The 135245-nt window shown below is 42.7% G+C and overlaps 11 protein-coding genes, 1 long non-coding RNA gene and 2 pseudogenes across 19 annotated transcripts; 6 read left to right on the top strand and 8 right to left on the bottom strand.

The window, feature by feature from the left end:
* Positions 1-29095: 29095 nt before the first annotated feature.
* Positions 29096-32582, bottom strand: LOC146982691 (uncharacterized; annotated as a pseudogene). Its single transcript, XR_015036376.1, has 3 exons — positions 31930-32582; positions 31721-31840; positions 29096-30134 (listed from the first exon to the last, which is right to left on the bottom strand). The product of XR_015036376.1 is annotated as an uncharacterized LOC146982691 (transcript).
* Positions 32583-35666: 3084 nt separating this feature from the next.
* LOC146982690 (apolipoprotein L3-like) lies at positions 35667-38206 on the bottom strand (annotated as a pseudogene).
* A 1637-nt stretch (positions 38207-39843) lies between these two features.
* Positions 39844-43432, bottom strand: LOC146982689 (uncharacterized). Its single transcript, XM_085783794.1, has 4 exons — positions 43341-43432; positions 41420-42016; positions 41212-41331; positions 39844-40879 (listed from the first exon to the last, which is right to left on the bottom strand). Exons 1-4 carry the CDS (start codon positions 43352-43354, stop codon positions 39937-39939), a joined length of 1674 nt encoding a protein of 557 aa, XP_085639920.1. The 5' UTR covers positions 43355-43432; the 3' UTR covers positions 39844-39936.
* A 1085-nt stretch (positions 43433-44517) lies between these two features.
* On the bottom strand, positions 44518-46161 carry LOC146982688 (uncharacterized). Its single transcript, XM_085783795.1, has 3 exons — positions 45678-46161; positions 45475-45594; positions 44518-45373 (listed from the first exon to the last, which is right to left on the bottom strand). The coding sequence occupies exons 1-3, from the start codon at positions 46151-46153 to the stop codon at positions 44518-44520; spliced, it is 1452 nt and encodes a 483-aa protein (XP_085639921.1). The 5' UTR covers positions 46154-46161.
* A 2662-nt stretch (positions 46162-48823) lies between these two features.
* Positions 48824-58653, top strand: mgrn1b (mahogunin, ring finger 1b). 2 transcript variants are annotated; one of them, XM_085783792.1, is made up of 17 exons: positions 48824-49191; positions 50190-50308; positions 50449-50537; positions 50640-50786; positions 51445-51562; positions 51721-51787; positions 51879-51922; positions 52021-52068; positions 52883-52951; positions 53045-53204; positions 53285-53394; positions 53534-53748; positions 54537-54648; positions 54758-54803; positions 54898-55002; positions 55335-55380; positions 56707-58653. In XM_085783792.1, the coding sequence occupies exons 1-16, from the start codon at positions 49104-49106 to the stop codon at positions 55373-55375; spliced, it is 1578 nt and encodes a 525-aa protein (XP_085639918.1). In that variant the 5' UTR covers positions 48824-49103; the 3' UTR covers positions 55376-55380; positions 56707-58653. The 2 variants fall into 2 exon arrangements, with proteins under 2 accessions (XP_085639918.1, XP_085639917.1); XM_085783791.1 differs by lacking the exon at positions 55335-55380.
* A 4448-nt stretch (positions 58654-63101) lies between these two features.
* On the top strand, positions 63102-65746 carry aanat2 (arylalkylamine N-acetyltransferase 2). Its single transcript, XM_085783790.1, has 3 exons — positions 63102-63432; positions 64049-64203; positions 64896-65746. Exons 1-3 carry the CDS (start codon positions 63267-63269, stop codon positions 65199-65201), a joined length of 627 nt encoding a protein of 208 aa, XP_085639916.1. The 5' UTR covers positions 63102-63266; the 3' UTR covers positions 65202-65746.
* Positions 65747-65768: 22 nt separating this feature from the next.
* On the bottom strand, positions 65769-98119 carry rhbdf1a (rhomboid 5 homolog 1a (Drosophila)). 3 transcript variants are annotated; one of them, XM_085783787.1, is made up of 19 exons: positions 97694-97877; positions 78177-78321; positions 77199-77338; positions 76576-76683; positions 74901-75114; positions 73838-74044; positions 73531-73653; positions 73196-73359; positions 72230-72481; positions 72015-72126; positions 71846-71920; positions 71589-71750; positions 71372-71472; positions 71221-71284; positions 70426-70520; positions 70266-70341; positions 69831-69931; positions 67784-67937; positions 65769-66924 (listed from the first exon to the last, which is right to left on the bottom strand). In XM_085783787.1, exons 2-19 carry the CDS (start codon positions 78291-78293, stop codon positions 66505-66507), a joined length of 2685 nt encoding a protein of 894 aa, XP_085639913.1. In that variant the 5' UTR covers positions 78294-78321; positions 97694-97877; the 3' UTR covers positions 65769-66504. The 3 variants fall into 3 exon arrangements, with proteins under 3 accessions (XP_085639913.1, XP_085639914.1, XP_085639915.1); XM_085783788.1 differs by having other exon boundaries at positions 76576-76680; XM_085783789.1 differs by lacking the exon at positions 76576-76683 and having other exon boundaries at positions 97694-98119.
* Positions 98120-105073: 6954 nt separating this feature from the next.
* Positions 105074-107671, top strand: mpg (N-methylpurine DNA glycosylase). The gene is given in 4 exon segments (XM_085783786.1): positions 105074-105466; positions 106450-106654; positions 107233-107606; positions 107609-107671. Coding segments are annotated over 4 exon segments (912 nt in total). The 5' UTR covers positions 105074-105181; the 3' UTR covers positions 107657-107671.
* Positions 107672-108427: 756 nt separating this feature from the next.
* Positions 108428-122176, bottom strand: nprl3 (NPR3-like, GATOR1 complex subunit). 4 transcript variants are annotated; one of them, XM_085783783.1, is made up of 14 exons: positions 121781-122176; positions 120450-120519; positions 119504-119542; positions 118568-118700; positions 116924-116998; positions 115355-115508; positions 115172-115250; positions 114243-114380; positions 112357-112513; positions 111819-111925; positions 111355-111484; positions 110236-110425; positions 109946-110138; positions 108428-108798 (listed from the first exon to the last, which is right to left on the bottom strand). In XM_085783783.1, the coding sequence occupies exons 1-14, from the start codon at positions 121974-121976 to the stop codon at positions 108633-108635; spliced, it is 1827 nt and encodes a 608-aa protein (XP_085639909.1). In that variant the 5' UTR covers positions 121977-122176; the 3' UTR covers positions 108428-108632. The 4 variants fall into 4 exon arrangements, with proteins under 4 accessions (XP_085639909.1, XP_085639908.1, XP_085639911.1 ...); XM_085783782.1 differs by having other exon boundaries at positions 115172-115253; positions 121781-122175; XM_085783785.1 differs by lacking the exon at positions 119504-119542.
* Positions 122177-123353: 1177 nt separating this feature from the next.
* On the bottom strand, positions 123354-124220 carry LOC146982681 (hemoglobin subunit beta). Its single transcript, XM_085783781.1, has 3 exons — positions 124066-124220; positions 123677-123899; positions 123354-123578 (listed from the first exon to the last, which is right to left on the bottom strand). The coding sequence occupies exons 1-3, from the start codon at positions 124155-124157 to the stop codon at positions 123447-123449; spliced, it is 447 nt and encodes a 148-aa protein (XP_085639907.1). The 5' UTR covers positions 124158-124220; the 3' UTR covers positions 123354-123446.
* Positions 123801-124188, top strand: LOC146982682 (uncharacterized). Its single transcript, XR_015036271.1, has 2 exons — positions 123801-123935; positions 123980-124188. It is a non-coding gene; the product is annotated as an uncharacterized LOC146982682 (long non-coding RNA).
* A 1504-nt stretch (positions 124221-125724) lies between the features above and the next one.
* LOC146982680 (hemoglobin subunit alpha-A) lies at positions 125725-126604 on the top strand. The gene is made up of 3 exons (XM_085783779.1): positions 125725-125876; positions 126006-126213; positions 126338-126604. The coding sequence occupies exons 1-3, from the start codon at positions 125782-125784 to the stop codon at positions 126464-126466; spliced, it is 432 nt and encodes a 143-aa protein (XP_085639905.1). The 5' UTR covers positions 125725-125781; the 3' UTR covers positions 126467-126604.
* Positions 126605-129164: 2560 nt separating this feature from the next.
* Positions 129165-130060, top strand: LOC146982679 (hemoglobin subunit beta-2). The gene is made up of 3 exons (XM_085783767.1): positions 129165-129375; positions 129492-129714; positions 129835-130060. The coding sequence occupies exons 1-3, from the start codon at positions 129284-129286 to the stop codon at positions 129961-129963; spliced, it is 444 nt and encodes a 147-aa protein (XP_085639893.1). The 5' UTR covers positions 129165-129283; the 3' UTR covers positions 129964-130060.
* A 1814-nt stretch (positions 130061-131874) lies between these two features.
* Positions 131875-132960, bottom strand: LOC146982678 (hemoglobin embryonic subunit alpha). Its single transcript, XM_085783775.1, has 3 exons — positions 132722-132960; positions 132410-132617; positions 131875-132092 (listed from the first exon to the last, which is right to left on the bottom strand). Exons 1-3 carry the CDS (start codon positions 132817-132819, stop codon positions 131964-131966), a joined length of 435 nt encoding a protein of 144 aa, XP_085639901.1. The 5' UTR covers positions 132820-132960; the 3' UTR covers positions 131875-131963.
* Positions 132961-135245: the final 2285 nt, after the last annotated feature.

Here is a 135245-nt window from a genome sequence, read left to right as displayed (position 1 = left end):
AAACTCAGGAGGATCTTTAACAAACACCGTATCCCTGTGTATTTCAAACCCAGCAACACACTCAGACAGAGATTGGTACATCCCAAGGACAGAACACCACACACCCACAAAAGCAATCTGGTGTATGCAGTCCAATGCAACGAGGAATGCAAAGACCTCTACATTGGAGAAACAAAACAACCACTGCATAAACGCATGGCCCAACACAGGAGAGCAAACTCCTCAGGACTGGACTCTGCTGTCCATTTACATCTCAAGGAGAAAGCCCACTCCTTTGAGGACAGCAATGTCCAAATCCTAGACAGAGAGGACAGATGGTTTGAAAGAGGAGTCAAAGAAGCTATTTTTGTAAAAGTAGAGAAACCATCCCTCAACAGGGGAGGTGGCCTGAGACACCACCTATCTCCAATTTACAATGCTGCCCTTTCATCCCTTCCCAGGAGATTCAACAATCTAGCCTCAAAGAACAACCACTGTTCACAAGTGGCAAGTGCCTCCAACGACTGTCGTTATAACACAATAGGGCACTAACGAAGTCGAAACCAACCTTCCATCAAAGGCAGTCATTTAAACGACTGTCGTTGGCACTTGGAGCACAAATGGGAACCAGTGACATCATCACCCTTGTGAACGCCCACACAAGAGGTTAAATAGTGAGTCTCCACACCAGATAGTTGGACCAGTCCCAGCCTGGTCAGATGCGTACATGAACTGATGAAGCCTCTTGGATGAGAGGTGAAACGTCTTCCTAGACAAATAACTAAGTCCAGTTGCTTTCGATTTAACCTCCTTTGAAAAAAAAAAAAAAAATTGTGGGATACAAGTGTTATCCAATGAGGGGAGAGAACGGCATGAAGGGCTGTGTGTGCAGCCAAGGGATGCGCGTGAATGTGGTGACGTAGCACGAGGACCAATTGATGCCTGACAAGGGCGGGGGCTGCTAACTCATGGTGCGTTCAAGGAAACTCGTACTTTGTGTTTTTCCTTCCTGTGAAGTCATACCAGTTCGATCTGGTACGAGTTCACGGGTCGGAAGTTACGAGTGGCCGTTATAGGGAACTTTCACAGACAACAGGACGGTAAAAACACGAGCTACGGGTTACCTGGAACGCTACCAAGTCGTAGTTGTGACTTGAAGCTGTAACTTACGGTTTCAAAAGCCTGCCTTGAACACAGCATTAGCCGAAACGGCCGTGCCACTGATATCTGCTTTAACTGTGTTTTAATCACATGAAGGTGTGTGTTTGTGTGTGTGTGTGTGTGTGTGTGACTGTAATCACATGAAGGTGGCTCTAGAGTCTGTGTGTGTGTGTGTGTGTGTGTGTGTGTGTGTGTGTGTGTGTGACTGACTTGACACATAGTTAGTTAGTAGCTGCATCCTGTGTCAGTCTGATTTAGCTGTGTCTCTGTTTATAAACATTTAAACGAGCGCCAGGTGGATTGTTTATGAAGTTAACGAGCTCTGGCCTGAGGATCAAAGAGGTTACCACGGCGATAGGGCCCCCGCAGGCTGAGACAGACAGAAACGTGGAGAAAAAGAGCCATTTTCTGCCTCTAAACCGGTCTCACAATTAGGCTAATCACATGAAGTTACCTGTGTGTGTGTGTGTGTGTGTGTGTGTAATCACATGAAGTTACCTGTGTGTGTGTGTGTGTGTGTGTGTGTGTGTGTGTGTGTGTGTGTGTAATCACATGAAGTTACCTGTGTGTGTGTGTGTGTGTGTGTGTGTGTGTGTGTGTGTGTGTGTGTGTGTGTGTGTGTGTGTGTGTGTGTGTGTGTAACTGTAATCACATGAAGCTGGTTCTAGAGTCTGTGTGTGTGTGTGACTATGAGCTGCATCCTGTGTCAGTCTGATTTAGCTGTGTCTGTGTTTATAAACATTTAAACGAGCGCCAGGTGGATTGTTTATGAAGTTAACGAGCTCTGGCCTGAGGATCAAAGAGGTTACCACGGCGATAGGGGCCCCTGCAGGCTGAGGCAGACAGAAACGTGGAGAAAAAGAGCCATTTTCTGCCTCTGCACCGGCCTCACATTTAGGCTTAGGGTGAGAAAACGGTAACTCCTATCAGAACAAAACACAGATCACATTGCTCTAAGGACTTACTGAAAATTTCGGTACGATTTGGTGTTTCTACAGTAAATATTTTGGCGACGCTGGCAGTTTTAAAACATCAGGCCGTTCTGCTTCTCTGAGAAAATATTTGTATTGGACTCTGTTATGATTAGATGTTATTACATGTTTGACCGCTAGGCGGCAGTACTGGTTAGTAGTCAGCTCACCGTACCATATAAGACAGTAGAGCAAGACTGCATGGAGCCACATGTATGTTGTTGAGAACATGAGACATTAAACTAAGTTACTTGCTATCAACACGGCCTCATCCTTGGAACACGAACATGACATGGTACCAGGAGTAAACTCGAATGGGCGACATGGATTTAAAACCACCGGAAAGTTTGAAACTAACGGGGAATGTCGACGAGAACTGGCGCACCTTCAAACAGCGGTTTCACCTGTATGTTGCTGCTACGGGACTCGAGGAAAAGCCGGAGGCAAGAAAGGTAGCGCTGCTGCTAACGATAGCAGGGCCACAGGCCATAGATGTATTTAACACGTTCGTGTTTGACAGTCCTGAAGATAATGAAAAGTTGGATGTAGTGCTTAGCAAGTTTGATACTCACTGTTCTCCGAAGAAGAACGAGACGTACGAGAGGTACGTGTTTCGGTCTCGTACACAGCGGCAACATGAGCCCTTCGATAGCTTCCTGACGGACTTGCGGCTAAAGGCGCAGTCCTGCAACTTCGGAACGCTGACGGACTCCATGGTCCGGGACCAGATTGTCTACGGTGTGGCGGATAAAAAGGTCAGAGAGAGGCTACTACGGGAGATGGAGCTGACGCTGGCAGGAGCCATTAAGATCTGCCAGGCCAGTGAGCTGTCCCAAAGGCACGTGAGGACGTTCAGCGAGATGTCTGCAGTCGCCTCGGCGCAGAGCGACAGCGCGGCAGCGGTTGGAGCAGTGTCGTATCAGCGGAGACGGCGCACACAGACCCGGCCTGCACAGCAGGAGGAGGACGTGATGATAAACTGCAAGCGCTGCGGCTCACAGCACAAGCCTAGACAGTGTCCAGCGTTTGGTAAGCAATGCTCCACTTGCCAAGGCAAGAATCATTTTGCTAAACAATGCTTCTCCAAACGGAAAGAGGGGAAGAAAGAAAAAACTGTAAACTTAATAGACGAGCCTGATCTAAGTGACACGTTCTTTGTTGGAATGGTGAATTGTGAAAGTGAACAAATAAATAAGCCAGACAATGTAAATGATGTCACTAAAGAAGATAAGTGGATAGCTCCTCTAATGATAAATGGGACTGTAGTCACCATGAGATTGGACACTGGTGCAAAAGCAAATCTCATAAGCATGTGTGATGTGAAGGCAATGAAAAATAAGCCACAAATAAAAAGAAAAGAATCTGGACTGAAAGACTACAATGGGCGGCCAATCAAATGTTTGGGCACATGCAGGTTGAGTGTCACAGTTAAAGGAAAAGTGCACCACCTATTCTTCTTTGTTGTGAATGAGGGACGGGAATCACTTCTTGGTGACAGAGCCTGTGAAGAACTGGGGCTTGTGAAAAGAGTGTATCGCATAAACCCAACAAATGACTCTATGGACACAATTGTTCAGAACTTTTCAGATGTTTTCAAGGGTTTTGGTGTTTTGCCCTTCACATATAAAATACAGTTGAAAGAAGGAGCCCAACCAGTTGTGCATGCAGCACGCAGAGTTCCCGCTCCACTGAAAGACTGCCTAAAGAAAGAGCTCGACAGAATGATCATGCTAGGAGTGATCAAAAAGGTTAATGAGCCTACAGACTGGGTCAACTCACTGGTCATCACAAAGAAGAAGAATGGTGAGTTGAGAATATGTATGGACCCTAAAGACCTAAATGAGAGCATAAAGCGTGAACATTATCAAATACCTACACGTGAAGAGATCCTCAGTGAAATGTCAGGTGCCAAATACTTCACAAAGCTTGACGCCTCACAAGGCTTCTGGCAGCTGAAACTGGATGAAAGCAGCACCAAGTACTGTACCTTTAATACGCCCTTCGGCAGATACTGCTTTCTCAGACTGCCTTTTGGAATCAAGTCAGCACCTGAAATATTTCACAGAGCGATGGAGCAGATCATCGAGGGCTTGGATGGAGTTCGAGTCTACATTGATGACATCATCATATGGGGGTCCACAGCCCAAGAGCACAACGAGAGGCTGAACAGAGTTATGGAACGCATACAAAAGTATGGACTGAAACTCAACAAGAGTAAATGTGAGTTTGGCGTTCAAGAGATCCTCTTCCTGGGAGACAAGCTGTCTGCACGTGGTGTCGAGCCAGATAAAGACAAAATACATGCAATACAGAACATGCCAAGGCCCACAGACAAGACAGGGGTGCTACGCATCATGGGGATGGTGAATTTCATAGGTAAATTCATTCCCAATCTGACAGCAAAGACATCATGCATACGAGAGCTTCTGCACAGGGACTGTGAGTTTAAATGGACAGTGAAACATGAGCATGAGTGGCAAAAACTCAAGGACACACTGAGCACAGCACCTGTGTTGGCATTTTATGACCACACGAAGAGGATAAAAGTGTCTACAGATGCTTCCAAAGATGGTATTGGTGCCGTTCTACTCCAAGCTGAGGGTGAGCACTGGAAACCGGTAGCCTATGCATCTCGGGCTATGACAAAGACTGAATGCCGATACGCTCAGATCGAAAAAGAATGTTTGGGACTGGCGTATGGTTTGGAGCGGTTTCATAGCTACGTGTACGGCCTGCCATCTTTCACAGTCGAAACTGATCATCGACCGCTGGTCGCCATCATCAAAAAGAATCTGAATGAAATGTCTCCACGGATTCAGCGGTTAATGATGAAGATGCAAAGGTATGATTTTGAACTGATATATACTCCAGGTAAACACCTAGTCCTTGCTGATGCCCTATCCAGAGCAACTACAGGCGACAGTGTGAGTGCAACAGACGAGGACATACAGTGTCACGTGAACATGGTGTCGGCTACACTGCCTGTGTCAGACACAAAGTCAAGACAAATAGCGGAGGCTACAGCAACGGATGCTGAGCTACAGCATGTCATGAAGAACATGGATGAGGGATGGCCAGCTGGTTCATGTCCACTATTTTACCATGTCAGAGGTGAGCTTAGTACTGTGGACGGTCTGCTGTTGAAAAAGGGCAGGATTGTTATTCCACGGGCTTTGAGAATGGACATGTTGCACAGGATACATGAAGGCCATCTCGGCATCGAAAAGTGCAAAAGGAGGGCGAGAGACATGGTTTTCTGGCCGGGACTGAACAAAGACATTGAAACACTTGTAAGTAAATGTGAAACATGCCAGAAACACAGGAACAAGCAGAGCAAAGAGCCTATGGTGGTAGCTGAGGTGCCAACAGCACCATGGCACAAAGTAGGAATGGACTTGTTTCATCTCAGAGGTAAAGACTATTTAGTGGTAATGGATTACTACTCAAACTTCCCGGAGATGGCGCTACTAACAAGCTCAACATCAACTTGTGTCATAACACATGCTAAATCTATCTTCGCCAGGCATGGCATCCCACACACCGTGGTGAGCGACAATGGCCCCTGCTTCAGCAGCAAAGAATGGCAGAAGTTTGCAGAGCAATATGATTTCAAGCATGTGACGTCAAGCCCACACTATGCACAGTCAAACGGGCAAGCTGAAAAAGGAGTTCACATTCTCAAGCAACTCCTAAAGAAAGCAGCTGACAGTGACTCGGATCCCTATCTGGCTTTATTGAGCTACAGAGCATCACCTCTTCAGTGCGGCCTATCACCAGCTGAACTGCTGATGAAGAGGAAGCTCCGAACAACATTGCCGAGTCATCAAAACGACAAATTAAAGCAAAAGAATCACTCAAAGATTGAACATAAGCTACGACAACAGAAAATGATGCAAAAGTCATTCTATGACAGAAAAACCAAGCATCTCCCTCCACTGACTATCAACAACACAGTTAGGATTGAGGATGCTGATGGATGGAGTACAAAAGCAACTGTCCTGCAAGAAGTTGCTCCACGATCGTACAAATCCTCAGACGCAATCGTCGCAGTCTGTTAAAGACTCCTAAAGGGACTGTTGGTGAGCTCAGTGTAACCTGTGGTGAATCTCAGGTAATTCCCACACTTGCTATGGACTGTAACACTGACTCTCACACACCTACTCCAAGCGAACCTGAGTTAAGATGGTCCACAAGAGAAATCAGAAAGCCTGATAGACTGAACTTATAAACAAAGAAAATTCAATATGCATGTTAAAGATGTTGAACAAAATGTATATTGATTGATGTTGTGAATGTGTTCTAAATGGTCTAGTGTTGGCTTAGATATGAGTTATGCAATCTGATATAAACTGTTTATACTGCTTATGTGTTGCAGAGTTATGCTGAATGTGAAATGGTTGAAATAACTGACACAGCTAATGTGATAATTCATGTTAATGCATTTTACCTTAGAAAAAGGGGGATGTTATGATTGGATGTTATTACATGGTTGACCGCTAGGCGGCAGTACTGGTTTGTAGTCAGCTTACCGTACCATATAACGGAGTAGAGCAAGACTGCATGGAGCCACATGTATGTGGTTGAGAACGTGAGACATTAAACTAAGGCCCAATTCCAATCCGACCCCTCACGGACTCACTGACTTAGAGGCGCGTTCACGGGAAGTCAACACGGCCTCATCCTTGGAACACGAACATGACAGTTGTGTTGTCTTGAATGTCCTCCTGTGCTGTGTCAACCTAACCTGACTGGCTCAGCCATTGGTCCAGCGCAGCGCAACTCTCGTTTTAATTGGCTGTTTGTATTTTCTGTCAAAACATGAATGAATGAAACCTATCGACTTTCTATCGACCACGTTTCATATTGCTATTGAGTAAAGTTATATCGCGATATATATCGTTATCGTTTTATCGCCCAGCCCTATCTGTGACGTTACATGAGACTGAATGTTACATTGCCCTTCTTAATAAAAAAAAAACAGAAGGATATTCATTTAGTGAACACAACACTTGTGTCTACACTAGGTCACATTAACAACCTCATATTAGTGTGCCAAAACATTATGAAAGGGTCACAAGTGAACTTTGATCTCTCATAAGGCCATGAATCACTCGTTAGGAGTAAGTTAACAGGTACGTGGAAGATCTTCTTCTTTTATTAAAAAGTGAAAGCTTTTATATCTTTACCCCCCAAACACTAACCCCCAGAGGCCTAAACCAGGAGTATGATATCAAGCATTTTCTTTAGTCTCTTCAAGCAGGATTTTAACGTTTGTTATGTAACTATCAATGATGTTCTCAATAATGTTATATGTTATGTTGGATGTTGTTTATGCATTTTTGTCTATTTTGGACAATATACACAGCTTTTACTCTTTTTCCTCATGATGATGAATTTTTTGATTACAAATGGTGTTCCCACTGACAATATGTAGTTAGTAATTGTGTGTTTATCATATTGTAGTTGTCAAATGTATGATGATATTTTCTATATTGAAAAATTATTTAAAAATTGTAAAAATAAAAAAAATAAAAAAAAATAAAAAATCCACTGTTCTAACACACAGTGAGTGAGACAACTTCAAGCTGAGGGATGTGCCCCTCACCTTTAGGCTTGCCCCCTTTCATCCAATTGGACCACACATTAACACACCTGCGACTCAGGTGGTCCATACTGTATAGATGTAGCCTATGTGTTCTATTATTCTGTCACCTGAAGAAGACGATTCGTTCAAAAACGTTTGTGTGCCATAAAAGTCACTGTGAAACTACCAGAGTGTGTGGGCATACCCTCTCTTTCTTCATTCCATTTTTATTGCCCTGCACCTCAAGACAGTGTGATGTGCGTATAAAAAACCCTTGCTTTCCCCATTCCAAGAAGTTGCAACATTCCATTCAAACAGTTATCGTGATTGATGTGTCCTAACCATCTTTAAATGGTATGGCTAACTAGACACGTGTACGTTTAATATGTAAAAGTTTGGTGAGTGTAATCCAAATAGTAACTGAGAAAAAAGTAAAAATGTGTTGCAACTGTCCCCAGTCTCCCCTGCCTTGCAGCAAACATCCTCTCCTCTCAGTGTGAAGACTTTGGTTTCTGATCAAATGAAAGTAGAGCAAGCTTGTAAAACCAGTGGGTATAGTGGTGAATGTCATGCCTTTGGTGTAATATTTCTATTTTGCCCGCTGGCTAAGTTGTGTTTACAATAAACGGTATTGGACGCTGGTATTTGCTTGTGTTGTTAATTCCATGTTGTTTATAGCCATCTTGAATACACACTTTAATCTCGATGGGGCCGCCACCTCCCACCATGTCTTTGAGCTGGGCATGCCCTAACTTGTGGGAGCGTGCAATATCTATGGCTCTGTCGGGGAGTATACATCAGTCCGACTGCCCACAAGTCCGACAGCTCATTTCTCCAACTACCCATTCTACAGTGTTAAGGTTAGGTTTAGGGTAAGGTTAAGGGTTAGGGACTACTTAAGTCGGAGAAATGGGAGGTCGGACTAATGGACGCAAAAATAAAGAAATGTATGGTTGGAGAAATGGGTAGTCGGACAGACATCATGCGCCCGGCTCTGTCTAACGAAGTAGCTTCTCACGGACCCGTGGGGAATTAGTAGCAAAAACAATGCGATCTCTCACCATCTTGTCGCTGTTTGGGTATCCACAGTCTGTGACGCAGAGTTTCAGCTCTGTGATGAAATATTCAAAGGGCTTGCAGTTCCCTTGCATCTTCTCGTGGAAGCAGTATCCCGTGTATATTGGGTTAGACTTGGGCGTGAGGTTTTCTGTATACTTGTCATAGTACGTGATTAGCTTCTTCGTCTGACCCCAGTGTCCAAGTATTGTAAACATCCCATCCTTTCTCCCTGATCCACAGGAGAAGGTAGCTAAATTTTTCCTCTTCGGTTTTACCTTTCAGGGGTGCCGAGAACATCAGCTCACCGCGTTGTCTAAAGCGGCGCCATGCTTCCGGTAGGTTTGGAGAGTCCCATGCTGGGTTCTGGAACGCCGTAAGTATTCATTTTCGATCGGAAGGTGAGTATTTGAGCCTCTACTCTGACATCATGTAATATTTCTGTCTTGCCCACTGGCTAAGTTGTGTTTACAATAAACTGTACTGGATGCTGGTATCTGCTTGTGTTGTTTATTCCGCCATCTTGACTGCACACAATCTTACGGGAGTCCATGATGTAGCCCTTGCTAAAGTAATGGGTGTATTTGCATTTTGTTAACAATATAATGTACAGATTCATAATTCATGTGAAGTTTATTGTGTATTGATGTGTTTAAAAATGCATAAATATGGTTAAAATACAAAGGTTAAAAAAGTTAAAAATCTACAAGGAGTATGTGTTAAAAATATAAGTTCATGTCATCTCATGTCGTGTCCTAAAAGAAAAAAGAGTAAGTTCATCTGAGACAGTGTTTAAGTGTAATTACGTTATTTACACAATATTATTTGTTTTAAGAGGTGTCGATCACAAAAGTCTTTGCTGTGATTGGCTTGTGCAGAGCTCAGGAGACTCCGGCCAATCGTGTGAGCAGTCTGACGTGAGGGGGTGGGACTTAGACTGTGTTGTGGTTCCGGGAAGAAAGCAGGTAGAGGAAGAGAAAAAAAAGGAAAAGAGGGAGAGACACGAGTTAGCCCAACCGTGTCAAAGTTTTGAGACTTTTTAGAGGCTGGAAGTTCTGGTTTTAAGGTGAACGGACTGTTACCGGATAATATAGACTTTTGTGCCCTGTCGAGAGGATCTGCGCCCTCCGGTGTGGACGAGAGCTGTCGGACGGAATCGTTAACGAGCGGACTGTGAGTTTCGGCTGCGCCTGCCGGCGAGTCGCCATTCCCCCTCATCCCCCGTTTCCCCACGGACTGTCGGGAGCGCATGGACTGTTGTCGGGAGCCATGAGTAACTGTTGATTTGCACGTGCCTTTTATTTTGCTTTCAGAGAGCGAAGCGGCCAGTGTGTTTTGGGCCTCAACGCACACGAGCAACGAAACAGGCCTGCAACGGGGTTTTGGGGTAGCTTTTCCCAGACTGTTGTGGACTGTGGGGTGTGCGTGTGAAAGTGTGTGTGTGGGTTCATTGCATTATTCGCTCGCTTTATGTTTCATGATATTTGGTGTGAATAACCAGTGATTGCCAGTATTTAAAGTGATCAAAACGGGTATCATTTCTGTTGAATATTAATTTTATTGTCACTGAACCCAAGTGATTATTTCATATTTTTTATTTTTCTATTTTGAACTAAAAAATCCTCTAACTAAAAAAGTATTTACATTTAAAGTGATATTGTGTGTGATTTTCATTTAGCCTACTCAATTCTTATTTTATTTATTAAGCATAACAAAAAGGGGAATATCATAAGTTTAACCCAGGCCCCGCCCCATAGGTACATGAGACGGGTGTTACACAAAATGGAGGCACCGCTGGGATATTCCCATGCTTAATCTTTTTAGTTTTTTGCCCGTTAAAGGTGCATTTCGCTTCAGTCTTTCACAGTTACACACCAGTAGTAGGTTAGAGTAATGACTACTCAGACGACTACTCAGACAACTAGTCAGACAGCTTCTCAGCCAGCACCTGAGCTTAGTAGCTGGTGCAGTGAGGCAGGCATAGACCCAAACCGGGCCTTTGTACTGCATGACGTTCCTACTGACACTGACCATACAGCCATTGAAGAGACTGCTGAGACAGTGAAAGCTTTTGGAAAAGTGAAAGTAAGAGAGACAGTACTTGACATTAAGACCGGCAATAGTCTAGTACTTTGTGAATGTCGTCAAGATGTTCACCCAGACCGCATACCATCTCAACTTCAGACATTGGATGGAGGTCCTGCCTGGAAAATATCCCTCTTTGTTGAATCTGAGAGTCCGGCTGATGACTTCTTAGCCAAGCTTAACAAGCTATTGAAAGAGGAGGGAAAATCAGTTAATGATGTTCATGCCATGCTGTCTACAGATGTTCCACAGGGTAACTCACCTGAATCGATCATACGTGCAGTTGGAGATCTGTTAGAAAAAACTATGCGACCTACCAGTGAGAACAATGCATTTAGACGTCTTCGGACGTTCTCTGGTCATCTCCCCACACCAGCAGGTGAGGAGAGTGTTGAACACTGGCTCGAGCAGGCTCGCCTGATGATTGAAGAGTGTGACTGTTCTGCCAGAGAGAAGCGAAAGGGAATAGTAGAGAGTTTAAAGGGGCTTGCTCTGGAAATTATCCAGGCTGTGCGGCTAAATAATCCTGATGCTAGCCCTGAGTGTTATGTAGAAGCTGTAGAAAGTGCATTCGGAACTCCTGAGTCTGGTGAAGATTTGTATTTTGCTTTCAGGAGTCTCCACCAACAGCGAGGAGAAAAGCTGTCAGACTTCCTGAGAAGGTTGGAACGCTCACTGACCAAAGTGGTGCAAAGAGGAGGTCTTCCGAGTCACAGAGCTGATCGTGCACGCATCGACCAACTCATAAGGGGCGCTGCTGAGTCTGACATCATGCTTTTACAGCTAAGACTAAGAGAAAGGAAGGAGAAACCCCCTACCTTTCTGAAGCTCCTGAATGAGATCCGGGAGGAGGAAGAATATGAGACTGCACGACGTAAGTTAAACACAACAGTGAGACAAGTTAAAGTTGGTGAGGAGACAAAAACCAAATCAACAGAAGTTCAAGAGTTAAAAACAGAGATTAAAGAGCTACGCTCTCAGCTTAAAGAGCTAACACACCAGCGACAAGACGCACAAGCTGAGCTAACACAAAAACCAACCAAGAAAAGTACAGATACTGCAACAGAAAGTGAAGTCCAGCAGTTAAAGCAGCAAGTGCAACAGTTACAACACCAGTTAACTGTCATGTCTGTATCACATGGTGCAACCTCAGCAGATACAAAAAGGAAAGATGGGGGAGCTAGATACGGCAAAGCTTCGAAACCATACACTGTAAAAGATCCTGAAAGTTTTTTCTGTTACCGGTGTGGCGAGAACGGCCATATCGCCACCCACTGCATAGCCCCAGAGAACACAGCCAAAGTAATCCAAAGACTGCTCGGAGCGCTGCGCAAGAGTAAGGAGGAGAAGGGAGCTTCAAAAGGATCTGCTGAGTCTAAGGGGGTTGGTTCAGTCAGGAAAAGCTCAGTGCACACACCTTCACTCAGTGGTTTGCCAGAAGGGCTGGTCGGTCCATCCATGATGGCCAATGTGACCATTGAAGGGCAGCCCTGTAGAGCTCTTTTAGACAGTGGTTCCCGAGTCACCATCATTTTCGAGAGCTGGTACTCCCGTCACCTCCCCGATGTGCCCATCCTTCCGCTCACAGACCTCGCCATATGGGGCCTGAGTGACTCTACTTACCCATACAAGGGGTATGTGGCCGTTGAGTTGGGGTTTCCCCCTAACACAGAGGGAGCTGAAGAGGCAGTCTCCATCTTGGCTCTAGTATGCCCCGACCCAAAGAGTCCAGACCCAGTTCCCGCCATTATTGGCACCAACTCAAAGAAACTGCATTCTTTGCTCACCCACTGTGGAGAGTTTAAAGGTAACGGTGAGGTTCATTCACTGAGGATAGATACTCTCACACCAGAACCCCTCTCATCACCTAGCGTCTTACCACTGGGTGTGGTTGGTCAGGTGAAGTGGCAAGGCCCCGGGTCTCTCACCATTCCCCCAGGGGGAGAGCGTTATGCTGTCTGTAAAGTGGAGCAGCAGCAGCCCTTGGGTAAAAGTATCCTGATGGTCGAGGTAGATGAAACCGCAAACCTCCCAGCTGGTGTACTGGTTCCACCTGTTGTACTGCCAGCGTCTGCGATGGATACCAATGGTTTCAAACTTCTGCTAAGAAATGAGTCCCAAAAGGAGACCGCTGTCCCTACTGGCACAGTGCTGGCCCAAGTGTACCTGGTAGACACGGTCACTGAGTTAAAGAAGACCTCAGCCCAAGAGAAGTCTATTGACCCTGAGCTGTTTGACTTTGGGGATTCTCCCATACCTGAGGCGTGGAAAGCCAGGTTAGCCACAAAGCTAGCAGAGAGAGCCAATGTCTTCTCATTGGAGGAGTGGGACGTCGGTCTAGCAAAAGGTGTGACTCACCACATAAGACTGCGAGACACTAGGCCGTTCAGGGAGAGATCCCGCAGGATCGCCCCAGCTGACATTGAAGATGTTCGCCGCCATCTTCAGGAACTTTTGGCAGCAGGAATAATCAAAGAGTCACGGAGTCCGTATGCATCTCCGATTGTCATAGTGTGGCGAGGTGGGAGTGGTGAGTAATGGTGAGTGGTTGCCAACAACGCCACCTGGGGAGTTTCGCCCCAGGAAATAGTTACTGTATTTTTATAAAAATGAAAAAGGTCACGCAGGCTCGAATCACCACAGGGGAGAGTTCAGGTATCAAAAGGAATAATAATTTATTGTCACAATATTGTTTCTATAAAACTTCAATAGTTGCCAAAATATTTCACATTCACAAAAGACTGGGCCAAAGAAAGGGGAATGGACAGGGCTGGGCCAGCCACGGCGACCCTAAACCAAACCAAGGGGAAGGAGAAAAACCAAGAAAATAATATCACCCGTGACACTGCACACACGCAATGGAGAAGTGAAGAAGCCACCACCAGGGATTGGGCCGCCGCGCTGGACTACAGCACCTGTCCACAGGGAGAGAGGGAAAAATTAAGATGGCCGCAGTCTAGCTGACCTCCTCACACACACCAAAAACAATTAAATATTATTTATAATACCAAACCAAATTAAACATAATTAAATCTTCTTAAAATATTCAAATACAAATTAGAAGAAAACAATTAAACAATTATCAAACCCGCCCCACAAAAGAAAAAGGAAAACAAGAAACAAAAGAAATAAATTGTTAAACGTCTCTGAGGTCAATATCGTCGGCAACAACAATCATTTAATCAAAACCATGTAATCGAGCCAAAACAAAACAGCAGCAAACATCGTGGTGGCCGATGACCGGAACACACCAGGACGCAGGATAGTGTGCAGAACTAGGAGAGTGGGGGCCGCTGGTTACAGCGCCCCGCTGTAAAGCAAGAGAGAGACAGTGTCACAACTAGCGCAATAATGTAAAACTGCAACAGCAGACAATTAGAGCAGCCTACCTCTGAGCTCTACTGCACCCAACACGCGCCCACCAGACCCGCTCGCTCCCTCCGGCTCACCGCCGCTCCGAGCACTGCAACGGAGCGGGAGGATGAAGCCCCAGGGCCAATAAAAGTAAAACACCAAACAATAACTAACACGGCATGCTTACCTTAGTGATATGACGGGGAGACTCGGGCATGCACGCCAGCCCGCTCACCGAACGCGCTGCACAGCAGAGGCAGAGAGGGAGAACAGCGACCAAACACACCTGTCCCAATCACACACACAGCGTCGCTCCACCAGCTCGCCGTTGCTCCAACACTGCAACGGAGCGAAAGGATGAGGCCTCAGGCCCAATAACAGCAAACACAAACCAGCAAATACGCAGAATTCCTACCTTAATGATACGACGGGAAGACACAAACAAGCACGCCGGCCAGCTCACCAGACACACCGCACGCACCGCACAGCAGGAGCAGAGAGGGAAAATGTCGACCAACACAGCTGTTTTAATCACCTAACAGTGCCGTCCCCCCATTAACCTGCGCCAGGCTGACACAGCGCCATGCAGTGACCAGGAGGGAGATGACTCACCCGGTCACATCTACCCCACCTTTCTTGCATCGGCGTCCCGACGATGAACCACCGTGAAACCTCAACTCCAAGGCCTAAAGTGAGCAGACTGAGCGGTAAGTACGGGCTGCTCATTGGTAGCACCATCTACCTGACCGATGGAGCGTGGGAGATGATAGACATTTGAGTGCAGACCAGCTGTTAAACGAGGTGTACGACGTGGAGCCTGCTGACTGGAACAGGGTGGATCCCTGGGAGGGTGCGACGGAGCTGGTACAGAACCTCCCGGCTGTGGAGCAGCGCCGGGGCTGGACCCACCTCCTAGGTGGTCTCTCCGAAGTTGGCGTGAGGAGCCAACCGAGCTTGGCACCACTGGGGTAAGGGGCAATGGGGTTTCTGGAACCAGCAAGTAAAGATCATCAACAGAAGAGTCGCTGTCAGCTTCCAGCACAGCTGGGGGAGGTTGCTCCTCCGGGGGTGGAGTAAGGGGCTCGGGCCTGACGACAGCCTTCAACATGTCACGGTGTACTGTCCGCTCTTGATGCAAAGCCTCCACAGGAGCGATAGTGTACACTGCACCCTGACCTGGAGCTTTCACTACTTGGTAGACCAAAGAGCTCCAGACATCCTGAATCTTGTGCCGACCTCTGACACCAAGGTCCCGCACATATACCAACTGACCAACCTGAAAAGGCACCTCTCTGACTCTCTGGTCATGCCTCTCCTTTCGGCGGCCTGCAGCAGCCAACAGCCGCTCCTTAGCACCCTCAAATGCTACCTCAAGTCTCGCTTGATGCTCAATGATCCAATCCTGTACCTCGCCTGGGACCGGGTCCTTAACTCGACCAAGAAGGAAATCGATGGGAAGCTGTGGCTCCCGCCCACACATCAGGAAAAAGGGGGACTCGCCAGTAACCTGATGTGGTGTGCTGTTATAACTGAAAAGCAGCTGTGGCAAACAAGAAGCCCAGTCCTGTTTCTGTGAAACTGGCAGGGTGCGAAGAAGATTGTGGAGAGTTCTGTTGAACCGTTCGCACTGCCCATTCCCGGCAGGGTGGTATGGAGTGGTGCGGGATTTATTAACACCATACAAGCAGCAAAGTTGTTTGATCAACAGACTCTCAAAGCAACGACCTTGATCTGAATGGATGCGACTCGGAACCCCGTACCGGTAGAACCATTCATGTAACAAAACGCGAGCAACGGTACAAGCCCGCTGATCCCGGGTGGGGACAGCTACAGAAAATTTACTAAAGACATCAGTCATGACAAGAACATTTTCAAAACCACTTCGGGAAGGCTCAAGCAGTGTAAAATCCACAGCCACAATTTCATTTGGCCGGGAGGCCAACAAATGGCCCATAAAGCTATGTGGCACCGAGCCAGAGTCTTTTGCAACTTGACAACGTTCACATTCCTGTACCCATCTCTTTATGTCCAGGAACATTCCTGGCCAATAACAACGACGCCTGACCAATTCGGTGGTCCGTTCAACGCCCTGATGACCATGCTGTTCGTGAAGTTGTTTCAAAGTTTCCTCTTTGAGAACTGCTGGGAGGAGGAGCTGAAGAATCCCCTCTCCACCCTCCGGGAGGAAGATCCGACGATGCAGTACCCCTTCTTGGTCAACCAGACGGTCCCACTGACGTAACACCGCCATGACTGATGGAGAAAGCTGACGCCGTTCAGCTGCAGAAGGCCGAGTTTGCCTCCTCCAGAAAGACAAGACCTCCTTCAGAAGCGGATCCGCCTCCTGCAAGGAACCAATGTCGACAGTGGACTGGCCTGGGAGGGCCGAAACAATGGACTGGGTCACCGTCGCCCCAGGAGCTGGACGTGACACTTCCTGAAGGACCTTGGGGACTGGCGTACCAGGCAAGAGTTGACCGATGGCACTGGATACAACCTCGGGCTTCCGGGAGAGCGCATCTGCATTTTTATTACTGCGACCCGAACGATACTTTATTTCAAAGTCAAAGATGGCAAGCTGCGAAGCCCATCGCTGCTCTGTCGCCCCAAGCTTGGCCGAATTGAGATGACTCAGTGGGTTATTGTCTGTAAAGACGATGCACTTGTGCCCCATCAGATAGTCACGGAATTTTTCAGACATGGCCCACTTAAGTGCCAAGAACTCTAGTTTCATCGAGCTGTAATTGCTCATGTTGCGCTCCGTGGGCCGGAGGCCTCTACTAGCATAAGCCACTGGTCTTACGCCATTTTCTGTCTCCTGGGAAAGGACAGCTCCCAAACCACTATAACTCGCATCGATCTCCAGGATAAACGGACGCGAGAAATCTGCATAGCTCAACACAGGAGCAGAAACCAGCCTGGACTTAAGGGCCTCAAAGCTCTCCTCGCAGTGGGACGTCCAAGCATCACTAAAGGCCTGCCCTGACCCTCTTCTGGACTTCGTACCAGCAAGAGTCGCCACCAGCTTGTGAAGGGGGGCAGCCAATTTCGCGAAGCCCTCTACAAACCGCCTGTAGTAACTCGCAAAGCCGAGAAACGAGCGCAACTCAGCCACTTGGCGCGGACGTGGCCATTTTGCCACGGCCTCGATTTTAGCAGGGTCGGTGGAAACACCTTGGCTGGAGATAACATGCCCCAAATAATTGACCTGCTGCTGAAAGAACGCACATTTCCCCAGCTTAACTTTCAGGCCTTCTTGTTGGAGCCGGCCCAGAACGGCCTCCAGCCGTTGTAAGTGCTCACTGACGGAGGAAGAGAAGACAATGATGTCGTCTAAGTAAAGAAGCAAAGACTGACCTTGCTGACCCCCGAACATTCTCTGCATCAATCGTTGAAAGGTGCTCGGGGCATTACATAACCCAAAAGGCATTCGATTAAATTCAAACAGTCCAAACGGTGTACAGAATGCTGTTTTGGGTTTGTCTTCCTCTGCAACTGGAACCTGGTTGTATCCGCTAGCCAGATCTATCGTGGAAAACCAACGAGCACCACAGAGAGAATCCAAACTTTCCTCAATGCGAGGGAGAGGGAACGCATCCTTCCGGGTCTTGGTGTTCAACAAACGATAGTCTACACACAGTCGAAGTTTCCCGTCCTTCTTTCTGACCAAAACAATCGGCGACGCATAAGGACTGCAACTTTCCCTAATGATCTTGGTCTCAAGAAGCTGGTTGATATGAGACTTCACCTCTTCGTACTCAGAGGGTGGGATGCGGCGGTAACGCTGCCGGACTGGCGCATCATCCAGCAGTGGTATGTTATGCGATATGAGATTTGAGCAACCCAAGTCACCATCGTGGGTGGAAAAGACAGAACGGTACCGCTGCAATAATGATCTCACCTCCCTCTGGTCCTCATCAGACAATGTAGCCAAGTCAATAGATGCTAGCTCATCCTGTGCTACACTGGTTGCTCCCTGGGCAGAAACACTGGCGGTGATCGACTTAACCTCAGTCACGCCCGGAGGTAGACTGATTACCTGGGCCCCACAGAGGGAGCCAAGACGAGTCCGAGGGTACAGAAGAACATCTGTCGTCCCCACATTGATCACCGGGATGTAAGCAGTGCCTCGGATGACACGAACAAGACAGGGAGAAGCAAGCAAGCCACATGGCAGACCAGATTCCAAGGGTTCGAAAAGCACAGCCTGATCGCTGGCCTGCTCGGGACAAGTGCTGGCGACAAGCCTAAGGACCCCACCAGGTATTCGTATCGTCCACTCACCCCCGACCCTCACAGTGCCTGTGCACGGGTTTGGCTTGCTGACTGAAGACTGATGGTACTGCTGCAGCGCTTCAAAGATTGGACCTGGAGCGTGCAACACGGGTGGCGAGGCAAACAAGGAAGAACCATGAGTTCCAAAAAGCTCTCTGTAACAATTGCGAATGACGTTCATCCCCAAGATGCCAGGGACGGAAGACACAGTGCTGGGGGGGTCCTTGACGACTAACACCCCACAGCGAGGAATGACCTTTCCACACAATACAACATTAAGCTCTAAGTAACCAACATAGGGAATTTCTAACCCGTTAGCGGCACGCAGCTGCAGCCAATTGCACGACCGAAGCCGATCCTGGTCCCAAGATGAGAACTGCTGTTGAAAGAAGCTCTCAGTAATGGTGGACACCATAGACCCAGTGTCGACCAAACAAGGGACATGAACACCACTAAACACAACATCAATTTTTGGACATGACGACATCAAACCAGCAACTAACTCTTCTTGTGAGCCCTTGACTTCCCCATCTGAGCGGAGGCCCGCCGACTCAGAGGGTGTCAGTTTTCCGGCTGATGAGCCGAGGAGGTCGCCCTGGTAACCTGAGGGTTTGCACCACCAAAAGAGTTGGCCCGTGCACGAGGGGGTACGGTTGGGCCCCGGCACTCCCGTGCGATGTGGCCTGGCTGTTGACACCTTCGACAAATTAAAGGACCATTTCGAAAGAAATTCCCTGGTGGTCGTGGGGCCTGCAGAGCAGCCACAGTCTGCGTGAGCTGGTCAAGTTGGGCCTGTTGACGCTTCAAAAGTTCCATTAAATCACTCATCTCTGACCTGGGAGGGGCAATGGGATGATGTGGGTGCGAGTCGCTTTGTACCCCATACTGGAGACCGTAAGCTGATGGTAACGAATGGCTTCGCCCCCTAAACCCACTGGATTGGCCCTCCCTTTCCCATCTGATAGCCTCAGCGCGTACGTCCAACAAGGAAGCGGTCGGCTTGCTACGGACGTACTGTTTAAGCGTTCGACGGAGAGAACTGTCAAGAACATGCTCTACAAATTGGTCACGCAAAAGATCCCCAGCATTAGGAATCCCGTCGGGTGCGCACCGCTCAACCTGCTCCATTAAAGCCAGCAGGCCCAAGGAATACTCCTGCAGAGTCTCCCCCTCCTGTTGTCTCCTAGAGAAGAAGGCCTGCTGCAACGTTACATAAGATTGTGCACAGCCATACAGTTCCCTCAGAATAGCAAAAATCTTAGCTGGATCTCCTCGCTCTGTGCTGGGCCTAAACCGGATCTCCTCTCGGGCTTCCCCATCTAAATGATCAAAAATGAACAGGGCTTTGTCGGCGGCGGAAAGGTGGCGAACCCGCATGCATGCCTCGATCTCCTCCGTCCACTCAGCTATCCCTAAACCTGTCTTCCCATTAAACAAAGGACATTTACGGTCCCTGGGAACCACAACCAACCGCTCCGTGACAGTAGCAGCACTAGATGGGGCATAGCTAGCTGAACCGGAGGGACCTGCAACAGCTCCACCGGGCACGTCCCGGGAAGCAGCGCGCTCCCGCTGTAGCTGCTCATTGTCTGCCTCTAGCTGTGACACTAAATCCCTAAGTCGCTGTACCTCATCCGCCATGATGGCTGTGAAATAACACCAATACTCACAATACCGAAGTCTGGTTCCTGGGATGGATGCTGCTGTTTTGACTCTGTAACTAGAAACAATAATATCAATGAAAAAGAAAAAGAAATCAATCTCAATAGCAAAAAAAAACAAACACAACAAAAAAAAACACGTCCCTGCCCCTTTAAATGTGGCGATCCTGCCGACAACGCCAGGATGTGGCGAGGTGGGAGTGGTGAGTAATGGTGAGTGGTTGCCAACAACGCCACCTGGGGAGTTTCGCCCCAGGAAATAGTTACTGTATTTTTATAAAAATGAAAAAGGTCACGCAGGCTCGAATCACCACAGGGGAGAGTTCAGGTATCAAAAGGAATAATAATTTATTGTCACAATATTGTTTCTATAAAACTTCAATAGTTGCCAAAATATTTCACATTCACAAAAGACTGGGCCAAAGAAAGGGGAATGGACAGGGCTGGGCCAGCCACGGCGACCCTAAACCAAACCAAGGGGAAGGAGAAAAACCAAGAAAATAATATCACCCGTGACACTGCACACACGCAATGGAGAAGTGAAGAAGCCACCACCAGGGATTGGGCCGCCGCGCTGGACTACAGCACCTGTCCACAGGGAGAGAGGGAAAAATTAAGATGGCCGCAGTCTAGCTGACCTCCTCACACACACCAAAAACAATTAAATATTATTTATAATACCAAACCAAATTAAACATAATTAAATCTTCTTAAAATATTCAAATACAAATTAGAAGAAAACAATTAAACAATTATCAAACCCGCCCCCCCACAAAAGAAAAAGGAAAACAAGAAACAAAAGAAATAAATTGTTAAACGTCTCTGAGGTCAATATCGTCGGCAACAACAATCATTTAATCAAAACCATGTAATCGAGCCAAAACAAAACAGCAGCAAACATCGTGGTGGCCGATGACCGGAACACACCAGGACGCAGGATAGTGTGCAGAACTAGGAGAGTGGGGGCCGCTGGTTACAGCGCCCCGCTGTAAAGCAAGAGAGAGACAGTGTCACAACTAGCGCAATAATGTAAAACTGCAACAGCAGACAATTAGAGCAGCCTACCTCTGAGCTCTACTGCACCCAACACGCGCCCACCAGACCCGCTCGCTCCCTCCGGCTCACCGCCGCTCCGAGCACTGCAACGGAGCGGGAGGATGAAGCCCCAGGGCCAATAAAAGTAAAACACCAAACAATAACTAACACGGCATGCTTACCTTAGTGATATGACGGGGAGACTCGGGCATGCACGCCAGCCCGCTCACCGAACGCGCTGCACAGCAGAGGCAGAGAGGGAGAACAGCGACCAAACACACCTGTCCCAATCACACACACAGCGTCGCTCCACCAGCTCGCCGTTGCTCCAACACTGCAACGGAGCGAAAGGATGAGGCCTCAGGCCCAATAACAGCAAACACAAACCAGCAAATACGCAGAATTCCTACCTTAATGATACGACGGGAAGACACAAACAAGCACGCCGGCCAGCTCACCAGACACACCGCACGCACCGCACAGCAGGAGCAGAGAGGGAAAATGTCGACCAACACAGCTGTTTTAATCACCTAACAGTGCCGTCCCCCCATTAACCTGCGCCAGGCTGACACAGCGCCATGCAGTGACCAGGAGGGAGATGACTCACCCGGTCACATCAGTAAGAAAAAAGAGTGGCAAAGTGCGGATGTGCATTGATTATCGGCTGCTGAACTCCAGAACTGTTCCCGATCAGTATACTATGCCGCGCATAGATGATGTACTGGATTGTTTGACAGGGAGCAAATGGTTCTCTGTATTGGATTTGAGAAGTGGATATTACCAAGTGGAGATGTCAGAGGCAGATAAAGAAAAAACAGCTTTTATCTGTCCTCTTGGCTTCTTTCAGTTTGAGAGAATGCCTCAAGGTATCACTGGTGCTCCTGCGACCTTCCAAAGGTTAATGGAGAAAGCCGTCGGAGACATGAACCTGATACAAGTTCTCGTGTACCTTGATGATCTCATTGTTTTCGGTAGGACCCTAGAGGAGCACGAGGAGCGACTATTAAAGGTTCTGGATAGGCTAGAGGAATGTGGCCTCAAACTTTCCATTGACAAGTGTCAATTTTGCCAGCCCCAGGTGAAGTTTCTAGGGCACATTGTTTCGGCCTCTGGAGTTGCCACTGACCCCGAGAAAGTCAGGGCTGTGACCCACTGGAAGAAACCCACCGACTTGAAGTCCCTGAGATCCTTTCTGGGATTTTGTGGGTACTATCGGCGGTTCATTGAGAGCTATTCCTCCTTCGTCCGCCCACTCACCGAACTGACCAAAGGTTATCCTCCTGCACAGAGGAGCAGGAAGGATGTCGTCAAAGGAAAGAAAGAGACTTACTTCCAAGTCTCTGAGCCTTTTGGTAGTCGTTGGACTCCAGCTTGCGATGAAGCCTTTCAGAACATTGTCTACAAACTCACACATGCACCGGTCTTGGCCTTTGCTGACCCGGCTAAACATTACATCCTGCATGTGGACGCAAGTCTAAACGGGCTGGGAGCTGTGCTTAATCAAGAGTATCCAGAGGGGATCCGCCCAGTCGCTTTTGCCAGTCGCAAGTTGAGTCAAGCCGAACGGAACTATCCAGTCCATCAGCTAGAATTTCTAGCTCTAAAATGGGCAGTCGTTGATAAGTTCCATGACTATTTGTATGGTGCAAAGTTTACGGTAAGAACAGACAATAATCCCCTTACCTACGTCTTGACGACGGCCAGGTTGAACGCGACAGGCCACCGGTGGTTAGCGGCGCTCTCCACCTACGACTTCAGCATCCGCTACAAGCCCGGCCGGGAAAATATTGATGCTGACTTATTGTCCAGGAGTCTGCAGGAGACAGGAGATGGGTGGGTGGATATACCTCCCTCTGGCATCAAAGCCCTGTGTCGTAGGATCACTACAGGTGGTTCCTACCAAGACACCACCAGATTCGTTGACCAGCTAGGTGTTTCGCCTGACGCCATTCCTGCTGTGTATGCTGGTCTTACTCAGATTGAAATGAGCCCACTGGAGCAGTTGAGCTTAAAGGAGCTCTCAGAAGCTCAAGACTCTGATCCGGTCATAGGTGTAGTGAAGCTTCAAGTTGAGCGGGGACAAGGTGCTCCAGCTCCTAAGCATCCTAACCCAGACGTGACCTTGCTGCAGAGAGAAAGTTCCAAACTTAAGATAAAGCGTGGCCTTCTGTTCAGAGTCACCAAAAGACCCTCTGGGAGAGAAGTGAGTCAGCTTGTCTTACCTGATAAATATCGGCTGATGGTGTTGAAATCAGTGCACGATGATGCTGGTCATCTCGGTACAGACCGAACCACAGAGCTCATTAAGGACAGGTTTTACTGGCCCAAAATGGCCTCTGAAATTGCGACATACATCCAGAACTGTGGAAGGTGCGTAGCTAGGAAAACTATCCCACAGAAAGCTGCCCCTTTACAGCAGATCACAAGTAGTGGCCCTCTAGATCTGGTCTGCATAGATTTTCTTTCCATTGAGCCAGACTCAAAAGGCATAGCTAACGTGCTAGTTGTCACTGATCATTACACCAGATATGCTCAAGCATTTCCCACAAAAGATCAGAAAGCACTTACTGTAGCCAAAGTCCTCTTTGAAAAGTTTTTCGTGCATTATGGGTTGCCTGCCCGCATCCACAGTGACCAGGGCCGAGATTTTGAGAGCAGACTCATAAAAGAGCTTTTGACCCTACTCGGCGTCCGCAAGTCCAGAACATCACCTTACCATCCTCAGGGTGATCCTCAGCCTGAGCGGTTTAACCGCACTCTTCTGGCAATGCTTGGCACGCTTGATCCAGCTCAGAAGCCAAAATGGAGCCAGCATATCAGTCAGCTAGTGCATGCTTACAACAGCACAAGAAATGATGCCACTGGGTACTCGCCCTACTTCCTTATGTTTGGAAGAGAGGCGCGGCTACCAGTTGATTTGTGTTTTGGCATTGGATCCGAGGAAGAGGATGATTTGAAACACCACCAGTATGTGGCTAACATGAGAAAGGAGCTACGGAACGCTTACCAGCTAGCCGCTGATGCAGCTTCCAAGAACCATGAACGGAACAAAAAACGGTATGATACAAGAGTTCGGAATCAGACCTTGGAGGAAGGAGACCGGGTATTGGTTCGCAATCTTGGCCTCACAGGAAAACACAAACTACAGGATCGCTGGAACTCCCTACCCTATGTAGTGGTCGCCAAGTTACCCACTCTTCCTGTGTATCGTGTAAAACCGGAGAGAGGAACTGGTGTAGTGAAAACATTACACAGAGACCACCTGCTACCCATTGGTTACCTGGTGAGAATGTCTGCTCCATCAGATCGGACAGTACAGCCCAAGAGACCGGTGACCAGGGCACAGCAAACTAGGTGTGAAAACGAAGATCAGACACAAAACACAAGACATGTAAGCCAAGATGATTATGACTCAGAGTCTGAAGAGGAACATGTCTACTTCTTACCTCCACTGACACTTCGTGCCCGTGTAGACTCTCAGAGCAATGAGGCTGAAAAAAGGGATGCCCCGGACCTGCACGACAGACCCGTAAGAGATCATCTTCTTGTCAAGGACTTACCTGAAGCGGAGGAACAAGCGGATGAACTTCCAGCAGCAGAGGAGCAAATGGAAGAAAGTCCACAGACACGCCGAGACTCTGTGGTGGACACAGAGCTAGACGAGGGAGACGTCCCTATCCCTAGCACCTCGGTTGTGGATGCTGACTCTCGCCGTGAACCTACTGCAAAAAGGAAAGTGAAACCTGTTCTACGCCTCAGTTATGATGAACCTGGACAACCGACTGACAGACCTGTGACTATTAGTTTTCGAGGTATGATAATCCAGATTAGCTATGACCCAGACGCCATACAGATACATTAGGCAGAGTGTTGAACTACTGATTTGGGTCTGATGGGGACATCCAGACACTTAGATGGGGGAGGATGTAGCCCTTGCTAAAGTAATGGGTGTATTTGCATTTTGTTAACAATATAATGTACAGATTCATAATTCATGTGAAGTTTATTGTGTATTGATGTGTTTAAAAATGCATAAATATGGTTAAAATACAAAGGTTAAAAAAGTTAAAAATCTACAAGGAGTATGTGTTAAAAATATAAATTCATGTCATCTCATGTCGTGTCCTAAAAGAAAAAAGAATAAGTTCATCTGAAACAGTGTTTAAGTGTAATTACGTTATTTACACAATATTATTTGTTTTAAGAGGTGTCGATCACAAAAGTCTTTGCTGTGATTGGCTTGTGCAGAGCTCAGGAGACTCCGGCCAATCGTGTGAGCAGTCTGACGTGAGGGGGTGGGTCTTAGACTGTGTTGTGGTTCCGGGAAGAAAGCAGGTAGAAGAAGAGAAAAAAAGGAAAAGAGGGAGAGACACGAGTTAGCCCAACCGTGTCAAAGTTTTGAGACTTTTTAGAGGCTGGAAGTTCTTGTTTTAAGGTGAACGGACTGTTACCGGATAATATAGACTTTTGTGCCCTGTCGAGAGGATCTGCGCCCGTGGACGAGAGCTGTCGGACGGAATCGTTAACGAGCGGACTGTGAGTTTCGGCTGCGCCTGCCGGCGAGTCGCCATTCCCCCTCATCCCCCGTTTCCCCACGGACTGTCGGGAGCGCATGGACTGTTGTCGGGAGCCGTGAGTAACTGTTGATTTGCACGTGCCTTTTATTTTGCTTTCAGAGAGCGAAGCGGCCAGTGTGTTTTGGGCCTCAACGCACACGAGCGACGAAACAGGCCTGCAACGGGGTTTTGGGGTAGCTTTTCCCAGACTGTTGTGGACTGTGGTGTGTGCGTGTGAAAGTGTGTGTGGGTTCATTGCATTATTCGCTCGCTTTATGTTTCATGATATTTGGTGTGAATAACCAGTGATTGCCAGTATTTAAAGTGATCAAAACGGGTATCATTTCTGTTGAATATTAATTTTATTGTCACTGAACCCAAGTGATTATTTCATATTTTTTATTTTTCTATTTTGAACTAAAAAATCCTCTAACTAAAAAAGTATTTACATTTAAAGTGATATTGTGTGTGATTTTCATTTAGCCTACTCAATTCTTATTTTATTTATTAAGCATAACAAAAAGGGGAATATCATAAGTTTAACCCAGGCCCCGCCCCATAGGTACATGAGACGGGTGTTACAATGACATTACATGAGACCACGGTGTCCCTTAGTGGACTGTCTGAATGTTACATTTGGCCAAAGATACTTTAAATAGTACAAAGATACCACATGAGAGGCTGCTCCAATGATATGAAATGGTTACACTTCCTGTCTCCTAAATGGGTGTGGTCACCCTTCCCCCCACCTTGTGCTGTGAACGTGTGTGGATTTATAAAATTTGTAGGTAGATGAACGCGAGATTTTTATATTTTCTTATGATAACATTAAAGATTTACATTCGCGAATGTTTGTTTGTCGTTGCCTAGGTTGCCTAAGGAGATCTGTGCCAAATCTCGCGAGAGTGTGTTGTTGAGACAGAGACTGGCATCCTTTTATTACTACGGCTCACGTGTGTGGAATGGCCTGCCGGAGGGCCGCAGAGACTGTTGATGTTTTTAAAAGCAGGCTCAAGATACACCTTTTTAATTTGGCTTTTAATTGATTTCCTCTTATCCTTCTTATAAACTATTTTTAACTAGTTATTTACGGTTTTACTCAGATCTTAGGTTGTTTTTTAACTTTTAGGATATAGTTTTAAATTTAGGGGTTAGGGTTAGTTCAAGGCTGCCGCTGGTCTGCTAAAAGGGCGTGGCCATGCAGAAACCCACGTGACATGTATACAGTAAGCTGACTCGTCATGGGGGGTCTTGGTTTCTAAACCTTCTTTGATTTGGCTTGCATTTAGCCTATATGATCTGGGCGCATGACGTCTGTCCGACTACCCATTTCTCCGACCTCCACTGGGTGCCTGTGCACTTTAGAGTTCATTTTAAGATTCTTTTATTTGTTTTTAAATCTTTAAATGGACTGGCCCCATCTTACCTCTCTGAGCTTCTTCACCCCTACGCCCCTGCTCGGTGCCTCCGGTCAGCTGATCTGCTGCTCCTGGAGGTACCGAGGTCCAAACGGAAGCTCAGAGGGGACAGAGCCTTTTCAGTTGCCGCTCCAAAATTGTGGAACGAGCTTCCCCTCCACATTAGACAGGCCTCTTCACTGTCCATTTTTAAAACTAGTCTTAAAACCCACTTTTATTCTTTGGCGTTCAACTCAGCATGAGACTCTACCTCTGTTTTAGTGTTTTATGGTTTGTTCTATTCATTGTTTTTAATGTTTTTTTATTTTTTTTATTTTTAATTGTTTTATTTAAATTCTAAATTGTTTTATTGCTTTTAAATTGTTTTAAAAGCAATTAACAATTATTATGTTATATTTATTCTTCTGTTGCATTATGTACAGCACTTTGTTTCAGCTGTGGTTGTTTTAAAGGGCTCTATAAATAAAGTTGAGTTGAGTTGAGTTGAGTACATTTCTTTATTTTTGCGTCCATTAGTCCGACCTCCCACTTCTCCGACTTAAATAGCCCTAACCCTTAACCTTACCCTAAACCTAACCATAACACTGTAGAATGGGTAGTCGGAGAAATGAGCCGTCGGACTTTTGGGCAGTCGGACTGATGTATGCTCCCCATATGATCTCCCCTCACTGCTTATAAGCAAGTTGAGCCACTCAGGTTAGTATCAACTTTTTTAAAATTCTGCAGACGGAAACTTGATGCTGCCTTCACTTGCAGCAATAGACAGAGTGGAAAATGATATTGTTGAAAATATGTGACAAACTCTCTGTGAGAACAATAGTGATAGTAGCCACACAGAAAGGCCCCAACTCAGCACTGAACCACCGTGCTGTGCAATGTGAATACAGTTGGACACAAATCAGTGAAATGTAATGTTGTATTGACCCAGTGTGGCCAGTGGAGGGCAGAGAACACTCTGACTGCTTCCTCATTTCCATAGGTTGTACATAAAAAGTACAGTTTACAGACAATAGTATTTGACATTGAACCTTACAGTCTATGCATTGAACTGACATATTTAGGAATGGAAATAAAAAATTCTCTGTTTGCCATAACAAAGTTTTGCATGTAGGTATTTTTTTTTCTTTTTTTTTTTGTCTTTTTAGATTAGTCATTTAATTTCATATACATTTTTAGGCAGAGTCTGACATTCTGTGTACAGTACAACACAGTTAAAAAAAAAAAAACATACAAACCAAGCATTATTGTAAAGCAGAATTTAAAAAAAAAAGTGTATGAAGAGAGAGAGTAAAAAAGAGTCATAGTCGAGGCAAACTCAATGAAGAAACATAAAGTTGGCTGTAGCAGTGACACAGCAGCTCAGCATGTATGTTACAAAGCAAGTGAGCTAGTTCCCAATATGTTGGTCTAGGTTTGTGCCATTTATGGTTCTGTCTCTGCATTTGCCTAGTCTTACCAGAAGATGCTGCAAGAGCACACATGGTTTCCCAGCAATAATACTGCACACACATTTTGGCTGAGATTATAAAACAGGGAAAACAAACCACAACCCCCTAAACCAACAAACTAACAAACCTGATGACATTGCATGAAACAAAACATCAAAGAAATTGCATTATTCTCATACAATTTAATCTACGTGCATTTATGTTTCTAAAATTTGTTGGTATCGTAAAATATATGTTTTCCTAATAGTATGTAATACATTAAAAAAAGTATACTGAGACAAGTCAAGCTTCATTGTGAAAGAGACATAAATCAAGTGAAGGAAAAGGCTAACCGCACATTCAATTGTTGACACACACAATAAATCAGCTGTAGGAGAAATACATTTTACAAATTTGTCATCAACAGGGGTTAGGGTTTATTCATTGAATTTTGTCTGAGGCTGGTGATTTATAGCTCTTAATGATCAAATATTGAAAAGGCAGTTGCGAGAGTTGGTAGTGATGCAGCTAGTTTAGTGAGTGCTTTTGTGAACAGAAACCAATTTTTTTTTTTCACTTTCCACATATTTTTCTCAGTGGAGGTCTGGATGATAAAATGATGTCTCCAAGGTATTTTTCTTTCTCTCTGAGGTCGACAAGCTTTCACACAAGGAGTCACGGATCTTCTCCCATGACTCAATCTCTGAGCTCCAAAGTGCAGCTCTGGCTCTGATGGACTGTACCACCTCTGTCTCGCTGCCTTTGGCCAGACTGATGCCATCTTTACAGATGAAGAAGACATCCATGCCAAGGAAAAGAGCATTGAGAGCAATGAAACCTGCTCTGGCCCCCTTGGTCAGAGCAAGAGGCCCTTTGGCTGCTGCCTGACCAATATCTGGGATGTCTGAGGCTACCTTGGGCACGTTACGTAATGCTTTGCCTTCCTCTGCCACCACCTTACCAGCAGCTGCAATCACCTCTTCATTTTTCAACAACTTCACTGCAGAGGCAGCATCGACAATTGTATCAATGGCTTTTCTAACAGAACTAATGATACCAATGGCCATGCCCACTCCCGCCAACACATCGATTGTGCTGGGATTTTTAAGGGGATTAATTCTTAATTTTTTTTTTAAGACTGTTTGATTGGTCACCTTCTCCAAACAATCTTGGAGACTCTGCACATCCTCCATGAAGAGCTGGAAGACTTCACCGGCTTTCTTTTGATGCTTACGGTTCACTCCAATCCCCGTGGCTGTGGTGACAATACTGTTAACTCCGCTGGTGATCCCCAGACCTACACCTGTCATTGTCAGAGCTAGGGACACTCCTGCTGTTACAGGAATTAACGCCAAACCAACAATGGAAAGCACACCTGCAACTGCCCCCACTGAGCTGCCTGCAACACTGGAGATCTTTGATCCCTTATCCATCCTGTCAAGCTGAACTGCATTCTCCTCCAGGTCCTTCAGAAACTGAAGCATCCTGGGCTGACGCTTGTTGAATTCACTGATAAAGCCAGAACATGATTTTCCCTGAAACAGGAAAGCTGTCCGGAAATGTTGGTTCATCCTGATAAAAACCAAAAAGAGGAAATGGCTTGTTGACATGACATGTATTTTTCACTGTCACAGGAGATAAAAATGAATATAATTAGTATTCCCGTCATTTAAAATACAGTAAATGGTTAAATTTATTTGTTCTACATGGACCTGTTGTTATAAAAACGGCTTTGTTATTAGATTTTTTACATTTTTGCGTCAAATCTCAAAATTGTCCTATGGTGTGACTGTCACATGCATAATAACGAATTAAAACTTTTATACGTTTTTTTTAAGCTTAAAATGTGTATAAATAACTGAGGCATAATTTTACAAGTGTTTATTTTAATAAATGGCAATCACTTTTTCATCCATATATTTATAAATGCATAAGAACTTGATACATTTTGTCACAGAAAACCATGTCCTTCAGTGTGACACCATATTCTGATTTTAATTAATTCCACAAACAACTTTATTTAATTGAAGGACCCCATTCAAATTCCTGTTGCTGAAGCCTCTTATGAAGCCAATGACAAGAGTACATGATAAGTTCTTGTCTCAGCATTATTCAAATATTTAACTTTTTCTGAACCGCCATGAAAGTGTTCAGTTTTGTTATCCTTTGGTGTGACGTCACTAAATTATATGTTTTGATTAAAAAGAAGAAGAAACTTTACTGGTTAAACTACATAATTACGGAGAATTATAATGCTAACTACTAACTTCTAAAGACAGGTTAGCTAGGAATAGCACAGTAATTAACTAACACAAAAGGCTGAAATGTGACACGATTTGTCCTTCGGTGTGACACCTTTGATAGGCTTTAGCTGTCACACCAAAGGACAGTATGTCACACTGGAGGACAAGGTCTCTTTAAAAAAGCATTTTAAACAATTAAATAAGATTTTTTTTTTAAAGAAAAATTCTTACCTTGGCCATTTCCAGTGTTTTTAAATGCAATAGCTACATTGATTTCAATATTTTCTGTTTTTGCTGAAAATGTGTACGTTAGTTAGGTTAAAACTTTTTTTTTTTTTGCTTTGTTTAAACATATGGTTGATATTGTTTGTTAAAAAAAGAATATTCTTTCATCTTTGACATTTTCAAAGTTAAATGAAAAATATTTCAATGTAAAATCTCTCAATTTCTCTTTACTGACTGTTTCTGTCCTTTAGTGTGACATAATGTCCTATGGTGTAACACACATAAAAGATCCAAAAATGTATTTGTATGTCAAAAATATCCTAAAAAATGGTTGAGTATTGCATTAGGGCATAAATTATCATCATTCACCTTGGATTATTTTAATTTTTTCAACAGTTTTGAAAGGTTGACATTAAATATTGACTCGAATTCATTGCATTTATTGAACATGGTCAAAATCATGTTATTCATAATTTCTCATTAAATAGATTATATAGACTTCTTATTTGTCAACAACCCAAATACAGTTGAACTCCTGAATGAAACACTGGATTTGGGATCTGTGCTTTTTCTTTTCTTTTCTTTTTACCTTCAGGTTTGAGGCTCCTTTGAAGTAAAAATTCACATTACATGAGCAAAACAACAATCTGTGAACAAATCACATAAAATCCTACATTGGGTAACCCTTACCTGATTTCTTCAAGCTCATTAATGTGACGCAGCATCTTCTGTATGTCGTCTTCAAACAGGTCCAGATCCAGGTCAACCTGAGATTCACCTGTTTTCTTCCCACAAAACCCTCCTAAGGAGCTGTGACAGACATTTGACCATTTACATTAACTGTCTATAGATGATTCTAAAAATGTGCATCTAATTTTGCTCATAAAATATCATTTTACCTGTATTTGAAGTTCCCACAAATTGTCTGGGTGGTCTGTATGTATCTGTCCAACTGAAACAAGAACACCTCCACATTTTGAAGTCTAGGATGGAAGAAGACTTCTGCTTCTCTTTTAAACTCAAGGAGACGAGGACAGATCTCTCCTGCAGCATCGATGACGTCCTGAACATATCTGAAGCTGATGCCATCAGGCAGACGTATCATCTGGTTCTCCGTGAACACATGAGGTGAGGTGACCGCCAGCTTCTCCACTGCATCCAGGAAGCAGTCAAGCTCCTTCAGGCCTTCCAGAGTGTCCTTCAACACATTGGAAAGCTCCTCCTGCAGTGTTGCACGCTTCGTGTCTACAGCTGTCTGAGGGGTCATCTTGTTCTTCAAAAATTCCCCAAAGGCTTTACCTTTGGCCTCTGATTGCTGAACTTGTTTGAAGCTCAAGTGAAGTTGATCATCCCTGTTTTTAATGCCCTTCATCATGTCTGATTCTTTCTCTCTCATTTTCACCCATTTACAAATCTCCTCACTGAATTCTCTCACTTGGTTGATGTAGATGAGGGTATCTCTGACGTAGTGGCACAAAGCCCCATGTAGTTCCTTCCTGTAAAACAGCACTTCAATTAGTTTGAACTGCAGAAGTTTTGAAATAGTTGCCATACAGTAACCCATCTGTTTGGATTTTGTTGTTTACTTTTTTGATTTAGCTATAATGATAATAATGGCCTACAGTAATAACTTAAAGCAGAAGTAAGTGGTCCGGTCGTTTTCGCTAATGCTGCGTTCCAGGCAGGCTTTTGAAATCGTAAATTACAGCTTCAAGTCACAACTTACGACTTTGTAGCGTTTCAGGCAACCCACTCGTGTTTTTCCGACCTGTTTTACCGGTGAAAGCCACTATAAACGGCCACTCGTAACTTCCGACCGGTGAACTCGTACCAGATCGAACTGGTACCACTTCACGGTCGGAAAAATACGAGTTTCCTTGAACGCACCATAACAGTCCTCGTCGCTACGTCGCCACATTCACGGCGTTCCTTGGCTGCACACACAGCCCTGCATGCCGTTCTCTCTCCTCATTGGATAAAAACTGTAGGATACGATAAATGTTTTCTCTTCGGCTCAGAGCAGAGCAGAGTGACTGACAGACCCGTGTTTCAGTCCAAACACTCTATGTAAGTGATTGCTGTCGGAAGATATAACTATTTAAGACTTATATTAACACAAATATATCACTTACTTCTGCTTTAATAGGTGAAGCACAGAATTGTACAGTAGAGTTTCCGCTCCCTCTCTCCCCGTCTATTGTTTGAAAAGAGTATATGGACAGAAAGAGTATTTGAGTAATGAAAGCCATATTCAGGGAAACCTCAGTGGAGAAACATGATGTTGGCAGGACCAGTGACACAGCAGATATAGGAACAGGTCTGTGACAAAGCAAGTAAGCTATAATCCCTAACATGTCCGTGTATGCTTCATAGTTTAATGTTTTTCTCTGTATTTGCTCAGAAGCAGGGCCGGCCCGTGGCATAAGCAGTAGGCTATAGGCGAATGCTAAGGGCGCCGTTCATCCAGGGAGCGCCAGCGTACGGTGGCCCTGAAGTGCAAAACACAATGGCAAATCAGACAACAACGGCAAAAAAGAAAACACAACACAAAAAGAGAAAACACAACGACAAAAGAGAAAACACAACACAAAAAGAGAAAACACAACGGCAAAAGAGAAAACACAACACAAAAAGAGAAAACACAACGGCAAAACAGAAAACACAACACAAAAAGAGAAAACACAACGGCAAAACAGAAAACACAACACAAAAAGAGAAAACACAACACAAAAAGAGAAAACACAACGGCAAAACAGAAAACACAACACAAAAAGAGAAAACACAACACAAAAAGAGAAAACACAACGGCAAAACAGAAAACACAACACAAAAAGAGAAAACACAACACAAAAACAGAAAACACAACACAAAAACAGAAAACACAACACAAAAAGAGAAAACACAACACAAAAAGAGAAAACACATTATCATTATCATTATCCAGTGAATGCAATGCGCTTCCGTACAAACCCCGTCTTTTCCGGTTCAAAGCACGGACCAGTTCTTTGTCCAATCAGCGACGATTCATGTCACCCGAGGGTACCTACCTTTTCCAGTTTGGTTAATGTTGTTGTGTTTTCTCTTTCTGTGTTATGTTTTCTCTTTTGCTTTTGTGTTTTCTGATTTGCCGTTGTTTAGTAATTTGTCGTTGTGTTTTCTGATTTGCCGTTGTGTTTTCTCTTTTTGTGTTGTGTTTTCTCTTTTTGTGTTGTGTTTTCTCTTTTGTCGTTGTGTTTTCTCTTTTTGTGTTGTGTTTTCTCTTTTTGTGTTGTGTTTTCTCTTTTGCCGTTGTGTTTTCTCTTTTGCCGTTGTGTTTTCTCTTTTTGTGTTGTATTTTCTCTTTTGCCGTTGTTGTCTGATTTGCCGTTGTGTTTTGCACTTCAGGGCCACCACAGAAGTGTCTTTTTGTTAAAACTGCTGGTAACTCATCATCAGAGACATCATAATGTAGTGAAGCTTTGGGACGGCAAAGTGATGCTGTTTGTCTGTGTTGTAAAGTTGAATTTTGTCTGTTGCCAAGCAGTGCAACACTGACAAATGATCTGATTGAGTCTTTTCAATGAGTAAGCAATGTTATTGCATCCTTATCAAACTCTATCTATTATTCATTTGTTTTTGGTTTCTAAAACATTGTGACGTGGAATTACAGCAGCCCTTTTATAATTCTTTGTAATTCGGCTTTGTTGATTACTCTGGTTGGTTACTGGTCAGCTGATGTTTCATCTGACATACTAGACTTCCTCTTACAGTAAATCAGCGAGATAAGAGCTACTTTTAACCTTAACATAAAAATCCATGTATGTGACTGTAAACTAAGTAGCTGTAACACATTACGTAAAATGATCACACATGAATCATGAGGCAATGTTAAGCTTTCTGTCTCCAGCATTTGTCTTCTTAAAAATGACTTTAGAGCGCAAGCAGGAAAGCAAAGCCACAATAAGATGATGTCTCGTTTTAAAGTTTACCTTGCAACAGACATCCTCTCCTCAGTGTGAAGACTTCAGTTTCTGATAAAATGAAAGTGGCGCAAGTGGGAAGAGTACTGGATTTGCCTTTGGGCTGCATTACTGTAATATCAGGAATTTGGGAAACTCCCACTTGAAAGTCACTATAACGGCCACTCGTAACTCGTACCAGATCGAACTGGTACCACTTCACGGTCGGAAAAATACGAGTTTCCTTGAACGCACCATAACAGTCCTCGTCCCTACGTCGCCACATTCATGGGGCTGTGTGGCTGCACACACAGCCCTGCATGCCGTTCTCTCTCCTCATTGGATAAAAACTGTAGGATACGATAAATGTTTTCTCCTCGACTCAGAGCAGAGCAGAGTGACTGACAGACCCGTGTTTCAGTTCAAACACTCTATGTAAGTGATTGCTGTCGGAAGATATAACTATTTAAGACTTATATTAACACAAATATATCACTTACTTCTGCTTTAATTTATATTTCTTGAGATTGTTGGTGTGGTTGATGTTTTCTTAAAAGTATGTTACTGACTGACATCATGTATTGAGACAAACTTCATTGTAAAACAGATAAATTAAGTGAGGGAAAAGGCTAACATTCAATTGTTGACAGACTCAATAAATCAGTTTTATGAGAAATACATAATATGCCATCAACAGATTTAAATTATGTCTGAGGCTGATTGGTGATTTATAGCTCTTAGGGTTATGAAATATTGAAAGGGTATCTTGTGAGAGTTGGTAGCGATGCAGCAAGTTTACTGAGTGCTTTTGTTGACAGAAACTCATTTTTCTGTTCACTTTCCATCTACTTGATCAGAAATTTCTGCATCTTTTTCTCAGTAGAGGTCTGGATCTACTTCATGGATAAAATGATGTCTCTAAGGAACTTTTCTTTCTCTCTGAGGTCGACAGACTTTCCCACAAGGTGTCACGGATCTTCTCCCATGCGTCTATCTCTGAACTCCAAAGTGCAGCTCTGGCTCTGATGGACTGTGAGAACTCTGTCTCGCTGCCTTTGGCCAGACTGATGCTATCTTTACAGATGAAGAAGACATCCATGCCAATGAAAAGAGCATTGAGAGCAATGAAACCTGCTCTGGCTGACTTGGTTAGAGCAAGAGGCCCTCTGACTACTGTCTCACCAATATCTGGGATGTCTGAGGCTACCCTGGGCATAGTTGTAGAGGCAACATCGACAATTGTATCAATGGCCCTTCCAACAGTACCAGCGTTACGCAGGACGTTGACCACTCCCACCACATCTATCCTGTCGGGTTGCATCACAGTTTGATTGATCACCTTCTCTAGACAATCTTGGAGACTCTGCACATCCTTCATGAAGACCTGGAAGACTTCACTGGCTTTCTTTTGATGCTTACGGTTCACTCCAATCCCTGTGCCTGTGGTGACAGCACTGTTGAGGCCACTGGCAGCCCCTAGACCTACACCTGCCCCTATGAGACCTGAAGACACTCCCGCTGTTACAGGAATTAACGCCAAACCAACAATGGAAAGCACACCTCCAACTGCCCCCACTGAGCTGCCTGCAACACTGGAGATCTTTGATCCTTTATCCATCCTGTCAAGCTGAACTGCATTCTCCTCCAGGTCCTTCAGAAACTGAAGCATCCCACAAAACCCGCCTAAGGAGCTGTGACAGAAATTCACAATTACTGTGTAGACGTTTCTAGTGTTAAATATGCATATTATTTTGCTCATGAAAGATCTTTTTACCTGTTTTTGAACATCTCACATATGGTCTGGGTGGCCTGTATGTATCTGTCCAACTGATACAAAAACATCTCCACATTTTGAAGTCTAGGGTGGAAGAAGACTTCTGCATCTCTTTTTAACTCAAGGAGACGAGGGCAGATCTTTCCTGCAGCATCGATGACATCCTGAACATGTTCGAAGCCGATGCCATCAGGCAGACGTATCATCTGGTTCTCCGTGAACACATGAGGTGAAGTGACCGCCAGCTTCTCCACTGCATCCAGGAAGCAGTCGAGCTCCTTCAGGCCTTCCAGAGTGTCCTTCAACACATTGGAAAGCTCCTCCTTCAGTATTGCACGCTTCGTGTCTACAGCTGTCTGCAGGGTCACTTCAAAAGTTCCCCAAAGGCTTTACCTTTGTCCTCTGACTCCTCAACATGGCTGAAGCTCAAGTGAAGTTGATCGTCCCTGTTTTTAATGTCCTGCATCTTTGTTGATTCTGTCTTCCTCATTTCCACCCATTTAGAAATCTCCGAGTCCTCACTGAATTCTCTCACTTTGTTGATGTAGATGAGGGTATCTCTGACGTAGTGGCACAAAGCCTCATGTAGTTCCTTTCTGTGAAACAGCACATCAACCAGTTGGTGAGATGGCTTGTGAAGTTGCCATAACTCAACATAAAGTTGCCTGCTTGGATTTGGATTGAATATTATTTATTTTAAATATGCAAGTGCATAAGCAAACCTAAATGTATGAAATTAAACATTTTTAGGTCAAAATAGGCACAATTTATCTATGTTATTCCTCATGATGAACAGAATAGCAAATTAGACCATAATGCTAAAGATAAGCAAAATGATTCCCAAAAAAAACTTGTTGAAAAAATGAGCAACTATTTTTGTTCTATGAGACAAAGAAGTTCAAATTATTTTTGCTGTGATATAGTGAATAAATCATCTAAAAGTAGAATACATGTTAAATAAAAATATTTTGTACTGCAAAGTTGTTCCATTCTTCTTGTCTCCCACTGAGCTATTGAGTTTTAATATCACCAGTAACATCTGCACATTGACTCAATGTGCAGAGAAACTCTAACTGTTCTTTGATAAATATTACTAAATAGATAAATAATACTACAGTATTATTTTTAAAACAATGCATATTTTAGCAAAACAATGCGTATTGAGACAAAAATCAAAAGTTAATATGTGTTTAATATGTTGCAACCGTCCCTGATTCGTGCAACTGTCCCCAGGTTTGGGGTCAGTTGCAATGTCTTCTTCCATTTCAAGAAGTTGCAACATCTTCTTCCATTCAAACAGTTATTGTGATTGATGTGTCATATGTAGCCATCTTTAAATGGTAGCCTATGGGTATGTAAACGTTTGGTGAGTGTAGTCCAAATAGTCTCTGAGTAACTGAGAAAAAAGTAAAAAAATAAATAAAAAAAGTGTTGCCGCAGTCTCCCCTACCTTGCAGCAGACATCTTCTCCTCTGTGAAGTCTTCAGTTTCTGATAAAATGAAAGTACAACAAGCTTGTTAAACCAGTGGGTATAGTGCTGAACTTGCCTTTGGCTTGCATTTAGCCGATATGATCTCCCCTCACTGCTTATAAGCAAATTGAGCCGCTCTCACTTCCCCATCAACTTTTTTTTAATTCTGCAGAATGAAACTGCTGTCTTCACTAGTTAGCAATAGACATAGTGGAAAATGATATTGTTGAGAATATGTGACAAACTCTCTTGAGAATAGTGAGCTTAACTGAAGCAATTAATTTAGAGTCACAAAATAAGGTTTTATTTGCCAATTGTAAACAACAAAGATGATGTTTCTGAATTTAATGAGGTGTGAAGGTCATACTTAAACCTGAACAAAAAGCAAAAGATACACTCAAGTTTCAAGCTCAAAAGAGGACAAACAAAATCTTATATCGAAAAAATCAACAATAGAGGTTCTTTATTCTCCTGGCAGAAGCTATTCTCTCTGAGTCAGTTCTCTTTCTCACGTCTTAAGAGTTGTGGTTGGTGCTCGTGTGGTTGTGACCTCAGACATCTCTGCATAAACTTAAAATGTTTTGCAGTTATTAAAAAAAAAGAAGAGTAAAATGTATACAACATGTGAGCAGCAGCCCATTCAACCTAGTTTTTAAGGTGGCAAGTTTATCACAGGACTGACATAGAGACAACTCTCACTGACTCACAGTAACAGCTGTAGACAATTTTTTATTTTATTGCGATTAAAGTTACACATACAATATAATTTGTTAGAGAAAGAAATAAAGAGACAAATCCAATAAAAATAATCATGAACTTTCTATTTATAATAAATTGCTACTGTTGACCTGAGTGTATAGTCGCCCCCCAGTGGTCATATGGAGTAAATGAAACTTTATGGTTAAACATTGCATGAAACAAAACATCAAAGAAATTACATTATTGATCATACAATTTAATCTACATTCATTTGTGTTTCTTAAATTTTTTGGTATCGTAAAATATATGTTTTGAATTGAATTGAATGTCTATTGTCATTGCACAAGTAGCCTACTGCCTACAACGAAATTGGGTGCAGTCCTTAAAGTGCAAGTTAGGAAAAAATAAAAAATAAAATAAATAAATAAAATCAATTAAAAACACATACAGGTCAGGATACAACAACATGTATTCACATTCTGCATATGTTTACATGATGGCCGTGTTAAGTGCATCTATGGCTCTGGCATAGAAACTGTTCTTGAGCCTGTTTGTGCGGGTTTTTAATGCCCTGTAGCGTCTGCCTGATGGCAGAAGCTCAAACAGTGAGTGTCCGGGATGAGATGGGTCATTCACAACTTTCTTGGCTTTTGTGAGACACCGGGTGTTGTACAGTTCCTCTAGAGAGGGGAGTGGGCATCCTATGATCTTTTGGGCTGACTAATACTCACTGACGTATTGAGACAAGTCAAGCTTCATTGTGAAAGAGATATAAATCAAGTGAGGGAAAAGGCTAACCACACATTCAATTGTTGACAGACTCAATAAATCAGTTTCATCATGAGAAATACATAATACGCCATTAACAGATCTAAATTTTGTCTGAGGCTGGTGATATGATCAAATATTGAAAAGGCAAGTTTACTCATGCTTTGTTGACAGAAACCATTTTTTTCTGTTCACTTTCTATCTACTTGATCAGAAATGTCCACATCTTTTTCTCAGTAGAGGTCTGGATCTACTTCATGGATAAAATGATGTCTCCAAGGTATTTTTCTTTCTCTTTGAGGTCGACAGACTTTCACACAAGGAGTCACGGATCCTCTCCCATGCGTCTATCTCTGAGCTCCAAAGTGCAGCTCTGGCTCTGATGAACTGTACCACCTCTGTCTCGCTGCCTTTGGCCAGACTGATGCCATCTTTACAGATGAAGAAGACATCCATGCCAAGGAAAAGAGCATTGAGAGCAATGAAACCTGCTCTGGCCCCCTTGGTCAGAGCAAGAGGCCCTTTGGCTGCTGCCTGACCAATATCTGGGATGTCCGAGGCTACCCTGGGCACATTACGTAATGCTTTACCTTCTTGTGCCACCACCTTACCAGCAGCTGCAATTATCTCTTCATTTTTCAACAACTTAGCTGCAGAGGCAGCATCAACAAGTGAATCAATGGCTTTTCCAACAGTACCAACTTTGACAAGAACCTTGCCCACTCCCACCGCCACATCGATCTTGCTGGGATCCATTTTTGAGCCTGTTTGATTGATCACCTTTTCCAGACAATCTATGAGACTCTGCACATCCTCCATGAAGAGCTGGAAGACTTCACTGGCTTTCTTTTGATGCTTATGGTTCACTCCAATCCCTGTGGCTGTGGTGACAATACTGTTAACTCCGCTGGTGATACCCAGACCTACACCTGTCATTGTCAGAGCTAGGGACACTCCTGCTGTTACAGGAATTAACGCCAAACCAACAATGGAAAGCACACCTGCAACTGCCCCCACTGAGCTGCCTGCAACACTGGAGATCTTCGATCCCTTATCCATCCTGTCAAGCTGAACTGCATTCTCCTCCAGGTCCTTCAGAAACTGAAGCATCCCGGGGTGACGCTTGTTGAATTCACTGATAAAGCCAGAACATGATTCCCCCTGAAACAGGAAAGCTGTCCGGAAGTGTTGGTTCATCCTGAAAAAAACCAAAAAGAGGAAATACAGTTGAACTACTGAACTCCTGAACTCTAAGGGTCCCGCCATAAGCTTTAAATAGCTTCTTGGGAGACCTGCCGCTTCACACAATTGTTTTTTTCCTTTTCTGTTCTGTAGATATCATGTGTTTTGTGTGAAATAAATACTGATACTGATACTGAATGAAACACTGGATTTGGGATCTGTGATTTTTCATTTCTTTTCTTTCTCTTTACCTTCAGGTTTGAGCATCCTTTGAAGTACAAATTCACATTACACAAAACAACAATCTATGAACAAATCACATAAAAACATGCATTGGGTCACCTTTACCTGATTTCCTCAAGCTCATTAATGTGACGCAGCATCTTCTGTATGTCGTCTTCAGACAGGTCCAGATCCAGGTCAACCTGAGATTCACCTGTTTTCTTCCCACAAAACCCACCTAAAGAGCTGTGACAGACATTTAACCATTCACATTAACTGTCTACAATAGATGATTCTAAAAATGTGCAATTTTGCTCATAAAATATCATTTTACCTGTATTTGAAGTTCCCACAAATTGTCTGGGTGGCCTCTATGTATCTGTCCAACTGATACAACAACACCTCCACATTTTGAAGTCTAGGATGGAAGAAGACTTCTGCTTCTCTTTTAAACTCAAGGAGACGAGGACAGATCTCTCCTGCAGTATCGATGACGTCCTGAACATGTCTGAAGCTGATGCCATCAGGCAGACGTATCATCTGGTTCTCCGTGAACACATGAGGTGAGGTGACCGCCAGCTTCTCCACTGCATCCAGGAAGCAGTCGAGCTTCTTCAGGCCTTCCAGAGTGTCCTTCAACACATTGGAAAGCTCCTCCTGCAGTATTGCACGCTTCGTGTCTACAGCTGTCTGCAGGGTCATCTTGTTCTTCAAAAATTCCCCAAACGCTTTACCTTTGGCCTCTGATTGCTTAACTTGTTTGAAGCTCAAGTGAAGTTGATCGTCCCTGTTTTTAATGTCCTTCATCATGTCTGATTCTTTCTCTCTCATAATCACCCATTTAGAAATCTTCTTGCTGAATTCTCTCACTTTGTTGATGTAGATGAAGGTATCTCTGACGTAGTGGCACAAAGCCTCATGTAGTTCCTTTCTGTAAAACAGCACTTCAATTAGTTTGAACTGCAGAAGTTTTGAAATAGTTGCCATAACCCATCTGTTTGGATTTTGTTGTTCACTTTTTTAATTTAGCTATAATGAGAGCTATACAGTAATAACTTAATAGTTGAAGCACAGAATTGTACAGAGTTTCCACTCCCTCTCTCCCCGTCTATTGTTGTTTGTTTTGAAAAGAGTATACGGAGAGAAAGAGTATTTGAGTAATGAAAGCCATATTCAGGGAAACCTCGGTGGAGAAACATGGACCAGTGACACAGCAGATATAGGAACAGCAGGTGTGTGACAAAGCAGGTAAGCTATAATCCCCAACATGTCCGTGTATGCGTCATAGTTTAATGTTTTTCTCTGTATTTGCTCAGAAGGTGTGTCAGGAGCACACATGGTTTCACAGCAATAAAATCACTTTGTACACACACTTTGCTTTCGTTATTAAACAGAAACTTTTGAAAATCCCCTAAAGTGTACCAGACATCCAACTCAGTAACAATTCAGTGGCCAAATAATACATCCCTTCATCCCTTTTAATTTTAAGGGTAAGATTTTAATCTTTGTTTTGTTGTTAAGTGTCTTTTTGTTAAAATTGCTGGTAACTCATCATCAGAAACATCACAATGTAGTGAATAGTTGGGCTTTGGGACGGCAAAGTGATGCTGTTTGTCTGTGTTGTAAAGTGGAATTTTCTCTGTTGCCAAGTAGTGCAACACTTGACAAATTATGTTTTTTTTTCAATGAGTAAGCAATGTTATTGCATCCTCATCAAACTCTATCTATTTTTCATTTGTTTTTGGTTTCTAAAACATTGTAACATGGAATTACAGCAGACCTTTTATGATTCTTTGTAATTCGGTTTTAATAATAATAATAATAATAATAATAATACATTTTATTTATAAGCGCTTTTTCAAATGCTCAAAGACACTTTACAGTTTAAAAATCATAAAATACAGCAATTTAAATTGTAATTCAGTTAAAAACAGCAGAGACAGTATAAAACACAGAAAACAGTATAAATTGGCTTTGTTGATTGCTCTTACACTGGTCAGCTGATGTTTCATCTGACACACTAATTATTTGTAGGACTTCCTCCTAAATCAGCGAGATAAGAGCTACTGCCTTAACATAAAAATCCATGTATGTGGCTGTAAACTAAGTAGCTGTAACACATTCAAATGATCACACATGAATCATGAGGCAATGTTAAGCTTTCTGTCTCCAGCATTTGTCTTCTTAAAAATTACTTTAGAGCGCAAGCAGGAAAGCAAAGCCACAATAGGATGATATCTCGTTTTAAAGTTTACCTTGTAACAGACATCCTTTCCTCTCAGTGTGAAGACTTCAGTTTCTGATAAAATGAAAGTGGCACAAGCTCTTAAAACCAGTGGGAAGAGTACTGGATTTGCCTTTGGGCTGCATTAATATCAGGAAGTTGGGAAACTCCCACTTCTCCAAGGCTAGTACCTTTTTTATTATTAGTTTACAGGCTGAAATGTGTCACTTACTTGTTGATACTGCCTTCATTCGAAGATAGCAGTAGATATAGTGGGAAATTACAGTATGTTGTTGAAAATATGTGGGAAACTCTCTGTGAGAACATTAGGTTGACTGTAAACACCAAAGAGGAATGTTTGTGTGTTTAATGAGTGTGAATGTCGTACTTCCAAGTCACTTCCTTCCTCATGGCTTAAGAGTGGTGTTTGGTGCTGGTGTGGTTGTGACCTCAGAAATCTCTGTACAAACCAAAAATGTTGTGCAGTTATTAAAAAAAGAGTAAAATGTATATAACATGTGAGACACTGAGCTGTAGCTAAAGCTGTAAAGCTGTTTCTTCATTCTTTGATTGTATAAAATTGAATTACAATTTAGGTTACACATACAATATTATTTGTTAAATGAAGAAATAAAGTGACAAATCCAACAAAAATAATCATGAACTTTATGTTATTTTTGCATAAGATTGCCACTGTTGACCTGAGTGTATAGTCGCCCCCAAGTGGTCACATGGTGGAAATGCAATTTGATTTTTCAACATTACATAAAGAAAAAAATCAAAGAAAATACATTTACTCTCATACAATTTAATCTACATTAATTTATATTTCTTGAGATTGTTGGTGTGGTTGATGTTTTCTTAAAAGTATGTTACTGACTGACATTATGTATTGAGACAAACTTCACTGTAAAACAGATAAATTAAGTGAGGGAAAAGGCTAACATTCAATTGTTGACAGACTCAATAAATCAGTTTTATGAGAAATACATAATATGCCATCAACAGATTTAAATGATGTCTGAGGCTGATTGGTGATTTATAGCTCTTAGGGTTATGAAATATTGAAAGGGATCTTGTGAGAGTTGGTAGCGATGCAGCAAGTTTACTGAGTGCTTTTGTTGACAGAAACTAATTTTTCTGTTCACTTTCCATCCACTTGATCAGAAATTTCTGCATCTTTTTCTCAGTAGAGGTCTGGATCTACTTCATGGATAAAATGATGTCTCCAGTATACTTTTCTTTCTCTCTGAAGTCGGCAGACTTTCCCACAAGGAGTCACGGATCTTCTCCCATGCGTCTATCTCTGAACTCCAAAGTGCAGCTCTGGCTCTGATGGACTGTGAGAACTCTGTCTCGCTGCCTTTGGCCAGACTGATGCTATCTTTACAGATGAAGAAGACATCCATGCCAATGAAAAGAGCATTGAGAGCAATGTAACGTGCTCTGGCCGACTTGGTTAGAGCAAGAGGCCCTCTGACTGCCTGACCAATATCTGGGATGTCTGAGGCTACCCTGGGCATAGTTGTAGAGGCAACATCGACAATTGTGTCAATGGCTCTTCCAACAGCACCAACATTACGCAGGACGTTGACCACTCCCACCACATCTATCCTGTCGGGTTGCATCACAGTTTGATTGATCACCTTCTCTAGACAATCTTGGAGACTCTGCACATCCTCCATGAAGAGCTGGAAGACTTCACTGGCTTTCTTTTGATGCTTATGGTTCACTCCAATCCCTGTGCCTGTGGTGACAGCACTGTTGAGGCCACTGGCAGCCCCTAGACCTACACCTGCCCCTATGAGACCTAAAGACACTCCTGCTGTTACAGGAATTAACGCCAAACCAACAATGGAAAGCACACCTCCAACTGCCCCCACTGAGCTGCCTGCAACACTGGAGATCTTTGACCCTTTATTCATCCTGTCAAGCTGAACTGCATTCTCCTCCAGGTCCTTTAGAAACTGAAGCATCCCGGGGTGACGCTTGTTGAATTCACTGATAAAGCCAGAACATGATTCCCCCTGAAACAGGAAAGCTGTCCGGAAGTGTTGGTTCATCCTGAAAAAAACCAAAAAGAGGAAATGGAGTCAGGCTTCAGAATGTTTCCTATTTAAAAACACTGATTTGGGATCTATGTTTTTTTGTTTGTTTTTTTTTACCTGATTTCCTCAAGTTCATTAATGTGACGAAGCATCCTCTGTATATCGTCTTCAGACAGGTCCACATCCAGATCAACCTGAGTTTCACTTGTTTTTTCCCCCCAAAACCCGCCTAAGGAGCTGTGACAGACATTCACAATTACTGTGTAGACGTTTCTAGCGTAGAATATGTATCTTATTTTGCTCATGAAAGATCTTTTTACCTGTTTTTGAACATCTCACAAATTGTCTGGGTGGTCTGTATGTATCTGTCCAACTGATACAAGAGCACCTCCACATTTTGAAGTCTAGGGTGGAAGAAGACTTCTGCATCTCTTTTAAACTCAAGGAGACGAGGGCAGATCTTTCCTGCAGCATCGATGACATGCTGAACATATCTGAAGCTGATGCCATCAGGCAGATGTATCATCTGGTTCTCCGTGAACACATGAGGTGAGGTGACCGCCAACTTCTCCACTGCATCCAGGAAGCAGTCGAGCTCCTTCAGGCTTTCCAGAGTGTCCTTCAACACATTGGAAAGCTCCTCCTTCAGTATTGCACGCTTGTTGTCAATAGTTTTCTGCAGGGTCATCTTGTCCTTCAAAAATTCCCCAAAGGCCTTTAATCTGTTCTTTGACTGCTTAACATGGCTGAAGCTCAAGTGAAGTTGATCGTCCCTGTTTTTAATGTCCATCATCATGTGAGATTCTTTCTTTCTCATAATCACCCATTTAGAAATCTTCTTGCTGAATTCTCTCACTTTGTTGATGTAGATGAGGGTATCTCTGACGTAGTGGCCAGTGGCGGCCTTAGACATCTGGGGGCCCGTTTCAATATTTCATATGAGGCCCTACCCTGTTAAACATAACATTATTTGCCAGCTATGTGTCCATGTGTCGCTGATGCTTTAAACCCTGAAAGGACGCAGTAAACGCACTATCCATGCATCCCAGGTACGCACAACACATTAAGTGTTAAAATCACTATAAGGGCAAGAAACCAGGGATCTTAACACAATCAAAAACTTTAACAATAGCCTATTCTGAATTTAAATTGGCAACAAAAGTAATGAGAGCAAAGTGCTCCGCGTTATTTCAGCATCACGACCACGGACAAGGAAAGGACGAGACATGCGGACAGACAGACGTCTACAGGTGCTGATCCTGTCGGTGCTGCGGTGCTGGAGCAGCAGACAGACAGCTGTCTCCTCCATTATTACAATCTGTAAATAAGCTGCCAATAATATCACATTTTAGTTGTGCTCTCGCTGTGTTTTATTTCTCTGTTAGGTTGGGACGTACTCATAGATCGCCTGTTTGGAGGCATTTTAACCCGAGGAAAAAAAGAAAAGAGGAGGAAAGTGATTGACAGACGTCAATCATCAGGTTACGCAACTGGGCGCACGTCAGGAGGAAAGCAGGAAAAACAAAAGGACATTAGAAACGCTAAGAGAAAAGGAATAATACTGGGAGAAGGAAAACGAGGGTCTATTGATAGTTTGGGCCGTTTTCAAAGGTAAGCTACGTTGTTTTGATATTTCCTGCCGTATTATTAATTAGGAGCGACTAGTAGGCTACAGTCGCGGTGTGGCATGATACGCGCATCAGTGGTTGTAGAGCGGATCAGGGGTCGAGTGTGTGACCGCACGGTGGACAGAGCTGTTTGTGTGTGTGGTGGATGTAGGCCTGTGTGTGTGTGTGTGTATGTTAAGGTGAAACCTAGGTGATGAATTATTGTGCTGTCTTTTACTTGGTGACTGGCAGCTGGGGGCCCCCCTGGTGGCTGGGGCCCGTTTCAATTGAAACGGTTGAAACATAGGTAAGGCCGCCTATGGTAGTGGCACAAAGCCTCATGTAGTTCCTTTCTGTAAAACAGCACATCAACCAGTTTGTGAGATTGCTTGTGAAGTTGCCATAACTTGTCTGGATTTGGATTGAAGTTTACTTTTTAATTTGAAACTAATGATCTAATGTAGGCTATGGTGATTTATCTGGCCAATGAGACCTAACAGCTGATGGACACAATTGTACAGTAGAGATTCTACTCCCTCTCTCTCTCTCTCTGTCTATTGTTATTTGTTTTGAAAAGAGTACGGAGAGAAAGTGTAATGAAAGTCATATTCAAGGAGAACTCGATAGGATGATATCTGGTTTTAAAGTTTACCTTTCAGCAGACATCCTCTCTTCTCAGTGTGAAGACTTCAGTTTCTGAACAAATGAGAGCAAGCTCTTATATAGTGCTGTTTAGTACTTGCCTTTGGACTGCATTCATGTGTTTATGATCTCCCTTCACTGCTTAAGCAAATTGAGCCCTGCACTCCCACTTCTCCAAACTTTTTTTTTATTATTCTGCAGGCTGAAATGTATCATTTACTTGCTGATGCACTCGTCACACCCAGTACTTATGCACTTTATTACCCAAAACGAAACTCTTATGGTCTCCCTGCCTGAGAAAAATGAATGTGTCTCTCAATGTGTTTTTCATTGTTACTGTTGCCTTTTGTGTTGTTTACTTTTTTTATTATGCGTAATGTTGTATTGTTTTGAACAGTTTTTATGTTATTGGGACTACGAACGAAAACTAGCATCCTGCTATAATCCATCATATTTACATGTTCTTATGTCCTTTAATGTGCACTTTCCCATTCAAATAAACAAATAAATAAAAAATAACATTATCAGATTATAGCCTACATTAATACACTGGAGTTCTTCTGCTTTTGTGATAATGCAACGTGGTCCAATGATTCGCAGAGGAGCATCGGTCAGGAGATCTATAAATTCATATACATGACTTTTGTCTAATCTTTTTTTGTGATCAACTTTTTTATTTATTTATTACTCTATTTGCTTTGGTGCAAAAGCCACCAGACAGTGCATACAAATCATTATTAAACATACACACAGCCAAACAACAACCAACAATCAATCATACAGAACACGACAGGGACACAAAATAAAAATAAAAACCAACAAACGAATAAACAAACTTTTGTCTAATCTTAATTTACATGATACAGATTATCTGAAACGTGACAATTTTTGTTTTTTGTTAGTTTTATTATCACTGGTTTCTGCGGCTGCCATGTAGTGCAGCTCCCTTTAGAACCGTAATAAATGAACTTTGTGGAGCTAAGACACACTAAAATAACTAATGTAAAAGCAATTGTGTCGATGTGTTCCTTTAATTATGTCTTTCATTATTGATCAGATTCCACTTTGAGTTTCTTCCTGACCCTTTCACCTCTTCCCCTCCCTGACCTGACTCCGTGCTCCCCGCCGAGCGCCGGGCGGTCCCTCGACATAGGACGAGCGCCCTGACTCTATGGAACGCTCGGAGACAGCCAATCAGGTCGACTCCCTGCTCCGTTAGCACAGCTCGGCCAAAACAACAGCAGAGACTCTCGCCCGAGACGCTTTCTGTTTCCTGTTAGCGGTAGCACGACGGCGAAGACACTGTTGTTACAGCCAAACGCGTAAAATGTTCAACTAACGACAGCTTTGTTTGTTGTCTCCGTCGATGTTATCTTCGATTTGGTGTTAGCGTGCCCCCGAAGGCAGAGCTAATTGGAGCTGCCGTCGCGCCGTTAACAGTTAGCTTGCCAAGCTGCTTGCTAACCGTAGCTAACATCGGCGATCGAGCAGGGAAAGATGGGGTCCATCCTGAGCCGCAGGATCGCTGGTGTTGAGGATATCGATATCCAGGCCAACTCGGCCTATCGATTTCCACCGAAATCTGGTAAGCGACCGGGAGCATGTCTTACCTGTGTTTACGTAACATGCAGTTATCGACATGACCTAAAGTATGAGCAAAAAAACTGAGACAAACACTTCCCAATAATGACTTTAATATTGATCATCGTCATCTGTATAGTTAGATAATGACTGCGTGTGGACGTATACACATTTGATTGTTTATTCAAAGCCAGATCTCACACATTGACACATCAGACATGTTACTGGTATGTATACTGTAATATTATTGAATGTCGGACACTGTGCGGGGTTCAAGCAAGTTCGTTTACAACCAGGTCCCTTTAATAATAATTATCTTAATTCACAAAGCATCGTTTGACAAAAAACTGACTGTACAGACTACAACACTTAAGATTGAAGCTTCAAGAAGTGAGTCAAAAGCTGCTGACGTCCAGAGACATGACACACACACATACACACACGTCAACACGTGATTTCCAGGTTTCAAAACAAAGACCTTCACGGTGCCGTCTCCAACACAGCGACACTCATAATAATTGGTTTATAATCCTAGGTTTTATAATCATTTGTTAATGATTGTTCACTTTAAAAAAAAAAAAAAAGATCTGTTCTCAGATTATGTAAAGTGAGTTTGAGAGTCGGTGTGTCAATGTGAGACCAAGAGGTCAAGCTCATTGAAACTCCATAAAAACAACCACCCAGGCATTTTATTGTCAGCTGGTCATATGTACACACCTATGAGAGCTAGCTACAATTAAACATCCTATATAGATAAATCCTGCTAAAACTCTTGTTAATTCTGTATGGGGTGATGCTGTTTGTTTATTTCTTGGGTGACCTAAAACAGTAGTTTGCATATCACACCACAACTCTCAGTCTTATTTCTACACAAACCATTTCATGTATTGTTTACACTGATCCAGATGTTCTCTTTTTAAAAACAAGTACAGTAAATTTTAACTGCGCTGTGTTTGTCAGTCTGCTTTTATTACTCATCCTTCTTTTCTCTCTTGTCCTCAGGGAATTATTTTGCGAGCCACTTCTTCATGGGAGGAGAGAAATTCGACACACCGCATCCTGAGGGATACCTCTTTGGAGAAAACATGGACCTGAATTTTCTTGGAAACAGGCCAGTGCAGGTGAAAAAAACTGATGATTGTTTAAATCATTTGAGAATTCAAATGTACAGATGTAAATCTAGTTCTACGTTCAACGGGGCAGATGAAACAGTTGTCAATACAAAATCAGTGATCCTCCTTTCTTTTCCTCCTGTTGTTAGTTTCCGTATGTGACGCCTGCACCTCACGAGCCGGTGAAAACCCTGAGGAGTCTGGTCAACATTAGAAAGGACTCATTGCGTTTGGTCAGGTAAAGAAAGATACAAACCACAACGAGAGAGAGTTCAGAGTTATTCAAAGGAAATGTGCTGATTTAAGTTAATGCATGTCGTGTCAAACCTCTTGATTGTAGGTATAAAGATGATTCTGACACACCGGTGGAAGAAGGAGGGAAACCAAAGGTCCAGTACGGAGTAGAGTTCACCTTCGATGCCGATGCCAGAGTGGCCATCACCCTCTACTGCCAGGCGTTCGAGGAGTTCTCCAATGGGATGGCAGTGTAAGAACTTCATTTACTTCTCTATTGGGGCTAAATATAAAGAAACTTTAGATATTTGATGCGCAAATGATAAACAGTTACATAGAAATGAACTTTTCTACTCTCTAAATATCACAATTTAACCTTTTTCTGAATCAAACAGGGAGCTTAGTGTCTGTCTGTGAGATTATTAAGTATTAAGATGTTAATCTGACCAGTTAGATTGACACCGTAGCTTCATTTTTGGTGTTAAACATTGTCAGAGACGTTTTATACTATACCCATTATTGTGAAATTCAAGCCATAGAGCACAAAGACTCGAGTAGATAACGGCGGGTCCTTAGCAACCAGCAGTCACCATGGATACTGTGCAGATAAGACTCCGAAGAAGATGAAAGTAATACTTTCCACTGAAGTTATTGTTTTATGTGACAGAGCGATGAGTCATTTTTTTTCTGCTATCAAAAAGACCAGAACAGCTCTGTGTTTTTCAGTTTTCTTTATTTTCATTCTGTCCACAGACAATAATTACTTTATTGATCATTTAAACTGTGACAGCTCCTGTGAATCTTGTCACACTGATGGGATGTCTAAATGTCAGTCTTTTTCTGTTTCTTTTCTCAGCAGAATAGAGCACGCACACACACTGACCATTTAATCTGTATCATGCTGTGTTTAGGTACAGTCCAAAGGATCCATCGATGGTGTCTGAAACTGTGCATTACAAGCGAGGGGTGAGCCAACAGTTCTCCATGCCGTCTTTCAAAATCGATTTCACCGAGTGGAAAGAGGAGGATGTGAGTATCTGCAGCAACAAGTGGAGTTTATTACTAGATCACACGTTACAAAAACGCTGCTAAATCTGGGACTTTTTGCCAGTACAGCAACATGGGATTTGATCTTTGTCCTCCGTTTACAACTGCAGCTCACTGACTTGTATCTTTTCCTGCCACAGCTGAACTTCGACCTTGATCGAGGAGTGTTTCCCATGGTTATCCAGGCTGTGGTGGACGAAGGAGATGGTGAGTTTCCTAAGTCTTTTTCCTCTGTGATAAACTCAAATGGTCACTGGGTCAACATTTGACTTCCTCTGTGTTTGTTTCGTTTTTGAAGATTGCCTTGGACATGCTCATGTGCTCCTGGCAGCCTTTGAGAGAGTAAGTGTTCACCCTCACAACAGTAAGTGCCTGTTAATCCGTGTAGAACAAATGTTTATAAGAGTTGAAACATGTTTTGTTTTTTTCTCTGCCTTCAGCACGTTGATGGCAGTTTCTCTGTCAAACCTCTGAAGCAGAAACAAATTGTAAGTTTATAAATAATCTTCTTTCAAAATTGACATTATAAATATTCATATTTTATTGAAGTTAGAAGGGAGATGTATTTTTATCACGGTTTGGGGTTTGCTCGTGCATCATAAATATTCTGCTTGGATTTATTCATTTACATAGCAGCGCAGTCATTAATCTATAAAGTACAGCGTGTTCTTAACGCAGCGCCGGCCAGGTGAAAGACGGATGTTTGAGGACACGGGGTCGACATTCTGGAAAGAGCGCAGGCAGATTGCTCTAAATGAAATATAACTATTTTTAGTATTCCAGCTGCATTTTCTGTTTTGATCCTCGTTCCCTCTGCAGCTTTTGAAAGGCCTTTAAAATCTGTGCCGAGACCCCTGGGAGTCTGGTAATAACGTAGATCTCTCAAGAAGACCTTAAATGCAATCTAAGATTACATGAAGCTCAAGGAAGTTATATATAGCATCTATGTAAAGGTTGTGGCGGTAATGGTTTTATTTTTTTGTGCTGCACTGCTCTCATGCCTCTCTAGAAAAAAAAACAAAGAAACAAAACAAAAGACAGTGGAGATGATGTATAATAATAATACATTTTAGTTATAGGCACCTTTCTGGACACTCAAGGACACTGTACATTGGTTAAAAACAGTGCAACACAATCAATTATAACAATGGAGAGTAAACAAAATGATGATGAATGGTTAAAATTAGATGGTGCAAATGAAATCATAGGGAAAAGGCAGTTTTGAACAGGTGGGTTTTGAGTTTGGATTTGAAGTGTGGGAGTGATAATCTTATAATATAATATCTGTTTAATCTTTTTCAGGTGGACCGTGTGAGCTACCTCCTCCAGGAGATCTACGGCATTGAGAACAAAAACAACCAGGAAACCAAGGTACGGGTGGTTGTGTTGTTTCAATCATTTGCTGAAAATCATCACTGTTTTATTTATTCAGCTTAATAAATTCTGTTTTGTTTTGTTCTCCAGCCTTCTGATGACGAGAACAGCGACAACAGCAACGAGTGTGTTGTCTGTCTGTCAGACCTGAGAGACACGCTCATCCTGCCCTGCAGACATCTGTGTCTGTGCAACTCCTGCGCAGACACTCTGCGTTACCAGGCCAACAACTGTCCCATCTGCAGGCTGCGTAAGAGCCGATAACGTTATTTTTTGATCAAATTAAATACAATAATTGTGCTTAGTGTGACCTGGCCGTCCTCTCTTCAGCCTTCAGAGCCCTCCTGCAGATCAGAGCTGTGAGGAAAAAGCCTGGAGCTCTTTCTCCTGTGTCCTTCAGCCCTGTTCTGGCCCAGACCATGGACCACGATGAGCACTCAGTAAGTCTCATGCACATCTGTGTATTATCAGCCAAACTGGAGGTGATATGTAACAACTGTGATCTGTGTTTTCTCCCTGCTGTGTTGCCCTTGTGTTACTCGGTAAATGTAAACATCATTGTTTCTCATCTCTTTGCAGGGCACAGACTCGGTCCCTCCCGGCTTCGAGCCCATCTCGCTGCTGGAGGCTCTGAACGGTCTGCGGTCGGTGTCTCCTGCCATCCCATCGGCCCCCCTGTACGATGAAATCAACTTCTCGGGGGGTCTGGGAGGTGAAGGCCGACAGCTGAGCTCCCCGGAGCATTTGAGTGATGGGAGTCTGCAGAAAAGCAAAGTCAGCAAGTCACCTGACAGGTAACCTAACCTCCCAATGAGGATGTTTACATTCACACAACATTTTATATTGGTGGTCAAAGATCAAAGTGGCCACAAAAAACATGGTTTAGTCTTTGTGAACTCAGGATCTCTGTAATGACTTGAGGGTATTTCTTTACATTTGGTAAAAACATTCACCTTGAATCAGAGACAGACTGAATTTGGGTGCTGATGGTCAAAGGTCATTAGATTTTGACCTTAGTTAAAGGGATAGTTCAACTTTTTGGCAAATTGGCCCATTGCCATTATCCCTATAGTTTTAGGAGTAGATTTTTTACCTTTAAATGCAGAGACTGCTTGCCGAAAAACTGCCCCCGATGGGAACGTGCATCAGTGGTTTTGCATGAATTTACTTCGAAAACAACTCAGTTTCATAAAGTTCTGTTATTATCTCATAGCGTGGTGAATGTGCAGGTCACAACTTGTCCACCAGAGCGTTTCGGAGTTGTTGGATTGTGTATTTGATGAGTTTGATGAGGGAAACCAAGAAATCCCATGAGCCTCCGTAGCGTAGCTCTGAGCAGCTCGCGGCTCTGCTCCGCCATTCTAAAAATAGCTTGCACCCACAATTAAAGGTAGCGGACCTACTGCTAAAACTATAGTGATTATGACAATGGGCCAATTTGCCAAAAATGTTGAACTATCCCTTTAATGTAATATCTTGAATACTTCTCAGGGAAATCTCTTCAAATGTCACATAAATGATTTATCCTTTCGAGTTTTATCTTTGTGTCTTCATTAATGTCTCACCTCGCCCTCCCCTGCAGCACCCTCAGGTCTCCATCCTCTCCCATCCAGGAGGAGGATGAGGAGAAGCTGTCGGAGATGTCTGATGCTCAGCCACACACGATGCTGTCCAGCAGCCCCGCCCCCACAGACGTAAGGAGCCACCTTACTTCCTGATATTTAAATTCTTATTTAAAAAAAAAAGCTTTTAAAAGACTTTAAAATGTCCAAACCATAAAGATCTGACTCTGTCTCTCTCCAGGCCACAGCGACCGAGGACGTGGCAGAGTCTCTGTCTCCAGATGATGGTGAGTTCCCTCATTTCCTCACGATTAACAAACTATCAATGATGCGTTTGAGTGACACCGTTGCTCTTCTCGCCCGCTCTCCTCCGTGATCCAGAGGACAGGATGCATGCTGGGGGAGACATCCTGCAGGACTGCAGCAGCGAACACAGCAGCTTGACCAAAACAGAGAGCGACCCACCGGGCGACCTGTCTCTGCCGGGTGAGAGGAACAAATGGGAAAGAAAGATGAGATGAGATGAGATGTGAATGCGTGTTGTGTTTTTGGATGAAGCTTTTTACCGTGTAGTCCTGTACTTTCTGATGACAGCTTAAAGCAATTTAGCTGATCAAGCTCCTATAAATCATCTGTTTCTTGCTCATTTTTGCCTTTTGTTCCGATGATGAATCTCTGATGCTCAGCCCAGTGTCTCTCTTCTTTAATCCAAGACTTTGAGGCTGTGATTTCCTGTGCTTTGCATCTAACCTGAGTGCTTCTTGTGCCTCTCCTGTTCCCTGTGGTCTGACCCCTTCATACTGCCTCACTCTGGGCAGCTCTAGGTCCTGATTCCTGCTCTATTGGTATGGAGGAGTAACTGTGGTATGTAGGCTTTCCTGTCTGCTCTGCTTCTCTGTGTACGAGCTCTACTGCTCCCACTGAATCCTGTTTCTCCATGAACACATTCACTGTTGTCAGTCAGAGCTAGAGTAAAAAGATCCAGCAGGTATTAAAGGGATACGGCAACATTTTTTTTTTTGTTTTTACTTGTCTTGCCTCACTCCCGAGTCCATGACAAGCAGATAGACACCATCCTTTCGACTGTGCGTGCAGTAACAAGGGAGAGTCCGTATCGCCCGTAATTAGCTTAGCTCGAATGCTGGAAGTGTATAGGTATTAGGTAGTGTTAGCCTGTCTCCACCTAAAGTCATCAGAGACACTCTTCAGCACCTCTAAACAGGCCGATCTTCGTCTCAGAGCTGACAAAACTCTCCGGTAAGGCATCTTGAGCGGTCAAATGCCGGTAACGGGACGAGATCGGTCAAAACGGAGGGTTCAAGCAAAGACGGTTTATTTGGTTCAAGCTAGCTACATCGAGGGTAGGTTAGCTTCCTATTTCAAAGTAAAAGCACAAATTCTATCGTCATGGTTTTCTGTATGTAAAGGGCAACGGGTGTTTTTATTTTGTGAAAGTAACTGGAAGTGCGTTGGTCACAACGGCTAGCTGGAGTAGCGCCGAATTCGTCCGAACAAAATTGTAAACAGCTGGTATTTAGACAAATTAACGACACACTGCTAATCTAAACAGCTACTTTCTTGCCTAAAAATGTTTGAAATGTCGATAAAGTGATATGTACAGAGTTAAAGCAGAAGTAAGCGGAATGTTTGTGTTAATATAAGTCTTAAATAGTTATATCTTCCGACAGCAATCACTTACATAGAGTGTTTGGTCTGAAACATGGGTCTGTCAGTCACTCTGCTCTGCTGTAAGCCGAGGAGAAAACTTCTTGTATACTTCCTTGTATCCTACAACCTTTATCCAATGAGGAGAGAGAACGGCATGAAGGCCTGTGTGTGCAGCCAAGGGATGCGCATGAATGTGGTGACGTAGGGACGAGGACCAATAGATCCATGACGAGGGCGGGGACTGCTAACTCCATCGGCTGACAAGAAGTTAGCCAAAACGACCGGATCGCTTACTTCTGCTTTAAGAGCTGAAATGAAATCAGTTTCTGACTGCTGATTTCGGCTCGGGTATGAGGCAGGCTAACACTACCTATGCACTTCCAGCGTTTGAGAAAAAAAATGTTGGCGTATCCCTTTAACTCTAAGTGATATGAACAATAAGAGCTGCTTAAGGTGCCTCTGTTGTTGACCGGAAACTTCACTCTGGGCCTCGATGCTTATCAGTTTCCTCTCCCTCTGCAGGTTCTTCAGAGTCGACGGAAAGCCTGAAAAGTCAGAGCACAAACTGCTCCAGCCAGCCTCTCCTGTGTCCCACGAGCAGCCTTCACATGGAGGACGAGCATCTCAACCCCTGACTCAGATCCAGCCTTTCTCTCCCCCTCTCATCCATCAGAGCAGATTTATGCTTTTCACAAGTTCATCCAACTCCCTCTCTTCCTCTTAACGCCCCTCCCATCCCCAGTTCAAGTCTTCTGCTTCTGTGATCAGTGGACAAAGACCCTGACAGGAAGTTCACCAGGACGAGGGAGGATTCTGTTAATCCCATTATAACGTCTCTGACATTAGAAAAGAAATTCGATCCATGCAAAAAATGACTGATGTAAAAAAAAAAAAGAAGAAAAGAAAAGAAAATAGATAATGTTTCCCCCGCCTTTGAAAACATTTCATTAACTGTCAGATGGTGTTCAGTTGTGTGTCTTGGCCAAAGTTGTGGACTTGTAATGTGGAGATATTTCACTACCTGTCACCCAGTGGCGCTTCTAAGCACACTTAACTTTAAATTAACTCTGTATGGATTTCTTGGCACTAAATCCAAAAAAAATACTCTGTGTTTAGATATTGTGTTCATTTTTTCCAGTCAGGTTGAGCATTATGGGGTTAAAAACATATGACTTTATGTGTTTATGTGTCCATTTGAAGTGACTTTTTTTTTCTTTTTGCACTGGTTTATAATCCATTCCTCATAACAAGCCTTTTATGACATTAGTTTAAGTTTTCTGCAGTCTTAAACATCCACATGTCAGTTTTTTTAAGTATTATTATTTCAGATGATGTGTGATATCTATGTATTATAACTGTACTAGAATCCTGTGTAGTTACCTCCAAAATTGTATACTTGCATATAATATAGAGAAAAAAAAAATCCAGATATTGAAGTAATGGGACTAGATTCAGTTAACATGCACATATTTAAAAACCTTTGATAATCAAAATAAGAGCTACAGATTCACATCCTAACAGCTGAACTCAAAGACGGTTAAAGCCTGCAACAAGCATAGACGCTCCAGCTTCATGTTTTTGCTGACATGTATGATGAGTATGGCACAGTAAGTGGTGCTTGTCGTAGATGTGGCTGATCTCTGTACATTCTGTATTTTTATTTTTGTTATATTTTATTTTTGTGTGTGTGTGTGTGTGGCAATGCCGGTGTCTGCTTTTGTGATGTGGCTGCAAAACAAAAAAACAAAAAATGGGAGATTTAGGGGATTTTTTGTGTGTGGCTGCAACGCCTTTTTACGTACCTTGGTCCTGTATGTGTAGCGCCATGCATATAGATCTATGTGCCTTGACTTGATATGGCTGCCTGCTTGTCGCATCGGACATTAGTGTTCTCGGAGACGCCACAACACAGAGCGGCGTCCAGCCCGCGTACAGGACTCCTCATGCTGATGTACAGAGCCTTTCTTTTTCTATCGCGATCCTTCACGCCACTGGAGAAATGTATCACGTTATTGAGCAATATTCAATTGAGCTGTTCATTTAACTGTTATGACCATTTATCAATTATGCATTTAATCTTAGTATTTAGGTTCAAGTGGATTCTCTTAAATGTATGTTTGACTAGAAGGAAAACATCTAATGCAATAGATGCAAACGTTGCATTCTAATAATCGGGCTATAGCATTTGCATGTGAATTTGTAGACGCTTAAAACTCTCACGGCTTTTGAGTATGGTGGTTATTTTTGTCTTTTCCCCCCTTCCTCCTCTTCCTTCTCCTCCTCTTCTGTGCCATTTCAACTTGACACTGTGCCTTCCTGTTCTTGTTCTGACCACTATGACCTGGTATCCAGGATAACTCCACAGTAGGTGGCTTGTGGCTCTCTGTAAAATCAGTACCTGTCTATCCTCGTGTGTATAGCAGCATGTGTATAACAATAAAGAACAAAGACTCAGTACTTCAACTACCACTTGTTTTCCGACTCATTCATTTATTTATTTTTACTGCAAATTCCATTCTGTTGCAATGCAATGTGGTGTTTGGTTAAAAAGTTGAATTAGACTTAAATTTGAACTTTTCCAAAACATTAATGCTTTTGCTGCCATCAGTCGTTTTGCTATAATTGCAGGATGAAATGTGAAAACATATTTCCCTTGAATTCCTGACATCGTGACAATAAAACTGCAATAACATCCCAAACTACCAAATCAAAAATTAAATCAAAACTTTATTTATAGAGCACTTTTCCTGCAAAGACATGCAACACAAAGTGCTTTACACGTTAAAAACAATTACAAAGAAAGCGCCTCCCTCCCACCCTCCATACTACAGACACACACACACATACACGCACAGAGTGTATGAGATAACAAAACTTATGCAGGTCTTTTGAACCTGGCTGTTCCTGTGTAGTTGCAGTACAAACCCATGCACAGTGAGTTCTCCTCCTGCAGGGTAAACGCTGCCCCCCGCTGGACAAGCAGGCAATTAAACAAGTGGTGTTCCTGCAGATCTGGAAGCTGCAGTCTCAGGACCATGGGTTTAGGACTACAGATTTAGGACCACTTTCTCAAGGCTAACAAGAAGACTATACTTTCAGGACCACAGTTTTAGGATTTGTTATTATTGTATTTAAGCTGTATATGTGGTGACAATGTTCATACCGTATATTTATTGCTCTGAACATTTTCAATAAAAAAAGAAAAAACTAATGAAAAGTGAAAGCTGTCAACCTGAAGCCAGTGTCTGGTAGAAACTAGAGTCCTGAAACTGCAGCTTCCAGGTCTGACTCACTCCGGTCAGTACTGTGTGTTTGACCTGTGTTTTTATTTGCCTGCAGCACATGGACCATGGACTGCAGTAAAAACCATTAAGGTTCTCAGTTAATCTTTGACTTGAAACACCTTGTTTATCTGTGATGTCTTGACTTACCGTCAATTTCTTTTTTTGTTCCTGTATGTAAAAAAAAAAAAGAGAAATACATTTTATTTCAGAGCAGTTTTAGCCTGTAGATAAATACACGTCCCTCAGTTTTCAAAGGAAAATAATGTGAGAGTTTCAGTTGGTTCAGTTTCTGCTGGTGAATAAATCGCCTCTGGGACCAGAGGGCTGGAGGATAACACACAACCTGCACTGTCAACAAATTAACTAGAGCTGACTCAGGGCCAAGTGGATGAATACCAGACATGCAGACACACACACACACACACACATGCATGCAAATACACTTGTAACATTTGGTTTCAAAAGTAGTATCCTGAAAAATGTAGTAAATAAATGCAGCTGAATGATGCATCAAATACTAAGTGACAATAAAATGATTTGGTTATTATGTTTGTTAGATGTTTTATATCACAAATGACTGTACACATTGCCTACATATTTATATTTTATTATGGTAAGCTCAGAAAAACAAATGTACTGTATGTATTTGTAATATATTCTGTGGATATCTATTGACATTTTTAGCATCAGTAGCCTACAATAGATTGCTGGTTCTTATAGGAAAAAATGTTTGAATATTTTATGAACTAGTTTGGTTGAACATTATTTATTGCAGGTGAAGCTACGTGCGCTGCAGCAGGCAGTTGATGAGTGACAGTTGACTTTTAGAATAATTTTCCAGTGCCCTCGCTCTTTAAAATGTGTGTGTGTTGTTTCATATTTCCAACAAAATGACATTCCTCCTCTGCAGCGATGGTTAACTGCTGCTGTCTGCTCAGCTGGACCGACAGGTGTACTCCACACTTTAATGAGGGTTCGGTTACACCGTGGTCTCAAGCTCGCCCATAAAAACATAATACACTGAGAAAAATGTGCCTGAAGAGAATGTGCACACACGCACACACACGCTGGGGATGGGATTAGGCTCGGTGACGTTTCCAGCTAGAGAAGGTCATTGAGGTTTGAGTAAAGTCAGAGTTTAATACGTTGCATCCACAGCTTCCTTTCTTAAAGGGATAGTTCAACATTTTGGCAAATTGGCCCATTGCCATAATCGCTATAGTCATAGCAGTAGGTTCATTACCTTTATTTGTCGGTGCAAGCTGTTTTTAGAACAGCGGAGCAGAGCTGCGAGCTGCTCAGAGCTACGCTACGGAGGCTAATGGGATTTCTTGGTTTCCCTCATCAAACTCATCAAATACACAATCCAACAACTCCAAAACGCTCTGGTGGACAAGTTGTGACCTGCACATTCACCACGCTATGCAAAACCGCTGATGCGCTTTGCCTTCAGGGGCAGTTTTTCAGCAAGCAGTCTCTGTATTTACCTTGAAAACAACTCTGTCTCGTAACGTTACGTTATTATCTCATAGCGTGGTGAATGTGCAGGTCACAACTTGTCCACCAGAGCGTTTTGGAGTTGTTGGATTGTGTATTTGATGAGTTTAATGAGGGAAACCAAGAAATCCCATGAGCCTCCGTAGCGTAGCTCTGAGCAGCTCGCGGCTGCACTTGGCGGTTCTAAAAATAGCTTACACCGACAAATAAAGGTAGCTAACGAACCTATACTGCTATGACTATAGGGATTATGGCAATGGACCAATTTGCCAAAATGTTGAACTATCCCTTTAAACTCTTTTTTAAATTATTGATCCTCCAATTTAAAATCCTGAATCATGTTTCTAGATTCCTAACAACTCAGCCTCTTCATTCACTCGGCTCCAACAGGCTGCTTGTAGAGGCCATGAGGAATTATTTCTCCCTCCCTCCCTCTGGTCTCTCCCTCTCCTCCCTCCCTGGCCACACACAGATTGACAAAGTTGCAGGTCAGAAAAGGTCATTTCATCTCTGGACAACTGTGTGTGTTTGTGTGTGTCGCCTCTACCATCTGATGATGTGACCAGCAGAGATATTCTGGTGTTTTGCCATTGGCCAGCTGTCCAGATGACGTCGTAGGTGGCTTGAAATAAAGGAGATTTCCCCCCCATTCATTACAGTAGGGAAGGCCAAAAGAAAAGCAGTGGGGCAAAACCATAATCCTTAAAACAATTCTATTTTGGTTTGATCTCTTGAGGCTACATTAAACAATATTAGGGCTAAGCCTCAGGCCAGGCGATTGTGGTGTGAAGCCTGTTTGGCTGCAGAGGAAATAAATAAGCTGCGACCAGTTGAATACAGGTCAGATAAGCGCCTTTTATTTATTTCATTTAATTATCTGCAGAGGCACGGCGACGAAAACGCTGCTGGAAATGTTAATTACACTCAGAACTAATGTGGGAAGTGTTTGGAAACTAGAACTTCAGCTTTCACACTCAAACAAAACAAGCTATAAATAAAAGATAGGGTCACATTTTTCCTTTGGAGGAGACTTAATGATGTGAAGCACCGAGATTATCTGTCTGAAAAAAATAAAAACTAATTTTATTCAGAGTGAACTGAACTCAAATGGCCCCCTTGAAATTCAACTATACTGTGTTGAGAGTCTGTGTAAACAGGTTTACCTCAGGTCAGTCAAAGCAAGTGCTCTCTCATTTAATTAGTCTGTGCTAAACCTCTTTGAGGCATGAAATCATCCCAACAGCAATCCACACAAATCCCCCCCCTCCTCAACCCCTTCAACCCCACTCACTGTGGTTAAATTAGCTCACACGCCCTTGATCTCCAAAAACATGCGAATCATCACATCCAATCACGCCACACGTCTCACCTTCAAACACATTCACACACACCTGAGTGCACGTGTGTGTGGACAGATATGTATCAGGTAAAATATGAATCCTGGCTCATCATCATTTTCTAATATCACTGATCCACTTTCATTCATTTTCTTATAGTTACAGTGTGGAAGTTTAGTTTATTTATTTCGCAACAATAAAGAATAAAAAATGGGACATATTAAAATACATTAATAAAAAAACAATAGGTGCAAGCCGAGACAAGAGACCCAAAGGGCCTATAGGCCTCAGCCTTGAGAGAGTTAATTGCTGTAAATACCCTCATGTGTTAAAAGTTATTCCAAAATAATGTGTGGTATAATTTTGTTGACAGCTTGGCCCTTTTATACCTTAATAGGCAACATAACCTGGGAGATACAACTCATAAAATCCAAAATATTGAATATATATAGGCCTATATGTATATATTTTTTTAATGTGGAAATATTTTTCTTAGGGCCTAAAGAGATGAGTGATAACATTACATTTTTGCAACTTATTTTTTCTGTATTAGGGTTAAAAAAAAAAAACGCATCTAAAGTGTGATCAAACAGGAAGTACCTCAATGCAGCAGTGTCTGTCATTTGAAGAGCGCTCAGGGATTTAGAGACTTTGGAAACACGTGCACCGAAGGCTATCCTACTTTGAGAGAGCCACTTCACAGTATGAGCTGAGAGAGGAAGCAGAAGAGGAGGAGGAGGACGACGAAGACGACGAGAGAGCAGGAGACACAGAGGTCAGCGTCTCGTCCACTGAGGGTAGACAGAGTGCACTCAAGAGCTGAGAGACCACAGACAGGGGAAGTTTTACATCTGACTGCATTATTGAAATAAAAAAATATTACAAAAAGAAGAAGGAGAAGAAAAAGAAGGAGAAGATCTCTGAGCAGTCGTCACAACCTCCTGTATTGCAGCACTGAGGCATCATGACACAGCAGCTCAGCGGCTCGCCCTTCCTCAAGCCCTTCTTCCTGAAGACGCCCGTCTCTGTGGTCAGCTCTCTGCGACAGAGACGACACACACTCCCAGCCAGCGAGTTCAGGAACCTCACGCCTCAGGATGCCATCAGTGTGTTTGAGATTGAGAGAGAAGGTGAGTCAAAAACACATATACTGTATGTACCTTTTGATTCTGACTAATTTTCCACATGTATTTGATAAAGAAAACTCGGTAACACTTTATTTTAAGGGGTCCTTGTTGCTGTGTATCTACCTAATTAATTACAGTGTAATTACCTATGTAACCGTATGTAATAACATGTACTTACATTGTAAATACATAGTGTATTTTGGTGTATTTACAGGTCCTTGTTACACTTGTAATAAGAAATGCCAAAGTGGCCTCTCTCTTTGCACAAGCATTTCTTATTATAAGTGTAACAAGGACCTGTAAGTACACCAAAATACACTATGTATTTACAATGTAAGTACATGTTATTACATACGGTTACATAGGTAATTACACTGTAATTAATTAGGTAGATACACAGGAACAAGGACCCCTTAAAATAAAGTGTTACCGAAAACTCTGTATTTCCAGTCATTGGGTGAATGTATTCATGTATCAAATCCCAGATACTGTCTGTGTGAGTGGGTGTGAGTGTGATCTCAGTGCCTCCTTTCATCTGGAGAGGGAACACGTTTCTTTCATCATCATTAGTCCCAGGACACGACCTTCTGTATGATCTGGTTCTTTTCATCCTCTCCAGCGTTCGTGTCTGTGTCTGGTGAGTGTCCACTTACCCTGGATGAGGTGCTTAACTTCCTGAGTCAGTGCCCTGAGCTCTCTCTGGGCTGGTTCGAGGAGGGGCAGCTGGTAGCGTTCATCATCGGCTCCGGCTGGGACAAGGAGAGGCTTTCGCAAGTATGAAAACCTGTGATATACTGAAGAAATGTAGTGTTTTTTATTAATTTATATACAGCTCTGGAAAAAAGTAAAGAGACCACTCCAAAATGTTCTTAATAAATCAGCTTCTCTACATGTATGGCAGCCATTGATTCTACCACCAGTGTCTATTGAACTCCAACACAAGCACACCTCACTCTACTTAGCTGATCACTTGAACCATATATTTAATGAGGAAGAAAGATTATAAATAAATGGGAAAAAAAACACTGCTGCGATTAAAAATTGGGATTATTCCACCAATTTTGATTTCTAAACTCTTCCTAAGTTTAAAAAGTAGTGTTGTGTTGTTTTAAAATGAATATGAACTTGTTTTCTTTGCATTATACAAGGTCTGAAAACACCAGAATTTTTTTTGTTATTTTGACTTGTTGCCATTTTCTGCAATATAAGTGCTCTAAATGGCTATATTTTTATTTCCAATTTGGGAGAAATTTTGTCAGTAGGTTAATATAGAATGAAACAAAAGTGTTCATTTTACTCAAACACATAGCTATGAATAGTAAAACCAGAGGAACTGATCATTTTTTAAGTGGTTTCTTAGTTTTTTTCCAGAGCTGTATACTAAACTTCAGTTTGATTCACAAAAAGTGACTAATTTCTGTGTCCTGACATCATCTATTCTTCTATTTACCCTCTCTACCCTCCAGGAGGCCATGACTCAGCATGTCCCAGACCCCCCGACCGTGCACATCCACGTGCTCTCCGTGCACCGCCACTGCCGCCAGCAGGGCAAGGGCTCCATCCTGCTGTGGCGCTACCTGCAGTACCTGCGCTGCATGCCGGGCCTCCGCCGAGCTCTGCTGGTCTGCGAGGACTTCCTGGTGCCTTTCTACCTCAAGGCCGGCTTCAAGGAGAAAGGCCAGTCCGCCATCTCGGTGTCCAGCATGCAGTTCCACGAGATGGAGTACACGCTGGGCGGGCAGGCGTACGCCAGGAGGAACAGTGGCTGCTAGTCCCATCAATCCCCTCCACTCCCACTCCCACCCGCCTCCACCTCCCCTATACCCGTTACTCCACTTCACTCACCACTAAAAATGGACTCAGGGCAGAGGAGATTAGCTAAAAAACACAGCGGACAGATGGACAGATTGAAGCACAGGGCCAGTATCAACCAGTGGACTGGGTTCAGCATCCGACTGCCAGCAGCTCGCAGCGTCCCGTCGTGACCCACTGAGCGAGGAGTGGGGGACAGTGGATTCACTTCTTCATGCAAAGAAATGAACCAGATGATAATTGAGCTCATCAGACATCAGATTATTTTCCTTTTTGTTGCCTGTAGCGCATCAATTTCTCCATGTATTTATCATCTGTCAAATCACTCACATTTTATGGTTTGTAATGAAATCAAAAAGGCAATTAATTATCATGTAAATGCATTTAAATGTTGGGTGTACTGTTCTATTTTTGTAAACCACATACCTGATCGTGCTTGGATTGTCGATTGGAAAAAATGTTTCCGTTGTGTTTTAATTTGAATAAACAGAATCAAGAGAAAGTCACAGACGGTTTGGATTTGTCGATTTGTGTTTTTTATGTTTTTTGTTTTTTTACTGTTGTTTTCAGTTACATGTGAGTAGACATGGTAGCTAAAACACTACCGTGTTCAAAACAAATCATCACTTCTCGAGAAGCAATACAACAAATAAGAGAAAACATTCGAGTGCTCAGCATAATGTAACAAAAATATGGCAGTAGTTGGTACATTTATCAACAAGGCACCAAAGGTATCAATATTTGATTTTCGTCCCTGCTTCTGTATGAGGTTGCCTGGATAATAATAATAATAATAATAATAATAATAAAACCTATGTCTGGAGTGTGAATGTTCTTTTTCCTCGTCTCTCTCTGTACCAGCGCTGGTTCGTCTAATTCCTACCTCACATGTAAAGGGGCAGCTGGGAGCTTTGCTGAGGTTCAGAGGTGCCATACCTTTGTTTCACCGGACAGTGGGGGAGTGACAATGACTGTCTGTGAACAGGGAGGTGATTAAAGGAAGTTCTTATGATGAGTGGCATAGGTATTCATACTGACAGAGTAAAAAAAAACAAAAAAAAAAGAACAGAAACAGAAACACAAGCATATCGTCATAGTTCACAGAGGGAGGAGAGGGTTGGGGGGGATGACAGTCAGTCCTCGGCCCATACAGGAGCAGAGTGGAGACACCCAGACTGCCTGTCAGTCCACATCTCTGGACTTGATGCCTTTTTTTCCTTCCTGTGGAGCTCACGCTTCACGCCCACGCTGCCGCAGCTGCTTTCAGTGAAGGTGAGCGTTGAGGTCGTACTTCTCGCAGAATTTGTCCGTGAAGGGGATGCAGGTGAGCAGCTCGCACCACTCGCACTTGATTGGGTAGACGTAGAAGAGCACCACCAGGCCTGAAAAGAGCCCGACAAACACCAGCAGGAAGACGATGATCTGACAGCGTTTGCGGTAGAGGTCCATGCGGCCGAAGCTGATGTAGGGGAGGAAGGCGAAGGACAGGAAGAAGCCGGAGATGAAGCCGCAGATGTGGGCGAAGTTGTCGATCCAGGGCAGCAGCCCGAAGGCGAAGAGGAAGAGCACCACGCACAGCAGCTTGGTGAAGGCCCTCCAGGGCTGCGCCAGGATCTGCCAGCTCTGAAACAACTCCACAAACAGACAGGCCAGGATCCCGAACTGAGATCCAGCTGGACCCACCTGAGGACGAGACAGCAGGCAGAGACGTTGCTTAATTTACAATATAATACTTTTAAAAGCAAAGTCAAGACCCACCTTTTTAGCATCAGATTCAGATTCAGATTCAGATATTTTTTATTCATGTAGCCTACTTAGAAAGAAAATGACTTACAGATAAGCAGTTGCAACAGATGTACATGAAAGGGAACCCCAAAGAAGCAGGAACTGCTTATAGATAGGGGCCTGCTTTTATAAACTTTAATTGAATCCTATCTGAGTTTTAAGGTAATTGTTTCAGGTTTTATTATTTTATCCTAGCTTTTATCTTGGTTTATTTTATAGTTTTCATTTGGTCTTGTATTATTTGTTTATTAAGTCTTAATTATTTTATTTTGTTTTATGTATTTATGTAATTACATATCGTTTTCTTTTTTATTCTGTTTCACATAATCTAAATGTATTCAATTCTATTTGTTTTTATTGTTTTAATATTTTAAATCTATCTCCTGTGTTCAATTCAAGATAACATTTCCTTTGTGGTATATTGATGTGTTTGATGAAAAGAAGGGATCACCGTACAAGATATTATAGCAAAAAAGTTCAGGTGGATAATACACTACACCTTACTACTTAGTTTGTCATGATGTAACATGAGCACTGATAGTCTTTCATATTTTCTTTATTTTTATCTTTGATTGTAAAGCATTTTGTCCTACAGTTTTTTCTAAGTGCTATACAAATAAAGTTTCAGTTGATGAAGTTTAATTAATGTTCAGCAACATTTATTCTTTACATTATATGTAAATCTGACTCATTAACACACTGGTATCTTGTCATATGTGTGTGTGTGTGTGTGTGGGGGGGGGGAACAGGTGATCACCTCTGCTCTGTAGGGCAGGAAGATGGCTGAGGCTAAGTTGCCGGTGATGCCGCTGAGGATGTAGATGATTGAGATGCGCAGCCAGCCCGCCAGCTTCTCCAGGTCCCTCAGGATGGTCATCTGGAACGCCACCGACACCAGGCAGTGGAGAATCCTGGGAAAAGGACAGATGTGGACAAAGGTGCTCACGCGTGTGCAATGTGACGTACATGTGTGTGTAAAGCTGCACATGTCGGGCAGATTATCCCTCTGTGTTTGAGAGGCAAACCCCTCGAGCAGCCGACCGAGGGGGGGGGGTGTTAACTTTGCCCATCAACAAAATCGGTCTCTATCTCACTGAAGCTTAATGAGTTCTTGTAGTGAGGGCACTTTGGTTAATTACCCACGAGACAGATAACAGGCAGCGTGAGGACGGCAGGACGCAGCTCTGCCCCTCTTCTTATCCGAGAGGTCAGCTCTTTGTCTCTCAGCGCCTGACTGACGGGTCCAACACTGTGTCAAAGTAAGACTACATGTGACGAAGAGGACACTGTGATTTTCCCATTTGGAAACGTTTGTTGGAATAAGCTCCTTCTGGTTTGTCTCAAACCTCTTTCATGTACAGTATTAGTTCTATGTATTAGTGTGTAATAAACCATTATTCTCAGGCTGTCACTCATATAACTACACCATTCTGTAGTGCTGTCCGAATGTTAACTGAGTATTAATATACCCAATAGTGCAGTGGTTCTCAAACTTTTTTACATCAAGGACCCATAAACCGACACAAATTAGACCACAGACCCCCTGTTGGACAAAATTTTTAAACAAACACAAGAAATACACAAATATTTGTTCTGAGACTGAATGACGTTAGTTTTTTTAGTCAGTGTATGTTGAAATTACTGCCAATGGAAAAATTTCAAGAAATTCCTGGAAAAAAAATGTAATATTTCTGGGGAAGAAAATTGGTAAAATTTTGAGAAAAAGTTGGGGACCCCCTTAAACCCTCTCAAGGACCCCTGGGGGTCCCCAGACCCCACTTTGAGAACCACTGCTATATTGGACTCATAGTATCCCACAATGCAGTGTGAAAAGTAATGTTCAACCGATGGTCACTAAGCAAGTAATATAGACCATAATGCATTGCGGTTATGACTGTGGTCGGCAATTTTCTTTTTAGGGTTGTCAAAGTTAACACGATAATAGCCTGTTAATTCAAATCTATTTTTCTTTTATAAAGGAACATTTTATGGAGCAAAATGATTCCCTCATGTACTGGTGTGGGCGGTGAAATTACCTTGGCTGGAACAAATAAGAAAATGAAATGAAATTCCTTTTTGGTCCTGTGATTTACTCATGTTGTGTTATTTTCGCTTTTGAATTTGAATAATTGCTCACAGTCGCAGGATGTTCACAGTTACCACTCTGATGGTTCCACAGTTCATGATGAAAAAATATCTTCTTGTAGGAAATGTTACGTCGCCTTTATTATACACTTGAAAAATATCCCTTTAAGGTACATTTTATAACAAATAAAATTGGCGACATCTTTGACTTTTCAAATCCAAATGACAATCTGCATCTCACTGGCGTGTGAAGAATCATTTGGTCTTCTTCCACGTCTGTCTTTTACATATCTAGTGAGTGGATCTTCATCTGTCTGTCTGTGCGTGTCTGCACTATTTGAAGAGTTCCTGACAACTGGAGTCAATTTCCTCGTACGCGCCACCACAACAACATATTTGACCACTTCTGATCTTTCAAACATCCTGTTCCTCGCCGCCCGCTCCAAACACACTCCTTTAGAAATGCTGATCTAGCCTGTTGGCCTGAATCAAAGCAGACCCCCTGCTCTTTTCTACTCCTTCACTGACTCATTCACTGACCTCGTTTCAGCCTCTGAGCTTTTTGGTTGTCAAGATTTGCTTTTATTTGCACACCTGTGGTACTAAAATGCCCTACATGCGGAGAGTTTCTCCCTTTTGATGCTACTCCCTCATCTTTGTCTGTTTTTTTTCTTTATCTGATGAAGCAGAATTACAATGCTGACAGCTCATTCACTCACCCAGCATGCAGGAAAAGTGAGAGCCAGAGCCTGTAAAACTGATCTGGGATCTCGGGGTTGAGGAAAGGCAACAGTCCACAAACATCGTCCATGCAGTGCACCTGAAGAAGGAGCAGAGAGGAGCGTGTTAATGAAGTCCCTGCAGTCGTCATGAGAAATACAACCACAGAGGCATCTACTGTAGCAAGGGAAGAGAAGACTATAACATGTTGTACTGAAGTGACAATCAAAGACCACATAAACACGTTTGTTGAGCTCTCACTCACTCTCATCTGTTTTGGTAATCAGGGAGTGCACAAAGCAGCACAGCAGATTAAAAATAGCAATAGCTGTTGCACAAATTCAATTTTGTGTTTTTTACACAAATAGCTTCTCCACATTTTTTCCCTCATGAGAAAATAAAATATCCTGTTTGTGTTCCTACAAGATGCTTACTTGGGAGCAGAGAGTAGCCTCCTCATGAAAGTAGCCGCTCATGAAGTCACAATACTCCCGGGATGTGATTTCACACCTTGAAGAGAGAACGAGCGGCGGTTAGTAATCCACTTTAATGATTCACAACATCACGTTCGGATGTTGCTCTGCTCACGCTCACCTCCCTTTGGTTCCTATGCAGCAGGGTCGGCCTGTGATGGTACAGTCTATATGAGGCAGGTTGGTGTGGTTCCCTGTGTTGTACCTGGTACAAATCTACAAGCCAGAGCAGAGAAACAACAGTGAATCCTTCAAATTTCATCTGAAAGGGAGACATATGTTTATGATTTCACCCCAACAGGATGTCTGCTATGACATCAGTGTGCACGCCCTTTGGACAAGACAGCACAAGACAATGATAAAGATTTACAAAATGTGATACCCCACCCTGGTTTATCACACACAGACTTTTCATAATAACCCCCACTTTAAAATGTTTTGTAAAAAAGAGGAAATTTATTTGCACAACTCTGTACAACCCCCCAAAAATCCCTGCAATCCCCTGGGAGCAGGGCTGCACAGTTACAGTAAATCAAAATATTGTCGATTGCATTGAGGCCCAGTGGTTGAGTAATCTTTTCTAAACTTTAAAGGGATAGTTCAACATTTTGGCAAATTGGCCCATTGCCATAATCCCTATAGTTTTAGCAGTAGGTTTGTTAACTATAATTGTTGGTGCAAGCTATTTTTAGAACGGCGGAGCAGAGCCGTGAGCTGCTCAGAGCTACGCTATGGAGGCTAATGGGATTTCTTGGTTTCCCTTTATCAAACTCATCAAATACACAATCCAACAACTCCAAAACGCTCTGGTGGACAAGTTGTGACCTGCACATTCACCACGCTATGAGATAATAACAGAACGTTACCAGATGGAGTTGTTTTCGAGGCAAATTCATGCATGTTTGATGTTACTCACCGGCCACTTGGTGATATCATCAGGCCATTCGTGAGGTGATACCGAGGCGGGCTCTTGACATATCCTGCAGTGACATTACATGCGTCAATAACCGGGTGTCAGTTCATTTATGCTTGGAAATGAAACTGTAGCAGCTCCCGGTGCGTCTTACCTGGGGTCCTGATGGCACACGGAGCCATACTGCCTGTTTTTACCATTTAACTGGGGAGTGCTGGGATGCCTCGGCCACTTCACCCACACAGCTAGAGTACTCTAGAAAATAAAAAAACACAAAGAAAAAGGGTTAAAACTTCCCACAGCTTTGAATTGTGTTTGAATTATATATATAAAAAAGGTCACAAAGCAAAGACGCGAGTTTGTTTACAGACCGAGCATTCCTCCTCTGAGGTTTGGACACAGCCAGAGCGATCGTTGCGCACGCAGCAGGCGGAGTTGCGTTCGATAGCTCTCTTTTCCCTGATAAGTTCATGCACCTGTTTGTCCTGCCGCATGCATGGAGAATATTTGGCCCCCAAGTGGATCAGAGCTTCCTATTTAAAAGACGTTAACACACGGTTATTGCTTTTGTCATTTTTTATATGTGTGTGACACAATCAACTAACAGGAAGCAGGGAAGAGTGCTCACCGAACTCGGCCCGATCCAGAAGTTCTCCTGCTGCACAAACTTGACATTTTCATACACGCCTTTGTTTCTTAAAACCTTAATCAAGAGAAAAAGAGACAGAGATCAGAAAATATGCATCACATGAACATATTTTGCTGGTGTTTTTGCAAAGACGTTGATGGCAGCTCACAGAATCAACCGTCTCATGCTGGGAGAAGCCCACTGGTGCGATGCCATAGATGCATACAGCCAAGATGGTGATGAGCAAATGGACCACGGTGATCCAGTATGTAAAAAAAGGCCTGGAGAAGAACAGAAAAACAACATCATCCATCAGTGTCCTTCACCGAGGGGAGCGGGAGAGACAAAGCTCATTAGTCAAGACACGTTAGTGCGAGACAGCACCTGTGGTCGTCCATGTCCTCTATCTGCCTCTTGACGTAGCTGTCGATACGCTTGCGGTAGGTGCGGTTTGTGAGCTTCCCCACCATGCCCAACCCGTAAGGCCTCTTCTCCCGGGCAAAAAGTTTCTTGACAGGTACGACGATGCGCTGACCGCGCCGCTGTCCGTTAACGCTCACCACCTCCTGCCGCAACGGCACTTTCGGTGGTCCTGGAGTTCCTTCTTTGGCTTTACGCCACCCTCGCTCCAGAGGTCTGGAGGTGGAGACACAGAGATGAGGAGAGGTTTATGAGCTTAAAGGGACAACGAGGAGTTTGTATTTGGTTATAAAAAAGTCTCACATTAATGTGGATGAATCTACGCTACCCACACTTGTTAATGGCTCGATAAATATATCGTTTTGTCTCTATCGTTATTTTGTTATTTTAATTAATGGTGGAAATGCTGGCCGAGCCGACCAGCGTTTCCTTACTTTCGATTTCGCGGACGCTGCCCGGCGGGTCATGGGAATAACGCAGCCGAATCGCCGTTAATGGTCGGAAATACGACGGTATCTGATCGTCTTCGAACCTCTGACTTTCATTCTTGATGAATGAAAACATTCTTGGCAAGACGTGCGACTTGCGCCGGTCCAAGAATTTCCCCATGCGCGCGGAGGCTCATGGTAAATGTAGTATGAAGACACTTGGCTTTTCAAAACTCCTCGTTGTCCCTTTAATGATGACGAAATAGGACGATATCCACCACGTATTCTGTGTCATGTTGTCCATTATCTGGGGCAAGATCAATAAATACTAATCGTATTTGTGTCAGGTTGGTTATTGATAGAGCTGAGACATCTAATCTTTGTGGATGGCACCTCCATTATTATTCCTATTTCCTACATACAAAGCTCACAGCAGATTTAAAAAAATGTTTGGATCAGCAGAGCTCGGAGAACTAAACTCTGTTGCACAGTAAAAACTCACAGCATGAGGTGACTTCTCTCCAGCTCGGTTTTATCTAGGGCGCTGCCTGTCAACTCCGTTTCATCTTTCTTGCTGCTGGGCTCGGCCTCCTTCATGGACGCCTCAGACGGTGACTCAAACACCTCGTCTGCGTACGTGGACAGCTCCTCCTGCATGAGAATATCCTAGAGAGGACAAGTGGAGTGGAGAGGAAATAATGAGCACAGATGCCAAAAAGATCAGAATCCCTGTGGGTTTTTTTAGAATGAGAATTATCATTCGGTTATAAATAAATACGACAGCAGCATAGTAACAACAGCAGAATAACACAACTGTGCTGTTTTTCCTGCATTTACTCTGGCAAAGAAGGATGTGTCCAGTTCATCAGGGAAGTCGACCACATCTTCATCCATGTAGCTGGCAGGGGTGAAGCTTCGTCTCTGGGCTCGTCGCAGGGTGCTCTCCCGTAACGAACGCCCCTGAGAAACACACACATAAACACAAAATTCACTCACAGTTGTAATATTTCCATCGCAGCACTTCACAAAGTCATACAGCACCAATAAAATCCAATTAAATGAATGTGCTGTCTCACTTATTTTCCTGTTTATTCCTCATATTACACATATTTGTATGTAATCTGATTTTATCTCCGTCGCCCACCTTGACCAGCGCCGCGGCCGCCCTGAAGCTCATCTTTGCCACCGACTCCCTCTTGCGTCTTCGAGGGAGCCGGTTGAGACCTGAGCGGGAGCTGGTGAAGGAACAGAGGGAGGCAGCTCCGGGGGTGATGGGGGTCTGAGGCACGCTGTAGCCGTCCACCTCCTCCACCATGCGGAAGGCTCGGCCTCGCGCCAGCGGGTCCACGATCTGGAGACATGAGATCCCCAGTGGCGGTTAGACGGGGAAGCGGATCAATAACAGGTTTTATTATCAAGAGACAGATGCTGAAAATAAGATTGATCTGACATAGAGAGAGAGACAGACTGATACTTGAATCTGTAAAGTTGAAAAATGGAATTTCTTTCTTTTTTTAAGGTTGTATGAAATTAAATATATATAGCCTATACAGGTGCATCTCAATAAATTTGACTATCATGGAAACGTCCATTTCAGTAGTTCAAGTCAAATAGCCCCAATCAAGTTATAGTGTGCATATTGGACATACTTTTCTGAAGGCCAACATTTCTATATCATTTAAATGCTTTTTTAAATTGTTTTTTTTATAATATTAAATTTTTTGGAGAAACTACATGTACATTCTAGGTCTTCATTAAAGGTCCAGTGTGTAGTATTTGTCAAGGTTTATTGGCAACATCTGAATGTACTACCAATGAATATATTTGTATAAGTGTATAATCGCTATAAAATTTGTTTTGTTTTTGTAGCCTTATAATTCTTCTTTTAAGGGTCTTGCCCTAGTTTCACATTCATAAATAAACAATAGAATTATTGAATAGATAAATAATAGAATCTGAATGCTAGATGTCACTGTTTCCCCCTCATTTTACACACTGGACCTTTAAATGTAAGCCATAATCATTACAATTAAAAGTAATTAAATAAATAAAGACATGAAATGTTTCATTCTGTGTGTAATGGATCTATATAATGTATTAATTTCACTTTTTGAATTGAATTACTGTCATAAATAATCTAATTCATCGAGATGCACCTGTATATTTTCAAATAAAAACAGGATTAAGCAGCGCAGGTATTCCTTCACCTTTTGCATGCCATGCTGTGAGGAGGGGACGTAGAGAGGAGGTGGGGTCTCAGTGCTGGTTAAGGAGATGTTGTCCTGGCTGGGCAGATCCATCTCCCGGATCACCTGTGGTTTCAGCCTCCCGTAGCGCAGGCTGCAGTGGCGCAGGCTTTTCCTCTGCCATTTCTGGGTGGCGTCGCCGTCCTTGCTGACTCCAAACCAGTCCGCAGTTCCCCTAACACCACAAACACTGACCTTTCAGTTCTGGCTCACAAAGCTCACATGCATTATAAAAAAAAAAAAGAAGCATTTCTCACAGACAGAGATTAAATCCTATCTGACATAGTGAAACTTGCAAAAAGGAGATACAGAGGCGCTCAGTGAGGGTCCTCTTAAGAGCTCAGTACATGGAGGGGTGGGACGGCAAACATGCAAAGGACTGATAAGCCCGCGCTCCTCAGGATGTCAGAAAGTGGCCCGCAGAGTGAAAGTAATAGGAGCAGTAAAGAGAACAAGCCTGGACATGTATATGCCCGGGCACTGGGAAAGACCGGCAGCCAGGTAGACACCAACTATGTGTGTGTGTGTGTGTGTGTGTGTGTGTTTGCACGTGTGGTGCAGAGTTACACACTCCCAAAGTCCACATGTGCAAAGAAAGAGAGCAGGAGAGGATTACTGTAGTTGTGATGCTGCAAATAAAATCCAACTTATTCAGATTTTCCTAATCTTTACTGACACAAACAGACACCAAATCCAATTAACACAGAGAACGAGGGATTTTTTTTTTTTTTCTCCCCGGAGGTTTTAATCGAGTCCCTCCACGTCGGCCTTGCTGAATACACACGTAATCACGTCGCTGGCAGTTGAAGCCTAATAAGTACCAGAGCAAACAATGTTACAGCGCCCTGAGGCCAGGAAGTGGAAATGGAAACATTCTTCAAAGGGAAACTCTGCCAAGTTCGCTTTTTTTTTTTTTAAACTAATAACCAGCTGCAGATTGAACGTCAGGTTGAAATGTAATTCTGACTGACGCAGCTCAGGGAAAAAAATTCTCAATGGTGACCTCTTGTTTTGCGTCAGAAACATGATGCAGCAGCTCATACTCGAGCATGTGTTTGTGTACATGTGCTTCTCCTCTGCAGCCTTCATAACCTCGGTTTCTGAGAGTGCGGCCGAGGCTGACGTCCCTAATGAGCATCCACTGAAGAGGCCACCAGACCTCAACGCGCTGCCTCCAATGACGTGTGTGCTGCTGCTTGTGTGGGATGCTGACTGAGTGACAGATGTGTAAGGAAATGGGTGACCCCTCCCACTGGGTCACTGCTGTAGCTCAGAAATAAAGAGGAACTTGTAAAAAGGGAAATGACAGCTTTTGGTTTCGGGTCCTCTTATGACTCATTTAAAAACATCTCTGTGGCAGTGACCTGACTCACAGCTGCTGCTGCTGCTGCGGGTTTCTTGTGAATTTTTTTGTCATGTGGGACTTTGACACTCACTCAGAGTGAATGAAAACATTTGAATTTTTAAAAGCATCATTGGTTTTTTTTTTTTTTTTTTTTAAAGAAAAAGAAAGAAAAAATCACGTCAGACAGAGAGAATACTCACTTATTTCCTCATCGTAAACAAGTGAGTAAACACCAGACCTTCATCCTGACCCTATAACACCTGCAGCCTCGTGAGGGACTTCCTGCCGTACCTGAGCAGGGTTCTGGAGAGCGAGTGGTGCTTCCTGGTGCTGCGACGAGCAGCCCGCTGGCCCTTAATGGGCACCGTGTTAATCCGCTCAAAGTGCACCCTTCTGCTGCTGTGACCAGGCAGAGCGGGCGCCGGAGGGAGGGAGGCGAGAAGGGAACAGAGGGAAAGGAGGAGGAGGAGGAGGAGGAAAAGAGAAAAGACAACAACAAGGCAGTGAGAAGGAAAGGTGCAGCTGGACAGTGCTGGAGCCAACATGCAGAGAGAGCAAAGCAGACTCTTTAAAGGTTAAGACTTGTTTGTTTTTTTACATTTGAGATTCACAACATCAGGAAAGTGATTACCAGGCATGTGATACTCGAGGTTGTTAATCAGAAACAGCCATGCAATTTGTAAAAAAGGTAAGGAAAGCAGAAACACTGCAGACATATGGAAAAGTTTTTGTTTTTACATGCCATGGGACACAGGCTGCCAATATCCCCTGTTAAAGTCAGGAATCTCATATAAGCACAGACAACTGCTTATATAAGAGCTGTGAAGTTCTTCATGAGATGCTGAAGGAGCTGATGCAATAATCCACTCGTATTAAAGGGTCCGTATTAACATTGTATTGTATTGATCTTTTACCTCTTTATGGTCTGAGTGATGGATGACTGCCGCTGCAGGACAGGCCGTCGATTGTCAAAGAAGTCGCGGGGTGGTGACTGGAGGTGAGTGGTCTCCACTGGCATGCTGATGCTGCGCAGGAAGCCCTGCCTCTTCACCGGCTGCATGGGGAAAATGACACGTACCATTTCATTTCATGTATTTGGATCTCCATTAGCTTTGGCTAAGGCCATTGCTACTCTTCCTGGAGTCCATACCCAACACAATTATCTTTCCACTGCAGTACACAATCACAGAAAACACATCACACATCAAAAACAACATTCACATATTACAGGACCTAATTCAAATTAACAGTAGGCTACCTCCACAATGTAGCGTTTAACATAATTCTTAAATAGTCAGATGGTCAGGTATATGTCAACATATGTTAGTATGTAAGAATTATCCCATCTTTAATCAAGTGCATAGATTTTCAGTTTGAGAGCATGATTTCATTCCTTTTCAGTGACACAGCTTCTTCTCGTGCTCAGAGTTTTTCTCCTCATACTCACATTTTGTGTTTTTAAATGGCTGCTGCTTTATTTCAAAATGTGAGCTTGAACTCAAAAATCACATACCTGTGCTCACATTTCTCCTTCTTGCACACAATTCAAGTACACATTTTGAAAGAAAGCAGCAGACATTTAAAAACACAAAATGTGAGTATGAAGAGAAAAAAAATCTGAGCACGAGAAGGAGCTGTGGTGAAATCATGCTCTCAAATTGAAAGTCTATGCACTTGATTAAAGATGGGATAATTCTTCCATACGTTGGGCATAATTCCATTATATTACATTTACAAAAACAGAATTTGGATCACACTAATTGATTTCCAGAAAAAGGAGAAGTGAAAACACAAATCACAAGGGACACAGGCAGTGATGAGATGATGAGAAGATGCACAGGGGGATTCATTCAGTGAGGAACAAAATAAAAAAAAAAGTTTTTAAAAAGCACCTGAACAAAAGTGGGAGGCTCGTCGAGCGACATCTGAGCTGTGGGAATGTCCAGTCTGAGCCAGGGAGGTTTCTTCCTCTGCAGGCTGCTGGTGCTCTCCCGCCGTGGTTCAGCCATGTTCTCTGTCCCACCCCAGGCCTGCCAGCTGCACACAGAGGAGAAGAGAGAGACAACACACAATGATGAGTTTCAGTGAATCTGGAGTAAATACTGATAAAACAATAAAACATGTGGTAAAAATGACAGCTTGGACCTTTAAACACGGTGGTTAGGATGATTTGTGTTGCTGCATTGTTTCACAAGAGGGTGCTAAGGCCCCTTACTTGATTTGAGCATGGGGCGTTCACATGTCTGTGCTCATTAGATAGCCTATAGGGGAAACCACAGAGAGAATCTACCATATACACCCGTTTACCACTTCCCCAGACGCAGATCACAGGGCCGTGTAAAAAAAGAAATAAATATTTGTGCTGCTCGGCGAGGAAGTTTGCAGTCTTAAACATAATCCCTTAATTCTACAGTTAAAATCAAACTTAATCCCTGTATGTGCGTGGTTAGAAGTGGCTCAGCCTCCAGCGCACATCCACCAGAGCCTAATGACTGCGTGCAGCAGGCGTTCCCATGACGAGGCCTGTGGTCCACAGGAGGCGTCCACAGTAAAAAACCTCAGCATCAGAAAGACTCGTCTGTAGCTGCAGCCTCGTTATCACCAGCCCCTCGTTTTATTGTCCCACCGTCTCAACCTCACTTCTCGGGGGGCCTGCTGCTTCATTTCCTGTCATTTTCTTCATTCCCATTATCGGCCATGAGAAATCTAACTCATTTAGTCGTCGGTGTAGTGCACACAGACATTTCACAGCATCTCTCTCACAAAGATCTTGTGTACGGTTATGCTGAGCCGTGCAACTCATGATTCATTAGAGCACTTTTTCACCCGGTAGGCAGCAGGAATGCACAAAATAATGGTCGACTCTATTTCTGCCGAGCACCAATGTGTAAACTTGCGTGGGAGCTTTGTCTCCACAGCTCTGGAGCTCACACAAAACCAAATGAATTTGAAAAATCCCTTTCCCGCCCTTTCCCCGTTTCATTCAGTTAAAAATGCCAAACCCTTTAAGTCACATCAAGGCTTTTTTTTTAAACTTCTGAGCAGCCACATCAGGTCACGTCCTCACGTCTCTCGTTACAGCTCCTCCTTGAAAGAAAGAAGAAGAAAGAGTCCAGAGCTAGTGACCACATCTGCTTCGCGTTGCCATTTTAACACGCCACAGGCTTCTGTTTTAGCCAAAGTGATGATGGGAAGTTTTGTCAGAGTGTCTCAGCAGCAGAGGCAGCAGGAAAACCTCAGACTGAGGGCGGCAGAGGTCGTCACCAATGTGTTAATATCTAAACACGGCCTGGGCCTCGCTGACAGATATTTCTCTCCGTGCAGAGGAAGAAAGTTCAACACCAAGCGCTGGCACAGTCACCGGGGTCATATAAGCTGCCACGACGAGCACAAACAATACAATAAAGCAGGATCCATTGTGAGCCATCATAGCTGCGATTCATCTGTCATTCCCTGTCAGTCTGAGAGGTTCTGACCTCGTGCACCTATCAGACTTTTATATTGAATGTCGTTTGACCTCCACTGACATTGTCTGGGTTGTGATACGAGATTAGCAAAGCAGACTGGACTTCGGCCAGAGCAAAGTGACATTTTGAAGCCTATTCACTCTCCGCTCCTCTTTGACCCAAATATATTTAGTGACTTCACTCAGTTATTTTGTATAGAACGCAGTCATCTGCCCGTCAATGCACTGAATAATCATCACAGACTCCACAGTCCACTCACACACACACACACGCTCACTCATAGACTGGCTACTAACATTTGTGCAAATGCAAAATGTGCCACCAGTGTCTCAGCTTGTTGCAGCAGCAGCTCTGCCTCGCCCCGGGCAGGAACACCCGACATTTAATTACTTTCGCCATTAGTTGAAACAGCAGGGTTCCTGATACAGAGCAGACCTGGGGAGGGAGGGAGGGAGAGAGAGAGAGAGAGAGGATGCATCCGCTTCCTATTGAAACCGACTGAGACTGAACTGAAAGCAGACATTGAGGGAAGCTGATTTTCCTCCATGCAAAACACTGTTTGATTGCTTAAGCTTCGGCTGCTCCTGTATTAACTATGTTTGCTCTGATTGCTGCCGTTGCTGCTCTCGGCTTCCACAGAATGAAGAGGGGAGTCGGGTGGAAAACACACCAAACAACTCCCATTGTTCCTGCGGCTCGGCATCTCCTCCTCTTTCTGCTGTGGGTTTTAGTTTTTTTTTTTCCCTGCATGAAGTCTCCCACTCCTTTCGTTCTGACTTCCATGTGGCCTCGGTGTGACTAGTTGCCATTTACAGGCAATTACTGTACAGCCTCATAGTTCCTTTATGCCTGCTGTCTACTTGCTTGTCAGATTAAACCCACGCAGATGAATTAAAAACATTCAAAACTATGTAAACAGAGCTGAAATATCTGACATGTAAACTGACAGTGCCACTTGGCAGCCAAACTTGACGCTGCTACAACAAGGCAGCCGTGCTCCTGAGTGGGTTTTTAAGAGCATTTGGTCGCAGCCTGAGGTAAACCTCCAGCATTCGTCAGACAGAGCCAAGTGGCTGTCTGTCTGTCCGTCTGTCTGTCTGTCTCCTTCCGTCTCTCTCTTCCTCCTCCAAAGACAACATGGCAGCTGAACTGGCACGGGAACTGTGACGCTAGTTTAGCTGGAACAGTTGGCATCGCCACAGCCACGACAGCCACCGACTCGTTTCAGAGCGAGGGGGCAGCACTCAAAGTGTCACTCATCATCTCTCAAAATGAGTTATGATTGGAAATTCATGTGCGGAGAAGATGGAAGCCGAGGCCCGGTCCTTGTCTGAGAAAAGACAGGGGGAGGGGGGGGTCTTCGCTGGGCAGGAAGTCCTTCAGAGGCAGATATCCTCTGGGGGGGAAACGAACTGATTGAATTCTGTGTTTGGCAATTATCCAGACTGGAGGATTATCCCTTCCTTGACAGAGCATGTTATCTGTTCATGGTCAAGTTGGACAGTTAGGAGAAAATCAGTCTTTAAAGCAATAACTCAGCGAGACGGGACGATATTATTCAACCCGAGCAGCTGCTTAGCTAATGCGCCGTAGCATCTTATCTGGTTCTCAAGGTGATTGTGCTTTTTCTTCTCTGGTTCAGATCTTGTATGGCAACAATTCGAAGCGTGTAATAGTTTCCCACAGTGTTTACATTCCCACTGCTGATGTGAGACTCACATTCCTGAGACCACCACGATTTAATCTAGTTTTCTTTTAAAGATTTGTTTTGACTTCAAGATTCACATCTAAAGAGGGGAAGAAGAGAAAAAAAAAACACCCACCCACTCACCCACACCCATAACTGCACACTGTGCCTCACTAGATTGGCTTCCTGCTATCGTTTGGTTGCTTGTGAGAAACCAACACATCCTACTCAATTATACCGACCCGTGACAATCCTGCACAGATTGTTTTCTAAATTGCGAGGCCGACTCCCGTCTCCTCGGGGCCACTTCTTCTCTCCATTAGGCCGCTGAAGACAGACAGGAGGACAAAGCCACAGAGGACAAACTGATGTCTCTGCAGGTGCGGGGATGTCCAGCGGGGTATAGCCTAATGACTGTGGTTGACAAGCATAACCAACGCTCTCTTCTCTCCGTCTGCCGAGCTGCCACCTATTGTATTACGCTCTGCATACAAACTCGGGCCCAATGGAGCTTTTCTGTGCCATCATTTAATATAATCGCTTGGGAAATGGTCTTCAGTCATGCAGAGAGAGAGGCACTGGCTTATGACAACAGAGGCCCAGCTGTCACAGGTGAGGCTTAGAGTCCAACACAAGACAGACAGGCTCAGTGAATGCAGCACTAAGTGCCACCTTCAACTGGAGGGAAAAAAAGCTCAGAGGCTTTAGTTCTGCTTTGTTTCATTGTGTACAGCAGGACTGCTCTCTTACTGCTTCAAATATGCACCGAGGCTTGCAGGGGAACATTGCCCTCCTGTTTGTGATTCGTCATAAATAAAACAGTAATCTGGTCTTGGCCTCTTTCATATTGGTACCGTCATCTTTTTTCTGCAGGCTCCTTTTTTTAAAGGTGTTCAGAAATGGCCGTTTGTCCTGTTTGTCACGCCTCTTTTCACGAGTTTTCACGAGTTGCCGCACGAGTTTACCCGAGTAAGGAAAACTAATTTGATTGGTCGTTATCGAGCGGGCGGGATATTCAACGTTTGGGGCGGGACCGCTCGGTGTGTGTGTATGTGTGTGTGTGCAAGTGTGTTTAGCTAACATAGGTAACTGTTAGCTAGCTACGTTACAGCTTGCTAACTTAGCTAGCGAGGCTAAGTGATGGACCGCAGGGATCTGGAGGAGGAGAGTGGAGGAGGGACGGAGGAGAGTTTGTGTCGGTGGTGGTGGACGAGTCTCCTCCATGATATCGTACCCTTCGTTTTTCTCAGACGTTTGATTGACGGATGAAGGATCCAATATCATTGGCTGATGAATTGTGAGCAACGTGACGCATAATTTGTGTGCCTGCATTATCCAAATGAAAAAAACGACCTCACTTTCACCCCGTTTAGCCAGTTTGGGCTACATCGTCTGATAGATGAGTGATTACACTAATTTTAAGACTCATAGTCGGCTCAAATTCAATTTTCTTTTCTGAATATACTTTTAAAATCTCCAGTCCTGATTTACTCCTGCACACAAAGAGAAAAACCCCACATATTATCTACAAAGGGCTGCACTCGGTAAATATTTCTCAGATTTGTCATATTAGAAATATTCGTGCATTCTTGAAACCTTCTCCCCGTCCAGGGCCGTTTCTAATCTCAGCGCATGCCTCGGCCCGCATTCCTCAAGATCTCTGGCTGAAACCGAACCAAGCTGAAATGGCAGAGCAGGAAACCACATGAAGTCTAACCATTATGGACAGGAGCTGGCTGGTTTCCGGGTACTGTGTGTGTGTGTGTGTGTGCCCCTCCGCTGCTAGGCACCGCTCTACGGGAGGCAGGGCGAGCTGCAGCCGCGCTGAGGGAGGCTGACGGAGGCTGTGTCATCCAGGCTGACAGAGCCTCAGGTGGCTTCGCCGACTAGAGCCCCCCGAGGAGGAGGGGGCAGCAGCGGTGGTGGTGGTGGACAGTGGAAAAGAGGACTGCACGGGGGCAGCAGGCGCCATGGTGGATGACCTCATTAATCTGAGTAGTGAGAAAGAAGGCCTGATACCTCATTCTTGAGAGCTGCAGCGTTTCCTGGCCTCGGGCCTTCCTTCGTTCCTCCTTTCACTCTTTCGTCTTTCTTTCTCTTGCTGCATGTCGCTGCAGCCACAGGTCCGGCCACATGACCGCTTTGGTCAAAATAATCTCTCTAGGGCTATACCAAAACATTTTTTTTTCTTCATTCATTAGCCATGCTTTTCAATATCAAGTGACATCACTGCATTTCTGTGTAATTGCCTGGAGCAGGTTCCAGACTGATTACTGTTTTCCTGAAAACCTTATAGCACAAACAGGTTATGTTTGGTTTTCCCCATACTCCAGCTGTTAGTCATCCTCTATAAACGCTCCTACTATCCATTGTTTCGTTAGTCTCACTCCATGCTGGAGGCGAGGCTTGACACTGGAAACAATGGAGGGAAACTGCACTTATTCAAGCATTTACTCTCCTGAATTATTCTCTGACTAAACTATAACTAGAAACCGACATTAGGCTAAAAAAGAAAAAAAAAGATCAAGGATCAAGGATTTTTCTCTCAGAACTAAATGTGGTTGAGTTCAGACACTCTTGTTGTTTCTGTTTTGAAATCAGCTCAACTTACGGTACATGCAGTTCCCTTTAACCGTCATTTCATCGTGATCAGCAGAAATCTCAGCAGAATGGGTGGAGGCATTTGGAAAACAATAAGAACAAGCAACAAAATCCAGCAATCCGCCCCGTCACAGGATTTCAACATGACTCCTTTCCAGTTGATAACACTGCAGGCATGTGTGTACTGTAGCTCCTCCAGCCATCTGAGGCCCATCTGCGCATTAAAGATGCTTTTGATCTTTATATAGAACAACCGTGAGTCCACGACCAAGAAGAATTAAGACGCTCACTAAAACTACAAAGCTACTGATATTTCATACGAGCGAGGAGAAGAAGAAGAAGCGAAACACAGAAAAGAAAGAGGCGCTAAAAATAAATGTGTTATATAGCAGCACAGACATTAATACCAGGTGACTTCACCAGTAGTGGAGGTTGATTTGGATTTAAAGTCACATGAACGGCATAACAAGAGTGATTCTCTCACACACTTCTAATAAAATTAAGCCGTGCTCCTCAGTTGTCTCTCTCTCTGTCTCTCTGTTCATCTTACGGGGGAGAAAACAGTGCGAAACGCGGCCGCGGGGCCACGGATTGAAGTGCAACTTAGCACCAGTAAAGCTGCAGTCGTCTGAATTGACCCTAGTGACATGTGACAGGCTGTCATACCACACCAGCCCTTACGACATCAAAAAACACACACACACACAGACAGCAGAAATATCCGTCGCAGCTGACCCTGAGATCAAGTGTCATGGAGAGCCGAGGGGAGGGGCAGGCATGGTGGGGGGGCAGCAAGGCGGGGCCACTGCCTGTGAGTGGCAAGGTGGGAGCAGGAGGTCCCGGGGCCAAAAAGGGAGGAGCCATGGCCCCCTTAGTGTTGCACAGGTATTCAGTTCAGGCTGTCAGCGCTCGGTGGGGTTTTTACAATGGAGACTTAACCTTTTAGTCTCCGTGGTTTCAGTCTGGAGTGACAGATTTGTCTCAGGTCCACTAGCCAGGCTCCCCCCACTGTCATAACAGTGTTTACTAAATGACAGGATCGAGTGCCAGCATTATGAATAGCCCATGAAAGTATAAATGGCCTTCTAACAGCGGTCTGTGTGCATGCATGCGGTGTATTTATAGGGACTCGATTGCAAATGTGTGTCCGTATGAAACTGTAAACCAACACAAATAAAAAAAATAATAATAATAAAACAACATCCTGTTTCAGATCTCTGGGCGGTGGTCTGTTTTCTGATAGAAGCAAACTATGAAAACCGGTCCCTCAAAGGCTACAGGCAAGAAACTCATTTCATACGACTGGGACGTGTCCGTTTATCTCTGTGCAAGAGGCAATATCTGTGTCCGCCATCGCCACTGCTGCCTGCTGCCTGCTGCCTGCTGCCTGCTGCCTGCACCCCTTCCCCTCTTCCTCTTATCCTCTATATCCCATATTGCCAGGCGAATGCAGGTCCTTGAAAATTGCGTTTGCTTATTTTATCAGCACAAGACTCAGCCTTTCACCGTGCAGCAATATCCTGCACAGGAAATCAATATGAGGGAGAGAGGTGAGACGTGGTGGACACAGACAGAGAGACATATAATTACTTTAATCTCGCCGTATTTCTGCAAACAAAATATCAGCTCTGCAAAGTTTTTCTTATTTTTCGGAGGGGGAGACGAGGGTGAAACTGTTATTACATGCACAGCTAATTCAGCTTGAATTATTCACTCACTCCGCACAGGTGAATTATTTACAACGTACAGGAGCTGCTGTGCACACACCGACCAGCCGAGGACCCAGAACCAAAGAAGTGACTCTTGTCTTCGCTGTTGTTTCAGCTTATCACACTGAAGGTCCTGTCCTCACTTCAGTGGAAAAATAAGGCTCACTTTGTAAATCTGTATCATGTCTCACTCTCCAGAGTTGTGTTTGTGCCTCTAATCTTGAGGAAGCAGCTGACAGTGGGGGGGAAAAAAATCCCCTGGCGCAGGCTATATATAGATATCCATATGTATATAGCACCAAGACATCTAGACATGGTTTTTTTTTATATAATAACAACAGATTACTGTGTATATTCTGTGAGATCAGACGACACCCCGCTGCTGAATCAGCTCACACAGCAAAACGGCCCTCAGCAAATTGATAAGTCGGCCGCCAGAACTGAAACACATTTGTTTGCTGCAGAAGCTTATCGTCAACTGACTATATCTCCAGCTGTGCAAGAGTGAGAAAATCCAGTTGGCCCTGAAACCTACAGTACTGTGTAACGCTGCAGAGTATGTGCATGACAAAATGCTCAGGGGGGGGGGGGCTTGTTCAGAGCTGTGTCTTGAAGGCACTAAATGAAATTCAACAAGGCTGTGATACTCCAGAGGACACCCGTCCTGACCCCGAAGGCTGAATGAAGACTTCAGTAGATGTTAAAGACATCCACTGAAACAGAAACATGGCCGCCGCCTGCAGCTGCACATCTGGCGTCGCAGTAAATCTGCAATATATAATACAAAGTTATAATTTATTCTGACTGGGTTCAGAGGGGTGAGGAGCAATTAGATTAAGCTAACAAACTGTCTGCATATTACAAATGAAATTACTGTAATTGGATTTGAAATGTTTTTTAAAAAGGCTTGTCACATCATTCATAACACTACAAACAACGACACAGTGTCTCATAAATCCAAAAGGGATGAAAATACTTTTATTCCCATATTGAATTTAAAAATCAGTCAAGGGCTGTAAACCCATGCAGCCTAATGTGATGATGAATAATGTAAATGTCAAAGATCCATAAACAGAAGATCAACAATATTATAGCATCAGATGTTCTGACAAGACCGAGGTGTGTTTCTCACCCCCTTGACCTGCGCTGCTTTGATGCAACGTCCTGTTATTTATGGCCTAATGAGAGAGAGAGGCTGCTTCAGACTACAAAGAGGGGAGTAAGCCATCTTTCTCTGAGATCCCCCGTCCTCCCCAAAAATGTGTCCTGAGACGCCAGACAAGCACCTTATTGTGTACGGGAGGTTCGACATTCTCCCGTTAAGTGAGTAAGAGGAGAATCTCACAAGCAGCATGTCCTAACAGCATGTGATCCCCATCTAAATAGTTTCCACCATGATATCAGCCTGAATCAGGACTACAAAAGGCTGCATTGTACGGCCTGACGTGGACTGGGCTGAACAAGGGTCATTGTAGTCCAAATACAGAAAAAAAAATGCAAGAGCAGGCTGAAGTTTTCATTCCTCCATCAATGGAAATGGCGCACTAAGCAAATTCCCAGCAAAGAAAATGAGTTAATTTCATTATGATTTAGCAGAGACATCATATTGGAGTGTATGTTTAATGGTTGAAAACTACATCTGAAGTAATTAAGTCATTAAAATGGAGGAAAAGCAGCACTGCAGGGCTGTCAGATCGTATTATGTTACTGTCACGACTGTTTAGCGTTTATCTTTGGGACCTAATCAATCGTCTGGATTAAAAATACTTTGACAAAGCTCTGTCATCTCACATCCTCTGTGGGGGAGACCACCAGCAATGGAGGGAGGTCAGGTTACCGCTTGTTTTAACTGAGGTTGGCTTGGAAGGAAGGAAGTGCAGAGTGGAGGAAGAAGGGGGGTGGGAGGGATCGTGCAGATGAAGGCAGGAAACACACCGCAGACCCGAGCCCATTCTCCGTGTCCGGTCCACACGACCACGGAAACAACATACAACCAGCTCACATGCACACAGGAACACATCCACACTGCACATGTAAATATACACATCGCATCCCCCTCCCTCTCTGGCCACCACCAAAGCATACGTCACACTCTGTGCTGAAGATAACGGGCCTTTTTTTTTTTTTAAATCAGGCCCCATCGCCCACTCCAGCCCTGCACAGACCGATCTCGGCGTACTGTGACATCAAAGCTGACACGTCTATTGAGGAGAACAGATGAAGTGTGGCTTGTAGCGGTGGGACAATGGGAATTATCCATATTAGCATGGATTTAGTGCAGCGGGGAGAATGGAGGCTGTCTAGTCTTTCAGGACACCGAGCTTTTTCAAAGTCAACCACTGAGTTTTGGAGCATAAAGAGGTTTCTGATGGGAAAACAAGGAGCAAATTGATGAGACTGAATCTTATCGAATTAGAAAAATTCAGCCTCTCAAATGGCAAAAATAATCCACAGCGCCGTGATGAATGTTAACAAGAAGTCTCATTGAAGGAGCTAGCCTCTCAAAATACACTCGGTCCACCTGTGCCCTCCTGATAGTCTTCAAGTGGAACTCTCTGAGGAATAAATAGACAAATTAAAGACACAAGACTTAAGATGTTTTCCTCAAAATTGATCAAAGGGGACCAAGTAAACTGGAAAAACCCCTCTTAAGTTGTTTTCCTCTCTATTTCTGCTCAGATGTTTCCAAATTGTTCCAAAATTGCTGCCAAATATTTCTATACAAGCTCACTCAAGTCAACCTGTACCAACAATCGGAGGAGCTGCTCTTAAATGTGATCAAATCTATGGTAAATGTACAGTAGCATGGAAAACAAAAAGGTCACACAGGATATTAATGAATCAGTCTAACGCTAGGGTGTAATATGAATGGCTAATTTATTCTTTCGCTATGAATATGAATCCTCCTCTACTGATTCAAGTCTAATCTTTTAAACATATCAGTTTTCACACGCTCGCTGTCGCTGAAATGACTTAAAGTAAAAAAAAATAAGAAGCCTGAAATAGATGGGAGTGACTTTCACATGCAATTTCAGAAAATGTCTCCTCGAAAGATTTACAGCCCGGTAAGAGCCCCGAGTACCGACTATTGATTGACAACATCGATTTTCAACCCTGCAGGCTGTGAGTAAGTCTACACATGCACACGTGTGGGTATGTGTGTAGTGTACTTGTGCAGATGTGGGCGTGCACAGCCTGAGATAACAGCCAAGTGAAGGACAGGAGGAGGAGGAGGAGGGGGGGGGTATGACTCTCTGTTTGGGATCACAGCACAGACTTGATTCAGGTAGGAGGACGTTAATTTATTTTTACAGAAGCTTCATCCACAGAGACCTGCCGTATCTGACTTCCCCTCTGGATCGGAGGGAGGGGAAACCAGTTTTTTGTTCCACACACACAGACACACACAAGAACTGGGTCATTTTAATAAAGCGGCCATATTTAAATCTCTTTCATCTGTTACACAGGCAAATAAGCGGCTGAAGGAGAAACAGAAGTGAGGCATTATTAAAATGAGTTGTGCGTGCACACAGTTGGGAATGACTTATGGCAGATAAAGAGGTTTGACCAACAGATAAGCCTTTTTACTCACAGCTGCAGTTATGTGCTCTAGTTCCCACTGCTGCTGCATGTGGTGGGAAGAGCACACACAAATCAATCACCTAGGATATTCTCACACTGTTGTGCAGGGAGAAAAGGGATAAACGTATAACTTTATACCCTATAACTGCGTGTTCCTGACACAGTCGCCGACATTTTCAACCCACAGGAGGAATCTGTGGCTCTGACTGTTACTCAGTCTCTGTGGTCGGACACAAATGTGGGTCACAAGACTCTTTGGAGGAGGCTGTGAGCAACGAAGCTCGTGGAGCAATGAGTCAGAAAGGTACGGAGGTGAGATCTGGGTCTCTGTGTCAACTCAAGTCAGAATCACTCGCACATCCACAGAAGGAGCAAAATTAAATAAATTATATCCTCATTGTTATAATACAGGGTTTATACAGGAATCTTGAAGTTAATTCTAATACCTTTTTAAGACTTTTTCAAGACCTTCTCCATATTTTTCAATACCTCACCGCCACTTCAAGCTGCAACCATTTATTCATGTGACACTTTTAACTTATCAACAACAGGATAATAGATAAAAGGCTAAGTTTATTAAAAAAAAAACACTGCTCCACTCTCAAAAAACCAAAGCAACAATCTTCTTTTCTTTTTTTATGTCCATCTTGGCTTTTTAATAAAATGAATAAATTCACACACTTTCACAATGTTTTTTAGGACAAACTCTTGGACAGCTAATTCAGAAAAAATACCTTCAAAATTTAAGACTTTATAAAGTCGTGAGAAGACTTTTTAATACTTTTTAAGGGTCTTAATTTTCCCCAAATTGATTTATCACCTTTTAATACTTTTCAAGACTCCGCGGATACCCTGTAATAACTTGAACAAAACATGAAATATTTTAGACTTAAGGTTGAAATATGTTGATTTATAGTGTAATTTCACTTCTTAGACATTCCCAATACACAAATACTCACATTATTATTTCTCTCCGCCACCGGCTCTCTGCTGAAAAAAGGTGATAACAATGATGGTCACTTCAGCCATCTTTGTGTTTACACCCTCTGAGCAGCACCACCAGTGTTATTAACACTAACCTGATTAGCATGCTCACATCAAGTTAAACGAAAAAGCAAAACAAGAGCGAACAACACTGGCGTCGCTCTCCACCGCCGGAGACAGGGATGAAGATTGATAGTGAACTTGCACCATTTTTCTGTCATAAGTAAACAGCTGTTTATGCTAAACACCCACGATGTAGCAACAGCAAAACACACAAATCACTCATTTAACCCAAAATGAACCTCACCCAGGCCGTGTACTGTGCATCTTCTGCCAAACTGCTGTCAAGACTGTGTGGTGGAGTATAATACAGCACTGGTTTCATTCAGGACGTGATTTGCAGAGGAGACTAATGAATTTTATCCTCAAAAATAATAATGAAAATATGAAATCTGGGATTGCCTGAAACTTTCATCTTTCTGGCATGACATTCTTGATTGTCTGGAATATATATGTATGTTTCAAATGACTATACAATTTGATGTGAGCTCAATGTATTTTTGAACCATGGCATTACATATCCAATCAATAGCAGACAAATATCTAATGAAGATAGTATTGATTGGAGCAAAGAAAGCTATAACAAGGAAATGGCTACAACCGCACTGACACTGGAAGACTGGCAAGGGACTGTTCACGAAATCTACATCATAGAGAGACTGACTTTCGCTCTAAAACTGCATTCAGAGAAATTTAAGAGTTGGTGGTCAAAATGGATCAGATATATAAGATCACAGAGACCTGAACTGCTTTAAGTACCTCTATTACATGACTTGATGTACCAGTCTATTAATCTTGATGGAAAAATGAGTAAATGTGACTTCATTTTATAGACACAGCCCACAGTTGTATTTCACTACATATATATAACCACTTAATGTATTTCTTCGTTGTTTGGTCTACTGCACAGGCTACTCTAAGGAAGTAAAGGGACCCAAGGGAACACCCATGCAGCCAGGGTCTCTGCTGCGCCGCGATCGGGGAGGAGGTGTAAAAGTGAGGATAAAAGGGGCAGGAAGAAGGAAGAATGAAGCCGTGCAGCTGGGGCCGAGAGATCTGTGGAAAACTCCCAACAAAGGCACAGGAAAACTGGGAAGGCTGGGGCAGGTCCACTGGGACAGTCCCAGGCCCAGTGAGGGGGAGGCCTCCTGACTCCTGATGTAACTGAAGAAAACACACAGACTCTTTGTCTTTGGAAATAAAGTCACTTTTTCCCTGCGTGTCACAGAGCACGCACACACACACACACACAGATACACGCACGCACGGATGCTTCCTTTGCTCTTGCTTCATCCAGGCAAACATTTTCATGCAGGAGTGACAAACGATCAGGAAATAAAATATCAGCGAAGAAGAGACTGAATGTCTGATTCAGACAAGATGGGAGAAGTGAAACTAAAAACATAAATTCAAAATAAAAACCCTTGTGTCCCAGAGTGGGAGTACAAATCTTGAAAGGCAGCAGGAATAAATTACTCCTGATTTGCATTACTCTCCTCTCCGTGTTTGTTTTTGGCTGCTTCTGAGTGAATATGCTCCACCACATATTAGGCTTGGAGCGCGATGCCTTCACTATGACTGGGCGTGATCAACCGGGCACCATAAATGAGAGGCTTTACATCATTTTCCCTGGCACGAGGCATTACAAGCCCTGTCAGCTGGCAAATGGAGAGGGAAAGTTGGCACGGGCACGAAGAGAGGCAGAGCGGCAGCAGAAGAGGGAAAGTTGCACGTTACAGGATCAGGTAGACTTGTTCAAATACACCAAACGGTGCCTGGCTGGATGCCACACTGCAGTCAGTCGGACAGACAAACACTTCACACAGCCCATCAGATTATTAACTGAAGTCTGTTTGTGTTGAAAACAGCTACAATTTATAAAAAATAAAAAGTAAAAAGTTGCACTGCTGGCATATTATTATTCTGGCGACCCCTCTGCAGGGGTATTTCGAAACTTAAATGGTTCAAGTTCAGTCAAAACAAAGGAGCATTCACCCTGACTAAGATCCACCTCTTCTGCAAAAAAAAAAAAAAAAAAGCCAGTAAAAGACAAGTCACAGGAGTCCAAAACACACCCTCGTTTCTGGGAAGAGCTGCTGGAGTGAGTTTGGTGCATGGTATGTGACGCTGGTAGGATAGTTGAAACTGTCCAGATTAACTGTGTGCTACGGTGTGTGCGTGCTGTGCGTGTATGTGTATGCAATTCCATTCAGGGAGCAGTCAACTTGAGTTAAGCAGTCTGGTACACAATGAGGATTCACAGCCTCTGGGTATGACGACGGACTGTGCCAAAGATAGAAGAGAGGAGGGGAGGTCGGGTGGGGGGGTGAGTGGGTGAGTGGGTGAGTGAGTGGGTGGGTGGAGGGGAACCTATTTAAAAGTGCACTATCATTGCCGCTGTAACAGTGCTGGGATAGTGTATCACTCAGGGTGTTCCTTGAGCTGCTCGTCTGGCCTGACAATGATCTGAGAGAAAGTAAACAGACACTACACAGTGGTGTTATTGAAGCAGCTGCAGCCTGTGGCGCACCCATTACACCAGCCCCCCATGTGGATTAACTACACACCAAAAAATATATCTAAAATACAGCATCAGTCTTCTCAATTTTACTAAGTGCTGGTTTAGAAACAGTAGAAAGGTCGCAGCTCTTTTCCTCACTGAGGGTGTCCTCTATATGAAGGACAGTCAGAGTCAGAAAAGTGGTGCTAAAGTAAATATACTCACACTAAAGTGCTTTTCAAACAAGGAAACTGCGCTAACTTTTCAAAGGTTGTCCGTCAAGTTGTACAGCTGTAATGCAAACCCTGTGGGAGCCCAGAAACAAAACTCTCTGTCATTTGATTTGGACTCAATTAACAGCACGCAGCTCCCCCACATACCTGACATGTCAATCTGTCTGGAGGCAGCAGGGTAAGAAAGGTCTGTATTAGGTTTTCTGCAGAGTGCAGACACACACCCCACACCCACACACCCACAGCACCTTTGCACTTGCAGAGGAAGACCAAAGTTCAAGGAGCCATTGCTGCTTGTCTTTTTTTTTCTTCTTTTTTTTACGCTCTGGTTTTCTGGGGGGGAAAAAACACACAGCATTCCCACAGCTTCTGAGAATGAGCTTTGCCCCGAGGTTAACCGGCCTCAGACACCGTGTCAGTGAGAACACAAGCTACGGGAACCGAAGACACCCTCTAACTATACCAACCCCCAAATTAGATGTTTTCATCTCCGCTACAGCCTAATGTTGGCTTCGGTTGCAGAGCTGTGAAAACAATTCATAGTAACCTGTACTTTCAATTTAGTCACACCTCCCACTTTGACTTTTCCCCTCCGCAAAAACCTGGCCATTAAAAAAGGTTTTCTAGTACATTCTGTGAATACCGGTTCATGTATGTATGTATGTATGTACGGCGTCTGGCTTTTGACAGATGAGGTGCTGACTGAGAGAAGGGCAGGGTGGCACGCTGGCAGATGAAGGCCTTGGAGGCTCAGAGGTAGACCTGAAATAGCCCTGCTGCTGCTGCTGCTGCTGCTGCTGCTGCTGCTGCTGCATGACAGCATTACATCACATCTGACTTCACCAACATGGCTGCCTGCCGCTGCATCATGCCACCGCCACGATGTCATGTCATGGGATGGGAACAATTGGATGCAACAGCTGTTAGTCACACAACCTTAAGGGACGCACTCTGGGAGCAGTCTACTACTGTACCTCATGAGAATAATGGTCTGTACAAACAAACACTACAGTACACTTCCTGTGTAATTAAAATCAATGCACTGCAACCAATACTTTTTGTTTTGTTTTTTCCTCTCCCTCGATTGACGAGGTGGAATGTATCTGCTTTACATTCCTTATCACATACGCGCGACAGACTCCAGAGGCACAACAACACAGTTTCTCATTTTTCACAAAAAACGAATATATTTTTGACATGTGAAGGAGAAACACAGTTCCTGCTCCTGACAACTTAGTCAAAACCGTAAACCACATCAAAGTCATCAAGGTAGGAGCTGAGCGAGCTACCAGCGAGAACTAGATCAAACGCTGCCTGTGGGCTCTCTAACCATCAGTGCCTTGTAAAAACCATACCTGACATGTTTTTTGTTTTTTTTTTAAGCTCGAGCTCGGTTGTGGGAACAGTTGCAAACCAATCCGTTTGGCAGGAAAGCATGCACATTGTCTCTAAAGCAGCAGAACAAGTCGGTCAACATGTTTGACCTCTCCAGACATGGCTGCTGCTGCTCTGCAACGCATTGGCAAATCAGCCCACGAGACAAAACGTCACTGTAGGAGTTTCTCGCACACAGCAGATGTTAGCTGTGATGACTGATACATGACAGGTCTCTAACGCAGCGCTATAACACTTAAAGACATGGAGCTTTTGCAAACATTGGGAAATGTTCAACGTCATATACTCACGGGGAGAGTATGTCAAAGCCACAGAAATATATTTTAAATCCAAGCCAAGATCTTAAAGTTTCCAGAGAGACCATATATCAAGCTGAGTTTTGGCAAGGGGGCTTTAAAATCAGGTATAAAAAGATCGCCTGTGGTGTAATGGTGCAGTTTCTTGTGTTAACATCTTTACTGGAAGCAAGATTCATTTAGGCTCAGGGCAGCAACACACTAATGCTGTCTGACATGTACATCCTACTGTCATTATTTTGGCAGATATGTGCGATTTAGATCTGGACAGTATAATCTATTTGGATATTGTACTTCAGTTATATTCTAATTTATTATGTAACTAATATTTAATGTTATTAAAACATTTGTGAAAGTTGATGTTCCAGGGATCCAAGACAATGAGTCAATGTGAAATCCTAAATGATTAGAAATCAATATACCTGCAGTTTAAGTAAATGTGGTGTTTTCAATTTATAGATAAGAGAAGTTAACACCGGCTACTACAGCAACTCCTTTAATATGCATTCATAACAATATTCTACCTGCTGAGTAACAAACGGAAACTTGATGATTTTCAACAGAGCAAAATTTTGGACTCGTGATCCAGATGTGTTTGTTGATGTAACAACCCAAGGTTATTTAGAGAAGCATGTGCTCAGCACACATGGAACAGTTCAGCCCTGTGACGCTCATTTCATCTGAATGCAGACAGAGCCGCGTCCAGACACTGGAGAAAATGACCAACAATCACAGGAGAGTCCACCCATGTTCAGGAAACACACAGGCAGATTTCACATTTCTGACACACGGCGTCTTCCCGGAAATCTACGGCGGGCGCTTTGAGTTTGAAGATTTGCGTCATTGCATCAGTAGAGCATCAAATCCACAAAGAGCGTCCATTCTGGCCTTAACCACTGTTCCCTGCTTGGAGGTATGTCGTCTTGAAGCGATTAGAGCGCGTATGGTAAATACCACAATGGTGCTATTGCAAAGAGCCGCATGCTCTGAGACGTATGGAAAGAAATCTGCTGATGAACGTCGATGACACGACCACAGTGTAAAAGAACTCGCCTTGTGGCTCTTTTGAAGGCAACACCATGAGTATGGCAGGCAGTATGCATGCACTTGGCCCGACTGACAGACAGACAGATACCGCGCCATGAGTCATGCAGGCATGACTACAGTGTGGCCCCCTCGGCAGCCCCCTGCAAAACTCACATACCAGCCAGTCAACACAGGCCGGCCTGGATGGTACACCTGCCTCAGCACAGCTACTCCCAGTTCCCTCCAAGTATCATGTACCCACATGCACCCACATAAACATCCAAACACACACATGCACACACACACACACACATTGGGACTATTCTCCCCTGGGGTCCAGTTGGAGCAGATACAGGAGATGAGCATGACTGCCACTATCACACATCAGGGCTCTGCTTTATTGGTGTGATTACATCACCCCGAGCCTCCATGTGATAAGGTTTCAGGAACACTGGGCACACAAACCAGGCCATGTGCTCCTATGTCCCGTCTGCCAAAATAACTCAGCAGTTTCTAATACAGTACGGCTACAGTTTCACTTCAGTCTGCCCAGGTATTGTGGGACGCTCTTGTGCGTAACCTTCGCGATGTCAACAAGACTAGAAGTTTGTTAATATGCGCGACAGGAGGAGAGGGGGTGGGGGTGGTGGGGGGGAGCCGGCGTCCTGGAGCTTCTGGTGAGTCACAACGAGACCAGTCCAGGTGGCCTTCTTCACCACGCGTGATGGTATTGTGGAATCTGTGGCTCTTTTTTTGTGTGTGTGTTTGTGTGTGTGACTGAGAGAGCGTGAGTCATTTTGAGTCACAGCCTCCTCAAAAGCCACAATTCAGAGGAGAAAAAAAAAACAAAAGATCTGAGGGGAGATATGACACTTTCAGGTTGAAAAGCGGTCAAACGCAAAGCAAAGCAAAGCAAAGCAAAGGGGGGGATGATGAGATGAGAGGCAGCGGCTGTGAGCTGCTCTCTTCATCTACCACACACCACCTCAACATCTGCACGCCTTCACGCCTGCAGCCATCTATGATACAGAGATAAAGGAGTTATTGCAGTGATTGTAATTGTCACAGCCCCGTGGCACAAATATTCACAACTGATGAGGATAATGGTGATGCTGATGATGATGAGGAGGAGCAAGGAAGAGAAAGAGGAGGAGGAGGAGGAGGATGACTGAGATCATGGTGTGACTTTAAGCGTGATGTGTTGCACGCTCACTCAGCAGCAGTGAATTCCTTCATCCAAAACTACAATTAGTCAGAGCCGTCCTCCATCAAATCAAAACCTCTGGCTCTAATTAAAAGAAATCTCCTCTGAATTGGGTCAAATTTTTAAGTGATGGGATAAAAAAAAAAGTAATTTAGCTTATCAGCCTGTGCCTCTTATTGGACACAAGGCTCATTTCACACACCATTAATTCCACTTCGACATCCTAACCCTGGAAGTGTGGCAGGATTTCACACTTTTAAAAGGCCTGAAAAGGTTGTTATTTAAATAGCCGCCGTACTCTTCACTGAGAGAGAGAGAGAGAGAGCACTCTACTAGCAGCACCCTGTTACCTAAATGATGCTCCAGTCCATGCTCACTATAAGTTCAACCCTGCATGTGAAGGGCCCTCGTATACCGGTGTAATTCAAAGCTCATAGGCTACCACTCGTATTTAAAAGCCCCAGTTTATCCTCCTCGGTCACGACGGCGTGAGAGAGAGAAGAGAAGAGAAGAGAAGAGAAGAGAAGAGAAGAGAAGAGCGCTTCCTCCGCGGCAGCCGCCTTCCTTCCTTCCTTCCTTCCTTCCGTGAGGTGAGGAGGGCGACCACCACCACCACCACGGGGGAGACCGACGGACGGTCACGAAATAATAATGACATAACTTACCCTTATACCAAGCAGCTCAGATGATCTCCAGCGGTGAAAAAAAAAAAAAAGATAGTCAGAAAAAAATCCGGTTTCACAGATGTTTCCCCCCCAAAACGCAAAGCAGCTGAGATGATTTGTCACATCATCCTGTCACAGCAGCGGCGCAGGAATAAACGCGCTTCTTCTCCTTCTCTCCTTCTCTCCTTCTCCTTCTCTCTCTTTTTTTTTTTCCTCCACACCCGCAGATGTTTCAGAGCCGAGCCCCGGTGCTGCGCGCTCTCCAATCCGGTCACTCTCGAGCCGGCGAGGGGCCGAGGCTGCAGTCCGGGATGGTGGTGGTGGTGTTGTGGCCGAAATGTGGCAGTCGTCGTCCGGTTCTCTGCTTCCCACCTACGGACAGAGGAGCGTTCCCACACTGCTGCTGCTCCATGGAGCTACCCGGGGGAAGTTTTCTTCTGCCGGTTGGTGTGAAGCCTAATTCAGTTTTTGCTGGAGAGAGTCTGTCAGCCCAGCCCCGCCCTGCACTGACTGGAGAGACGGCCGTCAAGAGCGTCGACCAATCGGTATGTACACAGGGAGGCGCTGCTTCCCCCGCTGGACGGCGGTGACTAAGCGATTATCCTCAACCAGAGTGAGTGAGTGAGTGAGGGTCCGCGGGGTTTGAACCTGAACCCGGGGGTCACAAAGGAGCCTCTCTGCCCGCGATGATGAGCCACTCCAACACCGAGCCAGCATGAAAAAAAAAAACGGCCTATGGCGAAATAACGCGGTTCAGTTTATATCAATAGCCTACCTGTAATTATAAAAAATGATATAATTGTTGTAATTATAATTTAATTATATAATTATGATCATTCTTATTTTATTTTGTTATTGATAATTTCATTTTAATTGTAATTTTATAGTAGCCAACAATTATATAAAGAAGGCTCAAAGGCTGTTTAATGATCAAGTTCAGAGGTAATTCATGTGTACTGTCTAAGACCAAATAGGACCACAATGGAAATAAGCCTTTGGGCTTTATTGTGTTTTTAATCCTTTTGGACACTTGTCATATTGTTCAATAAAGTTTTCAATCAATCAATCAATTAACAGCCTTTAACTGGACTATTACACAAACGATAGCCTACATCATGTCACTTGCACTAATATTCAGTGAAGGCATTTGTAATGGTTTTGATTTGGTTTGAACCATCTACCTATCAACAAGAGGCCATACATGACAATTAAAAGGTGCCATGGTTATGCAACATAACAACGATCATGATTTTAGCAGCTGGACCAAAGCTTGAAGACAATGTAATTACCTGCACAACAAGTGGAAACACAGGCTGGTGATTCATCTGGTATACACAATAATGTGCACGTCTAATTACCTGCAAGACACACACAAAAAAAAGGTTAAGACCCAAAATTAAAAAATTAAAAACAAACAAGCAAATGGCTTCAAGACGTAAAAACGTCTCTGGACTGGTTTGAGATTTGAGGTGGTGCACGCTCACAGAGATCATCTGAGCTTTGACTGCTCTCCTCCACCCATCACACATAGGCTCATTCTGGACTTTCCTCCTTAAATTCCAGTTTGGGTTTGTCTGATGACTAAAGAGCATGATCATAATCTGCCCAAATGCATCTAAATCTGAAGTAATTAACTGCTCATGATGAGTCACACTATTACAAATGCATTACATAAACATTTACAGCTTCCCACCATTTTTGGTCTTATTTTAGAGACAAACCATAATGTTGCCTCATGATCATGACAGTGTGTGATATTAATGATCAGCAGAGCCGCCGCCCATGAGTCCTGTGCTCTCACTGCATGTCAGTGGAATTACACTGGCCAGTTTTATTACCAAGCTAATGAAAAAACAGATTGTTAACCATTATATAAATGAAACCAATAAGTCTGCAATCTGGGTCTGCTGATGTTAATAAAGGCGACTGAGGCCTATTAAACTAAGTCTCAACATTACACATCTGCTACTGTGTCCTATGAGCTCTATACACAACAATATGAAATCAAAAAGTCTTTATTTTTTAAACATTTCCTGTAGAGAAACTGGAGCTCCTTTGTGATGCAGCAGGTAATACATGCTGCTGCTGCTCCACCTATAATGAAAAGACCATCGTGCATGGTGCATTCCTTCATAGTTTCAGTGAAAGCTCAGATCCACCTGGGAGTATTCGCCAGGAGAGAGATGGATGTGAGGAAGCAGAAGGTTTCTGAGGTGCTGACAAGGGGCACCGCGTGCAGCTTCTGGGGTCTCAGAGCACGAGAGGCTCAGGTTCCTGCATGGAAAAGTCTCCTTCATGGTCGCTTTGATGTGCTTCTCGATTAAGACGCGCTCTGCTGAACGTGGCAGCCGCTGTCTTTCTGCTATTAAACTAAAGGAAGACATAATATATAATGTGGTCCTATTCCCATGCGGACAGAGAGAAGGATTTGTTTACAACCGCAGAACAAGACATCATAATAATGGCTCACTATTATATTCAGTTAATGTAGGCTACAAATTAACTTGGAAATAGCGGCTCATTAAAATGTCTTCAAATAATGGCAAAGCATTTACACCCTTCACTTTAATAAAGCACTCGATTTTAGATCTTGTAAAATACAGATTTTGCCTATCTAGACTAAAACAATGACAATGAAGCCCATTAGTAAGTTGAATGTATAATAATAAGTCATTTTTCATGTCGAATAAATGTAGCAGAGAGAAAAAAGTCCCACATTTCCCTTAGCACTGCAGTGAAATGGAAGTAGAATAAAATGGAAATAACATCATTAAGTATCCCAGCATGTTCAGAAACTTGTGTTCTGCCACAATTTCACCAAAAGAGTCTAAAAAAAAAGAAGGAAAAAAAAACATTGAAACAAAACGTCAGTCAAAGTCCACAAACTTTCATGTCTATGTTTCTGGCTGCAGGAAACTGAATAAATGTTGTTTTTTAAAAAAAAAAATGTTTTGAACACCTCCTCCTCAGCAGCTTTCCTCCCCGGAGAGAAATCTGCTGCAAGAATCGTCCAGTTTTATTTAACCAATCACTTCATCAAGACTGAATTTAATCACTTCTAATGTGGCCCAACTAAAATAAACAGCAGACAGCTCTCCTTGTGTTGTTAGTTCACAGTGTGAGAAGCTCTGGAGCTTCCTCCTCCTCCTCCTCCTCCATCTCCATCCTCGCACCCGTGGGTCTCGTCCCTGCCAGCGTGACTGATAGCCACGCAGCAAATCAAGCCGATTCAAGAGACATGCTCCTAAATTAGACCACAGATAGTATTTCCACCACAGGAATGAGTTTATAGGACTTCATCAACTCTTTTACATACACTCGGGCATGTAAAGAGTGTTCGGTGGCCTGCCGGGACTCCCCTGATTGATATACCATGAAGTCACAGTAATTAATGGTGAGCCTTCCCCTGGGACTGAAGGAGGGTTGAAGCCGAGGCGAAGGCAGCAATTAGCAAGCGACGCAGAACCTGCAGGAGCACTCAAGGCTCCCTGACGTCCCATCAATCAGACGCAGATAAAAGGGTTGAGTACAAGGGTGATGTTTAACCAAAAAGGACATCGTCAGGCGGCCCATAAACGATTTCCTCTTTGCAGGGGGAGACCATCATTTCTGGGTTAAGACCACAGAGGTTTTTCTTTTCACTCGTACATGGATGACATGGTTTACCACATCTAGGAGCACAGACACTTTTTACAAGCATGTAACGTTCAGGGTGGTTGTCTGTGTTGATTGATTGTGCTACAATAACAACACCAACATCTAGTAGGAACTAAAGGAAACACAGGATTTCACTCCGGTCATGTTTAGCAGATTTTTAAACTCCCTTATATTTGGGATAAAGCCGGTAAAATCCTCCCAGCCTTTGCCTGACTCAACGGCTGAGCTACAGGTGTGAGCTGATACAAGGCTACTGTTATCACAGAGAAAGGTCAGGGGAGGTTTTAGTGCGGGCTCAATCAATAAACCAGACAGCTGGAAGACGGAGATATTGTCAAAATGTCATCGACTCGCTCAATTATGTTTTGAAACCTTCACTACTGTTGTATGAAAAACTACCCCGGCTTTATTTAGATGAAGAGTCGATCCTGCAGAGTTTTCTTCCTCAAGACTTCCTCTGAGTAGATGTAGACTCCAAACACAGCTCCACTAATGCATCTCTAATTTCTTTATGATGCAGAACAAATAGAACAAAACCATATACGTGCTCTGGATAAACAAAAAGGAAATCCCCAGTCAGTGGTGTATATGCATGTGCTTACAGTAACCTATATCTTGTGTTTACACTCCAGTGGTTCTGTTAAAATCTGTGGGCGTGAGCTCAAAAAAAGAAAACCTCAGTTTCTCCAGGAGCCTGCATGGTCTCTGCTGTGCAGGTGTGAAGTAATCCCTCTGTTTCCCCCTCCCCAGTGAGTATCCAGCCACCTGTGCAGCACACAAACACACACACACACCTGCAACAAACAAGAAGAGAGCCAACCATGAATCATTCATTCTCATCGATTAATAATTAATCCCACCGAACAGCGAGCATGCAGATGACTACCAGCTTCTGCCACTAATTGGCCCCGGTAAGAAAGAAGCCTCTGTTGTCTGTGGAGAATGATTGCAGTCATAGGTGCGGCAGGAGGAGGGAGGGAGGGGGTTTGTTGAAAAGCCGATACTGAGGCGCTGAAGCAGCTGAGATGTGGGAAATCTGATCCTCCTGCTGAAAAAAATGATAAAAGAGAGACATAGAAAAGAAAAGAATGATAAAAGATTAAGAAAACGCAGCATTTCTTGGTAAAAACATCTCTGGATAAGGATTTCCAACACTAAAATCTGTCATAAATAGGATGATGTCATGTAAGCAAAACAAATTTAAACCCAGTCTGGGACAAGTTTACTCAGCCCTCTGCCTTCAACTATTTCTGAGTGTGTCTACAACAAGAAACATCACATCAAGGAAGGACGGTGTTTTTTTATATCATGACTCCCATATAAAGGAGACGCAATGTGCAGATTTACTCATTTTCTAATACAGTCAGCGTGTCTGTGAGAGAGCGGCTAATTCGGACCTCAGATATAAACACAGCAGGATAAAATAGTCACGTTTATATTTGGTCGGCTCGTTTTAGTCATGTGGTTTGATATAGTGTTTTTATTTATCAGCCAGATATGAACCCAAGATAGCAGTGCCAGTCTGTCGCCGTAGTGAAACTATGTATGGCACATGAATATATATTTACAGATTAATGGCCGAGTTAAAACAGGGTGAAACAATTCACTGTGTAAATTCTCTCAACCTTATCACAAACAGCGATAACCTCTTAACCTCAAAGATAAATAATAGGAGTTACTTCCTGTCGAAACGCTGCAGGCTGAGAGGATATTACACCTGATAGGATCCTGTGACTCATGCTGTAGTAAGGTATTTTCAGTCCTCGTGCATTCTGCTCCTCCATCTGCACACAGATGAGTCTTTGGCGTCCTCGCTCAGCGTCACTATCGCTGAGGTGGCTGCTGCTGCTGCTGCTGGAATTGAAAGGGATCCAGAAAGCAACATAACAGGCTAAGATTATCTGTGGCAGCAACAATGAAAACCAGCCCGGGCCGGACCTCGTCGTCACTGCTGCTGACCGGCAGTGGAAACACAGTCAAAAGCAAACAAAGGCCTACACCGGTCCACCACGCAGCCACGGCAAAGTCAACAACCCCATGCCAGGACTCTTCTTACTGAACATGCTCAGCAGATTTCTGTCTGGCTCTTATCCTGGCTCAATAAATCAGTCCAGGAGCTTGTGCCCAAAAACTCCTGCACCATTTGTGTCATGTGTTTCCATTAAAAATTCATCCACTCCGACTCCCACATGAGAAACTCAAGAAGGAGAGAGAGAAAATATCCTGAAAACCAAAACAAAATGGTGCAGAATTCAAAACAGTGGCGATGAGGGAAAGCACAGAGTAGCTGCAATGAAAATAGCTGAAATGGGAGTTTTAATGCCACCTAATTTATCCTCAGTCCGAGGACGTGTGCCCTTCACTTACTTCTTCAATGCCACACATGCACACATGCACACAAAAGGCTGCCACTTCATAAGTTTGCACACATCTATCACTCCTCCAAAGAGCTTATCACCCCAGGCAGAGAGGCCTCTTCTATCATGTTTATCAAATCAAATATAAAGCATGACTGGTTAGATATTTACAGAGTTAAAAATGCAAGTAAGAATAAGAAATTATTTTCTTCTTCATTTATCAGGATATATTTACTGTATGTCTACATGCATTTTATGTTGGATCAAATATTATCAAAGAGTCTGCCATTCACTACATGCAGTATAATGTAACTCATGAGGCAACACAAGCCAAAAACTAAGCTCTTGTGTAATCTTGTGCACCTTCGTATAGGTAATGTTGTGTGCTCTGATGTGTTCCCTCTGTGTGCAACTTATTTGGTAATCAAATTATGAGCAGCCTGCTTCTTTCAGATAAGATTACCTATAGCAAAGGAGGTGAAAGAAAAAAAGCTTCGAAGCAAAGCATCAGCCAAGCCACAGGAGAGGACTCACAGGTCCCCCAGATTTAAGATGGCGGGGATGCATCAGAAGCCACGCTGCAGCTTCAGAAAGCTTAAGAGGATCTGGAGATGAGTAGCTACTGCTAAACCTGAGTGAAGCAGGCAGAAAAAGAAGATCTCTGATCATCAAAAACAAGAGAAGGCCCCGGCCCCGGCCCCTTGAAGAAGGACCCTCATGTGCTCATCCATCTACCAGCCTATGCATCCGTTCTCATATCAATCAGTTGATGCAGTCGTGCGCTTTATAGGCTCAGCACAGCGCTTCCAAACAACAGCTCAGCAAAACTTGCACTTCCCTCATGAAATTGTAATCGGTGGCACAACCGTGTCACACGCTGTTAGTCTTCCAGAAAGCCACATGGACCCACAGTGCCTAGGGCTTAACTGGCGCCATCCACTTCCTGGGCACAGGCGAGCAGGCGTGCGCACAGCGGCTCTATTTATAGCTTCTTATTAGAGGAGGCTGTTTTCAAATGGGGCTGAGGAGATAAGAGGGCGGGCAGGAAAAAGGGGGCCACTCTTTGGAGGAGTTTTTTTTAATTTTTTTTTTTTACCTATCACTATATTTAGTTGTTGTGTGCAGCAGGAAGAAAATGTCACACTGCAAAGTCATGATTGAGAATTTAGAGGAGGAAGAAAGCAAAGACACTGGAGAGAAAACCTTCAGAGGAAACACTCAATTATAACATAATCAATACAGTCAAACTCTGACTTCACATCCTGCAGGAAAAGGGTGCGCTGTCCCTTTAAGAGATGCAAAACAAAGTCTTTTACTTCCTGTTTGCTATGCTAGCAGCCGGTGCTAACTCCTGCAGCACTCACATGCATTATGAAATGAATGGTTTAAAAACGATGTACATATGTGAATGAGTTTATATGTTTAAAAAAGAAACAGTTGTGGCGTGGTGAAAGTGATTTTACATATCGTTATTATGGCAGGGAGAAAAAGAAAGATGCTAGAAATGGCTGCTGCGACGGTGGGGGCGACAGCACCTGAACAACAGCATGTAAACAAACCTAAAAACCACGCGACGGATGTGAAATTAAAGGTTTCACGCGCACAGGTGAAGACACAGGTTCAGTGTGGAGACACAAAGGCACAAAGTGCTGAGACGGAGCGGAGTCACTATTTCACCCAGACCGACCTGCAGCTCAGACTGGGACAGGACTTCTTCAACCAGCCCTGCATCTCTCTGGCTAAAGCTTTCCTCGGCAAGGTCTCCCCCCTCTATTTATACTACGTACATATTTATATTCACTTATTTATTCGTATTCATCTCTGAAAATTGTGAAGAATCTAAAGTTGGAATAAAGTTTTGTATCCGTGCAGCTCAACGTGTTTTGTAAGGTGCAGTATAAAGTTGACACTGCTGCACATTGAGATCCTCCTGTAGCTCTGGGAACTTTATATTTAGAGCAGGAGTTTCGTTAAGTAACCTGTCAGTTCAGGTTTAAGGCTTCTGCTCATGCAACTACTGCCACTGCAGCATCATCACAAATAGTGCTGAACACTGCTGCAAGACCTACAGATAAACGATCCGTGCAAGATATAAAGGAGCAGTAAGAAAGAAAGAAATAACATTGGATACATTAACATGCTTAATTTATCTATTAGTATTTGCATCTTGTTTTTGGAGTGAATTTCAGAAACTGTGTAATGCAATGAATGTGTCTTTGTTTTCTCTGTGATATTAATTAATCTCAGAGACATCATTAACTTGATCATTCAATTAGGAAAGCTATTGAGTTTTAAAGCTGCTAATGTAATGAGGGTCTCTTGAGCATCAACCACTGTAAAATGTCAATCAATCAAATAAAAAAAAAGAAAGAAATACTGGACTTAAAATGTAGGGGAGAAGTTGGGAAAGATTTATTGAAAATTAGAAGAAACCCAAGGGTGAAATCAAGATGTATGTGTATTACTTTCCTTCTACATCATAATGAAATCTGGCTGTGATGTCAAGTGTTTGTTAGTTTGGATGATGATTTTGATTGTGTACATTGTTATTACATAATTTTGATGAGTTGTGTTTTGTTTGACTGGTTACATTTTTATTTTTTACAAAAACAAATGAACCAGCAAAGCAAAACATACTTACATTTTTTGTGGTCTGGTTTGTCAGATCAGTTCTAAAAAAAAAAATGTATTCATTTTGCTATCACATTATTTTTTCTTAACTAATCCCCTCGGTCCCTGCAGGTGTTGGTGCGCAGGTGTGCGGACGGCAGCGAGCTGCGAGGGAGGATCGTGGAGACGGAGGCCTACCTCGGAGGGGAGGACAGAGCTTCACACTCAGCAGGAGGCAAACGCACTGAGAGGAACACGGCCATGTTCATGAAGCCAGGCACAATCTACGTGTATCCAATCTACGGCATCTACCTCTGCATGAACGTGTCAAGTGAAGGTATAGAAAATATGAAAATAGTAGGGCAATTTGATTCTCTAACAATTTTTGGGTCCCGATTCGATTTAAATTGCGATTCTGATTAAACAAGTATTGCGATTTTATATTTCAGTTATTGTGATTTTCTTTCCTTAAACAAGAGCAGGTTGAACCAAACACTTGATAATACATCATAAGTCATATTTACAACAAAAACAATACATAACAGGCCGGTTTGACTTGAGTGTAATGGCATACATCATCTTACAATAAAGATTGGTCGTCAAAAAAAAAAAATTTAATAAATAAATAAAAACGATTCTTGTATGAGAATCGATTTTTAAAAATCGCCGGGAAAAAAAATCGCGATTCATTTGAAAATCTATTTTTTGGCCCAGCCCTAGAAAATAGAAGCACCTGCCTATAAGTTGTGTTTACTGATGGATGCAAATATAAGAATATTGTTCCTTTTTCTTGACATTAAACCTATACTATACAGCAGTTTGTTTTCTATCGTCAGCGTGTAAAGTAAAGGTCAAGAGGAAGGAGACTCAGTGGAGCCTTGCTGACTGATGCATATTGTGTGTTGTTTTTCTCAGGGGAGGGAGCCGCCGTGCTGCTGCGCTCCCTGGAGCCCCTGCAGGGTCAGCCCGTCATGAGGCAGCTGAGAGCAGCCCGACGCAAAGAGGGAGCCCGACCACTGAAGGACAAAGAGCTGTGCAACGGGCCGTCCAAGCTGTGCCAGGCTCTAAATATACCTCGCTGTTTCGACCGTCGAGACCTGGCCTCGGACCCGGAGGTGTGGCTGGAGAGGGAGATCCAGGCGGAGCCCGGCTGCTGCTGCGACGACGTCGACGTCGTGTCGGCGCCACGCGTCGGGATCGAGTCCCACGGCGAATGGGCCAAGAAGCCGTGGAGGTTTTATCTCCGTGGGCATCCCTGTGTCAGCGTGGTGAACAAAGAGGCAGAGAGACCGAGTCCGAGTCTGGAAATGCAATGAGGGATTCAGACGTGCAGACTTGACACACAGGACAGCGAAATGTCAAAAAGGACTTTACAGGAGTATTCCTCAAACTACTCCGCCATCTGTTCCCATTGTGGAGCACTTAGGCAAAATAAAAAACTGAAGAGGACAGTTTCTCTCACACATGAAATAAACACATTCTACTTTTATCATTTTGTAGCTCAGGAGAATAAATCCATGAATATTTGAGAGTGTCATCTCTGACCTGCAGAGATTAAACAAAATATTTTTCATCCATTTTTTTGTATTTATAGCAGTGATGCAAAATTATAATGTAAGATGACAGATTAGAAACTGAAGGCAGCTCAGGTTATCAGTGCCCATAAAAAAAACAAAAAAAACAATCTGTTCTGAAACGTACAGTACCTTTACTCACGAGTCTCTTTTGTTCAGGTCTTCCATCTGTGTTTTTTAATAAACATTCAAACTTGGGGAAATTCTCTCTCTTTCTCTTTCAGTGACTCAGTGATTTCACAGATGTTTGGATCGCTCTGCTTCCCTCAAAGCAAAAACAGCCCCGTCTGATGTTTACAGTCGTCCCCTGCTTTCTTTTTCTTGCCTGCGTCTTTCTCTTCTCCTCTCGCCACCTCTGGGATTCCTGAAGTGGAGGTATCTGGAGGTCTGGAATGATCATTACCCACCGAGTCAGTGCCCCTCTGTGCTGCTCAGTGCAGATGAGCTCACTTACACATCTGGGGGCAGAGCGAGCGACTATACGCCGGTCTTTCTTTCCAAAAAAAAATATTCACAGTGAATGGACACTCAAGGTCTTTTTTCTGTTCTGTACAAAATAATTTAATATTGTAAACAAACATTTGGCTCATAAAGGAAAAAAGACACTTTCTACACTGATGAAATCATTGTGTCAGTTCGTTTTTTTTAAAAAAACAACTCTCTTGAGGAAGGAGCACTTAGGAGCTATTAGCCGAGCTCTCAATTCGACATCTTTTTTCCAGTTGGTGAGAGCTGATGCCGCTACTCCATGGGTGACTGGAAGATTGAAATAATGGGATCCTCATGGTTGGTCACCACAAGGACACTGCGGAACTTGTCAAACAGCGTCTTGAGCTGCGAGCGCCTCATGTTCTCATTGTACATAATCTCTTCCAGGTGGTGATGTCCCCGGAAATAATGCAGCAGCCTGAAAGCAACACAAGACAGGCGTGCGTCATAACAGGCAGAAGGAGAAATGGGTTGAGAGCTGCAGTTTAACTGGATCGTTAGCTGTGTAAATCAACCATGAGACACGACTTTTCACACCTCTGATGACATCTTTCATTACTGTGCAGCAGGTAGGTCTGATTCCCCTGATTGATGAGCACCTCTAAGACACGTTTTTACTTTCATAATACATTCTCCAGCTAATAAGTCAATTATCTCAACCCTCCAGCCAGTGGTTTGCGATTGTATTTCTCAATATTCTGCGAATGCAATTAAAATAACTATTTTCCAAACCGTTGCACAATTATCATCTTATTTCCTACGAGACGGAGGAGTGATTCACAACAGAATGAGTCACTGGATCCCCACTAAAGCTTATCCCATCTGTTAATCTAACTGCCTGAAAGCACAGAGGAATGGGTAGTTAAAGGGATAGTTCAACATTTTGGCAAATTGGCCCATTGCCATAATCCCTATATAGTTTTTAGAACGGCAGAGCAGAGCCGCGAGCTGCTCAGAGCTACGCTACAGAGGCTCATGGGATTTCTTGGTTTCCCTCATCAAACTCATCAAATACACAATCCAACAACTCCAAAACGCTCTGGTGGACAAGTTGTGACCTGCACATTCACCACGCTATGAGATAATAACAGAATGTTATGAGACAGAGTTGTTTTTGAGGCAAATGCAGAGACTGCTTGCTGAAAAACTGCCCCTGACAGGAACGCGCATCAGCGGTTTTGCATGAATTTAACTCGAAAACAACTCTGCCTCGTATCATTTCATTATTATCTCATAGCGTGGTGAATGTGCACAACTTGTCCACGAGAGAGTTTTGGAGTTGTTGGATTGTGTATTTGATGAGTTTGATGAGGGAAACCAAGAAATCCCACTAGCCTCCGTAGCGTAGCTCTGAGCAGCTCGCGGCTCTGCTCCGCCGTTGTAAAAATAGCTTGCACCGACAATTAAAGGTAACGAACCTACTGCTATGACTATAGGGATTATGACAATGGGCCAATTTGACAAAATGTTGAACTATCCCTTTAACATTTGATGCACAAGCTAAAAGATGAAGAAAAGAGCATAGGGTATGCGTGTGTGTGTGTGTGTGAGGCAGCTTCAATTACCTGGCAAACATCCTCAGGTCCTCTGGATTTTGTGCGGCGGGGATGTTCAGAATAACCTGCCGCTCGTGCTCCGACAGGCTGGCGAGCAGCGTCTCCGTCATCCTCTTGTTGAGCGGAGAGTCGCCACCGGGCAGCAGCTCTGCGCTGGAGTTGTCCATACTGGGGCTGGTGAGGGTCATGTCATCGCTGCTGGCTGCACACAGAAGGGACAAAGGTTAAATATATATATTAGCTGTTAACATCTGGAAGAGCAGAGAGGCAGACGAGCTGAGCTGAGGAAGGACATTAACTCGGGGAGCCGAAGCTGAGAGCGCTCGGGGTGCTCAGGCTGCGGCCTCCGACCCTGGCAGCCAGCGGAGGATCTTCATCCCTCAGCCCCGGTTCGTCCTCGCCCGGCGGCACCAGCAGGCAGACGTAGGTGTGCAGCTGGATCAGCAGGCGGCGCTGGAGCATCCACACCACCATCTGGATCAGCTGGGCCTGGGTCAGGAGAGGGGAGGAGGGAGGGAGGGAGAATTGAATTGAGTTGAAAGCCTTTATTGTCATTATTATACATCAGTACAACGAAATTATGTGGCTACTCCACTTGGTATACAATCAATAAATAGTAAAATAGTAAAAACAATAAAACAATAAATAAAACCAACAACATCTATACAGAAAGTGCAAGAAATGGAAAGTGCAACAGTGAATGTTCATGAATGAGAGGGTGGCTGGGGGGGTTGTCATCTCTGTTTGTTTAAATGTGTTATGGCACAGTTTGTGAATCTGGTGGTTCTGGATTTGGTGGACCTATAACGCCTGCCAGAGCACAACAGTTCAAACAGATGATGGCCTGGGACAACATTGAACAAGTGAAGCTGAACAGGCTGATGTCCCTAAAACCAGGTCAAACGTGTTTTAAATCGAATATGAGCCACGGGGAAGAAGCCACGACTCTGATCTTGCTCTCATAAAAAATGGAGGCTGCAGACGCTGTAGCCGATGTCCCTCCGCCATTTATAATTCATCCCCGATGCTCAAACTGCTCGGCCAAACAAGATGGGTCGGAGATCATCGCCAGATGGTTCTGCTCTCATAACACAGCGTCCAAATTTACAGTAATAGCCCTATAAACTCTCGGGATTTCACATTTGTTTGCTCTTAATTTGTACAAAAATATCTGTTCTTGTCGCAGCCTGTTATCCCGAAGTCTAAAAATATTTCTTCAAACATGGAACTATTTTCAAGCCATGTGTTTTTGGAGGAAAGGATTTTTCCCCCTTTTTCGTCTTACTGGGAAACAAAACATACAAATCAGATTATTTCACTAAAATTAGAAAACACATGGGATCCTCGCTTTTTCTCAGCCACTGTGTAATTTTATTGCTGTATTATTTATTACATGTTATACATTTTTAATATCCTACCTCTTGTGTCGGGGCTTCCAGAGGGTTTCTGAACTCAGCCAGCGAGACAGGTAGCGAGAACTTGGCCAACATGGAGGGCAGATCATGACCAGGAAACTGCTGGGCAAAGTGCTCCGCCAGCGGTGAGTATCTATCCAGGGAGACATGACACAGGTTTATACTCTACAATGCCGAGCGTTTCCATGAGCACAGCTCTCTTGAATTCACTTTCCACAGTGTTGTAAGGGAAAGTCTATTGAAAAAGACAAGCGTTGCCAAAGGCTCAATATTTCTTTCATAACACATTCTGGGGTGATTTAACAAGTGCAGGCTCTGGAAATCTGAATTTAATAATAATTTATATGTGTTTTTCAGTGAATATGAGGCCTAAGGCACCGACGGGTGCTTCTGGGGCAGAATTATGGTCTATTAACTGTGCAGTAACTAGTGCAGCCAGTTGGCTTGCACACATCGCAGACACTCACAGGCAGATGTTGGCATGAGGAGACAGCATGTACACGTTGTTCTCGCACAGCGGGTAGATGATGATGGCTTTGCCCCAGTAAACCAAGTGAGCAGCAATTTGAAAGATCTGAGTTAGGAGGGGGGGAAATGTTTAGTAAATAATTATATTGTGAAATAACAGCAACTAAACATAAACCACAAAAAGTGAAAACCAGATGTTGAAGAGAAACGAGTACAACAGGAGCTTCTACTGTCCACTAGATGGCAGTATGATCACATGAATCTGCAACAGACTTGGCTCTTACACCACAGTTGCACATTTTGCACCATATTTGACATATTTACCATTTAAATAGATCAGTCTTTGATTTTCCCTATATCATATATGCACTTATACATATTCTATAACATTTACAACCTTTTGTGTTTTGTATTTACATGATAAATAAATAGCATCATTAATTTGTGGACTCTCTATCAGCTAAAAGATTGAAGGTAGTTGTGAATATTTTCTGTCACTATGGAAAAAGTGCTGCAGATGTTATGACTGCTCTGCACCTGAAGTAAGGCCAGGTCGGCGTCCTGGGCGAGCTGCTGCAGGTTTTTCACCGCTGAGCAGGTCTTGATGAGGCGCACCATGGCAGGAGAGCAGTCCAGAGGAAGCTGGTTGAGCAGCGTCTTCTCATTCTCCAGCAGCAGCAGGGCGTGGTACGGTCTGCAGACGCAAACACATGATACAGCCGCTCAATCAACAGACATCTGGACTGTCTCCTCGTCAGGAATCAGCTCTACAGAACAACATACAGCAGTGTATCTGAGAGCACCTACTCACCGCCGTTGTTAAACATAAAAACATTAAAACTTTTTATTCTTTAATAATACTTTTGCATATTTTACCAGCTTCAAAAAGACAAAAATGTAAGATATACAGTATCAGAGAGGCTGTTCATAACTCTTAACATAAGTAGACTGAACACTAGGGGGCAGCATGGACCATGGAAAACTTCCAATGTTTTTCTCAAACACTAAATAGCAAGTTCATGTACAAGAGTCTGCCCTTAAATAGCTGTTAACAACACAATAAGACATGATATATGATTAGATATTACAGCGTCAGTTTAAAGGATAAACTATTTTATATTTCATCCAACAACATAGATTTTTGTTATTATTATATTATTTTAATTTTTGCATTTTGCATTTTTCATTTAATTTTAATTGTCATATTTGCTGGTCATGTATAGGTGATGTATACTCATCCTTTGTCCCTGCTGCCATCAGGCTGTATAATTTATTCCTCAGCCAAAGGCAGTGGCTCATGATCTGGACTTCCAAGCTAAAACTAAAGCTTTACTTAAGCTGCTGGATAAATGAATTTCCCAGGGGTGATTAAAAAAATCTATCTTTCTATGCAGGCTACATTTTAGTGTTGGGGTCATATGTTTGTCACACCTGGTTATTTTACTGCTAAGTCGGATTAGCAACATTTGTGGGGAAAATAAAACAAAACTTTACTGATAACTACAAGTAAATGTTACAGTTGTCTTACATGGTAAATTAAAATGTGGAAACACAGCATCACCCAAATAGGGGAGAATAATTATTTTGTTAGTCTAAAGACTTCCACCATGTATTTGTATTTTATTAGCACATGAAAGATACAGTATATAAAACAGCATATTAAAAAGTGGAACAACAACAACAACAAACAGTAGATCAAGCAAATGTGCAGGAGAAACCAAAAAAAATCCCTAAGGGCTTGTCAAGTGGTCCTCCTAAAGATAAACATTCAACAGAAATTTAATTTACAGTAATGTGAAGAACAACATAAAACAATTAGAAAAGAGAGAGAGAGAAAAGCAATATTGTGTGGCGAAGCATTGCTCAACTGGGCCAATAGAAAGTGAATTATTTGTTTCTTAAATGAATTTATGCTTGTGCAGTTTTTAAGGTGAATTGGTAATGAATTCCAAAAGTGCGGACCTCTAAATCTAATTGAGAACTGAGAGAAAGTAGAGGTGAAAAAAGTGGGATGAAGATTATTTGCTGACCTAGTGTTGAAATTATGAATCTGGGAATTGAACTGAAATACAGTTTGGAAACAGATAGGAAGTAACTTGTGAATGGATTGATAAACAAAAATACATATTATACACTCAGGGATTGAAACAGGGGTGTGGATCTAGTGAGTCTGTTAGAAAATGTTATCATTTCGATGAATCGTTTTACCATGTTGCTGGTGTGAGAAGGGGGGTGGCACTGGGTGGAGCCCCTATATGGTTCTGTGTGATATGCCAATTTTGTATTTTTGTATCAAAGTCCATAACTGTCAACTGGGGTGTTGCCATCAGTGTAATTTTCACAAGTTCCATCACATAGAGTTTAGAAACTTCTGCTGATCAAACATAAAGATAAAGTACAAAAGAAAAAAAATGCAAACAAACCTTATGGCCTTAAGGCTGCGCTCTAACGCCTCTGGGGGGATGTAGTTGCCACCAATCCTGTGGATCTTGTGTGGTAAACAGAAACTAACCTCCAGCCAGTTGTTAATATGTAGCCGCACTACACCAGTTGTACAAAGGCTGAGAAAACACAGACATGATGATAATTAATATTGGTGTTAATAAATAAACATTTGGCACATTTTTTCTTGCAGAAAATATGTAAAAACACCCCCAAAAAAAGGCTGACTTGTATGAATGAACACATTATGTTACATCATTATAAAAGCATTCACTTCTATACAAATCCATTAGAAAGTGAGTTATTAAAACACGTTATCAGATAGAAAATAGACAAAAATGACCTATTATGGAAACATATTTCCATTTTAAAATATATACATGAAACATTCCTGGAATATATTACCAGTTTACGTTAGAGACTGTGCCATTTACACCACTTTCAAAAAGACCCTCAAACAGTGGTTAGTAGCAAGCCAGACCTGCTCTCATACATAACTTTTTCTCTTTCTATTTTTCTATATGGATTCTTAATGTGAATTAATGTGAATTGGGACCTACTTTTTGTGTAAAACTGTGTTTTATCTATTTGTATACTGGTATATTGTTTGTATGTTAAGACTTGCCTTAGGACAATGGATGTGAATTAGCAACTATGCTAACTCCGGCATATTTACATTGATGCTCTGGCTGACATGTTGATTAAGATGCAATGTCCTAATCAAATAAATAAATAAATAAATAAAAATAAATAAAATTAAAACAAAACAAAAGTAAAATAACTAAATGAGTGGAGGCGTCTAGTAATAATATAATAATAACATCACAGTTGCTGGGCAGATATTTAGAAAACATGACTGGGCACTTTCAGCACTTTCTCAGCTGTGAACATTATGTGTCTCTTCACCCACCTGTCGTACGCCTCCTTCAGGTCCCTGGCTAGTTTACATTTGGGAAGAATTTGTCTAAATGGGGACTGGGGGCTTCCGTCTGCTGACATCGGGGGAAAACACTGTCAGTGTTACAATACAAACCAGACACTAAAGCAGAAACGTGTGTTATTTTACTGAGACGGTGAGGAGCGTGTATCTCACTCTCGGTCATGGTGGTGATCTCGTCCTGGACGGCCAGCATCAGCTTGGCCTCTCTGGTCAGGTACTGGCAGCGCCGCTCCTCGTGCTGCAGGGCTATGGCGATGCGTCGTGACAGGTTGTGCATGCAGCTGATGACAGAGGGGTCGGCGTTCGCCTGTAGAGGCCGAACACAAGAGGGGAGAAAATTATTAATTAGTTTGTAGCTCATAAATATAGTTATAAACGTTTAAACTTTGATTAATAAGCTATCTCTAATGTGTTTATAATATGTGTATTTTAATACCTAACAGACTACAGATACAGCATTAATGAATCAACTATTATACAATTACATACCAGTTTATTAAATTATTGAGATGTACATTTATGCATGCATTTATACATACATTAAATAAACATGTACTGATAGTTAGTGAGCATTTTCATAGATGTTTTATTATAGATAAACTCTTTAATTGAGAGTTAAACATTTATAACTGTTTATAAATTACAGTAGATACTGTTTCATTTAATGATAGGAATATGCTTTATAAATGATCTATTACGTTTTTAATCATGCTTAACTGAAGATTAATAGTGTGTAGTTATAAATCTAATCACTATCACACTTCTAAAGTTTGTGTTTTAAAGGGATATTACAGTTGTCAAAAAGGTTTTGTCTAATCTGAAGTTTGTATTCATTAATTTTAGTGGTGGTTTTTCATTGCACTTCTTTAAATTGAGAGAATAGTTACTAACACATGCCCAGGTATGTAAATAAAGGGATAAAACAGGAATTGATCACTATGATACATATTTCTTTGCTTTTTAAATACATCAGGTGCCATTGTTTAATTATGGAATTAAATGAACATGTGCAAAAACATAAAAATAAATTACTGTTGTGCGAATTTTAACAGTGAACCCATTTAAATCTGAATGTATTATAAAATACACAAAAACAACCCACACTGTAAATACTAATATTATGTCATATTAAAAAAACAAAACAATTAACTGTTAATCCCACCCTCAGTTGCTGGGCAGATATCGACAAAACATGACTGGACAATTTTCTGGCCCTAGCCCAGCATTACTGAGACTTACTGGGTACAGTGACTCAGCACGGGCAGGGACAGGCTGTGCCTTGTTGAGAAAACATGATTAAGCAAAATAAATTGGCCCCTCCTCCCTCTGAGTTCCCATGCACTCACAGATAGAGTATACTGGAATATTATCACCCTCACACACCCCGCCTATTCACTAGACACACAGATTAACAGAACACTACATGTGTGTGTCCCACCCACAGCCAGCTGACTTAATTATGCTATCATTAAAAATAAAAGGAAATTAAGTTGTAATGACACAGTATTATCATCTACACTCTGTTTTACTAATATTTTTGTTCTAGTTTGCTTTAAACAAACAGTATCTATATCATTAGATAATTATAATATATATATATAATCATTATAATAACAATTGTATTTAAAAAATGCTATTAAATTTAATTTGTGCGGACCAAATCAAACTTCATTTTTCAAGACATGCAATTACAGAAAGAAATCTAAAGAAGTCTTTTCATACCCTGAGTGCAAACACCACATTAAACAATATCATGGTGGGCATCTCTCTCTTAGGCGAAGGATCTGTTTTAGAAACCTACATGGAAAGAAGACACAGTTTTGAATGAAGCATAAAACAAACCATGTTTACCATGATGTAAGTTAAATATAGTAAATACACAGGATGCAGATTCAGTTCAATGGATGAGAGACATTTGGGTCAAGGCTCCATTTAAGAAATTGTGAAATTCATAAATACAATCAGTTAACAGTTTATTAGGAACAGTGAACAAAATATAAATATAACCCCGCCCTCATGAAAGGTTATAATGCTCAGTTGTTATTGAGACTGTTTCAGAGAGGTGTTTATTCAACTGTATGATATGCATACATGCGGTGGAGGAAATAACACCTACATGTGTATGAAGCCATAATATTCAACAGCAGCTCAAAATGCACCTTTAAACATGACTGTGAAGTTAAATCAACACATCTCTGAAATGGTTTCAAAACAAACTGATAAACTGTGAAAACAATAAGCTTATTAAAGGGAGGATCTGATGCAGGGCTGCTGTGGATTTTGCTTGGAGTACCTACTACTAAACTCAGTAACACTTTATAATAAGGACACACTATTAAGCATTAGTTAAGCATTAATAAATATTGAATTTTTCATTTATAATGCATTAATACTCATTAGTAAGTAGTTAATAGAGGAGTTAATTTGCAAAAGCAGATAACTCCATTTTTTTTAATTCAATTTTTTTTTTAATTATTATTTACACCAGGTGATATCAGTCAAACCAAAGTTGAGTGGCTTTGACCAAGGAGATGAGACATAACAAAAAAGACGTAGCTCAAAAAAATAAAGCTTTATTGAAAACAACACTATGCAAAGAATAATTCAAAAGCATCAGCTCATTTTTTTCAAAATGGCATTTATCTGCTTTTGCAAATGAACTCATACAGTTAGCGCTTATCAATGATGAGTAAAACATTTTTAAATGTGTTTATAAACTACATACTAATGAGTATTCGTGCATTATAAATGATGCATTTAGTATTTAAAGCTTAATTAATGCTTAACAGTGTGTACTTATTATATAAAGTGTAACCCTAAACTGTAAACTGAGTGTAAAACAGGAGGGCAACCATACATTTAAACAATAAAAGCTGCACTGGCACAATCACACATGCAGCCAAGAACAATTAGTTCCTCAGTACATCAACATCAAGGATTTGTGAACATCAGGGAAGCTGAGTCTGTGTGTCTCTGTGTAAGATCCACCTTAAAATGTCAGATGTGCTTCAGCTGCTTTGTCTTTTATGTTCATGTCATTGTCTCCACCCCCTGTGAAAGATTGTCACCTTAGCAACAAAAGCGGTGCATCATCATTGTTAAAAACAGAAATGTCAGCAGGGGGCACTGCTGAAGTTATATGACCAACCAAGCTGAAAACAATCATGGTGAAATGAGAAGTGGCCTCATCAAAGCCAAATAGCAAGACATGTTAATGTTATGGTAATGATGTCAAAAGAATAAAAAATTAGTTTTTTTTTTTAATTATATTTTTATAATAACAGCAGCAGCTTCAAAATGCACATTGCAAATGGCTGCCATCATTCATGAGCCTGCAACTCTTCATTAAGCTTCATGTGTTCCTACCTGAATGATGGGAGGATGCTGGAGGAGCGTAGGGTGACCCACAAATCGCACATTGTCGATCTTCAGTTCAAACTTCTTCCCGCACATGTCGGACTTGGTGGCCAGGATGGTGGCCAGGATGATGTCAGAGAACCTTGATGAAGATTGAAGCGCACGCTCAATAAGAAATTGTTTGAGGAGGGAGGAGGAGAGGTTACAGCACAGAAAGAGCTGGGACTGGTGAGAGAGTTGGAATTAGCTTGTTTGTTTGTTTATTTTTATTTTTTTTTACATCCCTGTCTCTAAGAGGAGTTGTGTTAATCAGATGCATCTGCCTGTGATTTAATTCAACAAGCAGAGTATAAATGAAAAAAAAAAAAGCTTGTGTGGCTACTGGAGAAGAGAAAAGAAGAAGAGGTCTCCTTGCAGAAAAAAAGTGAAGTCGCTGTATGAATGAAGAACGTGAAAGACTCATGCTGGTTTGACTGAAGTAACTCATGCTGCGATCGAAGGGATAAAAATCAAGCTCTCGACTTCCAGTAAAAAAAAAAATTAAAAAAATTAGACAAACTGTAGACTTACCTCGCCAAGACAATTTGAAAATAATGTGTTTATTTCAGTTTGCATTTGATTTGCATTGTGTTTCCTGATGCTAAGTCTACATGCTAATTACTTTAAATCAAAACTTTTATGATCTCTATTTAACATTTAATTAAAGTTTTTTTAATTTCCAATGTGGAAAGGAGGAACAACGGTACAGAGGAAAGTAACACTGAGATCCCGAATTAACCAAACACTGGATGGACTGGATCTGCTACAGATAAATTTACAAGGATTCTTTGTTGTAGATTAGGGTTGGGGATCCATGTAGGACACAAAATAGGAAAGAAGGGGATAAAAAAAAAGACAGGGGTGATCTAAGCGAAGGAAAGGTGGTTTAGAATGATTTCGTCTTACCCTGCTACCAACTGTTCGTCAGTTAGTGGAGATTGCTCTCTGAAATGGGAATTGGGCCATAAAAAAGAAGAAAAAAAGCAAACAAAAGGGAAAATGCAACACACAGTTGGGCTGAATGCATAAAAATGGACATCAAAACAACCCGAACAAACATGTGATACTGTGATGATGTGAAACCGCTAATTACCACTTAATGCTGTCTCCAAGTGCACGTCAAGTGTGGTCAACGGACACAGAGAGAGAACAGATTTCATGATGCCTTCTGCGTTTTACTATGAAGTGAAAATGGTGCATCTCTGACTTAAAGGTCATCGGTCTGGAGGACATTTTTTTTCTATTTTACTGGAACAGATGTCAACATTGTTGACTTTGCAAAGAGGGAGGAGTCAGATATGTCAATCAGTCCTGACGGCTCAACCACTCTTCATGAACAGCAGAGAGGAAAAAAACTCTTTGTCTGCAGTCAGAACATGACTCAACTAAACCTCTTTCCCTCAGTGGACAAAAAAGAAAATAGTGAACTGCTAAAATCCTATTTTTCTTGTAAATATGACTAACTCCTGGTTGGAATATGTATGTTTTCAGACACCTTATCCCAAAAGCCTGGTGTGTGTTTAACACAAAAAAAAAATCAGTGCCCCACATTTTCACAAAAGGAGCAAACAACATACAGTGTGACCTAAAATTGCTGTTTATAAACCTGTGTTTTTTTCACCAGTTCAGATGAACAAACTTAAAAAGCAGCTTTAGACAAGAAAAAAAAATGAATTCAATAATGCTCAAACATGGGAGGCTAAATTAACCAATGTCAATATTCTCTATTCTAGAGTAAGATGAATATGTGGCTCTCAGAACAAGCTGTAAATCCACTTGCAGTGAATTTTATGACAATAATTAAATGTACAAAAAACACTAATATCATATGAAGAACAAAAAAAAAAATTACCTGGAATCACCATCTTGATCCTCAAGACCATCTCCGGTTGTGTTCAGCACATATGGACTTCGTTGTTTTGCTTGTGGGCAGAAATAATAGTGTTAGTTCACATGACTAAAGACCCAAAACACACAGGCAGTGACATAAACAGTAACAATGTTCAAATCATGGAACCAGTATGGATGATGTGAAGAATAACATTCAGACAGCCTAAACCCGCAGAATGAGTATGCAACTTCTCCAAGATACTTATAGCAACCTACCTGCCCAGTACCATAGGGAAAGAAAATGTGTGCAAGCAGGAGACCTGCTGCTGATTTAATTGATTAGTATAGTCATTATTTTCACTGTACTTACTTGCTATGACATACAAAAGTACTGAACTAAATATATTGATTGTGCTCAGAAAGTGAACTGGAAATCGTCTTTTCATAGAGATTAGGATCATAAACGGATCCAATAAAGGGATAGTTCAACATTTTGGCAGATTCGCCTACTGCCATAATCCCTATAGTCATAGCAGTAGGCTAATCACCTGTAATTATCGGTGCATGTTGTTTTGAGATCAGCAGGGCAGAGACGTGAGCTGCTCAGCGAACACAATGGAGGTGAACGGTACAGGTCCCCTGTCCCTCATCAAACTCATCAATACACAATCCAACAACTCCAAAACGCTCTCGTAGAGAAGTTGTGACCTGCACATTCACCACACTAGTAGCCTATGAAATAATCATGTATAATTATGTAACATTACGACACATGAAGCAAATACTCAGAACTACTTGCACTTTTGAAATCACTCCGCCCAGCAGCCATGTCTGAAATGTAGTTCCGGCTGCATTTGCCTCGAAAACAGCTCTGTCTCATAATATTACATTATTATTTCATAGTGTGGTGAATGTGCAGGTCACAACTTGTCCACTAGAGTGTTTTGGAGTTGTTGGATTGTGTATTTGATGAGTTTGATGAGGGACAGAGGACCTGTACCATTCACCTCTATCGTGTTCGCTGAGCAGCTCACATCTCTGCCCCGCAGATCTCAAAACAACATGCACCGATAATTAAAGGTAATGAACCTACTGCTATGACTAATAGGGATTATGACAATGGGCGAATTTGCCAAAATGTTGAACTATCCCTTTAAACACACAACAAAATCTGATCAAGACAATATACACTGTTTCGCTGTGGGATACTGGTGTGAGATGTAAAAACGGCCTCTGTGAATGTGTGACTATGGGTGAGAATGAATGGGAGGACACTGATTTCCCCCCAATAGCGAAAATTGATTAGTGACAGTGGGCTGGTGATGCTAATGCTAATGCTAATGCTAACCCTACCTGTCAGAGACGACGGGCATTCAGCCACTCTCTGGAAAGGATACCGAAACAGCAGCTTGTTCCCTCGGCTGCCAGAGCTGACCAGGATAACACTGATAGGACTGGTTTTATCTCCCGTTTTGTACACGCTGTTTTGAGGCTGACTGTACATGGACTTCCGGTCTTCTTGTAACCCGGCCGACGGGTTGAGCATCATGTTGAACTTCAGCGCGGAGCTGTCGATAATAAAGTTTTACCACGACTACACAAACACAAACACTCAGGTAACCTCATGAATTATCTAGTTAACTGGTCCAACTTCTCAGGCCTGGCTCTGTTTAGTTCTCCCTCCCTTCCTCCCCGTCCCGTACGCCCATGAACGGTTGTTGTGATTGTTTTGTGTCACCTTGAAAGATGTTCGACTGGGGAACAGGGACCGTGGCTACGAAGGTTCCCCCCTCTCAGCTGTCACAGCTTGTTTTCCCACATTCAGGAAATAAATAACGTCTTATAAAGTTGATAAGGGGCTGTGAAAATTAGACGACATGTCCATATTGTATTATAGTGACCAATACATTCAGGTATGTGAATTTAATTTGTGATTCAACCGGTCAAATCTTTTTAGTTGATAAATATTTTCTACGTCCGCCAGATTTAAGGTTCTTCTTCATCCTCTTCTTCTTATTATTCTTTTCTTTTTTAAGCTTTTCTTTTCTTTTCTTTTTGCTCTGTGCCTTTAATTGATAGGATAGTAGAGAAATTGGGAGAGAGAGCATAGGCTACAGTCATACAGCCATATGGGGGCCCAACATTTTAGGTTTTTTTTTTTTTTTACATTTGTAATAAAACACCAAAGGCCTGTCCAGACGTGTAATAAGTTCAGCCATTAGGTCAAATACCAATAGGCTGATGACTACTACTCGTGCGCATTGGCAAGACGGAAAGTGTTTTGATGCGTTTGTTATCAATGATTTCAGATGACCGCACCCATTTATATCAAATTGCACATTCAGCTCATGGACGCCAAAATAGTTGGTAGCTATACAAATATTTTCCTTATAATAAAATAATATACCACTGATGCATTCAATTTCCTCCCAAGTGGTGAAATTCCCTTTATAACTTTGTATGGGACCCTTGGCACATGAACAGTGGACTCTCATAATGTTTCCACTCAGAGATCATGTGTGGGAAGGGGAATACAAATAGCACTTGAGCACATTTTGGGATCATTGTCCCACTAATATAACGATTTAATTATTTACCTTAACGATATTGTGCATATTTGATATTTGGTACAGATTTTTTCTATTTAAGTTGTTTATTTTTCTCCTATTTTTATCTATAAGATATCGATGTATAGTGTATATTTTCTCATCTCCAAGTTATTGCTTTTTATGTCATTATATCAGCGTTACTGGTTAGGGTACTTGAATTTCCTTTGGGATAAAGAAAGGATATCTTAGTCAAATATTGCACGAATTGGCACTGAGTCCAGGCAGTCGTATATGAGAACAAAAATAACCTTTTTTTTTTTTTTTTTTTTTTTCAATTAAACTATGACTTTTACAGTACAAATGACCGCACAGAGAGATTTGTGTACGTATAATCTGGGTTTTTATTTGATGCCTTTCGCAACAAGGAAGAACATGATCAAACATCTTGAACACATTAGTCGGAGTGTTGCTCAGTGGTACTGTCTGGCCAGGGCGGCGACCACCGCATTTTCAAACTTCTGCCAGGCCTCCTGGAAATCAGGGGTGAAGACGGAGGGTCCAAACTTGGCAGCCAAGCAAATGGTGGTGATCTCAGCAAGCAGCTAAAAAAAATGAGGAAAACAACATATAAAGATCACATTAAGGGGGTTGTCAGTGATAAACGATGCATGTATAGAAGCAGACAAGGAGGTCAACTTACCCTGAAGTTATCAGGATCCACGTGGATCACCTGAGAGTGCTTCTCGCTCAGGCTTTTGTAGGCGCCCTTGATGTTGTCCATGTTCTTGATGGCAAGCTCCAGTCCACCCATCACTGTCTTACCATGCGCGGCAACCTTGGGGTTTCCGAGAATGGCGGCGTTGGTGGACAGGTTTCCAAATGTGGAGAAGTGTCTCTGAGTCCAGGGGTACACGATCAGAAGCCTGAAATGACACAAGACACACACAGTTTGAGTAAAAGTAAAAAAAAAAGTCAGCCATTCTCAAAATAAATCAATACACAGCCGACTGATATAGCGAGGTTCCACTTTATATATACAGTTTAATAATATTACATCAGATATCTATCAAAAATAAACAGTGAGGTCACCTGGCCAGAGCCTGGGGTCCAATCTCTCCCACGTCGATCTTTCCCCACAGGGCAGAGATGGCGGAGCGCTCAGCATCTGTCCAATCGACCATGGTGACGACGTTAAGTTTTTTTCGATCTGTTTTCACACAAAAAGTCTCTGGTCACAAACCTTTAGAAAATGTTCCCCTTGATGGGGTTTTTATTAATTCCTTAATGCCACACCTCTCAGCCCCTGAGAGACGCTGATTGGACCAGAGGTGGGGTTGCTATACCTGTTATGATTAGGATGGGGACATTGCCAGCACTGGGAAAGACTGATAACGCTGAAAACTGATACAATCTTATGATATTTACTCTAATTTTATTAGAATATGGGCCATCATTAAAATTGAAACTCAATAGCCCATGTTTTCTAAACAGAAGTTGTTGGGTTTCTTTTCTTTTTTCTTTCTTTTTTTTTTACATCGTCTTTTGTATATCTCTTCAGATCCGATATTAGTTTATATAAAATCTTGTTTAATTTCTATTTCCCCCCCTCATTTCATTAGGATGTGTTATTTTCACCTGAATTTATTATTTTTCGTTTTATACATGTAGCCTATATGTAAAAACTATTTTTTTTGGCATGTTTTGATCATTTATTTAGCTCTGTCTCTATAAGATCATCCATATCTTCATATCTTCATAATAATGACTGAGGTATCACTTTATGAAACGTTTAGCTACATCAATTTGTCATAAAATAGATTAAGAAGTTACAATATTTCACAGTGGGGAACCTCTCAGTTTTTCTCTGACTATATTCAACATTAACTAGAGATCTCAAGGTCATTTCCTACATTCAAACCTTTAATTCCCCTGTTAGCTGAAGGTTGGTTTAAAAATCGATTTTTGAAAAGGTAAAACAAAAACAAAAAACAGTGTTAAGTAAACGGCACTTGGGACAAGCTTACAAGCTTGAATTGGAGTCTCACATGAGAGACAGACAGACAGTCTTCTCTTTATTTTGAAAGAGTCAGATTTTCACTTGTAGGCACATGAAGACCCCAAAGCTGCAGCTGAAGCCAGACAAGGTCACATGTATGAACCTATTAACATCTAGGGCCTAATATTTTGGGGCTGAATTCAGAATTAATCTTCATTGTGGTTTTACATTGTTTTTTTGTTTGTTTGTTTGTTTGGTTTGGTTTGGTTTAATAGGATGTTATTGATATAGGCCTATTACACAGTCCCCTCATGTTGTTTTAGGCTACTATAACTTCACGTTTAGAAGACTGCTAATATGTTGATTTCTTTCTCAATTAGATGGTTTTTTTAGTAAACTTTCAGTTGTCAATCAAACTCAAAAGATGTTAAGATCTTTATAGAGTGATGTGAAAATAAAATTGAAGGTTCAAAGACGAATGAAAAGTTACAAAACTTTTACATAAACGGGCTAGAAATGACTTTTCTAATAATGTTAGGTGTGGAATTCACTTGACGATGACATTTTAATTTTTGTAAAATAGCCTAACTGACATCATTTAAAAAAATTATAGAAAAGGGAGTGGTAACTTTTATCTCACAAACTGCCATGGAAACTTCTGGCAAAGTCTTTCGATGAGGTGTGGTTTGGTTTGATACTGGGGCGTGGTGCGATTCGGTTTGATATAAAAAAGACTGTCAGAGACCGACTTCACGAACATCGTCAGACAAAATTTCTTTCAGTGAAGAAAACTTGAAGAAAAGGCAGACATGAGTCTCTCCGGAAAAGACAAGAGCATTGTGAAGTCCTTCTGGGACAAGGTTGGCGGAAAGGCCGCCGACATCGGCGCCGACGCCCTGGGCAGGTAAGCAGCTTCTTCTTGTGGCAGCATACAGTAGGCCTACAAACCCACTCACATGCTGTTATATGCCGCTGTTATATGCCGTTGTTCTCGTAATGAACTCTTTCTTTTTGTTCAATCTCCCTCTGACAGGATGCTGGTTGTATTCCCCCAGACCAAGACCTACTTTGCCCACTGGGCTGATTTGGGCCCTGACTCCGCACAGGTGAAGAAGCACGGTGCCACCATCATGGCAGCTGTGGGAGACGCTGTCGGCAAGATGGACGACCTGACAGGAGGTCTGTCCGCTCTCAGCGAGCTGCACGCCTTCAAGCTCAGAGTGGACCCAGCCAACTTCAGGGTAAGGAGCAAGGATCAATGCAGCACAAGCCGGTGTGATGGTTTTGTAGAAAGTATAATAGGCTATGACATATAGGCCTTTTGATCTAACCCTTTCCTCCCCCCCCCTCCCTGTGCAACCGCAGATTCTGGCCCACAACATGCTCTTGGTTTTGGCCATGTACTTCCCCGCTGATTTCACTCCAGAGGTGCACACCGCCTGTGACAAGTTCCTGCAGAACCTGGCCCTGGCTCTGGCCGAGAGGTACCGCTAAGTCCTTCAGCGGACCCAGGAGCATCGACTGCCCGCCTGCAACACGTGTGGGTGGCACGTCGTCCACAACAACGTCCAAGATCCCTTTTCAAAATGAAAGGATTTGATGAATAAATCAAATAAATGTAAAATGTCAAAATGTCTCTTCTTTGTTGTCTTTTTTTTTCTTAGTTCGATCAGCCTCCACACAATTAGCCTATAATTTATTCATAATTGAAAATAATAATAATAATAAAATAAAAATAAGGAAATAAAGTTTAGTTAACCCTGTTTTATTCAAAGAAAAGTCTATATCATCAATTAAAACGTAACTCTTTTCTGATAATACCAGTGAATAAAGTTTTAAAACTTGAAATGACGCTATCGTGTTCTACGTTGGCTATAATGTAGGTTACATTTAATTGTTTAATATGGGTTTAGCACTGTCGCCTCAGAAAGTTCAGGGTTCGATCCCGGGCTTCATGGGGCCTTTGTAGCTATGTGGAGTTCATGTTCTCCCTATGTGCTTGAGTGGGTTTTATTCGCTCTCTGACTTCTTCCCACTGTTTAAAGACATGTAGCCTACACTAGGTTGACTGACTACTCAGAAGTGACCATAGGTGTGAATGTACGTGAACGTTGTTTGTATGTCAAGTCAGTCCTGTGGGTGCACCCCTCCCTCACTCCATATGGATGGATGGATGGATGGATGGATGGATGGGTGGATGTGAAAGCAGGCCGAGGTGTGTCCACCTCAAACAGCTCCGGCTCATCCTCCCTCTGCTGTGCCGGAAGCCGAGGAGCTGTCCGAGGTGCTGCAGCAGCAGAAAGCTCTCTGCCTGTGACTGAGCGTCTCTACATGTTATTAAACCAGCTTAATCACCACTATTTTCATAAGTGAAAAATATGTTTAAAATGTGCAGACTCTGATTTCTAATCAATGTAACAGATTTGTTTTTGTTTTTTTATAAAGTATGTCAAACTTTTTACACTTCAGTTGTATTCATTACTTATAATATTTATTAGGCTATATATATTTTTTCTTTTCTTGTTAAACACTTTTTTATTATCGACTATATGTGCCTTTCTGTGTCTTTTAACTTACACTAGACTCCAAAAGAGCCCTGCACAATAATTCATATATGCCTGTTTGGTTTGTGCACAAATGGCAAATAAAATTGACACTTTAGAGAGAAGTTGTGTCCAGATTGCACTTTGTCATTCACGACATGTGGTAAAGAAAAAGCCACAATTCATCAACTTCAATTTTGCGCTTCATGATGTGATCAATAGCTACAAGTTAACCGACTTTTATGTCCTCATTGTGCACGTGTTCCAGTGTACAATACTGGGACATAATACAACGGTGTAACAAAACGTAGCCATAACAAGGCCACAGGACATTTATGGTGAATGAATGATGGTGGTGATTTCAAATGTCAGGTAGGCTATAGGCTACGACATGACCTGTACAGAAATGTATAAATATGTGTGACCTGTGATGTAGGCCTATATCATGTGAGCCTAACACTTCCTGATGAGCGAAGTGGCCAAGCTGCAGTAATCAGTTGTGATTTCACATGAGTCGATAAGGGTTCAGTTTGAGGAGGAAGTCCGCATCACGAGGAGAGTCCAGTCCTGCACCGCTCAGCGACTGATGATGCGCAGCAGCGCCCTCTATTGGATTGATTGCGTACTGGTGGCCAACGCTGGTTTGACTGTGATTAAATAAACCACAGCAGCACCACCAGTGGTTGACCTTACAGCTCTGGAAAAACTTAGGGACCACTTCAAAATGATCAGTTCCTCTGGTTTTACTATTCATAGCTATGTGTTTGAGTGAAATGAACATTTTTGTTTCATTCTATAACCTACTGACAAAATTTCTCCCAAATTGGAAATAAAAAATTATCATTTAGAGCATTTATTTGCAGAAAATGGCAACAGGTCAAAATAACAAAAAAAAATTCTGGTGTTTTCAGACCTTGTATAATGCAAAGAAAACAAGTTCATATTCATTTTAAAACAACACAACACTACTTTTTAAACATAGGAAGAGTTTAGAAATCAAAATTGGTGGAATAATCCCAATATTTAATCGCAGCAGTGTTTCTTTATTATTATTTATTTATAATCTTTCTTCCTCATTAAATATGATTTGGTTCAGGTGATCAGCTAAGTAGAGTGAGGTGTGCTTGTGTTGGAGTTCAATAGACACTGAAATCGATGGCTGCCATGCATGTAGAGAAGCTGATTTATTAACAACATTTTGGAGTGGTCTCTTTATTTTTTCCAGAGCATAACCTTAGCTGTCTGTTCACTGGTGACAAACAGATCTAGCACAGAAACATTAACACGCTGGTAGATGTTATGTTACTGTCAGATAAAAAGCTGCTGAGACTAGTATTAGCAGCCTTTATAACCAACTTGGTTATTAAGTTATAAAGGACCACTATGCCAAAAGCATTGAAAATTAAATGGGTTATTTTCTTAAGAAATCGTCGGGGAGGTTTTTTGTTTGTTTTTTTTTGTTTTTTTTGTCGTAGCACAGCTTGTCTGTATCATTTAGCCTATTCCTTATCAGGCAATACAAGTTGTGTAGTAACTTCAAACTCAAAGCACACATTCACTAATCGGGTTTTCCGCCCCCAGGTGCAATCTAAGCACAGCAGATTTGTCCTCACCTTATCATTTTTACAAATCCAGACAGAAGTGTTTGTCCAGCCCCCTGCCCCGTATTCATCCAATCGCATAAGGCGGGGAGGAGTGAAACGGTTCTTTTAAAAGCACCAGTCTCTGACTCTCATGCATCTGCAAGTGCAAATCTGAAACCGGCAAAATGGTTGAATGGACAGACTTCGAGCGCTCCACCATCCAGGACATCTTCTCCAAGATGGAGTATGAGATCGTGGGCCCTGCAGCTCTTTCCAGGTGACAGGCTACGTCCTTTCTGTTTTTTTTTTTTCTTATTCATCCAATAACGTGCACTTAAGTGATATAGCCTATTATCAGAATTGTAAGTTGTGCATCTTTTCCCCACTCCTCAGGTGCCTGATCGTCTACCCCTGGACTCAGAGGTATTTCGGAAACTTCGGGAACCTCTACAACGCCGCTGCCATCGCCGCAAACCCTCTGATTGCAAAGCACGGAACAACCATCCTGCACGGTCTGGACCGGGCTGTGAAGAACATGGACAACATCAAGGAGACCTACGCCGAGCTGAGCGTGCTGCACTCCGAGAAACTGCACGTTGACCCCGATAACTTCAGGGTAAGACGACAAACGAGTTTGAATTTTTGTCCGTATTCAGACATTCTCCCCCCAAAAAACCCTCCATGCACCTTTGTTGCCGTGTTTCTGACTCTCTCTCTGTGTTGTTTTGTGATGCAGCTGCTGTCCGACTGCCTCACCATCGTGGTCGCTGCTCGTTTGGGAAACGCCTTCACCGGTGATGTGCAGGCCGCTTTCCAGAAGTTCCTGTCCGTGGTGGTGTCCTCCCTGGGAAGGCAGTACCACTAGAGAGCTGCAGCAGAGGAGGAGGAGATGTTGTTTTAAAATCTCTTTTTTTAAACCATGTCTCTAACGCAGGAATAAATAAAACAATTCGCATATTGAACTTGTTTGTTTCTCTCAGTCTGTTCTTATGGCCGGATCAGCACCTGGTCCTTACACATTTAAAGCCATGTTTTAGCCCAATGTTTCACTCAAATGAAATGAAATTTAAAATGAAAAAAAAAAAACGTATGTAGGCTATTTATGTGCTTCAATCAACATAATCTATGATAAAAGGACTCGTGCAGACAGTCCAATTTGAAAATGTTACATCGACAGTCCTGGTTCAATTCAATTCAATTCAATTCAATTCACACACACTCATGCAGGATACAACCACCACACCAATAATCTGAAAGTATTAAAGTTTGCTGACTTAGTACAAATTAAAACTGCACAGATAATATACAAAGCCAAGAATAATTTACTCCCTAAATATTCAAAAAAAATGTTCAAGGAAAGAGAGGGGAGAAATGAGCTAAGAGGGAAACTTAACTTAAAACAACCAAGAATAAATACTACATTAAAAAGCATGTGTATCTCTGTGGCGGGAGTAAAACTGTGGAATAGCTTGACAGAGGATCTCAAACAATGCAAAAACATAACACAATTTAGAAATAGATTAAAACATAGTATGATAGAAAGCTTTAAACAGGATTGATTAATTGGGTGTTTGCAACTGTAATGCTGTTAAATTATTTATTTATTTTATTTTTTGGCTACACTTGTTAATTATTGGATACTTATTTCTTTCTATGACTCTGATTGCAACTGTTTAATTATTTATTTATTTTATTTTTTGGCTTCATTTGTTAATTATTGGATACTTGTTTCTTTCTATGACTCTGAAACCATGAAGAGCTCTAATGGATTTACTGAAATACTAGATAGCTTCATCAGCCACACTTTATCGATCTATTTATGAACTAGTTGAACTAAGGACGATATATGGAAGGTTGACTGATTATGATTGATGCTCAACTGTAAACAATTTGTGTAAAGATCGAATAAACTACTACTACTACTACTAATGTATCTAACATGTAGTTTATATTCACATCATATTGTGTCTATGATATCAATAGGTCAATTTAAAAGGTTACACATAAGGAACAAAGTCGCGTTACGCGTCACACAGTCATGTACAGCCTATTGATTTTCATAGTCATATAGTTGAATCTATTTATTTAATTAATTAATTAGTTTATCTTACTCATTAATTTGTTAATTTATAATTGCAAATGGCCATTCCGCACGAGTCCTGTTAAAGATTCTTTTTTGTCATTTTTAGTTACTTAATGCATACATGAATGCACGTGAATGCATTCTGATACAACATGGGCAAAAATATCAGTGCCTTTAACATATAGTTTGTTTACATGGCAAACAACTGTTTGTGTATATATATATACACAAACTACAGAACGGTGAATTTAAAGGTTATTAACAGTTATTGATTAACACTGATGGAGACCGCCAAAATAAAAGCTGTAAAAGTTGTAATGAAGCAGGAAACTTGAGCTGCAGCAGCTCTGAGTGTGATGAGGTGTGTACGTCTGTATATGGTTAACTATAAAGCAGTTGTTTGGATACTGTTTGTTACACTTCTTGCACTTTTAGGTGTGAACATTTTGTCTTCAGCATTTATTTCGGCAGAGATGTTATTGTGTTTTAAACGATGGTCTAAGTTAACTATTAAATTTCATTTATATGGATGGATGGATGGATGGATGGATGGATGGGTGGGTGGATGGATGGATGGATGGATGGATGGATGGATAAATGGCATGTGGGTATAGGCAGTTGGCCCTGCTGATCCTTCACTTGAGTTCTCATCAATACTTAATTCAATAACACAGACAACCATAGCATGTTTGATTGCATTTGATCATTTATTCATATAATCAGAGTGACAAACAATCCAAGCTCTCGCGCTGCTGTCCGTCATCTGCTCCATCTCCTGCAGTTTATCGGTATTTCTCAGACAGGGCACGAGCCAGAGAAGCCAGGAACTTGTCCATGGCCACGTGGACCTCGGGGGTGAATGCATCGGGGAACATGATGGCCAAGACCACGAGGATGTTGTGAGCGAGGATCTGTGGGAGAGGAAAGATGACATCATGACATTTCATTGAAGACAATGGTCACATCTGCGCTCAAACCGACATATGCAGACTGGAGTGAACTTCTGCATCATAATCACCACCATCTCAGCTGATTGTCGTGTTGTTTTATGTGTATTGTTTATGTTAAATGGGGTCAGTTTGCTTTTAAAAAAAAAACTTCAGCACCATGGACAGTGAATTTGAAGGCGCTGGTGTGTTAATCTGACATGCACCAGTGCTGAAGTGGCCTTCAAAGAATAAAGAAAAAGCAGTAAAAACCCAGTTGGTGTTAGTAACATGGCATCTACCTTGAAGTTAGCAGGGTCCACCCTCAGGGTGAAGGCGTGCAGCTCGCTGAGGGTCAGCAGACCTCCTGTCAGGTCGTCGATTTTGGACACAGCATCAGCGACTCCACCCATCACGGTGATTCCGTGCTTCCTCACTGGGGCAGAGCCGGGGCTCAGGTCCTTCCAGTGGGAGAAGTAGGTCTTGGTCTGAGGGTAGACCACCAGCATCCTGCGCAATACACGTGGATAAGACAGTGAGTAAAGGATAGAAACGATTTAACACAATTTTAAGGAGCAAATTGTGTAAGTAAGTAAAGATCATAGGTTACTCACCTGGACAGAGCATCAGTTCCGATGTCCTCAGCCTTTCCGGAGATTTTGCCCCAGAAGGCCTTGACGGCGGCCTTGTCCTTAGCAGTGAGACTGGTCATTTTGCCTGTAGATTATCAGGTTCAAGTTGAATAGCTACTGATGAGCTCAGACTGGGGGAGGCTTATATAGGAGTCTAGGTCATGAAAGGTCGTGGGCACAACCGCGCCCCCACGAGATATGCTTCTTGGCACTTAGACGGTATTATCCAAATCGCAGCTTGCGCAGAGATAAACACAGAGAGAGAGATCTATCACGATGGCCCCGAAAGACCTGCTGGAAAGACACGACGAAAATAACTGAACAAGTCATTTTCAAAAGGGTCTATGCACAGGAAGCTCAAGAGGGTCACCAGATTGAGAATGCAAACTTCCAAAGTCAAAAAGTATCAGTAACACATGCTGCTTTTATAATGAAAACAATAACGATGTGATAACAGCTCCGTATAGTAGCCTATAGCCTACTTCAGATTTTTGTGCCCAATTGGAAATAAGCTCAATGAAGAGTCAACACCACCTTTTATTGATAGATTTCAATACTAAACATCTTCAGCATCAATTTTGGGTCAAATGCAAATTATCTTAACTCTTACCCGCAGATCAAATAAATCGAAAATCTATGACTATCACTTAACTGTTTGTCCTCTGATGAGAGACTGTACTTTTCCCACAGTAACAGGTTTATTAGGTTCATTGTTGAAAACCTGGTGTGTAATTCAAATGTTATAACATAGAGAGCAGATGTGACAAATATATAGATATATAGCAAGTTGTTTTGTTGTTTTTCTTTGAGGTAATGTGGGGATGGATTATTCTGTTATATGTATTTAAGTGATATTATGTATGGGTTGGTATATTTGTGTTTAATTTCTGTATGTTGCCATTATTTTGAGTCTGAGAGGATCTATATCCTGTATCAGATGATTTTTCATTAAATTCATTAAAGTTTATTTAAACAATATTGGCTGCAGCCAGCCTGCATGGATAAGTAGTGTAGCTTATATGGATGGATGCAGTGTCAGTTCACTCCTCCTGATTTAAAATCTAGGCTCTGCAATTAATTCATATTAAAAGGGTTTGGTTATCAGCTGGGGCTGGGGTCATTTGCAGTGAAGCTCGCTGCCAACTTGTCTGTGTATCTGTGTCTGTGGCTTATCTAAACCACAAGTGGAGTCTGGTGCCACCAAAGGGTGGAACCGCTCAGAGGCGAACAAGATAAATTAAAGTAACTTTACTGAAAGAGCTCATTTTAGCCTATTAACTGAGTCAAGTTATGGATCAACTGACCATAATGTGAAACATCAGAAGATTTTGTTATGGTTAAAAACAAAAAAAAAAGTAGCTTCAATCTTTAGAACAGTAAAACCCCTCTAATACAGTGCCCATCCAAAAGTAAAAGTCACATACTCTAATATTTTATTGGACCGATTTGATTAAGGCACACATTCACTGTGGCATTGCTATAAGCTTCTGCAATGTCACAACATTTATTTCTGTCCAGTTGCATTCATTTTTCAAAAAGTCTCAGTGGGGGGATGGTTTGGACTCTGTGGTCACATTGGACCACATTTCTTTCTTGAAGATGATGGTTCCCCACTATCGTTCCAGTTTTTAATAATGCATTGGACAACTTTAGTAGTCTAAGCAATCTCCTTAGTTGTTTTATTTGCTTGATGCAGTAATGCCAATAATTTGACCCGATTAACATCTTTTCCACGCCCACAGGATGTGTCTTCCTATGGTTGTTTAAGAAATGAGACTGCATCAGTTATGGTTAAGTTGTTGCCAGCTGAAACATAATCATCCATGCAGTAATTATCCAATGGGAGTCTCTTACATATTAGCTTAGTTAAATGCAAGTGGTGACTTTTTTTGGATGGGCAGTGTATATAGGTAGTATACATCAGTCAAAACTGTAATTTTTACAGTTTCTGTATAGAAAAAAAACACCCACTCACTGTTAATTGCACTGTGTTAAAAAAAACTGTTATTCATATAACAGTCAACACTGTCTCTCTTTTTGTGTGTAAGTAAAAAAGGTAACTTGCCACTGTCCAATTTACCAACATAACAGAAACACTAATGGTTTTGGATAACTTGCTCCTCCAGGCCAAGGGGGTGGGATTTCCCAGCATGCTCTGAGGTGATATGTCTGGGACATAAGGATAAATAGATTGTGTTTCATGTTATTTCAGTGTTAACTGACCCCACAGTTTGTAAACATCAAAAGTTGCTTTGTGGATGCCAAAATTATTTTTTAAACTTTAATTGAACACATAAACGTGTGTGCATGTGTGTCTGTTCATTAATTCAGTTGTAACTACTGTGTGTGATTTGGTGTTTTTGCACTGGACTGTTTTGGGGGGCCACAAACAAAATCTTGTTTAGGGCCACCAAAATCCTAGGGCCGGCCCTGCCTTGGACCCCCTTTGGGACTTGGGGTGGACTTATCTCTCGATCATTACCACAGCAAACCTTGGCTTCATACA

This window comes from Trachurus japonicus, chromosome 8 (genome assembly GCF_045865225.1).
Source record: "Trachurus japonicus isolate A0001 chromosome 8, Traja_1.0".
NCBI lineage: Eukaryota > Metazoa > Chordata > Actinopteri > Carangiformes > Carangidae > Trachurus > Trachurus japonicus.
The sequence above is the reverse complement of the archived record's forward strand: the minus strand, read 5'-3'. Positions and strand labels throughout refer to the sequence as shown.

Bases quoted from the DNA above. Each gene is read 5' to 3' on its own strand.
- LOC146982689 (XM_085783794.1), bottom strand. The intron at 41,332-41,419 runs GTAAAATGATAT...TGTCTGTCACAG, and splicing joins TGTGGGAACTTCAAATACAG to CTCTTTAGGTGGGTTTTGTG. The intron at 40,880-41,211 runs GTAAAGGTGACC...GGTTTTTTTCAG, and splicing joins AATGAGCTTGAGGAAATCAG to GATGAACCAACACTTCCGGA.
- LOC146982688 (XM_085783795.1), bottom strand. From the start codon at position 46,153: ATGATGATGGACATTAAAAACAGGGACGATCAACTTCACTTGAGCTTC. The intron at 45,595-45,677 runs GTAAAAAGATCT...TGTCTGTCACAG, and splicing joins TGTGAGATGTTCAAAAACAG to CTCCTTAGGCGGGTTTTGGG. The intron at 45,374-45,474 runs GTAAAAAAAAAC...GGTTTTTTTCAG, and splicing joins AATGAACTTGAGGAAATCAG to GATGAACCAACACTTCCGGA.
- mgrn1b (XM_085783791.1), top strand. From the start codon at position 49,104: ATGGGGTCCATCCTGAGCCGCAGGATCGCTGGTGTTGAGGATATCGAT. The intron at 49,192-50,189 runs GTAAGCGACCGG...TCTTGTCCTCAG, and splicing joins TCGATTTCCACCGAAATCTG to GGAATTATTTTGCGAGCCAC. The intron at 53,749-54,536 runs GTAACCTAACCT...CCTCCCCTGCAG, and splicing joins GTCAGCAAGTCACCTGACAG to CACCCTCAGGTCTCCATCCT.
- aanat2 (XM_085783790.1), top strand. From the start codon at position 63,267: ATGACACAGCAGCTCAGCGGCTCGCCCTTCCTCAAGCCCTTCTTCCTG. The intron at 63,433-64,048 runs GTGAGTCAAAAA...CATCCTCTCCAG, and splicing joins GTTTGAGATTGAGAGAGAAG to CGTTCGTGTCTGTGTCTGGT. The intron at 64,204-64,895 runs GTATGAAAACCT...TCTACCCTCCAG, and splicing joins ACAAGGAGAGGCTTTCGCAA to GAGGCCATGACTCAGCATGT.
- rhbdf1a (XM_085783787.1), bottom strand. From the start codon at position 78,293: ATGGCTGAACCACGGCGGGAGAGCACCAGCAGCCTGCAGAGGAAGAAA. The intron at 75,115-76,575 runs GTACGGCAGGAA...TTGTGGTGTTAG, and splicing joins CTCTCCAGAACCCTGCTCAG to GGGAACTGCGGACTGGTTTG. The intron at 69,932-70,265 runs GTAAGCATCTTG...CTCCTTCTTCAG, and splicing joins AGGCTACTCTCTGCTCCCAA to GTGCACTGCATGGACGATGT.
- nprl3 (XM_085783782.1), bottom strand. From the start codon at position 121,976: ATGATGCTCAACCCGTCGGCCGGGTTACAAGAAGACCGGAAGTCCATG. The intron at 112,514-114,242 runs GTTTGTTTGCAT...TTGCGTCTGCAG, and splicing joins CGCAGCCTTAAGGCCATAAG to ACCGTACCACGCCCTGCTGC. The intron at 108,799-109,945 runs GTAATTGAAGCT...TGTTGCTTTCAG, and splicing joins GACCTGAGGATGTTTGCCAG to GCTGCTGCATTATTTCCGGG.
- LOC146982681 (XM_085783781.1), bottom strand. From the start codon at position 124,157: ATGGTCGATTGGACAGATGCTGAGCGCTCCGCCATCTCTGCCCTGTGG. The intron at 123,900-124,065 runs GTGACCTCACTG...GTGTCATTTCAG, and splicing joins GGACCCCAGGCTCTGGCCAG to GCTTCTGATCGTGTACCCCT. The intron at 123,579-123,676 runs GTAAGTTGACCT...CATTTTTTTTAG, and splicing joins TGGATCCTGATAACTTCAGG to CTGCTTGCTGAGATCACCAC.
- LOC146982680 (XM_085783779.1), top strand. From the start codon at position 125,782: ATGAGTCTCTCCGGAAAAGACAAGAGCATTGTGAAGTCCTTCTGGGAC. The intron at 125,877-126,005 runs GTAAGCAGCTTC...TCCCTCTGACAG, and splicing joins GGCGCCGACGCCCTGGGCAG to GATGCTGGTTGTATTCCCCC. The intron at 126,214-126,337 runs GTAAGGAGCAAG...GTGCAACCGCAG, and splicing joins TGGACCCAGCCAACTTCAGG to ATTCTGGCCCACAACATGCT.
- LOC146982679 (XM_085783767.1), top strand. From the start codon at position 129,284: ATGGTTGAATGGACAGACTTCGAGCGCTCCACCATCCAGGACATCTTC. The intron at 129,376-129,491 runs GTGACAGGCTAC...CCCACTCCTCAG, and splicing joins GGCCCTGCAGCTCTTTCCAG to GTGCCTGATCGTCTACCCCT. The intron at 129,715-129,834 runs GTAAGACGACAA...TTTGTGATGCAG, and splicing joins TTGACCCCGATAACTTCAGG to CTGCTGTCCGACTGCCTCAC.
- LOC146982678 (XM_085783775.1), bottom strand. From the start codon at position 132,819: ATGACCAGTCTCACTGCTAAGGACAAGGCCGCCGTCAAGGCCTTCTGG. The intron at 132,618-132,721 runs GTGAGTAACCTA...TGTATTGCGCAG, and splicing joins GGAACTGATGCTCTGTCCAG to GATGCTGGTGGTCTACCCTC. The intron at 132,093-132,409 runs GTAGATGCCATG...CCTCTCCCACAG, and splicing joins TGGACCCTGCTAACTTCAAG to ATCCTCGCTCACAACATCCT.